A 110,669-nucleotide genomic window follows, 5' to 3' on the forward strand; every position below is an offset into this window, starting at 1 on the left:
GGGTGAGTGTTTATTTGTACCCTGGGTACCCCTGGAACTATAGCAGGGTCACACCCCAATGTTTATATATATCTGTAACCTTGTTATGAGCTAAGGGGGCCCAGTCTGAAGGTCAGTTAGGGGGAGATTTGGGGTGAGTGTTTATTTGTACCCTGGGTACCCCTGGAACTATAGCAGGGTGACACCCCAATGTTTCTAAATATCTGTAACCTTGTTATGAGCTAAGGGGGCCCAGTCTGAAGGTCAGTTAGGGGGAGATTTGGGGTGAGTGTTTATTTGTACCCTGGGTACCCCTGGACCTAAGCAGGGTGACACCCAAATGTTTCTATATATCTGTAACCTTGTTATGAGCTAAGGGGGCCCAGTCTGAAGGTCAGTTAGGGGGAGATTTGGGGTGAGTGCTTATTTGTACCCTGGGTACCCCTGGAACTATAGCAGGGTGACACCCCAATGTTTCTATATATCTGTAACCTTGTTATGAGCTAAGGGGCCCAGTCTGAAGGTCAGTTAGGGGGAGATTTGGGGTGAGTGCTTATTTGTACCCTGGGTACCCCTGGAACTATAGCAGGGTGACACCCCAATGTTTCTATATATCTGTAACCTTGTTATGAGCTAAGGGGCCCAGCCTGAAGGTCAGTTAGGGGGAGATTTGGGGTGGATTTGTACCCTGGGTACCCCTGGAACTATAGCAGGGTGACTGTTACCCCAATGTTTCTATATATCTGTTACCTTGTTATGAGCTAAGGGGGCCCAGTCTGAAGGTCAGTTAGGGGGAGATTTGGGGTGAGTGCTTATTTGTACTCTGGGTACCCCTGGAACTATAGCAAGGTGACTGTTACCCCAATGTTTCTATATATCTGTAACCTTGTTATGAGCTAAGGGGGCCCAGCCTGAAGGTCAGTTAGGGGGAGATTTTGGGTGAGTGCTTATTTGTACCCTGGGTACCCCTGGAACTATAGCAGGGTGACACCCCAATGTTTCTATATATCTGTAACCTTGTTATGAGCTAAGGGGGCCCAGTCTGAAGGGCAGTTAGGGGGAGATTTGGGGTGAGTGCTTATTTGTACCTTGGGTACCCCTGGAACTATAGCAGGGTGACTGTTACCCCAATGTTTCTATATACTGTATGTGTAACCTTGTTATGAGCTAAGGGGGCCCAGTCTGAAGGGCAATTAGGGGGAGATTTGGGGTGAGTGCTTATTTGTAACCTGGGTACCCCTGGAACTATAGCAGGGTGACTGTTACCCCAATGTTTCTATCCATATATATATATATAACCTTGTTATGAGCTAAGGGGGCCCAGTCTGAAGGCCAGTTAGGGGGAGATTTGGGGTGAGTGTTATTTGTACCCTGGGTACCCCTGGAACTATAGCAGGGTGACACCCCAATGTTTCTATATATCTGTAACCTTGTTATGAGCTAAGGGGGCCCAGTCTGAAGGTCAGTTAGGGGGAGATTTGGGGTGAGTGCTTATTTGTGTCCTGGGTACCCTTGGAACTATAGCAGGGTGACACCCCAATGTTTCTATATATCTGTAACCTTGTTATGAGCTAAGGGGGCCCAGTCTGAAGGCCAGTTAGGGGGAGATTTGGGGTGAGTGCTTATTTGTACCCTGGGTACCCCTGGAACTATAGCAGGGTGACACCCCAATGTTTCTATATATCTGTAACCTTGTTATGAGCTAAGGGGGCCCAGTCTGAAGGCCAGTTAGGGGGAGATTTGGGGTGAGTGCTTATTTGTACACTGGGTACCCTTGGAACTATAGCAGGGTGACACCCCAATGTTTCTATATATCTGTAACCTTGTTATGAGCTAAGGGAGCCCAGTCTGAAGGTCAGTTAGTGGGAGATTTGGGGTGAGTGTTTATTTGTACCCTGGGTACCCCTGGAACTATAGCAGGGTGACACCCCAATGTTTCTAAATATCTGTAACCTTGTTATGAGCTAAGGGAGCCCAGTCTGAAGGTCAGTTAGGGGGAGATTTGGGGTGAGTGCTTATTTGTACACTGGGTACCCCTGGAACTATAGCAGGGTGACTCATGCTGTGTACCCCAGACAGAATTAATGAAATTTGTGCAATAACAAAACGTAAAACATTGTTAAACACTCCGAAGAGTGCTGTGACCCCCTCACCTGACATCAGAGGAGTCCAGCAGGCGACACAGGGTGTCCATGTATTTTCTACATCTCTCGCCCTTCATTGGCCTGTCAGCCAGCTCCTTGCGGTTGGTCTGCAACGCACTCATTATCTGTTCCACCGCCTGCTGAACCACATGGGGCTGAGGGGAGAGCAAGTCACGCCACCATTCCCAATGATCTGCTCATAAAACCCAATTTGCCAGTTAAAGACGCCTCATCTGCTAATAACACATTGACTTTGCTGAGATTTCTGAACTTCTAGTGGCTGGCTTGTGGACTGTCAGCATTAAAGCACTCTGGTTGTTATACAACTACAGCTCCCAGCATCCTCCCTGGAAAAGAGCTTTGTTTTTGTCAATAAATGATGCTCATTTTTTATGTATTGTTGGCACGACTAGTTGCAGTACCACTTATTACCTGTGTCAGACAATGTACAGCTTTCCCTTAGGATTGCAGCAGAACAGCGCCACAGTCCCATTCATAAGAAGCAAAATAACATTATAATGAAACATTCCAGATGAATGGGGATATAAACACAGACATGCACATGCCAGGGACTGATACATTTCTGATACATTGTTTCATCTTCTGCTCATTCTTTCCTTCCTGCCAATAAAACTAAATGAAACCTGTGCAACTGTGTAGCAAAGTGAGACCCAGTGAAAGAACCCCAGTAGTGGTGCCCACATTATAGCCTGGCAGCGCTCATACCTGTTAGGTGCCAGCTTGCAGCTCTGCCCAGCGTCTGGCTTTTTATCCTCCTCTCCAACGGCTGCGCAGAAAGATAAATATCCTTTATATTTACTACCTCCGATCAGGGCAGGTCCTGTGTGCAAGAGTCAGGGACTGGCTAAGGGCTCCTGTTGCACGGCATTGAGGAATGTTCTCCCCTAGTAAAAAGAACAGTCCTGTCCTGAGCTGCGGGGACTCCCTTCTGTCCTCCTATATACAAATACAGTATACCCTGTCTCATTGCAATGTACACTAATAACAGGGAAAGCTTAAAGGGGAACTCCACCCAAAAACTGCAAATGAAAGAAATGATGCAACTTACGAAAATATACATTTACAAGCACCCACTGCAGACTGACAGTTGTACTGGGAATTGTCATGCCTTGCCAGCTGAAGGGTCACAGGTTGGAAAAATAAATAAATATATATACAGGGCCACCATCCGGGGAGCACAGGTTTAAATTTAATTTAGGATTAAAGAGGGGCCCGTCTGGACTGCACTTTCTGGATTACCCCCTAAGAGCACGACCCAAAGCCCCGATCGGAGCCGAAAGCCACAAAATGAATCCATAGAAGAGGAGAAGCTGCTGAAAGTCAGAGAATAGACCCGAAGGAGAGGAGACTAAGGAAGACCTTTAAAGGTAAGTTCCACTGAACACCAATGGTCTTTTTATTTATTTATTTATTTTTTTAAACCCTGGCCAACAATGGTCTTTTTAACTTTTAGACCCGAAGCTGCAAACGGAGCCAAAGACCTGAAGCTGCAAATGGAAGCAAAAGCTGCCGTTTGGACCCAAAAGCCACCAAATGATTCCGAAGAAGAGGAGAATGAAGACCTTTAAAGGTAAGTTCCACTGAACACCAATAGTCTTTTTAAAATGTATTTATTTTAAACCATAATACCTTAAGTCTACTAGAAAATCATATAAACATTAAATAAAGCCAATAGGCAGGTTTTGCCTCCAATAAGGATTAATTATATCTTAGTTGGGATCAAGTACAAGTGACTGTTTTATTATTACAGGTATGGGACCTGTTATCCAGAATGCTAGGGACCAGTGGTTTTCCAGATAATGGATCTTTTCCTTCATACCATATGTAGGTACAGGTATGGGACCTATTATCCTGAATGCTTGGGACCTGGGGGGGGTGCGAGGTCGGTCCAAACCCACCCAACCCGCGGGTATCGGGTCATCCCGTACATCACTATTGCCTTTGTTGCCATCGACTGATTTTGGCGCCAAATCTGTTTGGTTAGGGTTTAAATATTTGTGTTTCATTTCTGTTAGTTTGTCCCTGAGGAAGAGTACTGTTTGTGCTCGAAAAGTTGGATTCTTTGTAATAAAACATTTTTCTTTGTATTAAGTCCCAGTGAGTGTGGTACTTTATTTCTTTACTTTATTTGACCAGCAACCAGGCAATTAACTACATGTTTGCAGTGTTGTGCTCATATATATATATATATATATATATATATATATATATATATATATATATATATATATATATATATATATATATATATTATACACATACAGACTAATACAAAAGGTCCTCTGCACTCAACCCATTATAAATATAAATGACATTGAGACATTTTGTGTCTTAAGCTATTAAAACATGCCTTACCCTTTAAACAAAACGGATTGTTTGTCCATATATTGGCCAGTCCTACACTCACACTCACCCCTGGTCTGGCCAGTCCTACACTCACACTCTCCCTTGGTCTGGCCAGTCCTACACTCACACTCACCCCTGGTCTGGCCTGTCCTACACTCACACTCACCCCTGGTCTGGCCTGTCCTACACTCACACTCACCCCTGGTCTGGCAGTCCTACACTCACACTCACCCCTGGTCTGGCCAGTCCTACACTCACACTCTCCTCTGGTCTGGCCAGTCCTACACTCACACTCACCCTTGGTCTGGCCAGTCCTACACTCACACTCACCCCTGGTCTGGCCAGTCCTACACTCACACTCACCCCTGGCCTGTCCTACACTCACACTCACCCCTGGTCTGGCCTGTCCTACACTCACACTCACCCCTGGTCTGGCAGTCCTACACTCACACTCACCCCTGGTCTGGCCAGTCCTACACTCACACTCTCCTCTGGTCTGGCCAGTCCTACACTCACACTCACCCTTGGTCTGGCCAGTCCTACACTCACACTCACCCCTGGTCTGGCCAGTCCTACACTCACACTCACCCCTGGCCTGTCCTACACTCACACTCACCCCTGGTCTGGCCTGCCCTACACTCACACTCATCCCTGGTCTGGCCAGTCCTACACTCACACTCACCCCTGGTCTGGCCTGTCCTACACTCACACTCACCCCTGGTCTGGCAAGTCCTACACTCAAACTTGCCCCTGGTCTGGCCATTCCTACACTCACACTCACCCCTGGTCTGGCCAGTCTCACATTTACCCCTGGTCTGGCCAGTCCTACATTTACACTGACCCCTGGTCTGGCCATTCCTACACTCACACTCACCCCTGGTCTGGCCAGTCTCACATTTACCCCTGGTCTGGCCAGTCCTACATTTACACTGACCCCTGGTCTGGCCTGTCCTACACTCACACTCACCCCTGGTCTGGCCAGTCCTACACTCACACTCACCCCTGGTCTGGCCAGTCCTACACTCACACTCACCCCTGGTCTGGCCAGTCCTACACTCACACTCACCCCTGGTCTGGCCAGTCCTACACTCACACTCACCCCTGGTCTGGCCAGTCCTACACACAATTTGCATCTGAAGTAGCTTGACATGTTGCAAAACTACAACTCCCAGAATCCCTGTGTGTTTACTAAAGAATTCCTGGCATGTCATGTGCCTGACCGCTTTTCTATGGAACATACCACATGGGCTACAAATTATAGGTGTTAATGTCCCTGGAATATAAACCAGTTTTTATATTAGTTCATCCCTATAATTCCAGATCCCATAGGTAATACATTTTTTTGCATTTCATTCCAATTCCCATGCACTTGCATGGCTTCTTCGAAATCAGTGCGGGCTGCAGTGTGCAAGTTTGCTTTCCTACTGTGCAATATAGGCATTTTATACATGACTGTGCCAAACAGAACTGCACGGTGCATAATGGGTCAGCAATGACCATTTCTTCTCAGACAGTGTCATTTGCTCATTATTAAAGGGCAAGTGTTTTCCCCTGTCTAAATTCAAGCTCTTGCCTAAAGTAGGAATAATGACACAGTGCAGTACATCCTCTTGCAGCTTGGTGACTCTACAACTTCTGCAGCACCTGCTGGGTTAACATGGACAAGACCCCGCCCCAAAGTTTGAAATCAGACCCGCCCACTAGTACTTTATCTCCGCCTTCCCCAGGAAGCTGCTTTATAAACACAATGGATGGCCGGCTTCAGCGATGGTTTCCCCTGGCCACACTGAAATACGATGGGCAGAGATACCTGTGCCACGGCCGAGGAGGAGACAGCAGTAGCAGCCCCCAGATTGTACAGTAAGGATGCAATTTACCAACCTGTAATGCACTTAAAATGCACTGCTTCTTATACAAAGAAATAGTGTGCAGTCTACAGGCTCACAGCTTTGTTCTCTTGCCTTTCAAAGAATGGCAGTTGTAGTTTTGTTTGTATCAGGGAAGTAGTTAAATTCCTCAGTACTTTAATTCAACTTTCCGTTGTTTGCACTGGCAGCCCAGTACTCAAAGGAAGGGTAGGGTGTATTTTGTCTTTTTAAAGGACAAGTAAGGCTGAACAAAAAATAAACGCTTTTAAAGCTTTGCAGGTGTTGCTGTGGCTTCTGGGGACTGTGTGTGTAGTGAGACAGACATTGTAGCATTCCAGTTGTGTTGTTACTCTTTGTTTGTGTGCCCATCTGCACGCTGTCATGCGCAGGAGCTGACATTCTATTTACTAACACTGCAGAGAGAGAGAGAGGAACAATAGCAGCAGACACATAGTCAATTCTCATGCCTGACGCATGACTTTACATGCATAGTAAACTCCCTAAAGCTCCCTAGCTTTCATTTCTGAAAATCCTAGAACATTTTGAATGTAATATTTCCTGTTTCATTGCCTTTCAGCGTGACCAATGGTGCTGAGGTCTGGGGGGCAGACGTGACAGAGGAGACCCTGGATGAGTGGGTGAGTGCCACCCTGATGGGGGATAGTACACATATGGGTTGCGTCTGCTCTGGGCAGTGATACATGTGTTTGTACAAAGTGAATAAAGTACCCCCTCTTGTAAAATATAAGGATATTATAAGTTACCCAGGAGTTCCATGCCTATATAAAAACACAAGCCTGTAGGGGTATTTTATTTATTATAATACACAAGTTGCAGTGAGTCATGTGACAGAAATGACATCACTAATCTCAGATTATAACCAATATAATTTACAGGATATTCTTGTGTATTATATACTGTATATATATATATATATATAAGTGTCTGTTGCGCCCAAGCACCACTAACATTGCCAGGAGGCAGCTGCTACTGTATATTGACTTCTTCTCTAATGAAATAATAGCCGGATCTAATTGGGTTCTTCTTTGTAGAGCAACAGCCCCCAGTCTGCACGGAACGGCGCAGAAAAGCTTAAGTAAGTTTCTCTTATTGCCTCTCCAGCATTAGATTTGTGGTTCATTCACCCTCTGTTAATATCGGCCCCTCTGGGCACAGAGTTTGAGTGCTTTATTGGATGAAATGGATTCTGGGAGTTGTAGTGCTACAACACAGGTGGAAGAAACATACCATCCTATGTTTAATAATGATAGATAATGAGTACAAATTAGGGCTCATCCTCTGTCTTTCTCCGGCAGAGAGACCTTCCAGTGCAGCTCGCCTGTCTTAGATGTACAAGGCAGTTCAGCCAAACTGCTCTTTCCTAAACATTCGGGCAATGTGACCCTCTGTCTTTTCAAGCTGCCTGTCTCAGAGGCGAGGGCACACGTGCAGTCTCTCATCTTCGATTTAACGGATCGGGTGTGGGAACTGGAGAAGCTTCAGAAAGGTAAGGATAGCAGATAGATACTATATATATTGTGTATTATATACCATGTGTATATATATATATATATATATATATATATATATATATATATATATATATATATATATATATATATATATATATATATATATATATATATATATATATATATATATATATATATATATATATATATATATATATATATATATAAGTTGGAATTTAGCCTGGGGTCTGGATTTTGATTCCAGCCAGTGCAGTGAGGATTGTGTATGTTCTCCCTGTGTTTTGTGCACGGGGTTCCTCTGAATAGTCTGGTTTCCTTTCACACCCCAAATACATACATGCAGGTTAATTGGCTCCTGATAAAATTGAGCCTAGTGTGTGTGAATGTGATAGGTCACTTGGATTGTTATCTCACAGGGGCAAGAAGAGATGAGAAATGTGATAGGGCCCTTAGATTGTAACCTTTTCTATGACATGAGCTGATGGAAATGTAATAGGGACATTAGATTATAAACTCAATATGACAAGGACTAATGAAAATTTGATAAGGACCTTCGATTGTAAGCTCCTCTTGAACAGGGACTGATGGGAATGTAATAGGGACCTCAGATTGTAAGCTCACTGTGACAGGGACTGATGGGAATGGGATAGGGACATTAGATTGTAAGCTCCTCTTGGGCAGGGACTGATGGAAATGTAATAGGGACATTAAATTGTAAGTTTATTGTGACAGGGACTGATGGGAATGGTATAGGGACATTAGATTGTAAGCTCATTGGGACATGGACTGATGAAAATGTGATAGGGACATTAGATTGTAAACTCCTCTTGGGCAGGGACTGATAGGACTGAAATAGGGACCTCAAATTGTAAGCTCACTGGGACAGGAAGAGATGAGAATGTGATTGGGACCTTAGATTGTAACCTTCGCCAGGACATGAGCTGATGGAAATGTAATAGGGACATTAGATTGTAAGCTCACTATGACAGGGACTGATGTGAATAGGAGCCTTTGATTGTAAGCTCACTGGGGCAGGGACTGATGGGAATGTGTTAGGGACCTTTGATTGAAAACTCATTGGGCAGTGCCACTGCAATGCAACTGTAGTAATGCAGTTCTTCTTTATCACCAGCAGAGGGTGCACCTACATCAGCCAGCCCAGTGAAAGTGTCCCAGACTCCTCAGTCGCTCCTCTTTCAAGGTAAGTTGAGTTGGTTTGTGCAAACTGACTACATTGTTTCGAAAGTCAGAAGCAGAGAACAGAAGTGATCAGACAAATTTTGCTTTCTCTTGGGGTATGGTTGCCGGCACTCACGAAACTAAGTGATATAAACGCCTGGGTGCACGATCAGCATAGGCTTAATACAAAAACAGAAAAGGCATCAGCACTCACAGGTCTTATAAAATATAAAAAACATTTATTGTAGAACTATGGACTGACGTTTCTGCCCACCAAGAGCCTTTCTCAAAGTACCACACACACAGTAAAACAGACTTAAATACATGTACTGGCGGGAAATCAACTATCATGACGTATGTACCATTTCGCGACCCCAGCAACGATCATTTAAAGTGCTCACTGAAGATCTAACATATAATCCATTTAAAATCAGAGCTAACTTATATTTAAACAATGTTCAAATGGTTTATTTATATCTGTAACATAGTAGCAACTCATGAAAAAAACAAGACAATATAGGGATGCGAAGATCAGGCCTCCAATCTGTCTGGGTTTTTCTACCAAGCTGAATTACAGCAGATAGAGATTGACTTATTGATTTACAAGAGACGCTCAACACACTGGGGTGGTGGTTGCATTTACAAAGATTACTTTTTTTTCATTGATTTTTTTGATTATATCATTTTTTAATCCTTCATACTTTCTGACATTGAACTTTGGGAATATTGGATATATTTTATATATAGTTTATTTTATAGGTATTTTGTTTAATAAATGTGTATGGGGATATGACATTTAGGGGCCGATTCTCTAAGGGTCGAATATCGAGGGTTAATTAACCCTCGATATTCGACTTTCGAATTAAAATCCTTCGACTTCGAATATCGAAGTCGAAGGATTTTAGCGCAAATAGTTAGATCAAAGGAATAATCCTTCGATCGAACGATAAAATCCTTCTAATCGATTTTAATCCATCGATCGAAGGATTATCCTTCTACCAAAAAAACTTAGGAAAGCCTATGGGGACCTTCCCCATAGGCTAACATTGAGTTCGATAGGTTTTAGATGGCGAACTATGGGGTCGAAGTTTTTTCTTAAAGAGACAGTACTTCGACTATCGAATGGTCGAATAGTCGAACGATTTTTAGTTTGAATCCGTCGAAGTCGTAGTAGAAGGTCGAAGTAGCCCAAAAAACACTTCAAAATTCGAAGTTTTTTTTACTTCGAATCCTTCACTCGAAGTTAGTGAATCGGCCCCTAATAGTAGTGGATGTGCTTGAAGTATTTGTGGTTAATTGTGGATAAAGTCACACCTTCCAAGGATTAATGGGTTATTAGGAAAATAGGGTGAACACAATGGTGGTTACTGACACTATGACAAGTGAAACCTGACACAGGGTTCTGATAAGGGTGTTTATGGGTTATTATGCAGAGGGGATATTTGTATGCACGTGATTTATAAATACATGCACCACCGGTGAGTTAACTGAGCTGTAACAACATTATCAGCCATTAAGTCATTAATATGGATACACCAATGTAACAACACATACAAGTGGGTAACTAAACGGGGGACTGCAAACCAAGGCTATAGTGCTAGGGTATAACATATAATTGGAGGGGTTTGAAATTATTTGGGGGGCAGTAAATTGTCTATAGTCGCGGTTTAATGGGTTAATAAGGCCACTGTTGTGGTTATTCGATTTTTATGATCGTGAGATGGAGACCCCAGGGCCTAACAATTTTTAAACATCTACTCAATCTTAGATATATGATTAACACTGGCAAAGATGTTTTCCTGCTTAATAAGCGAGAATATAGGGAGGAGTTACAATGTTGCCAAAACGATAATTGTGTTACATATTGTCTTGTTTTTATCATTGTTACTATGTTACTGATATAAATGAACCATTTGAACATTGTTTAAATATAAGTTAGCTCTGATTTTACAAAGACTCGGAGGGCAGACGGCACTTCTGAAGATGGGGTTTATTGAAGTTCCTGCTGGAAAAAACCTAGGTTTTTTCCAGCAGGAACTTCAATAAACCCCATCTTCAGAAGTGCCGTCTGCCCTCCGAGTCTTTGTTGTATCTACAGTGGGGACACTGTTTTTGACTGTGCACCTGAATTGAGGGGAGAGCGGTGAGCTAGTGCGGTCCTTATTTGCTTTTCTATCTACAGCTCTGATTTTACATGTATGGATTATATATTAGATCTTCAGTGTGCACGTAAAACATACGTCATGATAGTTGATTTCCCGTAAGTCTGTTTTACTGTGTGGGGGTGGTATTTTGAGAAAGGCCCCGTCAGTCCATAGATCTATAATAAATGTTTTTTATATTTTATAAGACCTGTGAGTGCTGATCCCTTTTCTGTTTTTATATATATATATATATATATATATATATATATATATATATATATATACACATATATATATATATATATATATATATATATATATATATATATATATATATATATACACACACACATATATATATATATATATATATATATATATATATATATATATATATATATATATATATATATATATATATATATATATATATATATATATATATATATATATATATATATATATATATATATAAGTGTGTGTGATGGTTTAACCCAAGGTGTGACTTACATGTTTAAGCGTAAATGTAATTGTAATAAAGTGTTTAACCTCCCCTTTGTCAGATCTCGATTCGCGAAAGAAAGGCTACGGGACCTCGGCACCACAGCTCAAGAAGAGAATTCCAGGAGAGTCTCTGATTAACCCGGGTTCCAAAAGGTACCATTCACACTACCCAAAATATCCTTACCCTTCAGCGTTTGAACCTTTTTATTCACCTCTTTCTTTTCTGCTATTTTAGCAAAAAGGCAGCAAGGGGCGTAGATTTTGACGACGCTTAAGAGGAAGGAAATTTCGGTTTAATCAACATGTCCAGCATTCTCCAGAGAGTTTTCATCTATGATCAGTTGAAGACTGCAAGGACATGTTAATCGGAACTACATCAACGCTATACAGGGTACAGAATACAGCTACATTTATAATCCAGCTATGGAAAGCATGTTACTTCTTACACTCACAGACGCAATTTACAAATGCTTGATAATACATTAAATATACTGTAATATCTATACTTCCTGGTTGCTCTCTTTCCTGTGGTCAGGCAGAGTTGTGACCATAGGAATGAGAACAGCGCAGGAGCATAAAGTACAGAGAATCAGAACCCTATATTGGGGTATCCCCTTAAAACCTCTGGGTCACAGTTCCACTCTGCAATCAATGCAAAAAAACTTTATTTTGTAACAGAATTAATTCCATTTTCACAATTTGTTTGTAGTTAGTATGGATACATTTTAATCTTTCCTAGCAACATATAAATATATTTACAGCTCATACGGAAACATTGCCTGAGGAGAGCTGGGTACAATTAGACCATACAAGCTTTTGTGCTGCCATGCAGTATGTAAATTCATTAGCTATAAAAGATATTTATATATATATATATATATTACTTTCCACTATGGAGTAGAAGTTTTTATTTATTGTCTCTGTATTTCTAGCTTATGACTGTTCCACTAAATTTTGTAGATTGAAATAAAATGAATTAAATATTTGGGAACCCAGATATTATATGAGCCGCAACTTTGGAGATGTGTCTCCTTGTCTCATTGCTTTGGGGGTGTGGGGGTCTCATTGCTTTTGGGGGGCGGGGGGACTCATTGCTTTGGGAGTAGTGGAAGCTTTGAAGTGATTTCCAGGTATTTCATCAAAACCGCAGATTTTAGGAAAGAATTGCAACTCAGTCGTTTGAGTAGAAAGACATGGTTACCCATTTTAGAATTGGCAGAATGTGTACTTTTCAAAAATATATGTTTTTTTGGGGGGGGGGGGTCAAATTTTGTGTGTTTTTACCCTACACACAAAAAAATATAATTTTTCTGGTATGAATCCCTATATTGTAAAAAATAGCAATTTGTTTATTTAGATCTGAAAATCTTATATAGAAGTGGAAATGCACAAAATCTCTGGCAGATCTCTGTCACATACGGCTCCCTGAATTCAAAACAAGTGCTAAGCTCCCTGGTCAAGGCTCAATCTTCCGCCTGTAGCTGCCACCTTTGGCCTCGAGAGGAGCCCTCGGCTACTCAGATGCTGCCAGGTCTTAACTTGAGAGGAGCAAAGCAAGTGTTTTGAACGAGCAAAGGGGCACGTGCCTTTCCAAGGATTTGAGCGGAAGGCAACAGTTCAGGGAATAGAAGAAAATCGTAGACACGCAGACTGGGGTCGGTACAGGAGGACTAGCGTCCGGCGGCACTAGACTTAATGGAATTAAGTCTAGTACTGAAATTAAATACCCCTTCCCCATCTTGCTTGGAACTTGATGTTCAGCCATCTTGCTTGGAAGTCGACGTTCAGCTATCTTGATATCCACACTTTGCCCACCTTACCTGGAACCCAATCCTCTTCTGTAGCAGGATTGGGGGAAAAAACGACAATACCATCTCTTTACTGACATGATACACCGAGACTACCTTAGGGAGAAACTTCTCTGGCAATCTTAAGACGACTCTATCTTGCAACATCTTGAGATATGGTTCTATTCTCAGCAACGCTTGGATTTCAACCACTTTTGAGCCAAAGTTATTGCTATTAGAAAAGCTGTCTTCATAGACAAGAGATCCAGAGTAATGGAATCCAAAGGCTCAAATGGCTCCTCCATGAGAGCCTGAAGGACCAAATTTTGGTCCCACGATGGCAAGATAGGTCTCACTTGTGGCCTTAAATGTCTGACCCCTTGAATAAACCGGGCCACCAAAGGCCAGTCCGCCCATTTGACCTTTTCCAAGCCTAACTGGAGAAAATTCACCACCGCTGACCCACTCGGAGACGAAAAATAATTCTCTGTTTCAGAACACCACTCCTTGAACCTTTCCCAGATTCTGTGAATGGTGCTATTTGTTGATGGCTTTCTTGCTGCCAAGAGTGTGTCAATAGTATTATCTTCAAGACCTTGCTCTGTCAACTACTGCTACTCAAAAGCCACCCCGTCAAAGCCCATTTATGAGGGTTTGGGTGGAACTTTTTTCCCTGGACCAGCAACTTTTGTTGACAAGGTAGCCTGTAAGGACTGTCTATGTTCATTGCAAACAATTAGGCAAACCATTGTTGCAAGAACTCTAATTGAAGCTGTCGGAGATGAATCATTGCCCATTTGACGCTTCCTTTGTTGCCACCAATTTTCCCAGGACTTCCTGACAGATCTGAGCCGTGGTACATGGAAATCTCTTCAGAGCTTGGACCCTGCAAACAATATGTTTCACCTTGTCCGAAGGAAGGAATAACTGTATCTGGCAGGTATCTAATAATACCCCTAGGAACACCATCTGTTGTGAAGGAGTCAGCTGTGATTTCTGTAAATTTATTAACCATCCGTGTTCTGCCAGCACTGTCAGGGTAACTTGCTGTTTCAGCACTTGTTCGCTTGCTGCCTTTATCATCAGATCGTCTAGATAGCTGAAGATCTGTATGCCCTGCAGGTGTAAAAATGCTACAACTGGAGCCAAAACTTTTGAAAAAGTCCTCGGCGAAGACGCTAGCCCAAAGGGAAGTGCCCGATATTGATAGTGCTCCACCATCACTGAAAACCTGAGAAACTTCTGATCGTTGAATATTGGAACATGAAGATAAGCGTCGCGCAAGTCTATTTTTACTAGCCAGTCGTTTAAAATTAGACTTTGTGAAATAATGGTGTCACGTTCGGCACCCTATATCGAGAACCCAAGCTAAGCTCCCTGGTTTCGGCTCTCACTTCTGCCTCTAACCGCTGTGCCTTTCACCTCGGGGAGGAGCCCTCGGCTAATTGGATGCCGCCAGGTCTTAGTTTAGAGAGGAGCAAAGCTAACGGTTCTGGACGCGCAAAGGGGCACGATTGTCTCACCAGGATACTGGAAGGAAGAACACCACCAGGAACAGGCAGGCCGGGCCAGCACAAGCAGAGAATCATCAGACAGGCCAAAATCAGGATAGCAGAGCGAAGAATAGTCAGTGGACAGGCAAAGGTCGGATTTGAGAGGTCAGAGTAGTCACAGGCAAGCTAAAATCAGGAGATTACAGAGTGTCCGGCAAAGCAAGGGTCAAAACCAGAAGAAACCAGCAGGATACAATATTCTAAAGCACCAGGAACAACTAATTCAACCTAACAACGGGCAGTGTACTGATACCTGAATTCCCCTTTTATACTATTTGAATTTCGCGCCATACGCAATGACGTCATCACGTCGGCGCATAAACCAGGAAGTGCGCCGGCGCACTCGCCATAGAGGAATCCGACACCGAAGGGACAGGTCGCATGTGGCGGGCGTCCCTGCCGAAGGCACAGCGGGTGCCCCCGCAAGCCAAAGGACACACCACTGGACCACCAGGGTAAGCGGTGGTTATTACATTACCCCCCCTTTAGGAGGGGCCACTGGACCCTCAAGCTTACCAGGAGACCTGGGATGGGATGGTCTCCTCAGGTGGTCAACCCTGGTATCAGATTGGACCAGACTTTCCACCAACACTTGAGAAGGGCAGGCTTGCAGGTGAACCTGTATGGCTGGTTTTAACATGGAAACATGAAACCGGTTAGAAAACATAAATATCTCAGGTAACTCAAGACGGACAGAGGTTGGTTTCACAATTTCCACAATAGGGGATGGACCTATATATCTGGGCCCCTGCTTAAGAGATGGAATTTTAAGCTTGATATTTCCTGTGAATAGCCAAACCAAGTCTCCAACCTGAAATTTGCATACCTCCCTATGGGTCTTATCGGCTGCTCTTTTCTGAGCGGACGTAACTGCCGATAGGGAACTATGTACCCCAGAACGAGACTTAGAACAATGCTCAACAGAAGGGAATTTCTCTAGGGAAGCAACTGCCACCATTAAGGTGGAAGCAAGACATGAGTCTTTGCACTTGGGCCCCCACTGAATAACCTCCCCAGTTACCCAATAGATAATGCCTTGGATTTTTGGGTTACCAGACCTGACCCCAGGGGGCTTTTAGCATGGATTATGCTGTTTGTTCAGCACTTTAAAGAGAAAAGACACATCTCAGATGCTGTGAATGGATTCAAACCCCAGTCAGGACAATCAAACACTGGCCCATCGGTTGTGCTATCCCATGAGCCACCTGGCCACACAGAATGTGATATTGTTTTTGGTAGATTTATCATGTATGTTCAGCACTTTAAAGAGAAAAGACACATCTCAGATTCTGCTTTGATTGGATTCGAAGTCGGGTCCACAAGTTCCGCTACGCAGCAGTAAGAATTGAATTCACGACCCTTACAGTGCAAATCTCACGTTTTACCCCTGCGCTATTGGGTCATTATAGAAAAAAATTCAATTCTTCACAAATATATAGATCTGCCACAAATATAACTAAAATAAGATCTTGATCGTTTGATACAATCTCCAGGTTCTTAGTAACTATATCATTCTATAACGTTGAGAAACTGCTTTAAAGGGATCACGTAGCCCAATGCTGTGGTAAGAAGTGAACTCACGACCCTTACAGTACAAGTCTCACTTCCTACCCCTGCACTATTGGGCCATTCATAATGCAGCAGCCATTCTTTACGAATATATAGATCTATATAAAATGTCCCCATTCTTAGTAACGATATCGTTCTAAAATGCTTTAAAGGGATCACTAAGCCCAGAGCTTTGGTAAGAATTGAACTCACGACCCTTATAGTGCAAATTTCTCTTCTTACCCCTGCGCTATTGGGTCATTCGAGATTCCAGTGCAATTCTTTACGAAAATATAGATCTGCCACATATATAACTAAAACAAGATCTTGATCGCTTGATACAATTTCCCCATTCCTAGTAAATATATAGTTGCAAAACATTGAGACAGCGCTAAGCCCAGAGCTGTGGCGGGATTTGAACTCACGAAAAACAAAGGACTTCCCACTGCTCTATAGCATCAGTTGCTCTCGAGCTCAAATTCTTTATAAATATATAGATCTGCCACAAATATAATTAAACAAATGTTGATTGCTTGATACAATCTCCTCATTCTTAGGAACTATATTGTTCTAAAACGCTTTAAAGGAAACACATAGCCCAGGGCTGTGGTAAGAATTGAACTCATGACCCTTATAGCAAAATTCTCATGTCTTACCCCTGCGCTATTGGGTCACTTTTGTCTCATCATTAATTCTTTATGAATATATAGATCTGCCACAAATATAACTAACACGAGATATTGATCACTTGATACAATCTCCCCATTCTTAGTAATTATATAACATCGAGACAGCACTAAGACTAGGGCTGTGCTGGGAATTGAACTCACTACACTTACATGGAAAAACAAAGAACTTACCAGTGCCCTATAGCGTCAATCGTGCTTGCGTTCAAATTCTTTACGAATATATAGATCTTCCACAAATATAACTAAAACAAGATCTTGATCGCTTGATACAATCTCCCCATTATTAGTAACTATATCGTTCTAAAACGCTTTAAAGGGATCACTAAGCGCAGGGCTGTGGTAAGAATTGAACTCACAACTCTTAGAGCACAAATCTCACGTCTTACCCCTGCGCTATTGGGTCATTCAAGCTTCAGCTGCTATTCTTTCTGAATATATAGATGTGCCACAAATATAACTAACAGTAATTTTGTCCAAACTCACTGTGACGTCTGATCTTCATCGCTTGATACAATCTCCCCGTTGTTAGTAAATATATAGATCAAACACAGTGAGACTGCACTTTAAAGGAATCATTTACTGCAGGGCTTTGGCTGGATTTGAACTCAAAACCTTAGTGTTGCCAGACGACTAAACAACGACTGAGCTAAAGCATCACTTGATATAAACTTCTCATTCTCTGTAAATATATAATGTTCACACAGTGAGACAGAACTTTTAAGGAATCTTTTTCCAGTTTCTTCTTGCAATTCTGCAAGCTCCGGTTCTGTTGTAAAGAGCTGCACTCTGATTGGATCTTATTCTTTCCTGACAGACAATAGAATTAGCCAATCAAGTCACAGATATAGGCGGGTTGGGGAGAGACTAGGAACAGAAGGAACTGCACAAATGAGGCCTGACAAGAAGGATCCTCACTGAATATGAACTTTGTCTTTCATTTTGTATTTGTGATTTTGGAGTTATTTAGCTTTTTATTCAGCAGCTCTCCAGTTTGCAGTTTCAGCAGTCTGGTTACTAGAGTCCAGATCACCTTAGCAAACATGCATTGATTTGAATAAGGGACTGGAATATAAGTAGGAGAGGGATTGAACAGAAATATGAGTAATAAAAAGAAACAATTAAAATAAAATTGTGGCCTTACAGAGCATTTGTTTTTTTTGAAGGGGTCAGTGACCCCCATTTGAAAGTTGGAAAGAGCCAGGAGAAGATAAATAATTCAGACACTATTAAAAAAGAAAAAATGAATGGGAATTGAAAAGTTGCTTAGAATTAGCCATTTTATTACATACTGGCAGTTAATATAAAGGTGAAGCAGCCCTTTAAGGTGTGTGGGAAACAAAGTAATGTTGTATTTGAGTGACAATGTTACAGTGAGGGAGATGAATATGTGAATATCTGCCATCAGTAGCCACTGCATCTCACTGCATATAATGTGCTTGTTTTGTAACTATTCACTGCATCTCACTGCATATAATGTGCTTGTTTTGTAACTATACACTGCATCTCACTGCATATAATGTGCTTGTTTTGTAACTATTCACTGCATCTCACTGCATATAATGTGCTTGTTTTGTAACTATACACTGCATCTCACTGCATATAATGTGCTTGTTTTGTAACTATACACTGCATCTCACTGCATATAATGTGCTTGTTTTGTAACTATTCACTGCATCTCACTGCATCTGAGCTAAACACTAACACTTCACAAATATATCACCCCTTTACTGAAACTGAGGGGACATCTGTGAACACAAATGGATGGAGAACCCATATAATATGAGCTTATTTGGATCCCACAGAAGCACTAGAGGTAGTTGGGGGGATCATTTTCATTCCAGAGGCGCATCCACTAAGTCTCACATTAGCTTTAGGTCAGTCTATGAATGGCCCATCTTTAGCCTCCCCAAACAAAAAATTCACCCCCTGCCTATGAGGACACGGCTCAGGTATCAAGAGAAGTCACAGCACCATCCGTAGAATCAATTTAAAAAGTCTTTATTGGTTTACATGGCTGGAATGTCCAACAAGCAACAACGTTTAGGCCCAAACACGGCCCTTTCTCAAGCGACTGATCACTTTGAGGTCATATAGTTTTATACTATTTTATACAATGTCCATCTACAGGCCAAAGGGGAAGAAAGGGTTGCCATCTCCTGTCCCGTGGAACTCTGGGATGTAATGGGGGTGGGTCTGTGATGCAGCAGGGGCAGGTCTTTGATATCAGAGGCGGAGCTATGATGTGGCAATCAGTGATTGGGAGCCTGAGATGAATAAAATACAGGAGGAAATTGCTGGTGTTAAAGGAACAATACACAGACCAAGTCCTATTTGAAAGATCACTGAATAATGTTCATTATTCAATGGAAAAGTTAAAAACTGATGTTTTTTGGGGGGATGAAAACTCAATAAATTTGAGTGAGACACAAGGAATTACGCCGCTGGTAAAGTGTGTGCCTGGAAAGAAGGGTCCCTGAGGCAGCAACGCATTTAGGAGTTTGAACTGCCGGGACACCGTAGACCATGTGATGCACAGAGAGAGAAGCGCCATGCTGGGAGGTCACAATGGAGCTCCAGCCATTTAGAGGACTTCCCACACAGCGGCATGGAGGAGCGCAATCAGCATCAGCTGGGGGTGGGGGAGAGAGAGGTCACACGGTAGATCCCGGCATCACAGGGGCATCGGCACAAGTGGAGTCACACAGCGGAGATCCCAAAGGAAGCCTATAGCTCAGCAGTGTTTCTGTCCCTAGAGCAGACACAGCTCCAACATAAGGTAAATGACACCGGGGAATACACCGATTATGTGGAGAGAACTGATGGGCCCCAATTTTTTAACTGGAATTTTTTTTTTTAATTCATAAAGAGGTTACAATTTAAATTTACATGTTGAAGGTTCTAATGAAACTAAGTTGTGTATTAATGAGAACATTGGGGCCAAATTTAAACCTAAAATAGGATTTTGTGGCAGATGGAACTGATGATGCGCCATCATTACTTGAAGGGATTGTTGTGCATCAAACAGGGAAATGGTGGAACAAAAGGTCTGACAAAAAGTGGACGTCACTAGTGATGAGGGTAAAGCTCTGCGGAGTTTGGAGAGTAATGTTGCCATAGTGATTATATAGGCTAATAAAGGGAGAGGTGTTGTTATATTAAATAGGTGGGATCATATCAATGAAGCCATAAGACAACTAAGTAATACTGAGCATTATGACAAGTTACAATCACCCCCCCCCCCCACTTGGTGTATTAAGAAACAGGTGGAAGGTGGATGATGTCATACTAACGAGGGAATGTAATTAAAAGTCGTAAGCGTTATATAAAATTGCACCTCTGGGAATGTTTAGCGCTGCTCGTAATGTAAATTCAGTCGCCAGCGATTATTACATTTGCGCATTTTGGTTAAGCGAGTTTCATTAAATTTTCTGCCGCAAAAAAGGTTTCGCATTTGCGAAATTTTATTACATCCACTGGGAACGTTCTCAAAAACTATTTGTTCACAAACTTACAGATGAATTCACTGACGTCTTTAATCCATCAAAAACGACGCAAACGTCGTCGCTAACGTTCACACTCGTCTTTGTGCAACTTAAACATATTACATTCCCCCTTAAGCACCTTCGATTCAGGTATGGATCGGTTATCCGCAAACCCGCTATCCAGAAAGCTCAGAATTATGAAAAGGCTTTTTTTATCAAAATCATTAAATTTTAAAAACTGATTTCCTTTTTCTGTGTAATAATAAAACAGTCGCTTGTACTTGATCCCAACTAAGATATAATTAATCCTTATTGGAAGCAAAACCAGCCTATTGGCTTTATTTAATGTTTATATGATTTTCTAGTAGATTTAAGGTATGAAGATCCAAATTATAGTAAGATCCATTCAGGGTCGGACTGGAGCCTTGGGGGTCCACTGGGGCTGTAAAACGAAGGGCCCTCCTGGCAGTCCCTGGGGCCCTTCTTGACCTTTAAATGTTGCACAAATGTGCAGTAAATATCTGTTATTCTATCACTAAGAATAACAGAGATTTTCTTACAATAACACATCCACGTGTACCTGTTTTATATTTGTTACCCGAAATTCATAAAAGCCTCATTAACCCCCCTGGGTAGTCCCATTGTATCAGGTATGGGCTCTATTTTGCAGCCATTGTCACAATTAGTGGATACAAACCTCCAGATATTGTGACAAATATACAGGAATGTCTTAAGGATACGACAGATTTCCTATGTAGATGAAAGGAATTTACACATGTTGGATGTGAGTGGATATTATGTCCTATGATCCAGGGTTGGACCGGTCCAGATCACCCTAGCAACCATGCATTGATTTGAATAAGGGACTGGAATGTAAGTAGGAGAGGGATTGAACAGAAAGAAGCAATAAAATTGTGGCCTTACACAGCATTTGTTTTTTAGAAGGGGTCAGTGACCCCAATTTGAAAGTTGGAAAGAGTCAGAAGAAGAAGATAAATAATTCAAAAACTAATAAAAAAGAAAAAGTGAAGGGCAATTGAAAAGTTGCTTAGAATTAGCCATTCTATTACATACTGGCAGTTAATATAAAGGTGAAGCAGCCCTTTAAGGTGTGTGGGAAACAAAGTAATGTTGTATTTGAGTGACAATGTTCCAGTGAGGGAGATGAATATGTGAATATCTAATGGAGAACCCATATAATATGAGCTGATTTGGATCCCACAGAACCACTAGAGGTAGTTGGGGGATCATTTTCATTCCAGAGGCGCATGCACTAAGTCTCACACACAAGCACATTAAAGGCTCTACCTAAGGGACAATTCATTAAAATAAGGAAAATTGCCTGTTAATTGCTGTAAAGCCCTGGCCTATTGAATAAATGGAGTAACTATGAGCAACTGCAAATGGAGACTAATGGGGATGTGATTTTTATTATTTCTAGGGTGAAATGGTGGTGTCCATACTCAATGAGATACGAGTGACCCCACGGTGCTTAGAGAAAGTGGTTCCAGCACTTCAGTCCATGGCTGATTATTCCTCCGATCTCTGCCAACTTCTGCCTTTAATGCTACAGATGGACCCTGAGAAGCGCTGTACTGTAAAGTAAGTATCTGTATATATCTATTTCACCTGTGTATATACAAAGGCCAATAAGAATTCATTCTATTTCATTATTCCTTTTTCCCAACACCTCTCCTAATTAGTAATAGCCCAATTGGCTACGATCAATACATGTGTATAAGTGAATGAGGCAAAGTTGAAATAGAATGTGAGAAGTTGTGCTAAACACAGCAGAGCTGATTCTACTTTATGTTTCTTTCATATGTCAGTGAGTTAGTGGAAGTGGCCTGTGTGAAGCAGTGCTTGGCTCTGGCTGCTTCACCTTTGTCTGCCCTCAAAAATCCCTTGTTGCCTGGCACAATCCATCAACTGGCGGAGTGTAAGGGCCTGAAGGCTCAGTTGGAGTGCGGAGCAAGGAGGAGGCAGGTTGTTAGACCAGAGTTCACGGTAACAGAAGGTTTAGGCAAGAGAGTAGTCGAAAGTCCAGGCAACAGTTCAATCCAGGCAGAGAAGGGTCAAATACGTTTAAACAGGCAAGGTCGGTACACAGGAATCAGTGAATACAAGCAATAAACACACCCAGGAATACACAGAGTGAAACCTATACTTGGGCAATGTTTGCAGTGTCCAGGTTGCTTTAAATAGGCCAGTCTTGGTGCCAAAAGTTTGGGTGCAATGACGTCATGACGCTGGTGTTCTGACACTGGCGCACATTCTGACGCCAGTGTCCATTCCGACGCCGGCGACCAATCGGCAGGCGGGAAGACGCTGGCGTCATAGCCCTGCGACCAGCAGGATCCGCATGGAGAGACAGGGAGTGGCCATCTTGGATGCCATCTTGGGTGTGAGTAACGATTTCCATTACACAGAGAATGGGATAGACTTTAGCTGAGACTCCTGTGGGACCACATCTTAACACATATACAGGTATGGGATCTGTTATCCAGAAACCTGGTATCCAGGAACAGAATGACTGTCTCCCATAGACCAATTCTAAATCAATTTTATCCAAATAATCCACATTTTTCTCTGTAATATAAAACAGTCGTTTGTACTTGATCCCAACTAAGATATAATTAATCCTTATTGGAAGCAAAACCAGCCTATTGGGTTTATTTAATGTTTATATGATTTTGTATGAAACTTAATATATGAAGATCCAAACTATGGAAAGATCCATTAGCTAGAAAGCCCCAGGTCCCAAACATTCTGGATAACAGGTCCCATACTTGTACTTCATATTGAACGAGACTCCCTGTGAAACAAAACCATAAGGAAAAAGAAAGTAGAGCAGATCCCCTTTGTTTCAACATTTGTCCCTAAGAGCAAGTGAATCCACTTATACATCACTACTGGCCCACAGTTCATAAAGATCCCACATTGGGAAAATACTGTAAGAACTGCCCTTACTTCTTATAAAAGGGCTGGAAATGTTGCTGATAAATTGGTGACGGATAGAGAAAGACACGCGGTTCTTACATAAAGTAGGTACATTTCCATGTCTAAACTGCTGTAATTCAATCATAAAGGGGGAGTATGTGACTCGTCCATTAAAAGGTAACAAAATATGTGTGAAACAATATGGCGCATGTAATACTGATTATGTGATATACGGCATTGCCCATGTGGGAAGATGTATGTGGGTCAAACCTCCAGGAAAGTGACAGGAAAGTTTGAACACAAACATATCAGTGCAAGTGTCAGGTGGTTAGTATTGAAGAGGTTAAATTATTGAATAGGGGTAGTCAGGGCCACCATCAGGGGGTACAGTCGTACCAGGCCCGGGCCCCCCTTGACAGCACCAAATATAAAGCAGTCCATGAATGATATTCCAGGTTTGGTACTAGGGTTGCCACCTGGCCAGTAAAAATGATGGTTGATCCCAATATAATTAATAGGGGAAAAAATATATAGGAAGGCTGGTATTTTTTTCCAGAAACGGTGGCAACCCTATTTGGTACAGACCACATGGGGTTACAGTGATGGTTTTATGTGATCATGTGACTGGTGTCTCACCGGAATTCTCCGCGTTCTGGGAAAGCTCGGGCAGTTTGCGCAGAGGTCCAGAGGGAAGATCCGCTCAGAGGTGGGATTGGATTGGTGGATCTGAGTCAGGTGACAGTTGCTGATGGTGCAGCTGTAGAACGAGAGGAGGACGGTGGCATCTTCTTCCAAGATTCTCTGCGGTGCCAGGGGGAGGCACATAACTAGTGTCATCTGGGATTAAGATTATGTTTTGTTTTGGCCAATTGAATCCCTTAATGCTGGTGCCCAGGCACTGGTCAAGGAATGACTGGGGCCTAGGAATCCTGCCTGCAGTTTCCAGCAAGCACCACTAGGGGGAGGTCATGGAGGTCGATCTGCGGCAACTGAACGTCCTCGGGTTGGAGGAGACCCACTGGGCACCAGGCGCTATTGCCTTCTTCACGCTGCAGCCTGCAATGGATAGAAGGAATTAGCCAATCTCTTGCTGCTATACACCTGTGACTCCCAGCTGTAAGCCCACACCAGGGTGCTGGGAGTTACCTATGGAAGCTCATTGGAAGACAAGCTGGTACCTTGAGTAATGGGGGCCGATAGATTTGTACCACTGGCTGGACCCTGTAATATCCTCATCCCGTATGGTGCGGTCGTGCATGCCCAACGCAGAGGCACGAGACTTTGGGAAGGAACATACAGCTCATTTAACCCAATTTTACAGATCTGGGGCGTGTGCCAATAGACTGACATATACAACTCACCAGGGGATCACTGAACACTTGGCACACCCACTAAGAAGAGCCAATAGGAAGAAGCAGCGGAACATCTTGTGGATCTGATAATTGCACAGACTCTGGGTGGTCGCCCAATCAGGTCCAGAGCTGCTGCCCACACTCGCCTACATCTCTACTGAGAATAACAACAGGATCATTAGTCCCGCCTACCCCTGGGTGTGAACCACTGGCAACTGTGCCCATATACAGCCTGGCATCTGACCAGTGATCATGCACCAAAGGCACCCACCCCTCTCCATTGCACGGCTCCCTATAGGTTTCCAGTGGTGGGGACCCCATTTAGCCCCAGAGACCCACTGCACACTATGAGGCTACAGCAGATTATTATTTTTTCATGCTGCACTATGTATCTGTGCCAGCAGGTGGTGCCCTACTTTATATGGTGAGAATTAGACACCCAAGGGATTGCCTCTGGCCTACAGAGTTTACAATCTAAATTTGGTGCATGAGACGCAGCACGTTTATGACTGTATCTAACATACTGTATCCAGCATTGGTCCAATTGCACTCTAATAGTCCCCACCCTCTGGCTCCTGCCCAATATTAATATTATAAAGCCTACAGCTTCTGTGCTTGGTTGGACTTCTAATTTAATAGGCTGGGTATGCTGGAAGTTGTAGTTAAGTAAAAAATAGAAACAATATGAAGAAGAGATTGTTTGTTAGAATATATTTTACCAGGGGTTAATAGCCAACAAGGGATTAATATAAATGGGGGGTCCATTGAAATAATCGCACCCCCCCAACCTGTGATTAGGGAACATGTTTGTCTTCATCTTGTGATTCTATTGAAGGTTCTGATTCCTAGAAATGTGTTGCAAGTGCCCCCTAATTCCAACAACATGTTCCTGCATCCCCCAGGGGATGTATGCGCTCCAAGCCTGCACTAAATGACTGCTAGCAACAGTGTTCCCTAGCAACAGTGGCCTCTAGCAACAGTGGCCCCCCCAGTGCAATGCTTTAGGCCCTACACACTGATGGCGTATTATTGAAAGCCTTTGTTCGCCCCATTATTACCATTCACATGAGAGTTGTATCTGCCGGGAGTAGCAACCATTATATTCCGGGGGCATAGGAACTTTTTCTAGGGATTTGTACAAATTCCACTTATTTAATATACAAGCGGTCCATAGTCTCAGCCATAGCACCTTGTACTTGGCAGAGGAACTGGCGCTTGATTCAGAGGGAAACTGACCCAGGAGGAGGTAAATAATTATTAATATCATTAATATCTCCTCCTATTAATGTGATGAGCTGTCCAACATTAATGAGCCTCTACACTGTAACCATTGTTATCACTGGGAAACTTAATTTTTATACCTTCATCCAGTTAAACATGTGTGAGAGGTGAAAGGTCAATAAATAGCAACAGGTAATGAATCCTTGGGAATGTTACTGATGTGCGTGTATTGTGGGTATAAAGGGGGTATAAGGCACCCCATAATGAAGTGAAAGCCATTAGAAAACAGAATATAAAGTATATAAAGAATATAAAGTAAGTGGGAAAAATGGGGAGCAGCGGTGATGAATAGGAGAGATTATTTAGCAGAACATTATAAAGCAGTGGATCAGTGTGAGAGATAAAGAAACTGCTGGATAGTCTGATGAGAGAAGCAAAAGATAATGAGCTAATTAATAACGAAACTATCGATTTCTTACAGGTACAACATCTTATTACACTGGGAATTTAGAAAAAAATACACAAATCTATTCCCCCGGCAAAGCAATTGTGGCAGGTAGAGGTTCACTGCTTGAGACAAATGAGCTATAGTAGGGATACAAACGTATTGGGTAGATTGTCAGCTCTTGGACCAACTGCAGATGACAATTTTATCACACAAAGTCTATATGCCTCAATCCTGCAAGAAGAAGGGACGTGGGTGTGTGGGGGAATTTGTGGTTCAGGTAGGTGAGACCATAGGCCACAGCACAGATTAAGTTCACAAATGGAGTCTGACACCACCTTTATAAATGTTCAATGCAGCTTGGCTGACTTTTTTTATTAGGAACAAAATCATCCAATTCATCTTCTCTTCACATAAGAATTAGCGGTCCCAGTCCAACACCCACATTGGGATACACAGTAACACTGGTTAATCACAACTTTATGTCTGAGAAGAACTGAGTCGTTGGATTTCTATTTCCCAGCAACTGAATAGGAGGGAGAAAAATGAGAGTGAGTAGCAGGCAGATAATGGCAGATGTTATGAAGAATGCAGAGGAGGGATCAGACTTACCTGCGGTGCCAGATGTTATAGTATTGGCCACTTTCCCCTCCAGTAGCTCCTTCTCCCCTCGGTATCTCACAGGAATCCAAGTGATTTCAGTCTCCACTTAGAGACCAACCGTCGGGAAGCAGCCTGAGCATGGAGTGGGACTCCCAGAACCATACGAGTTGAGGAAACAACTGAAATGGATCAGGTTTGTATGGATCATTCTCTGGATATCTGTGTTTGCTGCTCATCCCTGGCAGCATAATAATAATCTCTGAGTTTACGCAAAAAGTTATTATTATGCTGCCATAGGAATGACCAGGAAAGGGGAAAATCATATCATACTTACCTAGATTTTCTTTTCCTGATCCTTCACATGACAGTGGGCACCGTTGGGACCTTCCCAAGCAGAACATCTATATTTAGGGAGGGAATAACAAGAGGTTAAGCCCCGTACAGGCTACTGCCCCTACTAATCAGAGCCGCTACCTCGGAGCAATAGCAACTTTATTTTTGTGGCCAAGGTAAAATGCAAGCACAGCCGCTATACTGCAATGAAAGAACAGCAGAAGTTCCTTAAATAAAGACCATGTTGCAATTTCAGAGTGAAAAGTAGAATCCAATTAACGAGGAAGTACATAATTGGACTGATGATATTGACCTAAATATCGATAACCACTGAATATACTCACCTCTCTTGAAGTATTTTAGGGTTCAGCACTAAATGAAGGAAATGAAGGAGTAAACTTACAGTTTGAGGTGCAGAACTGGATAAAATAACTTTCAACTGCTGCAAGATAAATTCATACATTTTAAAGTTACAGGTAATATAAGAAGAGAAAATTGTGAGCAGACTAGAAGATAATGCATTAGACAGAGTAACCATATAGACTGTCACATATAGTAACCTAAACACCGGGGAGCGACTGGATTCCTGTCTCGTGAGCTCTTCTGCCTATAAAATCTCTTTGGCTTTGTGCCCGGCCCTTGGCTAATCGGATACCGCCAGGACTTATTGCCTGAGAATCCAACAACTGCCACCGGGGCCACAAGAGAGTCCTAACAAATAATCAGGGAATGGAGCCCAAACACAAGGGCTGGACTTAGACTGGCCCGGGTCAGAAACAGATAACAGGATCAGAATTGTGAGGCAACTGAAGGAACAAGCCGGGGTTTAAACCAGGAATGTCCCAGGGGACAAGAACAGGAGCCAAAGGAACCCCAGTTAGAGGAACAGAGCACCTGGGACTAAGTACACTTGACTTATAACAGGCAGTGAGTCGGTGCAGTGCAGGGAGTTATAGAGCCAATCTAATGGCTAATACTGAGCACCTGTGGCCACATAGAACACCAGGTTCCCTGTTCAACTCCCCGCAGGATGCCCCCCAGACACAAGGTAGGTCTCCACTCAGTACCCTCATGTATTGATGTCATTTATAAGCAGCACATTTATAGCTAGAACTACATGCAACATAGTGATGACAAAGCAACAATAATATACAATGAGTGTATGTAATATAGACACTAAGTATACTAAGTACCAACTGTAATAATATAGCAAGATTGTGCATTCTAATTCTATCATTAACTTAACATAGTGAATAGGGGCACATGAAACCCCCTGTACTGCGGCACCCACTATTAATACTGAGTATCTGTGTCAGTTTACCAATTCACACTGATTTTTTTCTACTCCGTGGTTGTAACCGGGACTTAGGGGGTAATTACAGAAGAAGCCGACCCCTCAGCTGCAGGAGAACCAGCGACCCCTCCCCAGTGAGGAACCAACAAGTGAGCAATTTTAATGAATATATATATTAGTAAATGTCATTTGCAGTGGGACCTGGTAACACCTGTCCAATACCTGTATCTCAGTTTGGTTATTTAAGATTTACAGTCGGTGAAGCCAAAACACACAGCAGGCTGAAAAGGAATAGTAAACTCTCATTGTATTAGGAGCTTTTCACTGAAAGGAACATTATTCAGATCATTTACCTGATTCATCATATAACTGCAAGCTGAAATGGCTGGACAACATGTTGTTTCTTCAAGTCTGTGCCCTTATACAGCACAAGAGTTCTGTTCCCCACGAATTACCAGGCTGGCAATTATACTTCTGATTGGTCCTTGCTCGTCCTACCTAGTGGGAGGGGGGGATTTAACCCGTAATGTGCTGATCTATAGGACGTGAAGGGAAGTAATTAAAGGGGTGGTTCACCTTTACGTTAACTTTTAGTATGTTATAGAATGGCTAATTCTAAGCAACTTTTCAATTGGCCTTCATTTTTTCTTATTTTTGAATTATTTGCCTTCTTCTGACTCTTTACAGCTTTCAATCAAGGGGTCACTGACCCCATCTAAAAAACAAATGCTCTGTAAGGCTACACATGTATTGTTATTACTATGGACGGATTTTAAATGAGTTTTCCAGCCAATCCTGTTTCTGCTTCCTCGACTTGACTGAAGTAGAGCAGTAACTATCCCTCTATTGCCCCCAATGGCTCTAACATGTATGACTGGAGCAGCAGCAGGTCAGTAAGGGAACAAGGTTGTTTTTTGGTGGAAATAGCAATGTTAACAGAAGTGGAAGAAATAGGAATGATAGAAATCATAGTGGGATAGGAAACGTGAATACTGTATATATGGGCACATACTGTATATATGTAGAGAACATGGAAATGAGGAGTGTGAATTGATGAAAGGTGCCTGATACATAAGCAGATGTGAGGAGAGAAAAAAGATTGAAATGGGAAGAAAAAGTAAAAGTGGAGGAAAGTGGGAGAGAGAAGACACAAGAGTGAAATAACAGAAAACTGAGAGCTCTGACAAATACAATGCGAGTCGCTTGTCTCATATATTTTGTTAGTGATGAGCAAATATGTCCCGTGTCACTAAGACAAAAAATTTGAAAAACTGAAAAAAAAATTGTGAAATGGCAAAAAATTTGTGAAATGCATGAAAATTAAAATTTGTGAAAGTCATTGGGCGTCAAAGGCCATTTTTTCTTATGGTGATTTTTTTGTCTCTGAAAAAAAATTTTCTTTGGAGACTTTATTTGTCGAATTGAATTTTTCCAAGAATCCGTGGCTAGTGAAACATTTGCTCGTCACTATTCTTTGTACATTTATAAATGAAGTTAAACTGGTCAGATTTGCCCATCACTATAAAGTATATGATTGGGGCCTGTTGTAAAGCCTGGAGTTTGGGCTTGTGATGTACTGCTTGGGTCTCAGAGAAAACTGGTCAAACCCCACAGCTATAGGATCCATTATGTGGGAAACCCGTTATCCGAATTACAGGAATGTCATCTCCCATAGACTCCTTATCCACAATACCCCAAGCATTCTGGATAACAGGTCCCATACCTGTACCTCAATGTGTAATATTATGCTGATGCCATGACTTTTTTCTCTAATGGAATATTGTGCTACATGTATAGGATCTGTTATCCAGAAACACGTTTCCAGACAGCTCTGAATTCCAAAAAGGATATCTCCCATAGACTCCATTATAATCAAATAATTCAAATCTTTAAATATGATTTCCTTTTTCTTTATGGTAATGAAACGGTACCTTGTACTTGATCCAAATTGAGATATAATGAATCCTAACTGGATCCAAAATAATCCTATTGGTTTAATTAATGCTTAAATGATTTTTAAGGTATGGAGATCCATATTACAGAAAGACCCTCATACAGAAAACCTCAGGTCCTGATCATTGTGGAGAGCAGGTCCCATACTTGTACTAACACCAAACTAAACTCATTTAGACTCATTTAGAGGCCCATCAGTTTATACTTTTCAGCTCTCAGCTTTAAGGGGTTGTTCACCTTTGAGTTAACTGTCAGTATGATGTAGAGAGGGATATTCTGAGACAATTTGCTATTGGTTTTTATTTGTGGTTTTTCAGTTATTTAGCTTTTTAATCAGCAGATCAGCAATTTTAGCAATCTGGTTGCTAGGGTCCAAATTCCCCTAGCAACTATGTTGAATAAGAGACTGGAATATAAATAGGAGAGGCCTGAAGAGAAAGAGAGGCCTTACAGAGCATTTGTTTTTAGATGGGGTCACTGATCCCCATTTGAAAGCTGGAAAGAGTGGAAGGCAAATAATTTAAAAACTATAAATAATGAAGGCCAAATGAAAAGTTGCTTAGATTTGGCCATTCTATAACATGCTAAAAGTTAACTTAAAGGTGAACCACCCTTTTTAGTGTTTTGTCAGCTTGTGAGTGCAGCTTCCTTTAGCCCCCCAAACAAAAATTCCCCTCGCCCATGGTTATTGCTACTTTTTATAACTCATCTCTATACAGGCCCTTTCCAATTCATATTCCAGTATCTAATTCAAATCAATGCATGGTTGCTATGGGAATCTGGACCCTAGCAACCAGATGGCTGAAATTGCAAACTGAAGAGCTGCTGAATAAAACACTAAATAAGTCAAAATAAAAACCAATTACAAATTGTCTCACAATATCCCTCTCTACTTCATACTAACAATTAATAGGTGAACAAGCCCTTTAAGCTGAACAAGCTTCTTTTTGTAAAAGGAACCTGGTCCCAAAAGAAAAAGAAGAGAACTGAGCTGATTCTCCAACTCTCCGCACTCCTATAAGACACAGTTTGTTATTCATTCCTTGCCACAGATAAGCTCCAATGTGACCAGCTGGAGGGCAATTAGCTGCACAAGCCTCTCGTATGAGGAGTTCTCCTTTAATAGAATAGTACCACTATCTTGCAAGCCACCAAGCATAGACGCTTCTCCATGATAGTGCATTTATATAGCTCAACACTTTGCTTCTAGAACCTTCCAGTCACACAATGTGCTCAATAACATAATGGAGAGTAATTAACTGCACACAGGCTTCTGCTTTCTCCCCTTAAGGGATGATTGTGGCAACTACTTACCTGAACTGAGCACTACTGAAAACTGCTGAATTTAGCAACTCTGATAGTATTTCCTGGAACTCCCCCACTTCTCCTCCCAGTATCACTAGCAGGGGAGTCAAATCCACCAATGAGTGTGGGACATCCAGCCCATAGGAGTCAGATAGCTTCCAGGTAACAGTCCAAATGCCATTATCCAACAGAGTGCACAGTGACCAGAGCCCTCCTATTCATTACGTTTTCTCCCAAAGTGCAAACGTCCACTGCGCATGTGCCCAATGGCTTTGTGGCTTATTGCCATGTGAGCCAACGGATTCCCATGGTCTGGATCAGACCCTCAAAGGAGGCACATAGGTAGCCATACCCGGTCCTTGAGCTTCAGCAGGTAGAGGCCAGAGACCCTGCTGGTAGTTGGGGTGAGCTCACGTGACCCGAAATGAGGATGGAAGGGCTGGGAGCCTAAATGTATTGCTTGTCATAGCCTGCCCCCCTAAAATAACAATGTATTGAGCCACAGTGTCCATAAATAGCACTGGCCCCTCATCCCCGGCACAGGAAAAGCCAAGCACAAGAGAATGCCAATAATCATGGTCTTTGTAGAGGAGATGGGCTCCACTTGTCCTGAATAACCGTCAGGAGATCAAAAGTCTCCCGACTCAGCGCCACTTACTGAAATTCTCTCGTTTTGTCTCTTCTCTCCACAGAACATTCTCCTGGAAGGATTTGGACTTGTGTTTTAGCCGACTCCAATTGGGAGAGATTTCCTGGGTCTCCTACAACAGAGCCGTGGAGTTGGCAGTGGATGGAGCACGTGGTTGTGTGTGAATGGCAGCTTGACTCTGTGTGTGCCAGTTGAATAAGGTTCTTCCATCCAAAATGGCAGCTTCCTTCTGTGCAATCATTGATCAATATTTGTCTGGTGTTGGCATCCAGGGAGATGGGCCTCACACTTAACCTTGTATATGCTGGACACGGGAACGTTCAGGTCTCTGCACAAGGACTTGTAGCTTTGAGATGCTCCTCATTCATTACATACACTTTCTCCCACACAAAGCTGCAGGAATGGGGCACAATTTTAACATATTATCCAGATCCAGACCAGCCTCTATGGAGGCCCCATTAAACCACATCTCAGTTTTATTAACTCTGCAGTGACAATTCTCTCTGCTCATGGCTCTCCATAGCCTGTAAGGGAGCAATCATTTCCAGGTTATAAAAATTCCCAATTGTGTCACGTAGAGCTGGGCTTTTCCCAACTGTTGTGCCTCCTGGAGAAACCCAAGCTGAAGGCTGGAGAAGCCTCTTGTTTTCTCTAACAAATGGGCAGTGTTAGTGAGCAGCTCAGAGACTCCATGGTTGGCAGTGTTTGCTTCTTCCTCTATGTGTTTGCTATGGAGTGTCGGGTCAATACCATATAAATAAGGGAGAGGGAGTTGTTGATGTGACGTGGTGGCCTAGTGGATAATGCATTTGGCATAGATTGTTGTGATCTTGAGTTTGAATTCAGCCTTAGTTGTGTTTGAAATATGTTGTTTGTCTTTAAAGTGCTGAATAAACATGTTGATGATGTTGATACAAAAGACAATGCTCATCTGTTGGGTGGCACAGTGACTCCTGTGGAGCAGAAAATGTGGGACAGGTCTGAGGAATTGGGTTTTTATCCAGGTGTAGCAGTGAGTGAAAAGTGTCTTTTCCCTTTAAAGTGCTGAACAAACAGGATAATCCATGATAAATTTAACAAAACCAACATTGAATCTTGTGTGGCAAGGTGGCTAGTGGGGTAGCACTCCTGTGTAGTAGAGTCTGTGGGTCGGAATTTGAATCCTTTGGCAGGGGACTAGGGTTCGAATCCAGTAGTGATTCTCTTTAAATTGCTGAACAAACATGATAATCCATGATAAATTTACCAAAAACACAATAGAATCTTGTGCGGATAGGTGGCTCGTGGAGTAGCACTGCTGGGTAGCAAAACCTGTCGGCCTGAGTTCAAATCCCATCTGTGACTGTGCGGATCGCAGGCAGGTGGGAGAGGAGGGCGTGAGTTCAAATCCTGTCTGTGACTGTGTGGGGCGCAGCCAGATGGGTAAAGTAGGCCGGAGCAAACATGGTCGGGATGTGTGGGCCACTCCACAAGTGAAAAAGCAGGGGTTATAGAAAAAGTTGTTGTGAAAATTAAAATTTTGTTTGGCTAAAAATTATATTCCCCTTCAGTCTATTTATTTGGAATTCAAAGCTCAGCCATCTTTGTTGATACCCAGACTCCTCCCACCTATGCACATCCTGTCTTACCTGCAATGCCCACTGCTGCCATGTTGGTGTCTTACCTGGAACCCAGACTGAGGCCATCTTGACGTGTCTTACCTGGAACCCAGACTGAGGCCATCTCGATGTGTCTTACCTGGACTGCGGCCATCTTGATGTGTCTTACCTGGACCACGACCATCTTTATCTGTTTTACCTGGTATCTGAACATGTCTCAACTCACACTGTGAACATCTTGACTACACTTACCTGGTATCTGGACACTTCTCATCTGGACTGTGACCATCTTGAGGACACTTCTTTGGAACTTGGAGACATTTACCTGGAACACAGTTTTTAGACATTTTGAGGGCACTTACCTGGAACACAGTACTTACATGGATCTTGGAATTCAGACATCTTCAGGAATCGAACTCTGAATTGTTGTGTTGGAAGGTGCACACATATCCTCTGCGCCATCACATCGCTTGCTTCAATCTTGCAATTTTTGGTAAATATATAGTTTAAACAGGTTGAGACAGACCTTTAAGTTAAACTTTTAGTCCCACACTTTAGAAGGAATCGAACTCAGAACCATTGCATTGGAAGGTGCACACATATCTACTGCGCCATTCCATCGCTTGCTTTAAACACCCAATTTTTGGTAAATATATAGTTTAAACAAGTTGAGACAGAACTTTAAAATGATGATTTAGTCTTGTGCTTTAGCGGGAATTGAACTCAGAACCATTGCATTGGAAGGCAAACAAGTTTCCACTGAGCCATTGTATCGGCTGCTACATATGTGCTTATTTTTAGTAAATATATAGTCAAAACAAGTTGTGATAGAACTTTAAAGGAACATTTAGCAAAGAGCTTTGACAGGAATTGAACTTAGAACTCTCGCATTATAAGACCCTGATAATTTCACTGAGCTATTCCATCACATGATATAAACATGCCCATTCTTAGTAAATATATAGTTATAAAACATTGAAACAGCACTTGAAAGAGTTTACTTAGCCCAGAGCTGCGGTAAGAATTGAACTCACGACCCACAGAGCAAAAAACACATAACTTACCGCTGCGCTATTGGGTTAATCAAGATTCAACTGTAATTCTTTATAAATATATAGAAGTGCCACAAATAGAACTAAAACAACATATTGATGGTTTTATACCCAGTCTTACTAAATATATCGTTCTAAAACGTTGAGACAGCACTTTAAAGGGACCACTTAGCCCAGGGCTGTGGTAAGAATTGAACTCACGACCCTTACAGCAAAAAAACGCCTAACTTACCGTTGCGCTATTGGGTCAGTCGAGATTCTGCTGCAATTCTTTAGAAATATATAGATCTGCCACAAATATAACTAAAACAAGATCTTGATCGCTTGATACAATCTCCCCATTCTTAGTAAATATATAGATCAAACACAGTGAGACTGCACTTAGCCCAGTGTTATGGTGGGAATTGAACTCACGACCCTTACAACGAAAAACAAATAAAGAACCTCTGCGCTAGTGGGTCACTCAAGGTTTCACAGCAATTCTTTATAAATATATAGATCTGCCACAAATATAACTAAATAAATCCTAAAAATTTGTCCCACCTCAATGTGATCTCTGATCTTGATCACTTTGTAGAACCTCCCCATTCTTAGTAAATATATAGTTGTAAAACATCGAGACTGCACTAAGCCCAGGGCTGTGGTGGGAATTGAACTCACGACCCTTACAATGAAAAACAAATAAATTACCGTTGCGCTATTGGGTCGTTTGAGATTTGATTGCCATTCATTATAAATATATAGATCCGACACAAATATAAATAACACTGATTTTGTCCCACCTCAATGTGATCTCTGATCTTGATCACTTTGTAGAAGCTGCCAATGCTTAGTAAATATATAGTTGTAAAACATTGAGACTTTAAAGGAATCACTTTGTCTAGTGGTTGGAATTAAAGTCAAAACCTTAGGATTACGAGGACAAACAACAACCACTGGGCTACGACATCACTTGATAGAAACGTCTCATTCTTAAGATCACTTATCGTAGTGTCTTGACTGGAATTGCACTTGTAACCTTCAGATATTTCCTACACTATTTGGTGTGTGCGGTGGGAGACAAGTGGAGCAATATCTGGAGAAGACTTGGACATCAGTCGGCTCGTCGATCCGATTGGCTGGAAAATTCTGATCGGGCTCCTTTAAGGCAACTGAACATGGGCAATTGTTAGTGCTGAATCATCAGATACAGGTAGAATTGTATTGTATATTTATTAAGAATGGTGAGTTTGTATCAATTGATGACGACTGCCGACGACAAATCACCCGAAAATGCCTCTCCATTGGAATTAATTAAAATGGCTGCACTTGATTCCAACTAAGATATAATTAATCCTTATTGGAAGCAGAATAAGCCTATTGGATTTATTTAATGTTTATTTGATTTTCTACTAGACTTAAAGAACCAAATGACAGAAGTGAAGATCCAAATTACAGAAAGATTTGTTATCTGGAAAATCATAGGTCCTGAGCATTCTGGATCACAGGTCCCATAGCTGTACTTGTATGGCACACACAGGCAGAGTATGGAACAGACAGGTAGGGAAGAATAGGCACAGGTAGATCAGGGTAGGAGACTTATCAGGGTCACTGTAAGATGAGCAGCACATATAGTAGTACTAAGTACAGTGACACCACTACTTCTTGTACAGTCTGTGTGAGGTGGATCAGTGCAGGGGGATTAGAGGAGTGAACAATGGAGGATTATTAATATCATTTACCCCGTCAGCACAGAATTGTTGGTGATGCTCTGGCCCCCCACACCCCCAAAGCAATAAGACCCCCCCACATCCCCAAAGCAATAAGACCCCCACACCCCAAAAGCAATAAGACCCCCCAAAGCAATGAGACCCCCAAAGCAATGAGACCCCCACACCCCCAAAGCAATGAGACCCCCCACACCCCCAAAGCAATGAGACCCCCACACCAACTAAGCAATGAGACCCCCCCACACCCCCAAAGCAATGAGACCCCCCACACCCCCTAAGCAATGAGACAAGGAGACATTTCCAAAGTTGCGGCTCATGTTTATTTGGCAATACAGGATTCCCATTGCACTTCAGTCCATTGTGGCTACAGGTAAGTACCAGATCCGGTCTCTGCACTGACAGTTGTACAGTTGTACCCCCCCCCCCACACTAATGGGTCCAAAGAACATTATTTTGGGGACCCGTGGGTGACATTCATCCGATACAAATCATCCAGTGTGGGACAAATAAACACCTCAATAACTTTCTTTATATCATTAAAGATGATCTCTTGGCGCCATCTCTTGGCAAGATCCCGGCCCAGCTTGGCTATGCCCACACGTGGTACAGGTCTGTGTCTATTGATCCCCCTGCTACTGCGTGATTAACCCCTTTACTCCTGAGGGTCGGGTGGGTGCACGTGCCCTTTCTTACCCTCCCACCCACAACTAAGACTGAGGCGAAAGAGAAAGCAATGATTTAGCTTGGGGTGGGTGCCCCTCCATTACACAGACATTGGCCTCCTATTAATAACGGCTGCTTGGTCCTGTGTCTTATTGGGGAGTGGAATTTGGGCCAGGGGGGCGCAGGGTGAATCCGGGAGATGATTCCTCATTTATTGATATAGTGCCTACAAGTTACACAGTGCTTTACATTAGATACAAATGGAACAGTCAGTAAATAACAAACAAGGGTTACAGAGAACAATAGGTACAATAGGATTAGAGGCCCTACACGTGAGACTTTACAAACTAAAGATTAGGATACAATTGAGACATTAGGAAACAATTTTGTGATTATGATACAGTAATGATTGAATAATTAAGGTGAATAAGCTTCTTTAAACAGGCGGATCTTTAAGGAGCATTGGAACGTTTGGAAAGAAGGAGAAAGTCTGAGAGCTGGAGGCAGAGAGTTCTAGAGAAAAGCAGAAGCCAGAGAGAAGTCTTGTAGATGAGAATGGGCAGAAGTGATGAGAGGAGAGAGAAGATCAGAAGCAGAGCAAAGGTTGAGAGAAGGAGAGTATTTAGAGATAAGAGATGAAATATTGGGAGGGACTTTACTGTTAAGGGCCTTGAATGAGTTTGAATTTGATTCTAGAGGAGATTGGGAGCCAGTGAAGAGACATACATATGGGAGCAGCTGATGTTGAGCGGTGAGATAGATGAATGAGTCTAGCGGCCACATTTAGATCAGATTGGAGTTGAGAAAGGCGACTTGTTGGAATACCTGCGAGGAGTAGGTTGCAGTAATCAAGGCGGGAGATGATAAGTGGGCAATGTTGTGCAGCTGAATACAACAAGATTTTGCCAGTGTTTGAATGTACGGTTTCAGGTGTGACATCCAGGAGGAGACAGCAGAGAGACACTCTGTAACTTGGGAAAGGACAGAAGGAGAGAGGTCAGGAGTAGACAAGTAGCTCAAGTTGGGTGTCGTTAGCATAAAGGTGATACTGAAGTCCAATGACTGAACATGAAGTAGTGTAGAGTGAGAACTGCAGAGGGTCTAGAACAGAGCCTTGAGGAACTCCGACAGAGAGAGGGAACATACCGTATATACTCGCGTATAAGCCGAGTTTTTCAGCACCCAAAATAAGATGAAAAACGCTGCCTCGGCTTATACGCGGGTCATTTAAAAAATATTACCTATTTAATGCGATACTAGGTGCAGTTGTCCCGCGGCTCGGCGCTGATCGGATCTTCCTTGACTTCCGGGTATTCTCGGCAGTTTCCGGAGCGGCGGAGGGAGCAGGAGGACTTCGTGACTTGACTTCGTTTGTTTCCGTCACGGCACTCTTACGTCACGGCATCCGATGCGCCGCATGCCATTGAGATTCTCTGACTGGGAGGGGAGAGCGCGCGTCTGGTGAGTCATCCCAGAGTCTCCATACTTTGCGTCTCAGTTGCTGTTAGGCTGCCCGCCGAGGTAGAAGATTTTTCTGCTGCATTTTGCATGATCATCGGATCAGATCCCAACCCAAATCCAATTGTAGTAACTCACTGTAAGGTAGGCCGCTCGGATGATCCCTCAACGAACCCAATTTTAGTAAACTTCCTTTCGGGCTCTGCTGAGTGCTTAGTAGGGGGGTATTCTACTTGGACTACAACTCCCACCATGCCCCTGACAAAAGTAACATTGTCTAGAAAGTAGTAGGTCTCAGGGGAAATGTTAGGGTCAGGCTAAATAAAGTTGTAAATAGTAACTCTTTTACACACCAATGTGTACGCCCCACTTATGGTGACAGGCAGGCTTATTTGCCTCCTTTTCCTCACTCAAATCTGTTGGGCAGGAAGGAACTTATGGAGTTTCCAGGATTCTCCATACTGTGTGACCCCCCCCTCACCTTGATGGTCTCACTATTGTGATGCACCTCATTCTGCTCAGGGCAAATACATTCGTTGCAGCATATGGGGGTCGGGGAATGTGACAGCCTGGATTTTCTGGGTGCAGTAAGTTATAACCTAGAAAGCCTTTCATTAAAGACGGCATGTTTATTAACCTTTCGTTCTCCTTTAAGGTGGAAAAGCAGCAATGCAGATGGTGATGGACCTGCTTTTGCAAGCTGCTGCATTTCTCACCCTAGGCTTATACGCGAGTCAATACGTTTTCCCAGTTTTTGTAGGTAAAATTAGGTACCTCGGCTTATACACGGGTCGGCTTATACACGAGTATATACGGTAGTAGAAGTAGAGTTAGAGAAGGCAACTTTAAAGGAACGGTCAGACATAAGATGTAAACCGTGAAAGAACAGTGAATACCAGCTGAGTATAGAATGTCTAGGAGGAGCGAGTGATCAACTGTGTCAAAGGCTGCAGAGAGATCTAGAAGGATGAGTATGGAATAGGGACCTTTAGACTTTACCAGTAGAAGATCATTGGTTACTTTGGTGAGTGCAGTTTAAGTTGAGTGTGGAGAAGGGAGTTGTGAGTGAGATGCTGGATCAGGCATTTGTACAAAAGCATTGGTGCCATTACTTACAATTGTGCAGAATGTGTGTAATGGCACTGGGAGTCCCCACTCACACACCTGCCACTCACACTCACATCTAGACAGTCTGCCCTATCAAGCCCCCCCTTCCAGTCCTCAGTCCCAGCTCTGATCTCCCCAGTGGAGATGTGCAACTCTGCCTCCTGCAGAACCAACGAGTCTGAGGGCCCAGAGATGCTGCTGTGGCCCCTGGAAATCCCCCGGCACTGCAGCAGAACAATGTCTCTTGGTCCATCTAGAAAACTAAAGGTTGTGTCCAGTACAACTCCAGATGAGTGGGAGGCTCCGGCACGCTGGCCCCGTACTGGTTGGGCTACTAGTCCTTAGTGCCCCGTCACAAGCCAAAGTCTGCGCCTGTTGCGCATTTACGCGGCAAAATCCAACTGCTCCATCAGGAAATGGTGAATCATCTCAAAGGCTCAAACATTTCATCATCAGATCAAAGACTGGACCGGGGCACAGGGGAATCTGGGAACAGTAAATCTGGAAAGGAATGGAGAGCTGATCAGTAGGTGCTGCCATACTGCTTCTTCCAAGAACAAGGACTCCCTGGCACCCTGCCCACTAACTGTACTTTACCGCCTGCTCCTACCTGTCTGCCCTGGTCCAGGGAAGAACTCGCCCGTGTTCTGGATCAGCTGCTTGTCGGATAGGACCCGGTATGACTTACCTTCAGGTGTGATGTGAGTAAGTGACTTACCAGCAGGTGTGAGTGTGAGTAAGTGACTTAACAGCAGGTGTGAGTAAGTGACTTACCAGCAGGTGTATTTGTGAGTAAGTGACTTACCAGCAGGTGTGAGTGTGAGTAAGTGACTTAATAGCAGGTGTGAGTAAGTGACTTACCAGCTGGTGTGAGTGTGAGTTAGTGACTTAACAGCAGGTGTAAGTAAGTGACTTACCAGCAGGTGTATTTGTGAGTAAATGACTTACCAGCAGGTGTAAGTGTGAGTAAGTGACTTACCAGCAGGTGTGAGTGAGTGTGAGTAAGTGACTTACCAGCAGGATACTCTCACAAGACATCCATTGAATGGGGAGCACGGCCGCCCTTGGATTTGGTAATAGTCGCCGCTGTACAAGTTCCGTCTCATCCCAAAATCTGCAATTTTGACGGTGTAGCTGTTGCCCACGAGGCACGAAGTTTAGCGACGCCAGATATTTCATCCCCGCGGAGATCTGCGTGCGTATGTACAAGAGGTTCTGCCGGCTCTGTCGGGGGTTAAGGAAGGGGGGACATTGGGGTGTAAATGAAGGGGTACAATGGGGGGGGGTAACAGAAGGACAAACAGTGCGGCCAGAGGCAGATCTGGGACAGTTACCCCCCCCTGTACCCAGGGAATCTGCTCACCTAACAGACGGGATGTTGTTGGCTTTGGAGAACTGACTGCGGGTGGATTTGGTCAGACTGGGATCTGCGTAGTCTCCGCTGCAGGCTGCAATGAAGGAAAACTGTCAGACATCATTAAACTTTCACTCCATACATTTTATTATCGATACAGATGAGAGGGAGCTGCCATACAATGGATAAAAGGAATCAGCCAATCTCTTGCTGCCATACACCTGTGACTCCCAGCTGTAAGCCCACACCAGGGTGCTGGGAGTTACCTATGGAAGCTCATTGGAAGACAAGCTGGTACCTTGAGTACTGGGGGCCGATAGATTTGTACCACTGGCTGGACCCTGTAATATCCTCATCCCGTATGGTGCAGTCGTGCATGTCCAACCCATATCGGCACGAGGCTTTGGGAAGACTCTGGGTGGTCGCCCAATCAGGTTTCAGAGCTACTGCCCACACTCACCTACATCTCTACTGAGAAAACTAATAGAGTCATTAGTCCCACCTACCCCTGGGTGTGAGCCACTTGCAACTGTGCCCATATACAGCCTGGCATCTGCCCAGTGATCATGCACCAAAGGCACCCACCCCTCTCCATTGCACGGCTCCCTATAGGTTTCCAGTGGTGGGGACCCCATTTAGCCCGAGACCCACTACACATTATGAGCAGATTATTTTTTCATGCTGCACTATGTATCTGTGCCAGCAGGTGGGACCCTGCTACTTTATATGGTGAGAATTAGACGCCACAGGATAGCATCTGGCCTACAGAGCTTACAATCTAAATTTGGTGCATGAGACTAAGCACGGTTTATGACTGTTTCTAACATACTGTATCCAGCATTGGTCCAATTGCACTCTAATAGTCCCCACCCCCTGTCCAATACTAATATAAAGTCTACAGCTTCTGTGCTTGGTTGGACTTCTAATGCTACTCACAGCTGGCAGGGGATGCTGGGAGTTGTAGTTAAAAAAAATGGAAACAATATGAAGAAGAGATTGCTTGTTATAATAGATTTAACAAGGGGTTAATGTAGCCAACAAGGGGTTAATATAGATTGGGGGGGTCCAGTGAAATAATTTCATCCACCCCAAACTTGTGATTGGGAAACATGTTTGTCATCAACTTTTGATTCTATCGAAGGTTCTGATTCCTAGAAATGTTTTGCAAGTGCCCCCTAATTTTGCAAGTGCCGGGTGTTGCAACCTTTATATTCCGAGGGCATGGGAACTTTTTCTAGGGATTTGTACAAATTCCACTTATTTAATATACAAGCGGTCCATAGTCTCAGCCATAGCTCCTTGTACTTGGCAGAGGAATTGGCGCTTTATTTAGAGTGAAGATGACCCAGGAGGAGGTAAATAATTATTAATATCTCCTCCTATTAATGTGATGAGCTGTCTGACATTAATGAGCCACTACACGGTAACCATTGGTATGACTGGGAAACTTCATGTATTATTATTTGGAAATCAACATATATTTAAGGCAGTAAATATCAAGGGTATTTGTGGTTCAGGTAGGTGAGACCATAGGCCACAGCACAGATTAAGTTCACAAATGGAGTCTGACACCACCTTTATAAATGTTCAAACCAGCTTGGCTGACTTTTATTAGGAACAAAATCATCCAATTCATCACACTCTTTAGATAAGAATTAGCAGTCCCACTTCAATACCCACATTGGGGTACACAGTAACACAAATTCTCCAGCACTTACAGCCTTGGATGTACACAAGTCCCAGAATCGGTCCTTTTTTCTCTTCCTCTCTCCAACACTTCAGCTCAGCATGGAAACATATACAATATTGTGCCATTTTTAACCACATCTCTTACAGTGGCCACAGAACAAATTGTGACCCCAATAAACCTAACGACTCTCTAATAAGCGAAACATTTCCATGAGGCCAAACATAACACTTCCCAATTAAAATGGTTGATACAGTTCAACAACTACAACATCCCAGAGATTGAGACCACAACAAAAGTAAAACGGCAAAATTCAATTTAGAGAGACTTCCAGTTTATTCCCAATAGTGTGTTCACATTTTTTTTAATTGCATTGCATCTCAAATTGAATCTGGTCCATGAGTTTTCACTTGATGAACCCTTTTCTTGCTGAATCGAATCTGGCCCAATGTCTCCTTAATGTTTTAATGATTTGTTGAACTGTAAATGTTTTGTGTTATATACGGACAGCTCTAAGCTCGGGTCAAGCACAGACAAATCTCCTGTTGTTTCCAGATACGAATAAATGTTACAGGGAAATGAGTTCACAACTTGGTTATATTATACTTTCCTCTGACTGGCAGGGTGTTGCAGTTTTCAGCTTTGGGTTAGAGAGTATGGATAGGCAGGGTGTTAGGGTTAGACAGGTTAGGCAGGGTGTTAAGTAAGTGTTTGATATCTAGTAATAGAGGAGGATAGTTTTGTTCAAAAAGTTTTTGCTGGTCGACCCATATTTTAACCTCTAGGTGTGTTAGGGATATAGTTTGCCCTAATGTAAAACCCTAATGTTAAGAACTTGCATTTCTCCATATTAATTTTGTAATTAGAACAGGTAACATGTTGAGTCAGTTTTGTAAGAGAATGGGTAATCAAATAATTGGATTTGAGTAGCAGATTGTCTGCAAAAGCAGCCGCTTTGTATTCCTTGCCCCCCCACCACTGTAATATCTGGGTGTCTGTATGGCAGTTAAAAAAGAAATTCCATACAAATGACAAAGTACTGGGGATAGGGGGCAGCCTTGTCTAGTTCCATTGCTTATGTCTAGTGGTACTGAGAGAACACCTTTCACCCAAACCTGGGAAGATGGAACATTATATAATGACATTATTTTTGCTTGAAAATTGGTGGGGATTGCAATGTTAAGTAGAGTTGCAGCTAAAAATTCCCAATCTATATGATCAAATGCCTTCTCCACATGCGTATGCTCCTCCGCTTCCCGTCCCATTACAAATCTTATCTGGTATCTGTGAATAGTGAGGTAACAAGGGTTTTGTGAATAAAGGATTTTGCTTGCTTAGCTTTCAAGCTCTTGGTGAACATCTTCCCGGATTTATTGCCATATTCAAAGTATTGTTGTTTCAATGGGGATAAGTATGAGTATTTGATTTGTGTATTAAGTGTGTGTAACTCTAATCTCTCCCACCTTTAGTAGGTGATATTGGGTTGATTCGATCACTATGTCTGGAATGCAGGTGGTTGGTTGACTGATGAGGTCCTAGATCCTATAGAATTTTTAAACCTGCCAGGTTCCATATACAGAGAGAGCAGGGAACTGGTTAATCACAACTTTATGTCGGAGAAGAACTGAGTCGTTGGATTTCTATTTCCCAGCAACTGAATAGGAGGGAGAAAAATGAGAGTGAGTAGCAGGCAGATAATGGCAGATGTTATGAAGAATGCAGAGGAGGGATCAGACTTACCTGCGGTGCCAGATGTTATAGTATTGGCCACTTTCCCCTCCAGTAGCTCCTTCTCCCCTCGGTATCTCACAGGAATCCAAGTGATTTCAGTCTCCACTTAGAGACCAACCGTCGGGAAGCAGCCTGAGCATGGAGTGAGACTCCCAGAACCATACGAGTTGAGGAAACAACTGAAATGGATCAGGTTTGTGTGGATCATTCTCTGGATATCTGCGTTTGCTGCTCATCCCTGGCAGCATAATAATAATCTCTGAGTTTACCCAAAAGTTATTATTATGCTGCCATAGGAATGACCAGGAAAGGGGAAAATCATATCATACTTACTGAGATTTTCTTTTCCTGATCCTTCACATGACAGTGGGCACCGTTGGGACCTTCCCAAGCAGAACATCTATATTTAGGGAGGGAATAACAAGAGGTTAAGCCCCGTACAGGCTACTGCCCCTACTAATCAGAGCCGCTACCTCGGAGCAATAACAACTTTATTTTTGTGGCCAAGGTAAAATGCAAGCACAGCCGCTATACTGCAATGAAAGAACAGCAGAAGTTCCTTAAATAAAGACCATGTTGCAATTTCAGAGTGAAAAGTAGAATCCAATTAACGAGGAAGTACATAATTGGTCTGATAATGATATTGACCTAAATATCGATAACCACTGAATATACTCACCTCTCTTGAAGTATTTTAGGGTTCAGCACTAAATGAAGGAAATGAAGGAGTAAACTTACAGTTTGAGGCGCAGAACTGGATAAAATAACTTTCAACTGCTGCAAGATAAATTCATACATTTTAAAGTTACAGGTAATATAAGAAGAGAAAATTGTGAGCAGACTAGAAGATAATGCGTTAGACAGAGTAACCATATAGACTGTCACATATAGTAACCTAAACACCGGGGAGTGACTGGATTCCTGTCTCGTGAGCTCTTCTGCCTATAAAATCTCTTTGGCTTTGTGCCCGGCCCTTGGCTAATCGGATACCGCCAGGACTAATTGCCTGAGAATCCAACAACTGCCACCGGGGCCACAAGAGAGTCCTAACAAATAATCAGGGAATGGAGCCCAAACACAAGGGCTGGACTTAGACTGGCCCGGGTCACAAACAGATAACAGGATCAGAATTGTGAGGCAACTGAAGGAACAAGCCGGGGTTTAAACCAGGAATGTCCCAGGGGACAAGAACAGGAGCCAAAGGAACCCCAGTTAGAGGAACAGAGCACCTGGGACTAAGTACACTTGACTTATAACAGGCAGTGAGTCGGTGCAGTGCAGGGAGTTATAGAGCCAATCTAATGGCTAATACTGAGCACCTGTGGCCACATAGAACACCAGGTTCCCTGTTCAACTCCCCGCAGGATGCCCCCCAGACACAAGGTAGGTCTCCACTCAGTACCCTCATGTATTGATGTCATTTATAAGCAGCACATTTATAGCTAGAACTACATGCAACATAGTGATGACAAAGCAACAATAATATACAATGAGTGTATGTAATATAGACACTAAGTATACTAAGTACCAACTGTAATAATATAGCAAGATTGTGCATTCTAATTCTATCATTAACTTAACATAGTGAATAGGGACACATGAAACCCCCTGTACTGCGGCACCCACTATTAATACTGAGTATCTGTGTCACTTTACCAATTCACACTGATTTTTTTCTACTCCGTGGTTGTAACCGGGACTTAGGGGGTAATTAGAGAAGAAGCCGACCCCTCAGCTGCAGGAGAACCAGCGACCCCTCCCCAGTGAGGAACCAACAAGTGAGCAATTTTAATGAATATATATATTAGTAAATGTCATTTGCAGTGGGACCTGGTAACACCTGTCCAATACCTGTATCTCAGTTTGGTTATTTAAGATTTACAGTCGGTGAAGCCAAAACACACAGCAGGCTGAAAAGGAATAGTAAACTCTCATTGTATTAGGAGCTTTTCACTGAAAGGAACATTATTCAGATCATTTACCTGATTCATCATATAACTGCAAGCTGAAATGGCTGGACAACATGTTGTTTCTTCAAGTCTGTGCCCTTATACAGCACAAGAGTTCTGTTCCCCAGGAATTACCAGGCTGGCAATTATACTTCTGATTGGTCCTTGCTCGTCCTACCTAGTGGGAGGGGGGATTTAACCCGTAATGTGCTGATCTATAGGACGTGAAGGGAAAGGAATTAAAGGGGTGGTTCACCTTTACGTTAACTTTTAGTATGTTATAGAATGGATAATTCTAAGCAACTTTTCAATTGGCCTTCATTTTTTCTTATTTTTGAATTATTTGCCTTCTTCTGACTCTTTACAGCTTTCAATCAAGGGGTCACTGACCCCATCTAAAAAACAAATGCTCTGTAAGGCTACACATGTATTGCTATTACTATGGGCCTATTTTAAATACGTTTTCCAGCCAATCCTGTTTCTGCTTCCTCGACTTGACTGAAGTAGAGCAGTAACTATCCCTCTATTGCCCCCAATGGCTCTAACATGTATGACTGGAGCAGCAGCAGCAGCAGGTCAGTAAGGGAACAAGGTTGTTTTTTGGTGGAAATAGAGCAAATGGGAGAGAAGTGACAGGGTGGGACAGAGTAGAGAAGAACAATAAAAAAGCAATGTTAACAGAAGTGGAAGAAATAGGAATGATAGAAATCATAGTGGGATAGGAAACGTGAATACTGTATATATGGGCACATACTGTATATATGTAGAGAACATGGAAATGAGGAGTGTGAATTGATGAAAGGTGCCTGATACATAAGCAGATGTGAGGAGAGAAAAAAGATTGAAATGGGAAGAAAAAGTAAAAGTGGAGGAAAGTGGGAGAGAGAAGACACAAGAGTGAAATAACAGAAAACTGAGAGCTCTGACAAATACAATGTGAGTCGCTTGTCTCATATATTTTGTTAGTGATGAGCAAATATGTCCCTTGTCACTAAGACAAAAAATTTGAAAAACTGAAAAAAAAATTGTGAAATGGCAAAAAATTTGTGAAATGCATGAAAATTAAAATTTGTGAAAGTCATTGGGCGTCAAAGGCCATTTTTTCTTATGGTGATTTTTTTGTCTCTGAAAAAAAATTTTCTTTGGAGACTTTATTTGTCGAATTGAATTTTTCCAAGAATCCGTGGCTAGTGAAACATTTGCTCGTCACTATTCTTTGTACATTTATAAATGAAGTTAAACTGGTCAGATTTGCCCATCACTATAAAGTATATGATTGGGGCCTGTTGTAAAGCCTGGAGTTTGGGCTTGTGATGTACTGCTTGGGTCTCAGAGAAAACTGGTCAAACCCCACAGCTATAGGATCCATTATGTGGGAAACCCGTTATCCAAATTACAGGAATGTCATCTCCCATAGACTCCTTATCCACAATACCCCAAGCATTCTGGATAACAGGTCCCATACCTGTACCTCAATGTGTAATATTATGCTGATGCCATGACTTTTTTCTCTAATGGAATATTATGCTACATGTATAGGATCTGTTATCCAGAAACTCGTTTTCCAGACATCTCTGAATTACAGAAAGGATATCTCCCATAGACTCCATTATAATCAACTAATTCAAATCTTTGAATATGATTTCCTTTTTCTTTGTAGTAATGAAACGTTACCTTGTACTTGATCCAAATTGAGATATAATGAATCCTAACTGGATCCAAAATAATCCTATTGGTTTAATTAATGCTTAAATGATTTTTAAGGTATGGAGATCCATATTACAGAAAGACCCTCATACAGAAAACCTCAGGTCCCGATCATTGTGGAGAGCAGGTCCCATACTTGTACTAACACCAAACTAAACTCATTTAGACTCATTTAGAGGCCCATCAGTTTATACTTTTCAGCTCTCAGCTTTAAGGGGGTTGTTCACCTTTGAGTTAACTGTCAGTATGATGTAGAGAGGGATATTCTGAGACAATTTGCTATTGGTTTTTATTTTTTATTATTTGTGGTTTTTCAGTTATTTAGCTTTTTACTAAGCAGATCTTCAGCAATTTTAGCAATCTGGTTGCTAGGGTCCAAATTCCCCTAGCAACTATGTTGAATAAGAGACTGGAATATAAATAGGAGAGGCCTGAAGAGAAAGACGATTAATAGTAGCCTTACAGAGCATTTGTTTTTAGATGGGGTCACTGACCCCCATTTGAAAGCTGGAAAGAGTTGAAGGCAAATAATTTGAAAACTATAAAAAATAAATAATGAAGACTAAATGAAAAGTTGCTTAGATTTGGCCATTCTATAACATGCTAAAAGTTAACTTAAAGGTGAACCAGCCTAAAAGTGTTTTAAGTCAGCTTGTGAGTGCACCTTCCTTTAGCCCCCCAAACAAAAAAATCCCCCTCGCCCATGGTTATTGCTACTTTTTATAACTCATCTCTATACAGGCCCTTTCCAATTCATATTCCAGTATCTAATTCAAATCAGTGCATGGTTGCTCAGGGAATCTGGACCCTAGCAACCAGATGGCTGAAATTGCAAACTGAAGAGCTGCTGAATAAAACACTAAATAAGTCAAAATGAAAACCAATTGCAAATTGTCTCACAATATCCCTCTCTACTTCATACTAACAGTTAATAGGGAACAAGCCCTTTAAGCTGAACAAGCTTCTTTTTGTAAAAGGAACCTGGTCCCAAAAGAAAAAGAAGAGAACTGAGCTGATTCTCCAACTCTCCGCACTCCTATAAAACACAGTTTGTTATTCATTCCTTGCCACAGATAAGCTCCAATGTGACCAGCTGGAGGGCAATTAGCTGCACAAGCCTCTCGTATGAGGAGTTCTCCTTTAATAGAATAGTACCACTATCTTGCAAGCCACCAAGCATAGACGCTTCTCCATGATAGTGCATTTATATAGCTCAACACTTTGCTTCTAGAACCTTCCAGTCACACAATGTGCTCAATAACATAAAGGAGAGTAATTAACTGCACACAGGCTTCTGCTTTCTCCCCTTAAGGGATGATTGTGGCAACTACTTACCTGAACTGAGCACTACTGAAAACTGCTGAATTTAGCAACTCTGATAGTATTTCCTGGAACTCCCCCACTTCTCCTCCCAGTATCACTAGCAGGGGAGTCAAATCCACCAATGAGTGTGGGACATCCAGCCCATAGGAGTCAGATAGCTTCCAGGTAACAGTCCAAATGCCATTATCCAACAGAGTGCACAGTGACCAGAGCCCTCCTATTCATTACGTTTTCTCCCAAAGTGCAAACGTCCACTGCGCATGTGCCCAATGGCTTTGTGGCTTATTGCCATGTGAGCCAACGGATGCCCATGGTCTGGATCAGACCCTCAAAGGAGGCACATAGGTAGCCATACCCGGTCCTTGAGCTTCAGCAGGTAGAGGCCAGAGACCCTGCTGGTAGTTGGGGTGAGCTCACGTGACCCGAAATGAGGCTGGAAGGGCCGGGAGCCTAAATGTATTGATTGCTTGTCATAGCCTGCCCCCCTAAAATAACAATGTATTGAGCCACAGTGTCCATAAATAGCACTGGCCCCTCATCCCCGGCACAAGAAAAGCCAAGCACAAGAGAATGTCAATATTCATGGTCTTTGTAGAGGAGATGGGCTCCACTTGTCCTGAATAACCGTCAGGAGAACAAAAGTCTCCCGACTCAGCGCCACTTATTGAAATTCTCTCGTTTTGTCTCTTCTCTCCACAGAACATTCTCCTGGAAGGATTTGGACTTGTGTTTTAGCCGACTCCAATTGGGAGAGATTTCCTGGGTCTCCTACAACAGAGCCGTGGAGTTGGCAGTGGATGGAGCACGTGGTTGTGTGTGAATGGCAGCTTGACTCTGTGTGTGCCAGTTGAATAAGGTTCTTCCATCCAAAATGGCACTTCCTTCTGTGCAATCATTGATCAATATTTGTCTGGTGTTGGCATCCAGGGAGATGGGCCTCACACTTAACCTTGTATATGCTGGACACGGGAACGTTCAGGTCTCTGCACAAGGACTTGTAGCTTTGAGATGCTCCTCATTCATTACATACACTTTCAACCACACAAAGCTGCAGGAATGGGGCACAATTTTAACATATTATCCAGATCCAGACCAGCCTATATGGAGGCCCCATTAAACCACATCTCAGTTTTATTAACTCCACAGTGACAATTCTCTCTCTGCTCATGGCTCTCCATAGCCTGTCAGGGAGCAATCATTTCCAGGTTATAAAAATTCCCAACTGTGTCACGTAGAGCTGGGCTTTTCTAACTGTTGTGCCTCCTGGAGAAACCCAAGCTGAAGGCTGGAGAAGCCTCTTGTTTTCTCTAACAAATGGGCAGTGTTAGTGAGCAGCTCAGAGACTCCATGGTTGGCAGTGTTTGCCTCTTCCTCTATGTGTTTGCTATGGAGTGTCGGGTCAATACCATATAAATAAGGGAGAGGGAGTTGTTGATGTGACGTGGTGGCCTAGTGGATAATGCATTTGGCATAGATTGTTGTCATCTTGAGTTTGAATTCAGCCTTAGTAGTATTTGAAATATGTTGATGATGTATATACAAAAGACAATGCTCATCTGTTGGGTGGCACAGTGACTCGTGGTAACACTGCTGTGTAGTTTGTATTCAGCTGTAGCAGGATAATCCATGATAAATTTACCAAAACCAACATTGAATCTTGTGTGGCAAGGTGGCTCATGGGGTAGCACTCCTGCTTAGTTGAGTCTCTGGGCCAAAGGACTTGGGTTTGATTCCACGTGTAGCAGCGATTGAAAAGTTCCTTTTCTCTTTAAAGTGCTGAACAAACATGATAATCCATGATAAATTTACCAAAAACACAATGAGTTCATGTGCGGACAGGTGGCTCGTGGAGTAGCACTGCTGGGTAGCAGAACCTGTCGGCCTGAGTTCACATCCCATCTGTGACTGTGCGGATTGCAGGCAGGTGGGAGAGGAGGGCGAGAGTTCAAATCCCGTCTGTGACTGTGTGGAACGCAGCCAGATGGGAAAAGTAGGCCGAAGTCAACATGGGTTCGGCCCTAAGGGCCACTCCACAGTTGAAAAGTAGGGGTTATAGAAAAAGTAGTGGTAAAAATGATAATTTTGGTCCTCTAAAAATTTAGTTCTTATTTCGGCCATCTTGCTTGAACCTCGACATTCAGCCATCTTGCTTGATACCCCAACTTCCCCCACATTTGCACATCTTACCTTGAACTGTGGCCATCTTGATGTGTCTTACCTGGAACCCCAACTGCGGCCATCTCGATGCGTCCTACCTGGAACCCGGACTGCGGCCATCTTGATGCATCCTACCTGGTACCCGGACTGCGGCCATCTCGATGCGTCTTACCTGGAACCCGGACATCTCGATGCGTCATACCTGGGACCCGGACATCTTGACGCGTCTTACCTTTAACCCGGGCTGCAGCCATCTTGTTGACACTTACCTGGAACCCAGACTGCGGCCATCTTGACTTGTCTCATCTGGTGGACACTGACATGGAACACAGTATTTAGATGTTTTGAGGGCACTTACCTGGAACACTGGACTTACCTGGATCTTGGAATTCTGACATGTTCAGGAATCGAACTCAGAACCATTGCGTTGGAAGGTGCACACATATCCACTGCGCCATTACACCACTTGCTTTCTAATTGATAATTTTTGGTAAATATATAGTTCAAATAATTTGAGACAGAACTTTAAAGTAGCTTTTTAGCCCGAGGCGTTAGCAGGGATTGAACCCAGAAACCTTGCGTTGCAAGACCAACACACTTCCACTGAGCCATCGCATCATTTGATACAAATAAGTCTACTTTTAGTAAATATATAGTTAAAACAAGTTGTGATAGAACTTTAAATGAACATTTAGAAAAGTGCTTTGGCAGGAATTGAACTCAGAACCCTTGCAATGCAAGGCCCACACAATTCCACTGAGCTATTCAATCACTTGATATTAATATCCCCGTTCTTAATAAATATATAGTTCTTAAACATTGAAACAGCACTTGAAAGAGTTTACTTAGCCCGGAGCTGCGGTAAGAATTGAACTCACGACCCTTCCAGTGGAAAACCGTTTACTTACCGACGCGCTATTGGGTCATTCAAGGTTTAGGCGCATTTCTTTATAAATATATAGATTTGCCACCAATTTAACTAAAACAAGATATTGATCGCTTGATACAATCTCCCCATTCTTAGTAAACATATAGTTGTAAAACATTGAGACTGCATTTAGCCCAGGGTTGTGGTGGGAATTGAACTCACGACCCTTACAACGAAAAACAAAGTATTTAACACTGCGCTATAGCGTCAGTCTTGATTGAGCTCAAATTCTTTATAAATATATAGATCTGCCACAAATATAACCAAAACAAGATCTTGATTGCTTGATACAATCTCCTCATTCTTAGTAAATATATAGTTATAAAATATCAAGACCAGGGCTGTGGTAAGAATTGAACTCACGACCCTTACAATGAAAAACAAAGTATTTACCACTGCGCTATAGCGTCAGTCATGATTAACCTAAAATTCTTTATAAATATATAGATCTGCCACAAATAGAACTTAAACAAGATCTTGATCTCTTGATACAATCTCCCCATTCTTAGTAAATAAATTGTTCCATAAAGTTGAGCCAGCGATTTAAAGGGATCACTAAGCCCAGGGTAGTGGTAAGAATTGAACTCACGACCCTTACAGCGCAAATCTCACGTCTTACTCCTGCGCTATTGGGTCATTCAAGATGAAATTCCAATTCTTTATAAATATATAGATCTGCCACAAATATAATTAAACAAATGTTGATCACTTGATACAATCTCCCCATTCTTAGTAACTATATCGTTCTAAAACGCTTTAACGGGATCACTAAGCCCAGGGCTGAGGTAAGAATTGAACTCACGACCCTTATAACGAAAATCTCACATTTTACCCCTGCGCTATTGGGATATATAAGGAAAAAAAAGAATTTTTTCTTGTGAATATATAGATGTGCCACAAATATAACTAACAGTAATTTTGTCCAACCTCACTGTGACGTCTGATCTTCATCGCTTGATACAATCTCCCCGTTGTTAGTAAATATATAGATCAAACACAGTGAGACTGCACTTTAAAGGAATCATTTACTGCAGGGCTTTGGCTGGATTTGAACTCAAAACCTTAGTGTTGCCAGACGACTAAACAATGACTGAGCTAAAGCATCACTTGATATAAACTTCCCATTCTCTGTAAATATATAATGTTCACACAGTGAGACAGAACTTTTAATAAGGAATCTATTTCCAAGCTCTTGTGGGTCAGTCTCTGTCCCAGTGTATAGAGAATGTGCATCAACTGTCTTTTAGTTCCTGTAAAGGGTTAAAGACATACCTCTGGTTTTGTGGATTTTTATTTATATTTCGCCATTTACCAGGCAGAATATTTCATTGTTTGTATTTAGAAAGTTTCTCATTTCAGTATGCTGAAGCTTCTATTCCATTTTCATGCTGCTAGTTCCCCTTTAAAGTTGAGGTTTGAGTGGAGTGGACTTTGGAGCTTACTATCAAGCAACATGGTGAGTAGAATTGTGCAAGTGACAAAAGGTTCTTCTATGGTACAATGGAGACATATCGCTGCTGCGGCTGCTGCGGCATTTTCCAGTTTGGAAATGTTTCCTTCCCTGGGAAGTAGAAAGGATCCCTGTTGTTGTGATAAAAACAAAGAGAGGGGCTTCATCTACAGACAAGTGGGGGATCTACAAGCCCAACACTTTTATATTCTCTAATGAGAACCAACTCACTCATGGACTTACACTTGATTCACGGAGTAGAAATGGTTAAATGTCCCTTCTGAGCTGAACTCTCTCATTTGTTACTATTATTATTATTATTAGTATTACTATAATTATTATTATTACTATTATTATTACTATTATTACTATTATTATTACTATTATTATTATTACTATTATTAATACTATCATTAATACTATTATTAATATTATTATTAATACTATCATTATTACTATTATTGTGTCATTATTTAGCTGATTTTCTACTTTTCTCTTAAACCCATTTCTTGCCCTTTGCCCGTGTGTAGAGATTGAAGACAAATATTGTTACAACACAAATCTTCTCATGACTTCTCATTATCAGCCCTGTTCTGTTACCAAGGATGAGACTCGGGCTGACTGGCCTTTATTCACTGGGCTACTGTGTATGGCTCAGGGCAAGCAGTGTGAAGCAGCCCAAATACTTTCCTGCTGCATTCATCTCTATGGGCCATGGGAAAGAGAGCAGCCCAGGAGCAGGAAGTACAGAGAATCAGAGCTCTGTACCTGGGTAAGTACTGGGGGAGATTGGATTCACTTACCCAGGGGAGGTTCCTGTCTGACCATGGGAAAGAGAACAGCCCAGGAGCAGGAAGTACAGAGAATCAGAGATCTGTACCTGGGTAAGTACTGGAGGAGATTGGATTCACTTACCCAGGGGGAGGTTCCTGTCTGACCATGGCAAAGAGAGCAGCCCAGGAGCAGGAAGTACAGAGAATCAGAGCTCTGTACCTGGGTAAGTACTGGGGGAGATTGGATTCACTTACCCAGGGGGAGGTTCCTGTCTGACCATGGGAAAGAGAACAGCCCAGGAGCAGGAAGTACAGAGAATCAGAGCTCTGTACCTGGGTAAGTACTGGGGGAGATTGGATTCACTTACCCAGGGGGAGGTTCCTGTCTGACCATGGGAAAGAGAACAGCCCAGGAGCAGGAAGTACAGAGAATCAGAGCTCTGTACCTGGGTAAGTACTGGGGGGAGATTGGATTCACTTACCCAGGGGGAGGTTCCTGTCTGACCATGGGAAAGAGAACAGCCCAGGAGCAGGAAGTACAGAGAATCAGAGCTCTGTACCTGGGTAAGTACTGGGGGAGATTGGATTCACTTACCCAGGGGGAGGTTCCTGTCTGACCATGGGAAAGAGAACAGCCCAGGAGCAGGAAGTACAGAGAATCAGAGCTCTGTACCTGGGTAAGTACTGGGGGGAGATTGGATTCACTTACCCAGGGGGAGGTTCCTGTCTGACCATGGGAAAGAGAACAGCCCAGGAGCAGGAAGTACAGAGAATCAGAGCTCTGTACCTGGGTAAGTACTGGGGGAGATTGGATTCACTTACCCAGGGGGAGGTTCCTGTCAGACCATTGGAAAGAGAACAGCCCAGGAGCAGGAAGTACAGAGAATCAGAGCTCTGTACCTTGGACAGTGCTGAGTGGGGGAGACTTGGGTTTCTCAGACTACAGTGTGACCATAGGAATCCCCTAAAAACATCAGGGTCACAATTCCACTCTTCAATCGATGGAAAAAAACAGGAAAAAAATCTTTATTTTGTAACGCAATTAATTCCATTTCCATTCCATTCACAATTAGCTTGTGGTTAGCATAGATACATTTTAATCTTTCCAAGCAATATATATATAGTGAATAAAGTACCCCTATTGTAAAATATAAGGATATTATAAGTTCCATGACCATATCAAAGCACGAGGCCGAAGGTCATGGAACCCCGGGGTGACTTCTAATATCCTCATATTTTGCAACAGGGGAACTTTATTTCTTATAATACACATGAGTCATGTGACAGAAATGACATCACTAAGTTCCGATTATAAGCAATGACATCACTAAGCACCGTATATAAGAACATCATTTACAGGATATTATTGTGTATTATATATATAATATATATATATATATAGCTCGTATAGAAACATTGCCTGAGGAGAGCTGGGTACAATTATGACATGCATGCTGCAGACTGTACAAACTTCTGTGCCGCCATGCAGAATGTAAATTCATTGCTCATTAGCTATAAAAGAGATATATATATATATATAACTTTCTATTTGCAACTTATGGCTGTTGCACTAAATATTGTAGCTTTAAATAAAATGAATTAAATATTTGAGATCCCAGACTTCTATACACGGATCAGTATTGTGCCCAGCCATAGTAACGGATCTGGCGGTGTTGATGAATTTCTAAATTGCCACTTAATGTCTTATCAAAGTCCTTCTGTGCCTGGTCATAAGCTGTTTTGCTGTGTCAGTGCCAGAGAGGAGGGACAGCACTGGGAAAAGATGGCGGCTCTCTTGCACTTTTATCTTGTGTCCATGTGCTCAGTCTTAACAGGGGGTGCGCTGGGAATCCTTTACTTCATTGGCTTAACCACAGTGCGGTAGAACAGTAGGATCTCCTCTGTGTTGGGGCAGGTGTACTTGAACTCCTTCATCTGCGACGCATTCTCCAAATAGCGGGTCACCCCTTCAAGGTCTCTGGGAATCTCAAACTTTCGGTAGTATTTGCAAACGGTCTGAAAGAGAAAGGACAGTATGAGGGTATAGCTTATTGTGTGCCCAGAACATTCCTTCTCTGTATATTTGTATTTATACATATGGGAGGAGGTGCCATATTGATTCCCTTAGAGAGTACAGTATGAGGGTATAGCTTATTGTGTGCCCAGAACATTCCTTCTCTGTATATTTTTATTTATACATATGGGAGGAGGAGGTGCCATATTGATTCCCTTAGACAGTACAGTATGAGGGTATAGCTTATTGTGTGCCCAGAACATTCCTTCTCTGTATATTTGTATTTATACATATGGGAGGAGGAGGTGCCATATTGATTCCCTTAGACAGTACAGTATGAGGGTATAGCTTATTGTGTGCCCAGAACATTCCTTCTCTGTATATTTGTATTTATACATATGGGAGGAGGAGGTGCCATATTGATTCCCTTAGACAGTACAGTATGAGGGTATAGCTTATTGTGTGCCCAGAACATTCCTTCTCTGTATATTTTTATTTATACATATGGGAGGAGGGAGGTGCCATATTGATTCCCTTAGACAGTACAGTATGAGGGTATAGCTTATTGTGTGCCCAGAACATTCCTTCCCTGTATATTTGTATTTATATATATAGGTTTAATGGTAGGAATGCTGTGGTCCTCAGCGGGTGGGGGCAGGTTGGTACTCACATTGATGATATTAAGTTTGGGCAGTAAGTTGCAGTCAGGCAGGGTCAGATTGTCGCCGTCCAGGAACTTCCTATGTGAGACCCTTTGGTTTGGGTTGTTTTTGATTTCGTGTGGAAGAGGAGCCAGCAGGTACTGGTCCAATAACAGTAGGTACTTTAGCAGGTTCCTCTGTAGAGCTAAAGAGGGTGAGAGAAAGAGGTTATACAGCTGTTACTCATTGCTACAAGGTAAAAACAAGTTGTTACATCTTTTTAATGTTATGGAGTGGGAGCAGTGCAGTCAAATTCAGGCAATACCTACTTTTTTTGGGTGGGTTGGTGAAGCTCCATGTGATCACTGAGCTCTAACAGCTCAAAAAACATAATGGTGTTCAACTGCTCAGCACTCGCAACAAGCCCATTGACTTTAATGCAATTTTTCGCAGTTTTGGAAAATTTTCAGGGAAACAGGACAGATTAGCACAGTCCAACAGAGGGGTATGCCTGCTCCTGGGCTGCTCTCTTTCCCATGGTCATAGAGGATAGACCCTCCCACATCCCATATCAGCGGCCGTTCCCTGTACTTACTTTCTTCCTGAGCTGGCAGTTGGTTCTTGATATAAGCCGAGAATTTGTGGAATATGTCGTTTCCCACCGTGTTTGATTCTTTATACTTGGGAGTCATCCTGGGATAACTGGGGGATAAAAAAAACAGCGGTCAGCACCTGATTTATTCAGAAAAACGAAATCTATTTGTTATAGAAAATTATTTGGGAGAATCTGAAGGTGCACCCAACCTACACCAACATTTTCTGCTATAAAGGATCCGTAGTCTATTGCTGTGATATAATATCTCTATCCCTGCCGTAAAGCGTAACTGAAGTGCTGTATTTATACAGGAAGGAAGTAGAGACAGTCACATGACTAACAGGAAGTGACTAATGCTTCCAGGATGGAAGTAAAGGAAGAGAGAGAGAATGTGATGAATTTCCTATGGACACCTGGAAACTGTACCCCACTTACCTGGGGGGTTGGAGAAGCTCCTCCAAAAACTCTTCGATCTTGTTGGTGTCTGTTTTAACTTCATTGTTGTAGAGGAGAAATGGTGGTTGGGAACCAGGGGCCAAATCTTTCAGCACTTCTGGGGCCCTGAATGGAAGCAAATTAGACAATGGGTGAGCCCCTGCCTTGTCTGGCCCTTCCCAGCTGCACCCTGGATGCTAAAGCAACATGGCAGCTCCTGTCCATATGTATGCAAATAATACAAGCAGAGGAGGAATGCTGTGGGCTATACCTTGTAGTTAAACGAAAGAGAAACAGAGAACATTTGCTCTTCAGTGACTCTCGTATAACTGAACCATACGCAGTGATATGTTGTGAAACCAGACTCACCTGCCTGACTGTATATATATATATATTTAGCAGCAGGAGATTAGCAGAGCATTGTGGTACTCAGTACTGCTGTGCGTGAGTGCTGGGGAGTAAACAGACGCAGTGTATAGAAATGCAGCAGGAGACACAGCTCCCTGAGCTCCTATTGGGCAGCACACAATACCCCCTTGTCAGGCCTCTCCAGAAACAATGGCTGCTTCTTTGTTATTTATCCCTGCGACTGACTACTGAAAAGGGACAAATACCACCAAGATTATCCCACGCAGACACAAAAAAAGGCATCCGACCCTTCCTTACAATGTAGTAACGTAGAACCGCTTACATTCTTTGATGGTGCATGGCACTGCAGGTGGTTGTTCACCTTTAAATGAACTGTACGTATGATGTAGAGAGAGACGTTCTGAGACAATTTGCAATTGGTCTTTATTTTTTTATTATTTGTGGTTTTTGAATTATTTAGCTTTTTATTCAGCAGCTGTGCGTTTGCAATTTCAGCCATCTGGTTGCTGGGGTCCAAATTCCCCTAGCAACTCTGCATTGATTTGAATAAAAGACTGGAATATGAAAAGGAGAGGCCTGAATTTAAAGATGAGTATTAACAATAAATGTGTAGCCTTTCATAGCATTTGTGTCTATTAGATGGGGTCAGGGACCCCCATTTGAAAGCTGGAAAGAGTCAAAAGAAGAAAGCAAATCATTCAAAAACTATAAAAATAAATAAATAATGAAGGCCAATTGAAAAGTTGCTTAGAATTAGCCGTTCTCTAACAAAGAAAAATGTGGGTTTAGTAGCCCTTTAACTGTGCCCCTCTTTTCTGTAGAAGCCACAGATGGGCGTGTGAACCCCCAGCATTGATTCGAGCGCTTACCTTTTCATGTCGACGGTTGTCAGGGTGAAGGGCACCCCTTTGTGAATTAATATCATGAAGAGGCGCTGGCAGAACGGGCAGTTGCCAATACTCTCACCATCATCGCTGGCCTGGAGGAGACAAAGTGGTGTAAACAACAGGAACACCGAAGGCACAAGATGATTGGCTTCTCCATGGATCATGTGACCGAGGGGCCAACAGTGTCGGACAGAGATGCCAGGGGCCCACCAGAAAACCTAAAACCGTGAGTCCGCCAGAAAGCCTTAGACAGTGGACCTTTCCAAATTATTATTCCTCCTCTACTCACTCAACCTCTTTATTCTCTTAGTCTTTTATATATACTTACAATATTCTCCCATTATTCAACATTTTCCCCCATAAAGAAATAGGGAATGACCATGAAATAGGCCACATGTTAAGAGACAAGAGGGCCCACTAACACCTGGGCCAGTCCGACACTGGGGGCCAAGATCTTTTGCTTTATAGTGAGCCAGCTGACAATTAGACTGATGGCCACCTATTCGAGTTGCACCGGCCATAGGACCGGCCTGCAGGAATTTGGGCAGAAAGGAGGCAGATCATTGAGACACTCTAAGGTTTCACAACAATTTGGGTTCGGAGCAGAGAGGAATTGGTTCCACCCACCTGCTCCCAACTAAATTGGGAAATATCAATGAGCGGCCGGGGACCTGTTGGACTGGAAAGTCCAGGTTGCCAGGAGGGCGGCTCATCCTGATGCTCCTGTGCTCGTCTATGGGACACGGGGGCTGAAGAGAACAATGGCAACTGTCAGATTTGTCTAGAAGTCTTTACATACAGAGGTTGCTACGCCCTGTCTCTGTGTTAAGCTTCACGCCAGCCCAGGTGCAGCTCTACACAGTGTCGGACTGGGACACCAGGGGCCCACCCAAAAACCTTTGACTAGGGGCCCACTAATTAATCTTAGACCAGGGGGCCACTCTTAGTGCTATTATTTTTCCTCTCATCACTCAACCTCTATTCTCCTAGTCTCTTTCTTTTACATACTATAATCTATTATTCCATCTATTTAGCCTCTTTCTTGTCATAGCATTTAGCAGCATGAGGGCCCACTGACACCGTGGCCCACCGGGACTTTTGCTGGTATCCCTGTGGGCTAGTCCAACACTGGCTCTACACAATGCCCCCAGTAATACTTCCCAAACTGCCCCCCTACAATGGGCTCAGTCTGAAGCCATGGGGTGTAACTACAGAGGAAGCAGACCCTGCGGCTGCAGGGGGCCCAGGATATACAGTATATAGGGGCCCCATGAGACCCTAATTCATATAGAATTTCAATAAATATTGGTAAAACAGGTCAAACTGTAAACACTTTGGGGCCTGAAAAACAATTATCTGTGGGGCCCAGTAAAGCACAGTACAGGGGGCAGGAGATTCCCAAGCAGCAAATTTGGCATCGGGATCTGCAGGAGAATGGACTGGAACCACCCAGATGAGTCAGGGAATGCGCCATTATTCTGATTATATCTCATTGGCCTCACCCTGTCCCTGGCACCAGATGTTACTCCTATAAGGAGACAGTGCCATAATAAGCTTAATTATAGTGCCAATTAGAACCACAGCCATTGGCGTTGTCTTACTAATCTGCTGTATAAATAAATGATGGAACAATGCGGCTGTGTACACAAACACAGGCAAATATACCCTTGTAACCCTTAGCAACCCATCAGCCCGTGGTCCACTACTGCTGGGAACATCAACCCTGGAGTTGCTATGGGTTACAGCGAGCAGCTGACTCATGGTGTGTAGAGAAGAGACAGCATGAACGAGTTGGTTGCACCGGCCATAGTGGCTCATCTGCATTTACTGGCCTTCTAATTGTATTTAATCCTTTCATCACTGGCTTTTTATTGTCTCCGATCAGATATAAAAAAACACTGCGCATTTCTTTGCTCTGGTGGAAACAATAGAAAACCAACCAGTTTATCCGTGACTCCTGGTACGTTGCCCAACAGAAAGATTCTTTGTGGGTAATAAAGGAAAAATGAAAGAACGGAGTGCCCCCATCTCCATGTTTGAATCATTAGGGCTCAATAAGAGATAAACTTCAGATTGGATAAAATAACTTGCCTTTTAGGTTTAATGAAAGGACCAGCAAACCTGAAAAAAAGAATTTAGGGCAATTTTCCCTTTGAAGATGAAGTAAATTCAGTTACGGGGTAATAACTGCCCCTGGGGGCTTTCCCTGCTGCAGAGAATCACAACAAACAAACAAAGGCACATTTATCTTGTCAAGACGGGATAATTCTACTCTGCTCGGGAGCAACAAGGCAACCAATATGGCAGCACCTGCAGCCTAGAGCCACCAGAGTGGCATAAAGAAGAGGAGGAGGAATAGTGATCCCTAAAAAATGCTGAACTGTGCCAGTGTTTTCCGGCTGCCGCTGCAGGGGTTAAATCAGGAACTGGTGGGATTTACCCAGGCCGGTGCACCTGTGGCTAGGAACTCTGGGCGGCATAGAGTGCAGTGTAGGCTGCAGCATACATAGATCCAGTGGCTGGGAAGGGGCTTCTGACTGAAGGTTGGAGCAGAGAATCAAGTGAATGTCAAGAGATTTGGTTCTCTAGAGGCTCCGGCTGATAAGGCACTTCCCAGGTGACAGATGAGTTACCTTTACGAAGAGTTCCAAGGTGAATTGTCCCTGCTCGGCCATAACTGTGGGTCTTGCTCTGTGCAGCCCTCCTGCTCGGTTCTACTGATGGATCCCAGTCCTGTAGTCAGGTCTCTGCTCTTGTTGTTCCTCCTGCACTGGCTCAGTCGGAATGTTCAGCTGCTTCTCCAGAGAGTCAGACACAGGACTCGGCACTCCCAGCAACCTGCTCCGACTACATTCCTGCGTCACAACGTCACTGTTGTGCATCCCCCACTTTACCTCCCCTCACCTGCAGGGATGTGTCACAACTACCATCACTGGGGCTGGCACTGAACCCCCAAACTGCTGCTGTATATCCCCCACACCCCAGGCCGCCCAGCTCTCCCCAATCCGGCCCTGATAATTAGTCACTGGCTAAAAGGACAATTCCAATGCTGAAACAATGTAGTGGAAGCCGGTTCTGCTCCAGGTGAGTAAATGGGCTCTGCTACATTGTTTCAGGTGTCAGCTACAACCGTTAATAACAATAACATTTACACAGAACCATAAACCCAGTGACAACGAGGAATGAACGGATTTTAGGGAAGTTTTACAAGTTTTTGGGTAAATGATAAATTGTTCACCCAGGCTTGAATAAAGGGGAAGCAATGACATCCATCTGTGTCTCATCGTTTATCTGATTGGTTCACTTGTATCGGAGCAATGGAATCTGATGATAAATACAGTTTTAGGCGAAACCAGAGTGAGAACAGGGTTCTGGGAGCCCCGTCTCTGTATTCCTGCACTCAGCTACTACTGTATCAATGTGATAATATGAAGGTGGGCCCCACTTCTTTTTGACCAAGCAACAAAAATGTTCCACCAAGATCCATTATCCTCCAACCACCAGATTCTGGATCAGGGTCCAAAGTCCTCCCCCCCCGGCCATACCCAGGTGGTCAGACTGTATGAGCCCAACCATAAGTATAAATATACACACAGAGTAAGGAATAAAACATACACAGAGGAGGAGGCAGAATCCTGTGACCCAGTTCCAGTATGAAGAGTAATTATTGGGCTGAGGAAACGGAGCCACATTCCAGAATCATGACAAGCTCTGATCAGCAGCCTCCCAGATATTGAGTTGTTACTAATGGCTTGGCCAATACATTCTGAGTGTGGGTCCTACAACATTCTTACTCTCTGCTTGGCTGATTTGCTGTGCCGCATGCACGGGACTGTGTGTTTATTCTCCGACAGTGTCTGGGTACCTCCTCCCTCATACCTACTACTCCTGTCATTGTTACCAAATATGCACTGAACATACTTCTAGCAACAAACCAGACGGTTACTATTACTCTACTCACAGCTGCACCTGCACTAGAAGTACTACTCCCCACCTACACAGAGAAAAGGAGCGAGTACTACTCTACCTGTTAAAAGGAAAAGAACAAGTACCACTGTACTCCTCATAGAGAAAGATGTGACCACTACCCTCCTACAAAAGACTTTAAATTGCATGTCCACGCACCTAGAAAAGAAGATAAGTACAGATGTAGTCCCTTATGAAGAAAGGAGTGCTCCTTCACCCACATGAAGAGGAATTAGTACTACAGTACTCTCTAATGGGGAGGAAGGAGTGAGTACCACTGCACCCAGCTACAGAACGCAGTGAATACTACTCCACCCACCCACAAAAAGAAAAGGAGCTACTACTTTTAAAGGAAGGTGCAAGTAATCGCCCGTCTACAAAAAGCAGCAAGTACTACTCTACTCACTTACAATATGTAATGTTACTCGCCTACCAAAAAAGGTGTGAATACAACTTATTCCAATAAGAGTTTACTACTACCTCTTACTCACTGTCTCTACTTATTGCTTCTACTCTACCCTCTTAGTATCACTCCCACCTACCTACAGAATCAAGTGTGAGTACCAATTCCTCTGCAGGGGCCCCAGAGAGCTCCTCACCCCCGACGGGAAAGAAAGAGAGGCGACACAGGGGCCACAATATAAAGTGCATGGATTTGGTCATTTCATTTGCAATTCTGTAAAAGGAAAGAAAGTGACGGGGGAGTTATTTACACACAAACATTTCCCTTTCTCTGTCTTTCTGTCGGGTTTGGCAGTGCAGATCTTCAAATGCCCAAAAACTGGGGGGTTAGTTGTTCCCCGCTGATGTGAGCCCCCCATGACATGGCACACAGATATTGCACAAGGAAACAGCAGGGGGGCAGCACTGAAACTGGAACCACAACATAAAGACGTCGGATGGGGGGGGGTATGTACATAAAAGTCAGCGAAAACAAAACGTGTGTTGGGGCAAAAGAACCTCCAGCCTGGAATTCAGAAGGTGCTGGAGTTTTAAATTTGACATTGCAGAAATGGGGGGCTGCTCATTGGTTCAGTACTAAATTCTCTGCCAGTTTCTGCCCAATCACAGGAGTCCAGTGGTGGCCGAGCCTGGAGCCAATCACGCAGTCCCTCGTGTCTTTCACAAATGCAGCAGTTTGGGATGGATTTATCAAGCAGCGCTGAGACCGACCTGGAGAGTTTATTCCAGAGCAGCAGCTACATTACACAGAACAACATGGAGTCTCTTGTGATACCCAGAAGACATTGGGGCTGGACACCTTCCATGCACCGTAGCAGCAGTATGAACCTTGAACACAAGGGGGCAGCGTCCCAGCCAATGTCCAGCCTAGTTCTGCATTTAGCTTGATCGCCTCCCCCGTCCAGTGTTGGGGAGACAAAGACATTCTTGGGGAAAATGGGGGGCTGTGCTTCGGCAGCCAGAGAGCAGAATGGGAGAAAAGACGTCCAGAAATAAGCGGAATTTCCACTAGCAGAGCGTGTCTGTATTGAACGACAACTGGGCCTGTAGGAACAAGGACAGGGGTAGAACATTTAGAACAAGGCAATGGCTGGCTGTCAATCCTGGCTTCATCCCTTATGTTACTCCCCCCAGTGGTTGCTTGCTTAAACTGCAGCGAGTATTTCCAGGCCCTTTCTACTCCTGAGAATTCTAGACTATTCCCTTCAGCTCTCCCTCTAGTGGTAGTTGGTGGTAACTGCAGGGATGATACTCTAAAGAGCGATGCAACAGGCATGCCAAAAAGACAAAAACAGAATTTAGGAGTGGTGCAAGGCTTTTCCCTGCCCTACACCCCATACAACACACAGTCTCACCCTCTCCTCTTCAAAGCTAATCAGCCCTTCATCGTCTGTGTCCAGATCCTCCTGCTCCTCTACCACCAAAGCCCGGAGCTCAGTGGGTGTTGTCCGTGGCCTGAGAAGGCTCAGCACCCTGTCCAGAGGCGTGGCTGCTGCACAGTTTGGGGTGGCCTCTTGCTGCTCCATGTTATCACTCTGCTTTTTTGCAAAGTTTACAAATACCTGGATATGATGGAGGTGAAAACGACAGGTTAATGAACGTGTTGTACAAACGTGAGGTGCACACTTCTCTCCAGAACTAGCATAGGGAGAGGGGATTCAGAGCTACAGGACGGTTATAAACAGTGAAAGCCATGTAAGGCGCGAGAGCTCCCTTTTCTGGTAAAAAGAAAAGAGCCAGTTATCAATCCGCAGCTTTGTGGTTGGAGGAGGAGGAACCTGCCTCTATGTAGCAAGGGAAACAAAGTACTGCTCAGGGTTCTCTGGCCATAATAGGTCTTCATAGCCTTTGGCTGATCTTTTAGGGGTTGAAATTCAGGATAATTAAGCTAAACACATATTTTAGGGTTCATCTCTCTTTAAAGGATGGGAACATAGACCTCTACTCACGTTATCCAGGGTGGTCTGGCTGACAGAATAATCTTCAATTCCAAGGACATCCAGAACCTGCTCCATCTTACTGAACACCTGGGCCAACGACACCTGTTCGGACTTCAGCTGGTATTGTACCTTGGTGTGGTGCCGCTCCTGCAGGGTACAAACCCCCCAGGTTATCAATCTGAACTATAAATCCCAGCATTCCATTGGGCAGGAGGACCAGAGTTACAGCAACCGTGACAGAGCCATAAGGACAAACTCACAGAGCCCAATCGGATCACAGACAGTATTAACTAATAATTGCATATAATTGACAGAAATATGGAAAAAGCAAAGAGGACCCCCAAGGAATTCCACCAGCACAGACTCAACTCACCTTGAGAACGGCTTCCGGAAAGTTCCTGTTGAAGAACCGTACGACCTCCTTAACATTTATGCTGGATTTGGTCCTCACGGTTATCATGTAGCCGTCCCCAAACCTGAGCAAAATGAGCACAAGTTAAGTGTGAGCGGTGGAAGAAGAACAGGACACAGTATGTTGGCCATTGACAGAACAAGAGATCCCACAATTCCATAGCAATGTAACATGGCAATATCTCCTGGGCAAAGGAAATATATATATATAATTATACATACAGAGCAAGAGAATGAGCTGGTTTGCCGAGTAACTGTCTGACTGGAGAACTTTCAAAAAATGAAAGCTAAAACACCCACAGATTTAATGCTCATTGGAGGAGAACCCCCTTTCATACTTATTGGAGAATGGCTGAAAGCATGGATTCCATTGAAGAAGTTGTATTACACCATGTGATAGACTGGGAGGGGTCAGTTTGGCTCACAATGTGAAATAGCAACTGTAGGTCCAGATTTTCTATACCTACCCCCTGGGGTGGGGGCATTACATTGCTTCCTTGGGTTTAGAGATAAATGCAATGGCAAAAGCTTCCAAAGATGGACGTTTCTCACCTGTTCTTCAAGTGCTGGATGCTGCCAAGACACTTGAGGCGCCCATTTACCATAATGGCGAGTCGGGTGCATAGAGCTTCACATTCCTCCATGCTGGGGGGGGGATCAGACAAAGGTTAAGAATTTGAAAATCACAAATCCAGCTGGCAATGAGGTTAACACACATGGTCTAATCACCTGTGTGATGTCAGCACTACGGATCGTCCAGTCTTGATGATGTCAAGAATAAGATTCCAGAGGAAACGGCGAGCTTTGGGGTCCATGCCAGTGGTGGGTTCATCCTATGGCAGATAAAAAGAAATGGTTGGCATCATGGCGTCCATGCCAATACTGTACGTTGACCTCAATTCATGTTGACACTCACCAGAAATATGAAGGACGGGTAACCAATAAGTGCGATGGCAGTGGACAACTTCCTCTTGTTCCCTCCACTGTAGGTGCCAGCCGGCTTGTCTGAGTATTTACTTAGTTCCAGTTTCTCCAATGCCCATTTCACCACCTAGCAGAGAGAGGAGCCACTTAATGTACAGCAGTATCATGAGAATTACCGACCATAGCCAGGATTTATGCCACAGGACTCACCCTCTCCTCATCCTTCCAGGGAATGCCCCTAAGACGGGTGTATAACTCCAGGTGTTCTTGTGCAGTCAGCTCATCAAACAGGGCATCAAACTGTGGGCAGTAGCCAATGGTCTGCTGGACTTGCAGGAGCTCCTTCAGGATACTGTGGTACATACATATCAGAAACACAATAGATCATAAATAATGTGAGAAAAGTCCCAAAAAACCCATAGCAACCAATCAGGAGTTACCTTTCAGTATTTTTACTCCACTAGACCAATTAAAGGAAACTTCTCTAAAAACAGGGTGGGGAGTATTGTTGGTACTTTACCTGTGTCCATTGATAAAAGCCTCTCCACCTGTTGTGCTCTCATCTCCTGTTAGCATCTTGAATGTGGTGGTCTTGCCAGCACCATTCACCCCCAACAGCCCAAAACATTCTCCTGGTCTGACGCCAACACACAGGCGATCAACTGACAGGATCCGGCCCATTTTCCTTGACTTGTACACCTAGAATAATGGATTAGGATTAGAGAGCAGGACATAGAGTAAAAGTGTATGGAAGTCCGGTGGGGATGGAGATACCTTGGTTAGATTCTCAATCTTCAGCATATCATTATCTGCTCCTCCCCTCAATACCCGCTGCCTCTCATTGGCCACATCTATGTCGTCGTCTTCTATTGGCTTGTTGGAAATGGGCAGCCGTCTGTGAAACATGAGAAAGACAGGATGGGTATGTAGTGGGGCACCCCCAAATTATTGCTGTACACCTAGAGAAAAGTGGGTTCTTGGGACCAGGGTGGGGATACTGTGAGATTTATATGAAACAACATTTGCTGGAATCTGCTTTAGTAAATGGATATTCTTTGGGCCGGCAACAGAAAAGCAGATACTCACTGTGGTTTTCTGAAGAAATTGTACTGACACATTATAGTGATAAAGAATCCCACGAATCCTTCTATTGTCATGGCAACCAGGCCTCGAGTGACGATATCCCACTCGAACGGGGATTTCATTTTGTCAAATTGTCCTGTTAATGAAGAATATCATTACCCAAGGCCTGCTACATCTCTGGGGTAATTCACTAATGTGCTACACATAGGCTACTACAAGTAGGTGCTTCACCTGCCCCTTAAAGATCAGTGCCATGAAAAAAAATTCCAACATCCTATCTCCAGCTTAGGTTCAGCAACCCAAGGGTGGATTCTAGTGGGCCTAATCAAAATACGAAGTCATTATTAACTAAGCCTTACCTTTTAAAGCTGAAAGTATAAAGAAAGAGACAACAAAATGTATAAAGTGACTTAATTGACTTTATCCTGGTGGACTAGTTAATGTAGTTGGGTGGTCTATTGAATCTGTGGACTATCGACTTTGTCCTCTAAGTGGATCGTATAGAGCTTAATGTGCATAATTACCAATCTTGGCATAGTACTCGTTAATGTACTCATTATAGGCCATTTCCATCAGCCCGTGTCCCAGGTTATAGTTGGGGAAGATGAGAAAACAACTTTTCAGGTAACTGTTGACCAATTTCAGGTCCTGTGCAAGAATAAAAGAGATGTCAAAGATGATGGAACATTCTATAAATATAAGCATAACTGTCTTGACTTGACCATGGTCCAGATCCAGAAGGATGAGATTCCAACCTTGTCATGTTCAAAGAGCTGCAGCAAGAAGGTCGCCACAGTGGCAGTGATGCCAATGAAGAGGTTAATAACGATGAGGAAGACGTAGGCTGTGCTGGGAACCTCAAACCAGAAGGAGGCAGGGTACATTATAGGAGTGATAGACCATCTGGAAACAGGAGGGAGGTAGATTACCAAGAACATTCTAAGAAAGTGGTCTATTCTACTTAAGCCCAGGGATCCCCAACCTTTTGAACCAGTGAGCAACATTCAGAAGAAAAAGGAGTTGGGGAGCAACACTAGCATGAAAAATTTTCTTGGGGTGCCAAATAAGTGCTGTGATTGGCCATTTGGTAGCCTCTATGTGAATTGTCAATCTACATTAAGGCTCTGTTTGGCAGTACACCTGGTTTTTATACAACCAAAACTTGGCCCCAAGCCTGGAATTCAAAAATAATCACCTGCTTTGAGGCCACTGGGAGCAACATCCAAGGGGTTGGAGAGCAACATGTTGCTCACGAGCTACTGGTTGGGGATCACTGACTTAAGCCTGTAGGAGTGTGTTAAAGCTAAAGGTGACATTTTTGCCTACTGGATGAGCTCTTGCTGCAAGCATTAAGGTACGTTCCCTACAATAACACACCCACTGGTCTTACAACATCTTCAAATGACTCAAGATCAGTATTCTCACTCATAAGTAGGCCAGTTTGAGGACTACCACCTACCCATAAAGAAGAAAGAGCAACAGGACGGCTGGAAAGTTGGTCGGCGAGGTGTAGGCAGGGAGGTCAAATACAAAGAGGATGATGATGCAACAAGTGGCAGGAACTAGGTAATTCAACTGAAAAAGGAAAATATTTAGTTACATAAAGGTTGGATATAGGTGCATCTATCCATAAGGGTCTCTCCAGAGTTTCATCTACTGGATTTTAATTGTCTATTGTTTTATTAACACTATGAAATCTAGACAGTACATGAGCTTTTCCAACTTGCTTGGGCAAATGGAGGACCACCCAGCACTTACCATATCCCAAACATAGTTGGCCAACCAGTAGATGACAGGGTTACAGCCGCTGACAAACTGTAAGTGTTTGGCTTTCGTGGATTTCTCAGCCACAAGGAAGACCACAAAACTCGCCGGGACGAAGGACATGGCAACGATGATAAAAATGGCAATGACTACGTCAGTGCCTTGTAACCTATCAAAAAGAAGGACAACAGAATAGGCCAATTAAGAGAAATCGGAGTGCGTTATTAACTACATAAATATGGAGGAAGAAAATCCAACTTTTTAGCTGAGCACTTACAGATAATCGAGGGAGAGACTAGCACTTGTCTTGTTCATTGGATGGTTGGTCACAGTGATTCCTAGAAGGAAAAAACAAAGAATCACAGTAAGGAAGAGTCCATCATGCTACCCATTTCAGTGCTCATTGGTTTCCAGAATCTCACCATAGGCTGCAGGGTTCCCCTTGCTTTTGGGCAGGTTGGCTCTTAGGAGGGCATTGTTTAAGGCATTAAGGTACGTTGGCATGCTGTGGTATCCTTTGTTGTTGAAATAAGCCTTAAAAGTAAGAACAGTTCTGATATTAAACTCTATGGCCAGAGCTTTGGGAGAATCATAATAAAAAAAAGATGGAGGATCAACTGACCTGGGCTGTGTGCCTAACCGCGATCTTCCTCAACACGGGTGGAGCCTTTACACCAAAGGATGCTGGGACGGCTTTCTGCACATTGCCAAATGTCAGGGCTCCATACCTGGGGACATTACGCACTGATTAAGGCCACATTTTAGTGACTTAGGAGCTATATTAATTAATAATATGGCAACTCCATGTTCTACTGCAGTAAAGATATTCTCACCTATGCAGCCGGAATCGGTCCGAAGTGTACAGGAGATATTCAGAGACATTTCTCCCACTAATATCCACCATGATATCTCCTGTCACCACCTTCATCTGATGCGGATGACCCCCAACGCCACTAGGACAGGAGAATCCAGTGCCTTGCATAGAACAAGTGCATCTGATTGGCTCATGGATCCGACGAGGAAGGGAAGGGGTTGAGGTTATGGTCTCTGCTGGGAAAGCAAGGAAAGGTAGTAGAAGGAATCAGAAATCTGTTGTTGGTACTTGGGACATAAGAAACCTCAATAATGTAAAAGAATGATCAGAAGAGCAGTCAGTGTTCTTTATTAACATGGGTTAGGGTTAGCGTTAGAAGGGCCTGATTTGTACTTTGGATATTCTGGTATCTCTATATTGTCTTCAACATTTGCTGTCATGCAGAAGTAGAATTCATGGGTACAAATGGCTGTATCATGTACTTTACCTTGCACAGGCTCAGGTGGGTAGGTGGTGGCATTCCAAAGGTGAGAGAGGTCCTCATCAGGAGGATAATCCGAGGGAGCGGGTGAAGGTGGTGGCGGCACAAAGTTAGACAGGGGTAGCCCTTGGGTGAACGAGTCGACACACATGGCATCAAAGTACTGAGCAGCCAACATCTTCGACTCACTGCTGTTCATGTTGAGCGACTGGACAAGCTGGTCCAGAGTGCTATTAAATGCAGTTTTCAGCACACACGTGGCCCCAATGCCTGATGGCAGGTGAAAAGTATTAACAAGCTGCTGAGGGCCGGCATCTGGGGACAACTTGATCCTGTTGGGGAAGAGATATTGAGATAAACAGAAATAATGATGGTCTATGTAGAGGAACCCAAAACATGCCAGATATTTTGGAGGCCATTGGAGATATTGCCAACAACCATAATCTTTTTGACAATCCTGGACATATCATGATCCAATATTCATGTGGGACTCACCTATACTCTGGTTGCTCCTCGTTGGCATAGGGCACAAAGTTCCCTTTAGGCTGAGTATAATTGTGATACTGAGAGGGCGACAGGATCAGTGGCGGAAGGTCACCTATCAAAATCATGAAGAAGATTTACCTGATCTAGTGAAGTTAGGATTGGGAAGGATTTGTTTGTTGTGATGGGGGTGCACACAGAGGCAACATGGGATCCTCTGAGCAGAAGAGGGGAAAAAGATTCCATGGGAGCAAGAAGCACTTACCTATCTCAGGGACAGACAATGCCACAGTCATGGCGACACAGACAAAGAATGCCGGAAGGAGAATTTGGGAGAACAGGGCTTTGGTGTTGCGCTTGGCGCAGTGGAACCGCTTGACAATGAGCCCATGAAACTGCCGCAGCTTAAGCCAAGATCCTTCCACTTTGTAGCTTCCTTGCCCATCCAAGACTAGCTCTTCTATCTCAGGATCTAGGTTGAAGACCCATAACGAAATGTTACATTGTGGCTCTTGGAAGCTTTTACTAACACTTCCCATTGTTTGAAACCATCACCTGTCCACAAACACCAACTGAAAATGTACTTTGTACCAGACATCGTAAAGGGATAAAACAAATATGATCTTCACTCTGATGAACAGTTACCGTGTAAGCTGAGGTTTTCTGCATCCTGCGGGTTATCGAATAAGGGGGAGTAGTCCCCATAGAACTCAGCATAGGCCCCACCTTCATCCCCACGCACTGAGCCAACAGAAGAAGACGAGCCAGAGCGTAGAGATCCAGGGGATTGGCTGGTTTTGGCTCCAGATGCAAAGTTGTTGAGTTCCACTTCTGGCTTTTCTAAAACATCTGTCCGTGGGGCGCATGTTCCCCCATCAGGCTGTATGAGGGGTCTCAGGGTGTCTTTCTTTGATTCCTTGATATCTGGAAGAACAGATCAAGACATGAGTAGTACAATGAGTGGTTATATTCTCTTAAAAAGGTACATGGAAAGGTCATGATGTGTATCACCAATATAAGATAGTATTTCCCGGTCACTACCTGCATCACTGTTTTCTAGAGACTGATCCTCTTCAGAGACCTTGAGAAACACTTCCTCTAGGGTTGTGTCCATCAGGCCAAAACTGGTCAGTTCCAGGTCACATAGATTCTGCTCCAAGTGCTGCCAACAGCAGAAAAAGTTTAGGTACCGACTAACATCACAGGTTTTGTTAAACTCTTAAACCCTAACCATGATAGAGAAGGAGACAATAGAGTACCTGAAAGAGGCGCTCAAAGCATCCCTTCCTGACGGACTCACTGGGGAGAATGTATGAGAGCTCAGTGTTTGTGTCAGAGACCAGCAGGCAGGAGGCCACATACTTCTTTATGAACTGAGATACTCGAGGCTCTGAGCAGAGACTGATACAGGAAGGTCCAGTGTCTGTAGAAAGAGAAATGAGTAGAATACTTTTAAATGTAGAAATAATGTGCGTGCCAGTGCCATGCCCATCAGCTGTCCTCCATTTTCTCTGGGTGTGTGAATCCAAAACTGGGAATTACCCGTTTGAAGTGAATTGATACTGCTTCTCTGTTCCCTATGATCAGGCAGGAGTGGGACTTGGTCCTTTTGAGAGGCTGGTTGGGACTAAATCCCACCCATGCCTGTTCATGGAGAGAGAGAAGTCCAGGAGAATAAGTATAGAGAATTTTTGTATTAGGGTAAGAACTGGGTGGACATTGGATTCACAATAACACCCCAAGTTAGTGGGTCTTAACAGCCAATCAGAATAAGTGACATTGGTATAATATATATTCAACTAACCTGGGCCATTCTGGCTCTTGACAGCAGTCAGCTTGTAGCCATCTCCATAAGTACTCTTCAGGAAGAGTGGAGATCCACAGCATTTCAGCTTCCCATGGGAAATAATGGCAATTCGGTCTCCCAGAAGGTCAGCCTCGTCCATGTGATGTGTAGAGAGCAGGATTGTACGACCTGGGAGGTGGCAAATATTTAGGATCCTTAGCTGAAGGGGAGGGGGGGACCAGAGAATTTAAAGAAGGTAGGAAGAATGGATGGAAGTTGATGGCACTAGGGCAAGATGAAGGCATCTGGATGAAGATGGGAAAGCAAGATGGGGTTGGTAGGATACAAGATGGGGACAGTAATGCAAGATTGTAAAGGCTGACCAATATGGAGGCAACATGGCAATAGCCAATGCATGTGGATGTTCTTACCTTGTTTGTATTTTAGGATGAGGTCCCAGATGGCTCTCCTTGCATAGGGATCCACACCGGCCGTCGGCTCATCCAAAATAATGGCCTTTGAGCCGCCGACAAAAGCAATGGCCACAGACAGCTTCCGTTTCATGCCACCGGAGAGGGTCTGCACCAAGGAGTGGCGCTTGTTGGAGAGCTCCAGGTCTTCAATCATCCTGTATAAAAAGCAAGTAATACATTTATACAGTATCCCTGATCTTCTGGTCAGATTGTGACTTCTAAAGCAGAGCTTGGATTCACTTATCCTATGGTGGGGTGGTGTCTATATAGAGATATAGACAGTGGGATCAAGTTTCACCTAAAGAAACAGTGATCCATATACAGTAAATAAGGTGGTCTGTTCCATAACACTGTGCGATCATAGCCACATACTTATCCATCTCCTTGCGTATCTCTTCTTCCGCCATCCCCTTGAGTCGCGAGTACAACCAGAGATGCTCCTCCACCGTCAGCTTATCAAACAGAACGTTGTGCTGAGGGCACATACCCAGGCTCTTCCGGATCTCATTCATTTCCGTACGGATGTCATGACCATAAATAGTGGCTGAGCCAGATGTTGGGGGAAACAGACCCGTTAGGATTGACCTGTCAGTTTTGGGGGGGAGAATAAATGAGAATGTGAGTCTGGAGTGCAAAGATACAAAGTAACAAGGATTAAAGGAAGGAGGCCACTTACATGGTAGTGGTCTTGCCCGCTCCATTGTGCCCCAGGAAAGAAACCACCTGGTTCTCATGAAGGTTCAGGCTTAACTTGTTAAGTGCCAACTTCTTGTCAGTCTTGTAGATCTTGGTGAGTTTGTCAATACACACTACCAGTGGCAGATGACTGGGCTCTTCCTCTATCCCCCGAGTCTCATCTTAGAAAAAAAGTATATATGGGTGGGAGCTCCCAAATTGTTTCTATTAGTCAACATAGTATATGGGTGATTGATTGTCTGAAGTCTAAGCAGCAATTTCACACCTACCCAAGCGACGACTCTCCATCGCACAGGCTTGATCCTCTTCCATGATGCTCAAGCGAGGTGGGCGGGACCAAGGCCAGGTCCACTCCCAAGTTTCTATTCGACCACTTCCCAGCCAATAGGACCTCTGGAAAGGGAAGTACCACGGGCGGGGTAGGCCATACATACCTACACAGAACAGAAAATGTACTTATTTACCACTTACTAACACCCCCACCTTACCTTCTAAACCATCTCTGCCAAGTACCTGGATGAACTGCCTCAATGTACCAGGTGAGGATGCCATACACCACAGTGTCAATTATCAGCATCATCATTGAAAGCATCAAGTTAAAATCATCTCCTTCCACTGGTGACTGGCTAAAGGTTCGCCACTGGATCCCAACACCAGCCACTTCATATAGGGCAAAGTACTTGGAGCCGAGACCAAAGGCTGTTGTAGACATGAGAGACTGCAGAGAAAAGGAGGCAAAGAGAGAGGTAAATGAGGTAGACATGGAGGTCGGATTATGGTTCTTTTGACTAAAACATCCTTTTAATCTACAGGCCAGAGAAAATAACTGCAGTTAAAAAGGAGAAAACAATATGGCAGCCTTTAGAATTTATTCCTTGGAATCTTGCTGAGCATTTGCTTGGGAAGAGAAAAACAAGAAGACTGGATGTTACTAACAGCGATGCATTTCTCGAAGGCCGTGATCTTGTCATGGGCCACTTCTTCGCGGATCGCCACATACATGTAGGGCACGTAACTCAGAAAGTAGATGATCCCTCCGCAGGCCGATGCCAGTTTGGCCTTCGAGTACAATACGGAGACCAAGAAACTGCAAGAAAGAATCGTTTATCAAGACAATGCACAGAGATGTTGGATATTTGCATTTGCCTAACTAGGAATGTTTTCCTGGGATAAAAGATCCAAGCTGCAACCAGTTCAAGTTCAGAGAGTGGGTGGGACCTTTCTCCAGAAGTTATGTCCATTGACTATCTGTTATGTAAAGCAAGTTGATGGCTTTGACCATTAGAGCTAACTCATGCTGCTTCGAATGGATGTACATTGCTTTTCCCTGGCTGAAGGGACAATGAGATAGAAAACAAAGCCATCCCATCAGCTTTCAACCCTACCCTTCAATATAAACTGGGGAAGAGAGCAGCCCAAGATATGTCTACCTCTTCTTGGATTTATGGACTTTGGACATCAACCTTGAATAAATGGGAGGAGGATAACTTAACCAAAGTCATTTCTATATTGTTTTCTGCTCACCCAACTCACCAGAACATTATGGTGGCCACTGCGTAGATGGAAAGAAAGAGCCAAATGATGAAGACGTTGCTGTGCATGAGGACCTGGCCGTACTTCAGGATGCCAGTCAGAGCAGTGACTGAGATGGAGAGTTGTACAAAGCCTGTAATAAACCAGGCTACCCAGTGTACTGCGTTATTCAGGCCCATCATCTTCATCACCTGGGAAGATAACAGCATAGAATATGTCCTAAATACCTTCCTAATGCACAATAGGAGTAAAAAAAGCAGAGTAGAAGTCTATCGCCTTGTGCCTCTCTATAACAGAGAGTTGGTTACCAAAAGTTTCCATCGTTTGGATTCCAATAATGTTACCTCCTTCAGACGATGCTCCTTTTCTGCCACAATATGTTGTATCATCATGGCTACAGAATAGACCCAAGAGATGACCATGCACAGGGGCATCATGTGTTCGATTACAAAAAGAAAACTGGAAGGAAACACAAAAAAGATTGAAGGTTGCGGTAAAGCCTCCTCAATATTTACACCTCCCCATGCACCCTGTTATCAGATCTATTCGATATTAAGTTCTGATACTAAATTAGGAGTGGTGATAATGTTCTTGGAGACCAATATAAAGGTTGAACTTACTCATCACGTGTGTAACAAGGATATGGGAACATCTGTACATAATTCCCGGGTTCCACCACGTCATGTCCCACAATAGTATTGATGATTGCTCGGTCCATCATGTCTGGAAACAGAAATTCTATCATCAGCAACTAGATTTATCACCCCTTCCATTTAATAATTTAATATTTTAAAAACAGGCCAATCTAAGCTTCAATCTTGTTGTAGACCCAACCAAGAGAGAAGTTGACTTGAGTCCAGGTATCAATGACTATCAAGGACCTTTCAGATAATCCTATAACACCAATGTATAATGACCTTGTATCCAGACGAAGCCATACAAGAAATAGAAGCGTCCTCCAGTGTTGGGGCCTGGCCTCCAGTAGGCTCTACGGATTTCATTAGTCTTTTCTGTGAAGCTGGAGTTTTGCCGTATCTTGTACATGACATGAGGTGGGAGTGAGCCGTCCTTCTGTGTCTGGAAGATCACACCTTACAGGGGAAAGAAGAAACATAATGGGCCATCAAATCAGAGAATAATAAAATTCCCCTTGGTGGTGTTGTGGTACTCTCGCAATTATTCTCTGAAAAGTGGGTTGTCCATCCCTAATTGACTTCAGGTTGGTCTGTCCCTGTGAATGTTCTAAGGATCTAATTGTTGGTCTATCCCTGTTAATGTTCTAAGGATCTAATAGGCTTCAGGTTGGTCTATCCTGTTAATGTTCTAAGGATCTAATTGGCTTCAGGTTGGTCTATCCTGTTAATGTTCTAAGGATCTAATTGGCTTCAGATTGGTCTATCCCTGTGAAAGTTCTAAGGATCTAATTGCTTCAGGTTGGTCTATCCCTGTGAATGTTCTAAGGATCTTATTTCTTCAGGTTGGTCTATCCCTGTGAATGTTCTAAGCATCTAATTGCTTCAGGTTGGTCTATCCCTGTGAATGTTCTAAGGATCTAATTGCTTCAGGTTGGTCTATCCCTGTGAATGTTCTAAGCATCTAATTGCTTCAGGTTGGTCTATCCCTGTGAATGTTCTAAGGATCTAATTGCTTCAGGTTAGTCTATCCCTGTGAATGTTCTAAGCATCTAATTGCTTTAGGTTAGTCTATCCCTGTGAATGTTCTAAGCATCTAATTGCTTCAGGTTGGTCTATCCCTGTGAATGTTCTAAGCATCTAATTGCTTCAGGTTGGTCTATCCCTGTGAATGTTCTAAGCATCTAATTGCTTCAGGTTGGTCTATCCCTGTGAATGTTCTAAGCATCTAATTGCTTCAGGTTGGTCTATCCCTGTGAATGTTCTAAGCATCTAATTGCTTCAGGTTGGTCTATCCCTGTGAATGTTCTAAGGATCTAATTGCTTTAGGTTAGTCTATCCCTGTGAATGTTCTAAGCATCTAATTGCTTCAGGTTGGTCTATCCCTGTGAATGTTCTAAGCATCTAATTGCTTTAGGTTGGTCTGTCCCTGTGAATGTTCTAAGCAACTAATTGCTTCAGGTTGGTCTATCCCTGTGAATGTTCTAAGCATCTAATTGCTTCAGGTTGGTCTATCCCTGTGAATGTTCTAAGCATCTAATTGCTTTAGGTTGGTCTATCCCTGTGAATGTTCTAAGGATCTAATTGCTTCAGGTTGGTCTATCCCTGTGAATGTTCTAAGCATCTAATTGCTTCAGGTTGGTCTATCCCTGTGAATGTTCTAAGCATCTAATTGCTTCAGGTTGGTCTATCCCTGTGAATGTTCTAAGCATCTAATTGCTTCAGGTTGGTCTATCCCTGTGAATGTTCTAAGGATCTACTTGCTTTAGGTTAGTCTATCCCTGTGAATGTTCTAAGCATCTAATTGCTTCAGGTTGGTCTATCCCTGTGAATGTTCTAACAATCTAATTGCTTCAGGTTGGTTTATCCCTCCAGAAATGGGAGGGTACAATCTGAAGATTTAAAAAACACCTGGTACTGAGTTCTTCACACATAGCAAAGACTTACTTGCAAACACGGTGACATTATCCTGGTAGGCCTGGTTTAGGGTATAGTTGACAATACTGTCCTCATTGGGGAATCCCTTAAAGATGTCCACACTCACCTTGGGGAGACAAAAAAGAACAACATAGTTGATTTAAATAGTTGAATTTACTAGTTGAGTTATATCTTTTGTTGGTAGCAACCGGTGTACCTTGGACATGAAGCGGGTCCAGCCACAGGCCGCGTTGTCGATGGTGTCGAGTTGCTGTAGCAGGGTGCTGGCGTTTGGCATGGTGAAGTTGGAACTAAGGACCTTACGTAGAAGTTCGCTGTCTGAACCATTAAGCAGCTCTGGGTGTTTCTGAAGATCACTGGTGAACTAAAGGAAATTAGGAGTCCAGTATTGATATATTGAGGATGTACTGGGTTGTCTTTGCTTTGACTTTAAACATGACCAGGTACCTTCAGACAGCAGTACTGCTATTACTATTACTCTGGTCCTCAGTGTCTTATCAATCAGACTTAGACTGGCCTACCAGAGAACCATTCTATATCCCAGGCCAGGCTTATGATCATTCCCGTCCCATTGTACCTGTTGGAGCCACTCGATGCGTCTTTGTAAGATCCCTTCTTCCAGCAGGCCACGGATCTCTGACGAAATGTTCAGCCACATCCAAGCGTATCGGGTCACGTTTCCCACAAATGCAAAGGTCTCATTCGCCTACAATGAGCCACCAAGAGGAGTTAAATAAATGGTCGCGACCATCACATATGTTCCAAAGGTACACTTTACATCAATTGTCCTAAAGCTCTTTGGATATTAATTATGTATCAATAATGAAATATGAAACATTCCCATTACCCTACGGGACAGTTTATTAAAACTCTGATGTATATTTAGATGAATGGAGTCAAATATGAAACCAGATTGATTTTTATAAATATGGCAGCTCCCGGCTATGTATAAATACAAATATACAGAGAAGGAATGTTCTGGGCACACAATAAGCTATACCCTCATACTGTACTGTCTAAGGGAATCAATATGGCACCTCCTCCTCCCATATGTATAAATACAAATATACAGAGAAGGAATGTTCTGGGCACACAATTAGCTATACCCTCATACTGTACTGTCTAAGGGAATCAATATGGCGCCTCCTCCTCCCATATGTATAAATACAAATATACAGAGAAGGAATGTTCTGGGCACACAATACGCTATACCCTCATACTGTACTGTCTAAGGGAATCAATATGGCACCTCCTCCTCCCATATGTATAAATACAAATATACAGAGAAGGAATGTTCTGGGCACACAACAAGCTATACCCTCAACATATATGACTGCAGCCACTATATATATATATATATATATACAAACATAAATATACATAACCAGATTTTTTTATTGTCTAATTATTTCTGATGGCCGCCTGTACAAATGTCAGTAGGGAACAAACATATTTCAATTTTTATTCAATTATTAAGGAGGAAAACCAGATTTAAAAAAGAAATACCCTAATGCATTAACGTTAAATATGCATGGGAGCACTAACGAGTTACCCCAGTTACTGCCAGTTGCACATTCTTTATGTACCACCAGGGAACACCTACACAGAAATAGGACAAGGTGTCAGACTGAGAGAATACAAGACTGATGTGCTGTAAAAAAGTGGCCAAAAGGGACCTGTGATAGTTGCAGTCTGGCACCTCCTACCTGCTCACATACTGTATTGACCAAACGGGTTGTTAGGGTCCCTCACACCCAGCCTAAAAAATTGTGGCTTCAGCACAGAATTATCGTTGATGTCCCTAGAATTCCTTTTGTATATCTGACAACTCAGGACTCACCTTCCGGATGACTTTATCAACCTCGGTGCCCACAGGGGAGTAGAGGATTTTGGGGTTACTGGTCATCAGGTGAACGAGGAGCCCCAGATTCCTTTGTTCTTTGCTTGTGAACCCCAAGGAACTCATGTTACCTTGTTTGAAAGCCTCCTTTTCTATAGTCCTGTGGCATTGACAGAAAAGAAGTGTTGCCATGAGGTGCTTAAGTATAAACCTGGCCAAACAATGGGGTGATGGCTTTGCGCCCCCTTTCTGGCTGTTGGCGATGTTCATTTCAGTGGGGCAATTATGCCGTAACCAAACACGGTGCATTTAATACCCCTCACAATTTGATCAACCAAACAGATCAATAGTCAATCCCAACTTCACAGGGGAATAGGCCATAAATATCCTCCTAATTATCCAATATTTTACAAGTAATTGAATTGCTGAGTGATTGATTGGCCACTAGAGTGAGCACAATGGAGTCCATCCCCCCAGCCATTGGTTGTACTAAACAAGTCAGGCATTTACATGAGGGGACATATTATTAATTAAAGGACGCAGTGTCTTCTCCCCTCCAGAAGGGGGAGCAAATGTATCTTCCCTAGTGCTCTTACCGTATAAAGCAGAGTTATTACAAACACAGAGGAAGGGCACCTGGTTAAGAAGAATTCAGCCGAACAAGCAGAGCCCAATAATTGTTATATCTTAGAGTTGTCTGAGAGGCCTTGAAGGTAAGTCCACTTTAGTTTTAAGGTTAGTCTACTTATATTGTCACCATCATAAACCATGTACAAAATGTAGTCTAAGAATATTATAACTACCCACAGATCTGCCCCTGACCTTTGCTACGTGTCTTACCTGTTGATACCGCACAAGATGGGCTGCAGTCCTGCCCAAAGCTGCACGAAGGCAGAGAATTGACTCTTTGGGTTCTCATCATCTTCCTCATCCTCTTGCTTCTTAGCTTCTTCTTCAGCTTCGGAGCTGAAGTTAAACCCACTGGTGGAGTTGATCCCCCAGCTGGTTGAGTTGACTGTGGGCAAAACAGACTTGCTAGCACAGGCCCCCTTAGGAAGAAGCTTGGCCAGAGCCGACAGAATGTCCACATCCTTTAGGATCTTCTCCACTTCCAGCAGGTCTTCAAGAAGGGATTGAAGGCGGCGTTGGGTCACTGTAGCATTCACCTCGTCCAACCGCAGCTAAAAAAATTTTTTTGGGTTGAATATGATGGTTATTTGTCTATCTTCAAAGTTAACATCTATGGCAACCGTTTCATTAACAGGACCTTCATCTCAAAGCCAAAGTGGCCCCCTAGTGATCACCAGGAGAACAAACTTGATTAAAAGCCAAGTGATCTCTGAGGCCAAGTGATCTCTGAGGCCACGTAATGGTATAGGAAGCACTCAGCAGTCATGTGCCTGTTATAAACAAGCACCTTAATTAGCAAAGAGGTCTTAATTACGCCAGTGCTAATTAAACTCCAAATTAAATTGTGTTTCTGGCAGTTAGTGCTGACCTGAGGTTAACAAGTTGGACTCAACCAAGGAAAACCAGTAGAAACAAGATCTTTCAAAGTACTAAGAGAAACTGTAGATTGTAAGCTATCCATACCAAGTCCGCATACTGCAAAGTTTAGAGACTCATAGGTAGTATATCATTCCTGGTGATGTGTTTTTGGGAACAATGGTATGAACATTTGGAGATCTAGTGTATAATGTGTCCACAACCCATGTCATCAGGCCATTCCCCAAATGATACACAGTGCCCTAAAATATAGACCTTCTGTTCTGGGAAATCATGGCTGCTTGGAGAGACCAACGAGGGGACAGGAAAATATCAATGGCAGAAACTCCAAGCATAATAAAAACTAAGGAACATGGGGGAAAATGATTTCAGCCTGCAGAAGTCAAACATTGTTGTGGTACATACCCTGCTGACTGTTTTTTGTACATCGACCTGCTCCTTCAGCTCATCCGCCAGCTCCTTGAAGTGCTCCCGGCGCAATGATTGGCTACCGTTGCAAATGAGATTATGGTAGAGAGTCAACAGGGGGCGCTTGCGCTCTGAAGTCTTTAGGATACTTCCCAGTTCATCCGAGCTCTCCTCACAGGTCAGAGATTCCAAGGCAAAAGGGGTGAAGATGATCTCCTAGAACAGAACACAAGAGAGATGTAAGCACATAAAACACAGCATAATAATCCAACAAGGTCACCACCAAAAATGCCCTTGACCCAATGTGGTCTCCTTTATCAACAGTGTAGGGAGATATTCCTTGGGGGTCTGCATTGTATACAAAATTGTAGCATAGAGAGACCTTCTATAATCAGATGATTGAGAACAAGAGAAGAGAGCCATCTAAATCACAGTACATTTAAAATAAATATACACATAAGGTTTGGAGCAGCGAAGACAACTCATTCCATGCCCAGAGATCAATGGAACCTTTAATTACCTCCAGGTCCTTCACCACCTCTTGGGGGTCATAGCTTTCAGCTGACAGGTTGGGAATGGACAGCCCCAGTGCCAGAGTCAGAAGTCTAAGCAGTGCCAACTTGTGCCCTGATCTTAAGGGGTCTTTTAGTGCTTTGTGAATCAGCCCCTTCTTCAACGATGACTTCCATTTCCCTGGAAGTAGCCCCTGAAACCACGGGAACAACCTCAACATGTATAAAGGCAGAATTTAAGTTTCATACAACCTTGTTCAAAATGAAAGAACTAAAGACCTTATTTGAGTAAGAGAAGACCTGTACAGGTTAAATGTAAGTGAAATAGGTGCTCACAGGTAAGTTGAGGAGATGTTCTCCAACCGATGTTGCAGCATCCCAGTGACTCCTGTCCGGTGGCTCTTTAGGCAAGAGATATGGAGAACTGAAAAACAGATGGTAGACCTGTCGAAAGAGAGAGAAATGAAGGAGAGTGTTGGATAGAACCTTTTCACTATAAATATGCCAAACACAATAGCAACTGAGGACATGTAGATCAGGAGGACATGTTTATATTCAAGTTATCCCTTGTCCCAGGGGAGGGTTTAAACAATGTGTGTTTTTGAGGAATTGGACTACTTTGATGAACACGACTTTATCTGACCTTCCAATTGTATCGATCTTCAACAGCCAGGACACCATCGACATTCAGAGTAACAGAAAGGTCCAGCACCAAAAACTGCCGTGACCTTCAACTTCCAACATAATAAAGGAGCCATAGGGGTAATTTATCAAATGAGTAAGTACCATAACTAAGTAGTAATAATCTTAGTGTATTATAAATATTATTTAGTGGGAGAGTAATTTGGTCAGGGTCCGTTTACATTATAACAAGGTTACAGATATGTATGAACATTGGGGTAACAGTCACCCTGCTATAGTTCCAGGGGTACCCAGGGTAAAAATAATCACTCACCCCAAATCTCCCCGTAACTGACCTTCAGACTGGGCCCCCTTAGCTCATTACAAGGTTACAGATATATAGAAACATTGGGGTAACAGTCACCCTGCTATAGGTCCAGGGGTACCCAGGGTACAAATAAACACTCACCCCAAATCTCCCACTAACTGACCTTCAGACTGGGCCCCCTCAGCTCATAACAAGGTTACAGATATATAGAAACATTGGGGTAACAGTCACCCTGCTATAGTTCCAGGGGTACCCAGGACACAAATAAGCACTCACCCCAAATCTCCCCCTAACTGACCTTCAGACTGGGCCCCCTTAGCTCATAACAAGGTTACAGATATATAGAAACATTGGGGTGTCACCCTGCTATAGTTCCAGGGGTACCCAGGGTACAAATAAATACTCACCCCAAATCTCCCCCTAACTGACCTTCAGACTGGACCCCCTTAGCTCATAACAAGGTTACAGATAAATAGAAACATTGGGGTGTCACCCTGCTATAGTTCCAGGGGTACCCAGGGTACAAATAAGCCCTCACCCCAAATCTCCCCCTAACTGGCCTTCAGACTGGGCCCCCTTAGCTCATAACAAGGTTACAGATATATAGAAACATTGGGGTGTCACCCTGCTATAGTTCCAGGGGTACCCAGGACACAAATAAGCACTCACCCCAAATCTCCCCCTAACTGACCTTCAGACTGGGTCCCCTTAGCTCATAACAAGGTTACAGATATATAGAAACATTGGGGTGTCACCCTGCTATAGTTCCAGGGGTACCCAGGGTACAAATAACCACTCACCCCAAATCTCCCCCTAACTGACCTTCAGACTGGGCCCCCTCAGCTCATAACAAGGTTACAGATATAGAGAAACATTGGGGTGTCACCCTGCTATAGTTCCAGGGGTACCCAGGGTACAAATAAGCACTCACCCCAAATCTCCCCCTAACTGACCTTCAGACTGGGCCCCCTCAGCTCATAACAAGGTTACACATATATTAAAGTACCTCTTGCAGATTTATGTTGGATCCGGCCAGTAAATCGACGACATCACTGGGCAGGGAGAGATTGCGGCTTAGGAAACCCCGAAATGTATCTTTATCCTTCACCACCGAGTCCAATGTAAACCCTGGGCACCAAATGTACAAAAACCTTTTTAAAATTTCCATTTAAACACATAGTGAAGAGCTGCCATATTCCTTGCCATGACAATCATTGTCCCTAGTCTGCAATATCAACTCCACTATATATTTATAATCACAAGAGGTGCTGTTGCCTGTAGAAAATATTCAAATGCAGCTTTGTAGCAAGCAACATGGCAGCTCCCACATCAGATAATCATCTCAATGGTGAAACATAGGGGGGATATAATTTGCTTGGGACACTGAACATCTTGCTGATCATAGGCCAAGGGGTCGGTACCTGACTGGCTGTGGAAATGGTTCTCCAGGGAGCTGGGGTCGCTGCTCAGTGATTCCAAGTGATGTTTCAGGGATTCCAGTTCTTCTCCCAAACCGGGTCGGTCTGTATCAAACAAGTTACTGTTCTCCACCACCTCCGTTAGTCTCTCCAGCAGCTGCGTCACTCTATAAACAGAAGGTTATCTGTCTCAGGCGCTCTCATTGTTGGCCACTTACCCACTAACCACATCCTGGTACCAATCAGTGCACTTTAACTCATTAGCTAATGGCTTACATGGACTTGGATGTAAGTTGTAAAGGAGAAGTCAACTCGGAATAAAACTATGATGCCAACCAGAAAAGTGCCTGGGTATGTAAATAACGTTGCCAGCAAAACCTTCCCAAGCACAGAGCTTCAACTTTCTGTATTTTCTATTCCTGGGCTACACTCTTACCCATGGTGAAGAGTAAATTCACTTACCCAGGGGGAGGTTCCTGTCTGACCATGGGAAAGAGAACAGCCCAGGAGCAGGAAGTACAGAGAATCAGCGCTCTGTACCTGGGTAAGTACTGGGGGAGATTGGATTCACTTACCCAGGGGGAGGTTCCTGTCTGACCATGGGGAAGAGAACAGCCCAGGAGCATGAAGTACAGAGAATCAGAGCTCTGTACCTGGGTAAGTACTGGGGGAGATTGGATTCACTTACCCAGGGGGAGGTTCCTGTCTGACCATGGGGAAGAGAACAGCCCAGGAGCAGGAAGTACAGAGAATCAGAGCTCTGTACCTGGGTAAGTACTGGGGGAGATTGGATTCACTTACCCAGGGGGAGGTTCCTGTCTGACCATGGGAAAGAGAGCAGCCCAGGAGCAGGAAGTACAGAGAATCAGAGCTCTGTACCTGGGTAAGTACTGGGGGAGATTGGATTCACTTACCCAGGGGGAGGTTCCTGTCTGATCATGGGAAAGACAACAGCCCAGGAGCAGGAAGTACAGAGAATCAGAGCTCTGTACCTGGGTAAGTACTGGGGGAGATTGGATTCACTTACCCAGGGGGAGGTTCCTGCCTGACCATGGGAAAGAGAGCAGCCCAGGAACAGGAATTACAGAAAATCAGCGCTATATATCTGGGTAAGCACTTGGAGGAACATCTGATTTTCCCAAGAAAAGCTTCCTGGTCCCCTGTCTGCTGTGGATTTCTGGTTCTGACCCACAACCTATTGAAGGCTGCTCTGTCGTCCATCTTTCCTGATATTGGTCAGTTATTGGACTTAACTCTTGTCTGTACGGTTCTTAATAAGTGATTGCACTTGTTGCTTTATTAAACTGTTTATGGGACCCCAAATATGCACCCAGCCTGTCCATCCTGAGAGTGAAGAACTAAGATAGATTGAAACTCACGTGGAGTTGGTGTATTGGAGGAACCCGTACTCATCCCGTTGTCCATCTGGGCACAGAGACTGCATGACCGGTAATATTCCAGCTGAGGTGAGGGGGGCAGCCGTGTAGTATGCTGTTCACGTCCATATAGATGGTGGGAGGGTAAAAAAGGAAGAAGTAGAGGTCAAAGGAGAAACAAAACCCAAACCCAAGAAAAACCTCCAATGAGATGGGAAGTTATTAACACAGTTGGAAGGGGAAGAAGAAAAGATTATGGGGGAAAGAGAGAAAGAATGATGGGATAAAGTTGGCCAGATAGAGAAGTGAAGAGCATGGAGCACAGTGTCAGAAGACAAAGAAAAATTGTTAATTAAATACAACAACACAGAGCAGAGAAAGAGGTTAATTGTGTAAATAATTAGTAATGGAACATTCGGCCAATATCTCCATCAGTGAGTATGAGGCAAGAACCCAGGAAAGCCCAGCAGGACACGACCCCGGCATGTGCAGATGAAGCTTTTCTTGAGGGTAAGAACAGAAACTTTTCTTTCATGTTTTGAGGTCATTTGGGGTGAAGCCTTATTTGCTGTCCTATCTCCTCTCATTGCTATGGCTGAAAGAATGATATAGCAAATGGGGTTCCAGACCAAATGTTGGACCTCAAAGTAAGGGTTCATTGGAATGACTTACTATACAGGCATGCAGCTTGCTGTTCCAAAGGACTTTTAATGTCAGGAATATTTTTTTATACTCCAACCTGCTATATCTTGCCAGACAATAAAAGGGACTGATCATCCATAAATAGACCCATTGTGACCTTCCATGGTCTGTAGAACATAGATAGAACCTGAAACCTGCCCTGAGAATGTCTTCTTATTGAAGACCTGCTTGGAAGATAAACTGCTCTCTACGGACCGATACTTGGGCAATAGTATATTATGTATTATACACACACTTATGATATTGACTGGTCCAAAAAATAGTCTTCTACCTCATGTCCTTCAAGAGAAAGCCCCTGCTGTACTTATTACAAGAGGGAAAACAATGAATCGTTATTCAGGTCTGGAAAGTAGAAAACAGTCAAACCCTTAACCATTAGAGACAGACAAAATTAACCAGTGACCAATCACCTCCACGTTAGCCAGATATTGTGACCTAACACCAACCACACCTATGAACACATTGACTTCAAGTATGGGCTTTGGAAGGATTTTATGTTCCAAAAGAAGACTCACCAGATTGAGATTGTGTGGCTATCGGGGTATTTGTGGGACCATTAAAGAGATAATCCCAAAAACAATTTGAGTGGGGTTTGTAGAAACACTCAATGAGTTGTGCCGTGTAACCGGTTATGGTCAACTCTGGGGATGTGTTGGCACATACAGGTCACAAACGCTCCCTAACGTGGAGATGGGTGGAAGCACCCAATCTTGTGTCCTGTAGCTGATGTCACATGGCAGCACCAGCTGGAGGACTGTAGGTTGGACAAACATGGAGTAGATCAGCCATATTCTAGGGGTGGGATGACACCAAAAGAAAGAAGATACCAAAGCCACCCTTCTACTTGAGTCACATCAAAATGGAAACCAAAATGGGCCACTTACAGACTGGAGCATGCGATGCGGAATCGGGCAGTGATGGATGAGAAAATAAAAGATAATGGTGGAAAAAAGAAAACAAAAATTAAAACAAACAGGAACAACCACACAACATAGACACCCAAAGATAATTCAAGATGGCAGTTGGCCAAATGAAACCCAGTGGCTATGGAATATTTATGGTGGCACGTTAGGTTCTACAGAGCATGGCATATAAATATTTTCCACGTTGAAGTCAGATTATTCTTGTATTGCCCATATCCAAAATGACGGCTTGACCAATTATGATTATTTTTAAATGTTGAGACAATAGGTTTTCCTTCAACCACATCAGGTATTTCAGGGTAGTTACATAAGAGCAGGTGTTTAACCTTGACTAGGGAATCAGACTGGTCTTGTTATGGCAACAATAACTTGTGGCCTTGGGTGTAGGATGGAAAATTCCAACCACGGGGTGTTGCTTTGAAGGGTGTAGTTATCCAGGACGAATAGAAGAAGATTTAGCCAGTAGCTGTTGGACTAGTGGCCAAGATCAAAGGCTTGAACTGGAGTAGACCAGGAATGACCTGGAGCTGCCCATAGAAACCATTAGATCTGCTCCTCTGGTGAGCTTTGCCTTACCCAATTGGGCACCATCATTGAGTAGAGACCTCACCAAAGAACTGGATCTGCAACATGTGGTGTTGGTCACCCAAGCAAGATTGTTTTGGGGTGATATCAGTGGGGGGTTAGAGTGATATGAGCGGGGGGTCATATCTAGATTGTGAGCTTTATAAAGATTTTATCAGTTCTATAAAGTCCAACTGTACGATTGCTTGCAGCTCATTAAAACCAATAATTGGGCTGTGGCACAAATTGTTCATAAAAGAAATGTTTCCGATGTCCCAGAGAGAACAGAGTTGTGTTACCCTGAAGGCAGTGTCAGCAGAGCAGAGGCAAATTACACACTGATCCAATACAAAAGAACATGGTGTAACAGTCACACACATCAACACGTAACACCGGCACTTTAATAGGAATTAACTCCTCCGTACTCTCTCTCTGACAGCCTGGGGGAGATATTGGGCTGGAATCTACTATGGCAAAAATTAACCCCCATCCCACCCACTCCCCAACATCAGTGTCTCTTTCAGTAGCAACGGCTCAACCGGACACACAAACAACTCTCTAAAGGTTAAACCATTCTGCTTCATATGAATCAATATCCAATATCCCTAAACAGCCTCTCTGCCAATCATTAACCTGCGTATCCGCAACTGCCTGATTTATTCTCCTTCTCTCATTAATCTACATTCCATATCTCTGTGTCATAAACCTGCATTAGGACCTGGGTTGGGACTTGGGAGCTAAAATCTCAGCTGCCATAAAGCAGGACAGGACTGCTGCTTACAATGGGGATCAGATAGGATCTGTGCAGCCACTGGGACAGAATGCTCTGTTATACAGATAGCTAGAATCTCAGCTGCCATAAAGCAGGACAGGACTGCTGCTTACAATACGGATCAGATAGGATCTGTGCAGCCACTGGGACAGAATGTTCTGTTATACAGATAGCTAGAATCTCAGCTGCCATAAAGCAGGACAGGACTGCTGCTTACAATGGGGATCAGATAGGATCTGTGCAGCCACTGGGACAGAATGTTCTGTTATACAGATAGCTAGAATCTCAGCTGCCATAAAGCAGGACAGGACTGCTGCTTACAATGGGGATCAGATAAGATCTGTGCAGCCACTGGGACAGAATGTTCTGTTATACAGATAGCTAGAATCTCAGCTGCCATAAAGCAGGACAGGACTGCTGCTTACAATGGGATCAGATAGGATCTGTGCAGCCACTGGGACAGAATGTTCTGTTATACAGATAGCTAGAATCTCAGCTGCCATAAAGCAGGACAGGACTGCTGCTTACAATGGGGATCAGATAGGATCTGTGCAGCTACTGGGACAGAATGCCCTGTTATACAGATAGCTAGAATCTCAGCTGCCATAAAGCAGGACAGGACTGCTGCTTACAATAGGGGGTAGGAAGGGATCGGTATAGCCCCCATAATTTCACAGTTCCATCTGTATATATAGAAGAGAGGACACATTTCGGCTGGACTCACCTTCCTTCACTGGGATGGTTGGTTTCTTCTGCCGCAAGCCGAGTAGGATAAAGAACAGCACCAAAGGGATAAAAATTTCGAATGTCAGCACCCACTGTGAATAAAGTAAAGAGTTAATAGATTTATTAGGGGAGTTATTATTAGATGTCTCATAATAGTGGAAAAAGTTATCAGATGTCAGTTCTCATTGGGTCTGTTAATCAGCTGTTAGACACAACTATAAACCCAGTGAGAATGAGGAATGAATGGATATTGGGAAGTTGTATCAGGAGTCAGAAGCAGCAGTGCAGAGAAGAGAAAGGCACAGACACAATGACAGTTACACAGAACTATAAACCCAGTGAGAATGAGGAATGAATGGATATTGGGAAGTTATATCAGGAGTCAGAGGCAGCAGTGCAGAGAAGAGAAAGGGACAGACACAATGACAGTTACACAGAACTATAAACCCAGTGAGAATGAGAAATGAATGGATATTGGGAAGTTGTATCAGGAGTCAGAAGCAGCAGTGCAGAGAAGAGAAAGGGACAGACACAATGACAGTTACACAGAACTATAAACCCAGTGATAATGAGGAATGAATGGATATTGGGAAGTTGTATCAGGAGTCAGAAGCAGCAGTGCAGAGAAGAGAAAGGCACAGACACAATGACAGTTACACAGAACTATAAACCCATTGAGAATGAGGAATGAATGGATATTGGGAAGTTGTATCAGGAGTCAGAAGCAGCAGTGCAGAGAAGAGAAAGGGACAGACACAATGACAGTTACACAGAACTATAAACCCAGTGAGAATGAGGAATGAATGGATATTGGGAAGTTGTATCAGGAGTCAGAGGCAGCAGTGCAGAGAAAGGGACAGACACAATGACAGTTACACAGAACTATAAACCCAGTGAGACTGAGGAATGAATGGATATTGGGAAGTTGTATCAGGAGTCAGAAGCAGCAGTGCAGAGAAAGGGACAGACACAATGACAGTTACACAGAACTATAAACCCAGTGAGAATGAGGAATGAATGGATATTGGGAAGTTGTATCAGGAGTCAGAGGCAGCAGTGCAGAGAAGAGAAAGGGAGAGATACAATGACACAGAACTATAAACCCAGTGAGAATGAGGAATGAATGGATATTGGGAAGTTGTATCAGGAGTCAGAGGCAGCAGTGCAGAGAAGAGAAAGGGACAGACACAATGACAGTTACACAGAACTATAAACCCAGTGAGAATGAGGAATGAATGGATATTGGGAAGTTGTATCAGGAGTCAGAGGCAAGCAGTGCAGAGAAAGGGACAGACACAATGACAGTTACACAGAACTATAAACCCAGTGAGAATGAGGAATGAATGGATATTGGGAAGTTGTATCAGGAGTCAGAAGCAGCAGTGCAGAGAAGAGAAAGGGACAGACACAATGACAGTTTACACAGAACTATAAACCAGTGAGAATGAGGAATGAATGGATATTGGGAAGTTGTATCAGGAGTCAGAGGCAGCAGTGCAGAGAAAGAGAAAGGGACAGACACAATGACAGTTACACAGAACTATAAACCCAGTGAGAATGAGGAATGAATGGATATTGGGAAGTTGTATCAGGAGTCAGAAGCAGCAGTGCAGAGAAGAGAAAGGGACAGACACAATGACAGTTACACAGAACTATAAACCCAGTGAGAATGAGGAATGAATGGATATTGGGAAGTTGTATCAGGAGTCAGAAGCAGCAGTGCAGAGAAGAGAAAGGGACAGACACAATGACAGTTACACAGAACTATAAACCCAGTGAGAATGAGGAATGAATGGATATTGGGAAGTTGTATCAGGAGTCAGAGCAGCAGTGCAGAGAAGAGAAAGGGACAGACACAATGACAGTTACACAGAACTATAAACCCAGTGAGAATGAGGAATGAATGGATATTGGGAAGTTGTATCAGGAGTCAGAGGCAGCAGTGCAGAGAGAAAGGGACAGACACAATGACAGTTACACAGAACTATAAACCCCAGTGAGAATGAGGAATGAATGGATATTGGGAAGTTGTATCAGGAGTCAGAGGCAGCAGTGCAGAGAAAGGGACAGACACAATGACAGTTACACAGAACTATAAACCCAGTGAGAATGAGGAATGAATGGATATTGGGAAGTTGTATCAGGAGTCAGAGGCAGCAGTGCAGAGAAAGGGACAGACACAAGTGACAGTTACACAGAACTATAAACCCAGTGAGAATGAGGAATGAATGGATATTGGGAAGTTGTATCAGGAGTCAGAAGCAGCAGTGCAGAGAAGAGAAAGGGACAGACACAATGACAGTTACACAGAACTATAAACCCAGTGAGAATGAGGAATGAATGGATATTGGGGAAGTTGTATCAGGAGTCCAGAGCAGCAGTGCAGAGAAAGGGACAGACACAATGACAGTTACACGAACTATAAACCCAGTGAGACTGAAGGAATGAATGGATATTGGGAAGTTGTATCAGGAGTCAGAAGCAGCAGTGCAGAGAAGGGACAGACACAATGACAGTTACACAGAACTATAAACCCAGTGAGAATGAGGAATGAAATGGATATTGGGAAGTTGTATCAGGAGTCAGAGGCAAGCAGTGCAGAGAAGAGAAAAGGGAGAGATACAATGACACAGAACTATAAACCCAGTGAGAATGAGGAATGAATGGATATTGGGAAGTTGTATCAGGAGTCAGAGGCAGCAGTGCAGAAAGAGAAAGGGACAGACACAATGAACAGTTACACAGAACTATAAACCCAGTGAGAATGAGGAATGAATGGATATTGGGAAGTTGTATCAGGAGTCAGAGGCAGCAGTGCAGAGAAAGGGACAGACACAATGACAGTTACACAGAACTATAAACCCAGTGAGAATGAGGAATGAATGGATATTGGGAAGTTGTATCAGGAGTCAGAAGCAGCAGTGCAGAGAAGAGAAAGGGACAGACACAATGACAGTTACACAGAACTATAAACCCAGTGAGAATGAGGAATGAATGGATATTGGGAAGTTGTATCAGGAGTCAGAGGCAGCAGTGCAGAGAAGAGAAAGGGACAGACACAATGACAGTTACACAGAACTATAAACCCAGTGAGAATGAGGAATGAATGGATATTGGGAAGTTGTATCAGGAGTCAGAAGCAGCAGTGCAGAGAAGAGAAAGGGACAGACACAATGACAGTTACACAGAACTATAAACCCAGTGAGAATGAGGAATGAATGGATATTGGGAAGTTGTATCAGGAGTCAGAGGCAGCAGTGCAGAGAAAGGGACAGACACAATGACAGTTACACAGAACTATAAACCCAGTGAGAATGAGGAATGAATGGATATTGGGAAGTTGTATCAGGAGTCAGAGGCAGCAGTGCAGAGAAAGGGACAGACACAATGACAGTTACACAGAACTATAAAACCCAGTGAGAATGAGGAATGAATGGATATTGGGAAGTTGTATCAGGAGTCAGAGGCAGCAGTGCAGAGAAAGGGACAGACACAGTGACAGTTACACAGAACTATAAACCCAGTGAGAATGAGGAATGAATGGATATTGGGAAGTTGTATCAGGAGTCAGAGGCAGCAGTGCAGAGAAGAGAAAGGGACAGACACAATGACAGTTACACAGAACTATAAACCCAGTGAGAATGAGGAATGAATGGATATTGGGGAGTTGTATCAGGAGTCAGAGGCAGCAGTGCAGAGAAAGGGACAGACACAATGACAGTTACACAGAACTATAAACCCAGTGAGAATGAGGAATGAATGGATATTGGGAAGTTGTATCAGGAGTCAGAGGCAGCAGTGCAGAGAAAGGGACAGACACAATGACAGTTACACACAACTATAAACCCAGTGAGAATGAGGAATGAATGGATATTGGGAAGTTGTATCAGGAGTCAGAGGCAGCAGTGCAGAGAAGAGAAAGGGACAGACACAATGACAGTTACACAGAACTATAAAACCCAGTGAGAATGAGGAATGAATGGATATTGGGAAGTTGTATCAGGAGTCAGAAGCAGCAGTGCAGAGAAGAGAAAGGGACAGACACAATGACAGTTACACAGAACTATAAACCCAGTGAGAATGAGGAATGAATGGATATTGGGAAGTTGTATCAGGAGTCAGAGGCAGCAGTGCAGAGAAGAGAAAGGGACAGACACAATGACAGTTACACAGAACTATAAACCCAGTGAGAATGAGGAATGAATGGATATTGGGAAGTTGTATCAGGAGTCAAAGCAGCAGTGCAGAGAAGAGAAAGGGACAGACACAATGACAGTTACACAGAACTATAAACCCAGTGAGAATGAGGAATGAATGGATATTGGGAAGTTGTATCAGGAGTCAGAGGCAGCAGTGCAGAGAAGAGAAAGGGACAGACACCAATGACAGTTACACAGAACTATAAACCCAGTGAGAATGAGGAATGAATGGATATTGGGAAGTTGTATCAGGAGTCAGAGGCAGCAGTGCAGAGAAAGGGACAGACACAATGACAGTTACACAGAACTATAAACCCAGTGAGAATGAGGAATGAATGGATATTGGAAGTTGTATCAGGAGTCAGAGGCAGCAGTGCAGAGAAAGGGACAGACACAATGACAGTTACACAGAACTATAAACCCAGTGAGAATGAGGAATGAATGGATATTGGGAAGTTGTATCAGGAGTCAGAAGCAGCAGTGCAGAGAAGAGAAAGGGACAGACACAATGACAGTTACACAGAACTATAAACCCAGTGAGAATGAGAAATGAATGGATATTGGGAAGTTATATCAGGAGTCAGAGGCAGCAGTGCAGAGAAGAGAAAGGGACAGACACAATGACAGTTACACAGAACTATAAACCCAGTGAGAATGAGAAATGAATGGATATTGGGAAGTTACTAATAATTCTATTTTCCTTCATTAGGCAAAAATTTGCTTTTGGGTAAAGTTCCCCTTTAATTAGAAAGAAACCCACTGTATGGTCCCTGCTCCACTCCAAACACAAATTTGCTGATTTATGAAAGTGGAATTCTCTGACTCCAGATCACAATGGTTTTATTTATAAACACAAGTTGTGATTACAGAACTACAAATAGACACCCACGTGCAAAAAGGTGTCACTGGGTCTATCTGTGCCTCCCTGTGCCCGGCTGCAGTCAGAGAGAGACAGAAGCTCCCCAGAGATTAATTAAGGAGAGTGCAGAGCAGGCGCAGGGATCAGATGATTCAGGAGTCGGAACACTGGGGTGTGGGGGCATTAATCAGTAGGCGGAGCAATTGCTGCAGAGCAAGAGGGGGCGGGGTCACAGGGCTGAACATAACACAGAGGTCAGAGATGAGTCAGTAAAGGGATGAGAGATGAATGACAATGACACATGGTTTATATGGCAGCTCCCACCTATATATGTGAATACAAATACACTATATACTGTGTCTGTGCTACAGTAATATAAACATACCAGCCTGGGACAAGTTGCCCTTTATTCTTATAACTTTTGAAACGACTCGCCAGTTGCCAAGTGCAGTAAAATAAAAGGGAGCCTGTTACCCCAAATCTCATGTACTGTCCCTTTAAAAGGTAAGTCAGGAGAAGTCACAGGTGAGAAAGTGAAATTCCTGGGGGGGGGGAGCAGGAGGAAGTAAATCGGGTAATAACGGAGAATCTGAAAGGTTCCGACTCTGACCAACATCAATATCAGATAAAGTGATTGGCAGAGAACTGCCCCATATCTGACACCAGCACCCCCTCCTTCATACGACCTGGGGGAACCAGATACTGCCAGTCCCACACCCCTTCCTATTGTAATGGACTCTCCCACTGCCAACACATATAGTCATCTTAACTTGCCCTTTGTACTAATTCAGAACAGGAACATCTCTGACCATATGGGAACTATGAGTATCACTTGTGTATTATAAGGGATAATGTACCCCCTACTGTAAATGATAAGGATATTAGAAGTCACTGAGGGGTTGTTCTGTGACCATATAAAGGCACAAGGATGCAGGCTGAGTTATACAGGGAACTCTGAGTATCACTCATGTATTATAAGGGATAATGTACCCCCTACTGTAAATGATAAGGATATTAGAAGTCACTGAGGGGTTGTTCTGTGACCATATAAAGGCACAAGGCTGCAGGCTGAGTTATACAGGGAACTCTGAGTATCACTCATGTATTATAAGGGATAATGTACCCCCTACTGTAAATGATAAGGATATTAGAAGTCACTGAGGGGTTGTTCTGTGACCATATAAAGGCACAAGGCTGCAGGCTGAGTTATACAGGGAACTCTGAGTATCACTCATGTATTATAAGGGATAATGTACCCCCTACTGTAAATGATAAGGATATTAGAAGTCACTGAGGGGTTGTTCTGTGACCATATAAAGGCACAAGGCTGCAGGCTGAGTTATACAGGGAACTCTGAGTATCACTCATGTATTATAAGGGATAATGTACCCCCTACTGTAAATGATAAGGATATTAGAAGTCACTGAGGGTTGTTCTGTGACCATATAAAGGCACAAGGCTGCAGGCTGAGTTATACAGGGAACTCTGAGTATCACTCATGTATTATAAGGATAATGTACCCCCTACTGTAAATGATAAGGATATAAGAAGTCACTGAGGGGTTGTTCTGTGACCATATAAAGACACAAGGCTGCAGGCTGAGTTATACAGGGAACTCTGAGTATCACTCATGTATTATAAGGGATAATGTACCCCCTACTGTAAATGATAAGGATATTAGAAGTCACTGAGTGTTCTGTGACCATATAAAGGCACAAGGCTGCAGGCTGAGTTATACAGGGAACTCTGAGTATCACTCTTGTATTATAAGGGATAATGTACCCCCTACTGTAAATGATAAGAATTTTAGAAATACTATATAAAAACAATAGTAGTTAAAAGTGGGGTGATATATTTGGCACATTCGCACCCCTCTGGTCCCGGTATAAAAGAGAAGAGAGAGGGAGGTCACATAAGAGCAGTATAAAGTTGCTGAAGTTCTAGCTGGGGGTGACATTGGGACTCGGGGGAGAGAGAGTAAAGGGCAAGTTCAATGGGCACTTTGTGTTTATGTTGATCATTTCTGGCCGGGACACAATGCAGTTGGTTGTTGGATCATTTCCATGGGGGGGGGGGACATAAACCCAAACCCCCAGTATTTTATGGCACAGGATTGAGAATCAGAAGAGAACGTTTCCCGTGTTTATATTTGAATTTATACTTATGGGGGGAGCTGCCATATTGATTTACAGGATGAGCCGGAGCAGCGGCCAACCCTTATTTACAGACAGTAGGTGGGTCGGGGGTCACACTGAGAGTAAAACCACATTCCTGCCTATAAAGTCACATGATTCCGCAGTTATAAAATGATAAAAAAAGTCTCATAAACTCCAGTGTCCAATCAGAAGGAGCAGTAAAATCCTTACAAGTGTTGCCTGGCACCCACCCCTAGTTAATGACTGACCTATTTTATTATCTGTATTAAAACCAACGTGGTACAAATACACAATGAGAACATTATATCATCACAATGACCCGCCATATTGTCTCTTGTGAGTGTAAGCTCTGGTGGTGCACCCGTGTCTCTCCTCTACACCGCAGGCTCTACATCACCCCCACTATTTATAAATACAGGATAATTAGAACTGAACTCTTTTTTGTCTGTTCCACTAATTAACTCCCGAGTGACTGGAAAATATTGTTCCTGGGTTAATTATAGCCCCGAGTGCACCTTCCTGTACAAATAACAGGTTACACGATACGGAGTGCAAGAGCGTAGCCAGCTCGTATCCTAGGCAACCAATAACACCCAGAACATGGCACAGACAGCTGCCCAATAGACTAGGCCATTAAAGGGGAAGTAAAGCTTACAATTGCCAAAAAGCCTCTCCCTGTGGCCCCGGGGTCCCCTGTCTCTGTACCCCTGTATTCCCTCTCCTCCCAGACCCAACGTATAGTAACATGACTGTCCTGCCCCGGGGGATCCCTGCTGATTAGAATTCCCTGGCACCCGTCCCTGATCCAGTCGCACAGAGAGGGGGGGCTCTATGACACCCACACGGGCTCTGCATTATTTACTGCCTGAGCAAAAGCGACACACCACATGGCACTGTGCCCGGGGCGCCTGATTGGCTTCACAATATCTGACAGACACAATAACAAGTGGCTTTGGCAGCAACTCAGCTTTCCCTTTAACCCTAATAAGCAATAAATATATATAATGGAAAATAGGCAAAGACTCAAGTTATAGTTCAACCCCCCAACAAAGTATCCACTAGTTGGGCCCCTCGGTATGTTCTGATCCAGAAGGACCAAGGGCCTAAGTGATATTTTACTTGAACCCCCAACTCTTATATTGGTACTGTACCTTTAAATGAATTTTTAACATGATCCATTGGCGCTGGAAGTCATTTTTGTTTGGATTCTACTAACTCACTAGGGGCTCTGATTTTAAACAAGTTTACACCCCAGGCTCAGTGTCGTTCAAACCCTCCAAAGCTGAATAATCATTTAAGGCCCAGTGAGAGGGGACCCGTTAGAGGGTTAGTTTACCCTTTAAATGAAACTTTTAGCATGAGGTAGAAAGTGAAATTTTTGGACAGTGGGCAGTTGGCATGGCAACGCGACCCATCACACGCCAGGAACAGGCCTGGGAACATATGGAAGGGGGCGGCCATACTGCTTCTCGTCTACGGCCGACACAACGGTGCCTGTGAGGGGTCAAACTCTCATGCAGAAAGAGACATTTATCAGGGAGTGCAGGGGCCCCTTGGGGAGTCATAGGTAACACAGGGGCGAAGTAAGAGGCATGCTGCAGGCTGCACTGCATTTTGGGCTGCTACACTGAGCCATGCAGAATATATGTGTCAGACTGGATTGTATAAGGGGGAGGTAGTGGCCCCCAAAAAGCTTGAAGCACCAAGCAGGGCCCCCCGAGTTTAAAGTAGCAACAACTTCTTTTTTAACAGTAAAGGGCATTGCCTCTGTGCCCAGAACATTCCTTCTTTCTATATAAGTACAGCCCAATGGGCGCACACAGAAAACAGATTGTAAGCTCCTGAGTCAAGAAACCTTATTCCTCATAATAAAGGGCCATTGTAAGAACAGAAGCAGCAAGTATCCAGGTGTGAGAGCCGACAGGTAACCCGCAACTCCCGGATACCCCACCTACTGACATTATTTATCAACACAGCCGCCCAATGACTGTACTCCGTGGGTATTTTACAGATCCTGCCCTGTAGAGCTTGCAATCTAAGCTTCGGAAAGACAGGGCTGGCACGTAGCAGGGCATGGATTGGGCAGAGAGGTGGAAGGAAGAGCAGGTTGGGAGGAGGAGGAGGAAGAGGAGAGGAGGAAGAAGACGGGGGACAGAGGATTGTAATGAGGCGGCCATCATTCCTTCCTGACGCCAACGACTTACACTAAACAGGAGGTTCCTTAAATGTGGCCTTTAAATGTGGCCCTTAAATGTGGCCCTTAAATGTGGCCCTTAAATGTGGCCCAGCCATATCCACAGGTGGTGAATGTTCCAGAGCCACAAAAACAACAGGGACTTGTGACAGTTACGAGTGGGACTGAGGGGCCCCCAGCAATCCCCCCTGCACTGCTGATACCCCAATACTGACAGCTGGGGGGGTAAATCCCTGGCACCGTCTGTGAGTCCGTCAGATGCCGCAGAACATTCAGCAACAAGAGCTGTCAATCACAATCACAACGAGTACAACGGGACACGCTCCTCACAACAAATGGCTCGCTCTGTCCTTCCCCCCCACACAAGAGGTTCTGTAGCAGGTGAGGCCTTTGTGTGGGGGGATTTCGGGGTGCAGCTTCCATAAGAGCCCCCCTTCATTTCTACCGTCTCCTCTCCCAATCTATTTTAGGCGTCATTTCCCCAAACAAATAAAAAAAAGGCCAAGCTGCTGGGTGTGCGGCACTACAACTCCCATCATGCTCTACAAGCCACTGGCTGGAGCTAAATAATAACGTGAGCTGTGACCTGTGAGTATATACAGGATATTTATAATCTATAGCAGACATTAACCCCACCTTCCCTGGTCCATGGACCCCCAGTCATATTTAACTCTTTACAGTATGAATGAAACAGCCTCCAAATCGATTAACCTCTACGCTGCCAACACCTCATCAGCCCCACCATGCACATAAGGGGTTAAAGAGAGGGAATAAAAGGTTAAAGAGCAATAAAGGGGTTCTCACCGGGCTCCTCCGCTTCAGGGTGATGTTCTTCCATAGCAGGAGGTGCAGTTGGTGTAGGAATCCCATGGCCAAGGCTTCTCCCCCGACAACAATCTCCGGCCTGAGTCTCGTTAAAGGGTTAAGATGCAGGCGAGAGGGGGGATTGGGGGGATTGTGGGAATTGGGGGGCTGCACAGGGAGACATGGCCTCTCACTCATTCAGGGGGGGTGCCCCACAATTGATGAATTCTACCTGACTCCCTCTATAAACAGGAAAGCAGCAGTGGATTGTGGGAGGAGGAGGAGAGGGGGATTGTAATGAGCAAAGTGTTGGGGCTCTGGGGTCTGTAGTTGAACAGGAACCTGTCGTGTCTCTATGGCAATCAGCTGTGTTTTCATCTGCTCCTTCTCTCTCCTCTTCCTCCTCCTCCTCTGCTGCTTCTGCTGCTGCATTAAATTTCATCCCCTGCCTGTCTCTCTTAGCCGCCTCCCCTTAAAGGAACAGCTACACTTAGTGCCAGACTCACATACAAACACTGCTTTTTTTGTTTAAATGTAAAAACGTGCAGCCAGATGTTCATGCTGTCCCTTTAACCATTCTTCCACATCCATGCCAGAGACATGTGTCCCACAGGACCCCTAACGGATCTCTGCATCCTAATTAGCAGCTCTTTTACATGCCTGCTGCAGCCTACACCTGCTTTAGTGTGGCCATGCGCTGTGCAGTTAGTAGCCATGCGCTGTGTAGTTAGAAGCCATGCGCTGTGCAGTTAGTAGCCATGCACTGTGCAGTTAGTAGCCATACGCTGTGCAGTTAGTAGCCATGCAGCGTAAGGATTTTATACTTGTCTCTATATAATGATGGGAGGTAACAATACAGGGGGATTAGGGGTTGGCACATAACAATCAGTGGTGCAAATTCACTTACCTTTGTCTCTCTGCAAATAACTGTTTGGGGGCCCCTCCAGGTCATGTTGTCCCTACCCCAATACACAAGCAAATCAGACACATTAGTGCAGGAGAGGGGGTGCCCTGAGACTGGCTCCCCTGGACCCCCATGCGTTTGTAGGGTCTGCAGTTTGTAGTTACTCACTGGTTACAATACAGAGGGTTAAGGGGACAAGTAGTTACAATACAGAGGGTTTAGGGGACAAGTAGTTACAATACAGAAGGTTTAGGGGACAAGTAGTTACAATACAGAGGGTTTAGGGGACAAGTAGTTGCAATACAGAGGGTTTAGGGGACAAGTAGTTACAATACAGAGGGTTTAGGGGACAAGTAGTTACAATACAGAGGGTTTAGGGGACAAGTAGTTACAATACAGAGGGTTTAGGAGACAAGTAGTTACAATACAGAGGGTTTAGGGGACAAGTAGTTACAATACAGAAGGTTTAGGGGACAAGTAGTTACAATACAGAGGGTTTAGGAGACAAGTAGTTACAATACAGAGGGTTTAGGAAGACAAGTAGTTACACCCTACAGAAGAGGTTTACGGGGACAAGTAGTTCCAATACACGGAGGGTTTAGGGGACACAGTAGTTACAATTACACAGAGGGTTAGGGGACAAGTTGTTACAATGACACGAAGGGTTTCAGGGGACAAGTAGTTACAAACAAGAGGGTTTAGGAGGACAAAGTTAGTTACAATACAGAGGGTTTAGCGGGACACAAGTAGCGTTACAATACAGAGGGTTTAGGGGAACATGTGATTAGCATTACATACAGAGGGTTATTAGGGCGACAAGTAGTTACAATACAGGAGGGTTTAGGAGGACAATGTTGTTACAATACAAAAGGGTTTAGGGGACAAGTAGTTACCAATACAGAGGGTTTAGGGGGACAAGTAGTTACAATACAGAGGGTTTAAGGGGACAAGTAGTTACAATGACAAGAGGGTTTAGGAGGAGAACAAAGTAGGTTACAATACAGAGGGTTTAGGGGACATGTTGTTAGCAATACAGAAGGTTTAGGGGACAAAGCTGTCTACAAATACAGCGAGGTTTTAGGAAGACAGTAGTCTACAATACAGAGGGTTTAGGGCAACGAAGTAGTTTACAATACAGAAAGGTTTAGCGAGACAAGTGTTACAATACAGAGGGTTTAAGGGAGAACAATTAGTTACAATACAGAGGAGTTTAGGAGGGACATGCTTGATTAACAATATCTAGAGGGTTTAGGGGACAGGAGTATTACAATATCAGCAGAGGAGTTTATGGCGAGACCTGTTGGTCAATACAGAACAGTTTCAGGCGAAAAGTAGTTAACAAATAACAGATGGTTTAGGGGGACAAGTACGTTACAATACAGAATGTATATTATCCCCAAATCGGGAAACAAGCTGATATTACAACTACAGAAGAGTTTAAGCGCTGGACAAGCGTATTACAGATATACATCAGAGGGTTTATTAGAGACGGACAAGTAGTTGCAATACAAGAGGGTTTGTAGAGGACAAATAGTTACAAATACAGTCAGGGTTCTACGAGTGACAAGTAGTTAATATTACAGAGGGTTTAGGAGGGCAGGCAAGCATAAGATTACAATACAGAGGGTTTAGGAGACGACAAGTAGTTACAATACAGAGCGGTTTCCATGCGGCGCACAAGTAGTCTACTAATATACAAAGGTTTAAAGGGACAAGAAACGTTAATTACACAGAGAAGGGTTTAGGAGACCAAGTAGTTACAATAACACCAAGTTTAGGGATTCATAGTCAGTTACAATACAGAGGGTTTGGGGACAAGTAGTTACAATACCAGAGCGCGCATAAGGACAGGACACCGTTGTTTAGCACTAACGCGATAGGTTAGGGGAACAAGTTAAGTATACATAACCAAATAGACGAGTTAGATTGACGGGGGCACAAATTGTTGTTACAATCCACAGAAGTTTAGGCCGCGCACAAAAGTAGTTACAAAGTACGAGGGGTCTTAGAGGGACTTTGATTTTAACAATACAGAGGCGTTTTAGGGGACAAGTACAGATTTATACTATACCAATGACAATGAAGGAGTTTAGTAGAAGGGACACTGTGTGACTCACTATATAACACGCACGAGTTATAAAGGGGACAAGTAGTTACCAATACAGAGGGTTTAGGGGAAGTAGTTTACAATACCTGAGGAGTTTTACGGGGACAAGTACGTATACAGGCAATACAGAGGGTTTAAGGATACATTGACACAAACGATACGTTATACAATACTAGAGAGAGGTTTAGGGGACACAAGTCCGTCAAAAAATGTTGTTACAATACAGAGGGTTTAGGGGACAGAGTAGTTACAATACAGAGGGTTTCAGGAGACTAAGTAAGTTTACAGATACAGAGGTGTCTTAGGGGACAAGTCAGATTTTACTCAATAAACCATCAGAAGGGATTTTAGGGAAGACAATTAAGTATACAATACGAGCAGGGTGTTAAAGCGGACAACTGTGTGTTCATATCGACAAGCATCAAGTACAAGAAGGGAGTTTGAGGGAAACAAGCTGAGTCTGAACACATACACAGACGGCGGTTGCTAGGACAGATATACACGACAAAGTAAGTCGGATATAGAATAGCAGATAGGGTAATTCATGGGGACAAGTCCGCTTTAATAGCGAGAGGTTTGACTGAGCGCAAAGTAGTTAATAACACAAGCAGGTTATGCTTAGATGACGGACAAGTAGATTACAAATATTACAAGAGGCTACGTTATAAGGACAAGTAGTTTACATACAGAGGGTTTAGGGGACAGTAGTTACAATACAAGAAGGGTTTTATGGGGACAAGTAGTTACAATACAGAAGGTTTAAGGGGACAAGTAGTTACAATACAGAGGGTTTAGGGGACAAGTAGTTACAAATAACGAGGGTTTAGGGGGACCAAGTAGTTACAATACAGATGGTTTAGGGTGACAGTGTTTAGAAACAGAGGGTTTAGGTCACAGATGAGAGACAACGTAGTTTATTCGATACAGCAAGAGTTATAATGAGGGACATGTTGATTAAGCAATACAGAGGGGTTTAGGGGACAAGTTTACAATACAGAGGGTTTAGTGGGACAAGTGCTTACAATACAGAGGGTTTAGGGAACAAGTAAGTTACAAATACAAGGGTTTAGGGACAAGTAGTTACAATACGAGAGGTTTAGGGAACAAGTAGTTACAATACAGAGGGTTTAGGGGACAAGTAGTTACAATACAGAGGGTTTAGGGGAAGCAACAATTAAAAGGATGATGAGTCAGAGGCTGAATGCGGATTTCACATGTATTGTGCCTAAAAGAGATGATATTGTGCCACCTAGTGGCTGTACTGTGTATAACACAATTTCCTTACTCAGAAACAGAAAAGAACATTGTAGCCCAGTGATCCCCAACCAGTAGCTCGTGAGTAACATGTTGCTCTCCAACCCCTTGGATGTTGCTCTCAGTGGCCTCAAAGCAGGAGCTTATTTTTGAATTCCAGGCTTGGAGGCAAGTTTTAATTGTATAAAAACTGCATAAAAACCAAGTGAATTACAAAACAGAGTCTCCTGTAGCTGCCAGTCCATATAGGGGCCACCAATAGCCAATCACAGCCCTTATTTGCCCTTCAGCCTCATGTTTGATGAGATACCGACTGGGCAAAATGAAACTAAAAATAAACTGAGTAGCAGAATTTTGCTTTCACTGATTCAGTTATACCACGGGGCACATACAATGGAATGATGGGTAAATGGGAGGGGCCTGTAGCAAGTGGCTTATATGGGATGCCCCGTGGCTAGTTCAGTGATGCCGGGTACTATCAGACTTGGACTGGAGATCTGTACATTGTGGGGCTGCTGTAAGAAGCCATAGACTATTTATTGGGCTGCTTGGGCCTCTGTGTACTTGAAATGCCAGGGACTGATTGGAATCCCAGTCCAGACCTGCCCCCACGTGATATATTACTTCTAGAATCAGCCCAAATCTTCCTTTTCTAACCTGTCATTCCTGATCGCTACCCTCCTCCATCAGTATCTCCTCCAAGTTAAAAGTTTCAAACTCGTGTTCCCCCTAATGGGCACCAGATGGCGCTGTAACGTTTAACCAAGTTCACTGGGGAAGAGCCAATCACGGCGCTTCCTTTTCCATTGATCCCATTGGCTGAGCCCAGACCCAACTGATATATTGTATCACATCAGGAACTGTCACTTCCTCCCATGCAATTCAAACATTCCTGCACCTCCCTTCAGCTCAAAATTCTGCAACCCAATTTATGACCCCCCTCCCCAAAGTTTGGAAAAACAAAGGATTTGAGGCGTTATATAGGGAAGAGGAAGGCCCTTTCTGGGAAGATGCCCCAGGGGGATGTAAGAATGTTCAGTTGCCATGGTAATGCACCCCAACTATTGGTTGTATGAAATGAAGATTTCCTTGACTACTTGCTGGTCAGACTGGTGGGAAACTGACCAGCAGGTGGCGCTGTTGTAACACAATTCATTCATATTAACAGTACATGTATCCCTTAATATCTTGCAATTGATAATAAATAAAGTAAATGACAAACTTAGAATAGCCCCTCATCCAGTTTACATATTTGTAAGGTTTACTTATCCTTTAACCCTGCGCCAATAAAACTTGTTGCTGTAAATCTCAGTGACACTGAACTCGGGGTCGGGAGTGAGGACTTTCATTTCCAGCCTGGAGGGAGTCGGAACGCCTTGTCTGCATTGAGATCAATACATTGGATCAATATTGGCTTTCTGCGAGATTGAACCATTATCCTCCTCTTATACCCAGTTATGTACTGGCCCAAACCTTCAGCCGGGGATGGGGGGATATTGTTTATACACAAGGGAGCTGCCAGATCATTTCTCAGTTCAGTAGGAGGGTGTAGGTTATAGGTGAATATATATAGTGAATAGTGAAAAGTACCCCCTATTGTAAAATATAAGGATATTATAATTAACAGAGGACCATATAAATGCAAGAGGCCGAAGGTCAAGGAACTCCAACGTTACTTCTAATATCCTCATATTTTCCAACAAGGCAAACTTTATTTATTATAATACACAAGTTTTAGTGAGTCATGTGACAAAAATGACATCACTACTCACCGCTTATAACTGATGACATCACTACTCACTGTTTATAACTGATGACATCACTAGTCACCTTTTATAAGAATATAATTTACAGGATATTCATGGCTTTTGAGTATTATATTGGTATCAAGCAACATAAAACTGTGGGACGGCCCATGATATTAAGATGATGTTCTCGTTTATAACTGATGACATCTCTACTCACTGTTTATAACTGATGACATCACTAGTCACCGTTTATAACTGATGACATCTCTACTCACTGTTTATAACTGATGACATCACTACTCACTGTTTATAACTGATGACATCACTAGTCACCGTTTATAACTGATGACATCTCTACTCACTGTTTATAACTGATGACATCACTAGTCACTGTTTATAACTGATGACATCACTACTTACTGTTTATAACTGATGACATCACTACTCACTGTTTATAACTGATGACATCACTAGTCACCGTTTATAACTGATGACATCACTACTTACTGTTTATAACTGATGACATCACTAGTCACCGTTTATAACTGATGACATCACTAGTCACCGTTTATAAGGATATCATTTACAATTCTGAGTATTATATTGGTATCAAGCCACATAAAACTGTGGGAGGGCCCATGATGTTTAGATGATGTTCGTGTTGGTGCTGAAATGATTTATTTCGGTTTGCTGGTTATTTTTCTTCCTCTTTTTGTCGATATCAGCGGAGGCATCAATCACAGCTGCACCCTGGTTTCCTCTGTCGCTCGCTCACCTTGCCAGGCTCTGGGTACAGCAGGGAGGCACATGGGCGTTGAGCTTTGGCTACAAGTGCAAAACAACAGGAAACCAGTGGCTGTAACTGGGTTAAACTGGTGCAGAGAGAGAGGATAAGCCAACAGGGTGGGTCACCCCATGGATGAACTTTTGCCCTGACATCGGTTTTAGGGTTGGAAGGGAAAAACGCCAAAAAAAAAGCAAAATATTCTCAGAAATACATAATTTCTCTAAAGGAGATGGAGATATAGTTGCCATGGTTACTTATTGGTGTTGTCCCCAGAGCTCACTCTCACATTGCCTCATTTCATTGGCTCTCGTGTTGCTATAGAATGTGCAGGTGTCACTTCCCATTGTGCAAGGACTGAGGTGCGGGAAGAATAAATGGAGCTTTCTCACAACTGGTGTTGCTCCATCTGCTGCTCTTGTGCAACTCTCACACAAACACTCACAACAACACTGTACCCAGGAACTGGCGATACCATGTCATAGGCTCAAATAGCAGCTGTTTCCCTGTACCCCAAACTTTGCTCCCATATGTATAAATACAAATATACAGAGAAGGAATGTTCTGGGCACACAATAAGCTATACCCTCATACTGTACTGTCTAAGGGAATCAATATGGCACCTCCCTCCTCCCATATGTATAAATACAAATATACAGAGAAGGAATGTTCTGGGCACACAATAAGTTATACCCTCATACTGTACTGTCTAAGGGAATCAATATGGCACCTCCTCCTCCCATATGTATAAATACAAATATACAGAGAAGGAATGTTCTGGGCACACAATAAGCTATACCCTTATACTGTACTGTCTAAGGGAATCAATATGGCACCTCCTCCCATATGTATAAATACAAATATACAGAGAAGGAATGCTCTGGGCACACAATAAGCTATACCCTCTTACTGTACTGTCTAAGGGAATCAATATGGCACCTCCCTCCTCCCATATGTATAAATACAAATATACAGAGAAGGAATGTTCTGGGCACACAATAAGTTATACCCTCATACTGTACTGTCTAAGGGAATCAATATGGCACCTCCTCCTCCCATATGTATAAATACAAATATACAGAGAAGGAATGTTCTGGGCACACAATAAGCTATACCCTTATACTGTACTGTCTAAGGGAATCAATATGGCACCTCCTCCCATATGTATAAATACAAATATACAGAGAAGGAATGCTCTGGGCACACAATAAGCTATACCCTCTTACTGTACTGTCTAAGGGAATCAATATGGCACCTCCTCCTCCCATATGTATAAATACAAATATACAGAGAAGGAATGTTCTGGGCACACAATAAGCTATACCCTCATACTGTACTGTCTAAGGGAATCAATATGGCACCTCCTCCTCCATATGTATAATACAAATATACAGAGAAGGAATGTTCTGGGCACACAATAAGCTATACCCTTATACTGTACTGTCTAAGGGAATCAATATGGCACCTCCTCCCATATGTATAAATACAAATATACAGAGAAGGAATGCTCTGGGCACACAATAAGCTATACCCTCTTACTGTACTGTCTAAGGGAATCAATATGGCACCTCCTCCTCCCATATGTATAAATACAAATATACAGAGAAGGAATGTTCTGGGCACACAATAAGCTATACCCTCATACTGTACTGTCTAAGGGAATCAATATGGCACCTCCTCCTCCATATGTATAAATACAAATATACAGAGAAGGAATGTTCTGGGCACACAATAAGCTATACCCTCATACTGTACTGTCTAAGGGAATCAATATGGCACCTCCTCCTCCCATATGTATAAATACAAATATACAGAGAAGGAATGTTCTGGGCACACACTAAGCTATACCCTCATACTGTACTGTCTAAAGGAATCAATATGGCACCTCCTCCTCCTCCCATATGTATAAATACAAATATACAGAGAGGGAATGTTCTGGGCACACAATAAGTTATACCCTCATACTGTACTGTCTAAGGGAATCAATATGGCACCTCCTCCTCCCATATGTATAAATACAAATATACAGAGAGGGAATGTTGTGGGCACACATTAAGCTGTACCAGTGTAGTGTCTGTATAAAGGAGAATATGAAGGGCTGCTGGTGGGGGGATGACATGACACTGGTTGATTTCAGTATCAATTCTGTCTGGCACGCA

General features: G+C 43.4%; 3 protein-coding genes and 2 long non-coding RNA genes across 10 annotated transcripts; 1 reads left to right on the forward strand and 4 right to left on the reverse strand.

Annotated features, from left to right (window-relative positions):
- Window positions 1–6,007: 6,007 nt before the first annotated feature.
- On the forward strand, window positions 6,008–12,675 carry LOC108706083 (protein PAXX-like). 2 transcript variants are annotated; one of them, XM_041572286.1, is made up of 7 exons: window positions 6,008–6,350; window positions 6,936–6,996; window positions 7,411–7,454; window positions 7,675–7,865; window positions 8,987–9,052; window positions 11,738–11,831; window positions 11,914–12,675. In XM_041572286.1, exons 1-7 carry the CDS (start codon window positions 6,148–6,150, stop codon window positions 11,951–11,953), a joined length of 699 nt encoding a protein of 232 aa, XP_041428220.1. In that variant the 5' UTR covers window positions 6,008–6,147; the 3' UTR covers window positions 11,954–12,675. The 2 variants fall into 2 exon arrangements, with proteins under 2 accessions (XP_041428220.1, XP_041428219.1); XM_041572285.1 differs by having other exon boundaries at window positions 6,015–6,350; window positions 8,984–9,052.
- A 14,380-nt stretch (window positions 12,676–27,055) lies between these two features.
- On the reverse strand, window positions 27,056–29,432 carry LOC121396853. The gene is made up of 5 exons (XR_005963189.1): window positions 29,279–29,432; window positions 28,035–28,073; window positions 27,633–27,699; window positions 27,308–27,477; window positions 27,056–27,221 (listed from the first exon to the last, which is right to left on the reverse strand). It is a non-coding gene; the product is annotated as an uncharacterized LOC121396853 (long non-coding RNA).
- A 14,345-nt stretch (window positions 29,433–43,777) lies between these two features.
- On the reverse strand, window positions 43,778–47,294 carry LOC108698138. 2 transcript variants are annotated; one of them, XR_005963190.1, is made up of 5 exons: window positions 47,174–47,294; window positions 45,930–45,968; window positions 45,525–45,591; window positions 45,201–45,370; window positions 43,778–45,114 (listed from the first exon to the last, which is right to left on the reverse strand). It is a non-coding gene; the product is annotated as an uncharacterized LOC108698138 (long non-coding RNA). The 2 variants fall into 2 exon arrangements; XR_005963191.1 differs by having other exon boundaries at window positions 45,525–47,262.
- A 9,194-nt stretch (window positions 47,295–56,488) lies between these two features.
- clic3.L (chloride intracellular channel 3 L homeolog) lies at window positions 56,489–63,177 on the reverse strand. Its single transcript, NM_001092748.1, is given in 6 exon segments — window positions 56,489–57,494; window positions 58,163–58,338; window positions 58,729–58,835; window positions 59,164–59,289; window positions 60,402–60,511; window positions 63,053–63,177. Coding segments are annotated over 6 exon segments (723 nt in total). The 5' UTR covers window positions 63,095–63,177; the 3' UTR covers window positions 56,489–57,332.
- A 1,842-nt stretch (window positions 63,178–65,019) lies between these two features.
- On the reverse strand, window positions 65,020–102,147 carry abca2.L (ATP binding cassette subfamily A member 2 L homeolog). Of its 4 annotated transcripts, none has more exons than XM_018229420.2 (50): window positions 101,714–102,147; window positions 91,500–91,593; window positions 89,401–89,403; window positions 87,818–87,929; window positions 86,442–86,605; window positions 86,027–86,148; window positions 84,408–84,515; window positions 84,080–84,265; window positions 83,557–83,775; window positions 82,486–82,826; window positions 81,646–81,805; window positions 80,383–80,511; window positions 80,002–80,169; window positions 79,815–79,911; window positions 78,153–78,326; window positions 77,856–77,958; window positions 77,580–77,694; window positions 77,236–77,426; window positions 76,639–76,789; window positions 76,216–76,420; window positions 75,972–76,136; window positions 75,683–75,863; window positions 75,379–75,591; window positions 74,965–75,161; window positions 74,552–74,722; window positions 74,007–74,170; window positions 73,789–73,909; window positions 73,393–73,671; window positions 73,013–73,219; window positions 72,760–72,862; window positions 72,271–72,596; window positions 71,803–72,016; window positions 71,592–71,697; window positions 71,392–71,503; window positions 71,247–71,307; window positions 70,964–71,138; window positions 70,665–70,780; window positions 69,961–70,108; window positions 69,730–69,853; window positions 69,209–69,341; window positions 68,897–69,017; window positions 68,643–68,821; window positions 68,333–68,474; window positions 68,115–68,249; window positions 67,928–68,031; window positions 67,751–67,843; window positions 67,161–67,263; window positions 66,797–66,934; window positions 66,203–66,409; window positions 65,020–65,891 (listed from the first exon to the last, which is right to left on the reverse strand). In XM_018229420.2, exons 1-50 carry the CDS (start codon window positions 101,909–101,911, stop codon window positions 65,856–65,858), a joined length of 7,614 nt encoding a protein of 2,537 aa, XP_018084909.1. In that variant the 5' UTR covers window positions 101,912–102,147; the 3' UTR covers window positions 65,020–65,855. The 4 variants fall into 4 exon arrangements, with proteins under 4 accessions (XP_018084909.1, XP_018084908.1, XP_018084911.1 ...); XM_018229419.2 differs by having other exon boundaries at window positions 71,803–72,019; XM_018229422.2 differs by lacking the exon at window positions 89,401–89,403.
- Between the last annotated feature and the right edge of the window lie 8,522 nt (window positions 102,148–110,669).

Source organism: Xenopus laevis, chromosome 8L (genome assembly GCF_017654675.1).
Source record: "Xenopus laevis strain J_2021 chromosome 8L, Xenopus_laevis_v10.1, whole genome shotgun sequence".
Classification (NCBI taxonomy): Eukaryota; Metazoa; Chordata; class Amphibia; order Anura; family Pipidae; genus Xenopus; species Xenopus laevis.

Excerpts from the sequence above, each read along its gene's own strand:
- LOC108706083 (XM_041572285.1), top strand. The coding sequence starts at position 6,148 with ATGGACAAGACCCCGCCCCAAAGTTTGAAATCAGACCCGCCCACTAGT. Across the intron at positions 7,455-7,674 it reads AACGGCGCAGAAAAGCTTAA|AGAGACCTTCCAGTGCAGCT; the intron begins GTAAGTTTCTCT and ends TTTCTCCGGCAG. Across the intron at positions 7,866-8,983 it reads ACTGGAGAAGCTTCAGAAAG|CAGAGGGTGCACCTACATCA; the intron begins GTAAGGATAGCA and ends CTTTATCACCAG.
- abca2.L (XM_018229419.2), bottom strand. The coding sequence starts at position 101,911 with ATGAGTGAGAGGCCATGTCTCCCTGTGCAGCCCCCCAATTCCCACAAT. Across the intron at positions 71,698-71,802 it reads GACCGATTCCGGCTGCATAG|GTATGGAGCCCTGACATTTG; the intron begins GTGAGAATATCT and ends TAATGTCCCCAG. Across the intron at positions 67,844-67,927 it reads GTAGTGCTGACATCACACAG|CATGGAGGAATGTGAAGCTC; the intron begins GTGATTAGACCA and ends TCCCCCCCCCAG.